This window comes from Strigops habroptila, chromosome 1 (genome assembly GCF_004027225.2).
Source record: "Strigops habroptila isolate Jane chromosome 1, bStrHab1.2.pri, whole genome shotgun sequence".
Classification (NCBI taxonomy): domain Eukaryota; kingdom Metazoa; phylum Chordata; class Aves; order Psittaciformes; family Psittacidae; genus Strigops; species Strigops habroptila.
In genome coordinates this window covers 29,996,509-30,140,687 of record NC_044277.2, presented here as the reverse complement: position 1 = coordinate 30,140,687, position 144,179 = coordinate 29,996,509, and the positions used below count along the sequence as shown (strand labels likewise).

General features: G+C 37.8%; 2 protein-coding genes across 4 annotated transcripts; one reads left to right on the top strand and one right to left on the bottom strand.

Moving 5' to 3' along the window:
• Positions 1 to 29,955: 29,955 nt before the first annotated feature.
• LOC115618685 (translation initiation factor IF-2-like) lies at positions 29,956 to 95,649 on the bottom strand. The gene is made up of 3 exons (XM_030510490.1): positions 95,413 to 95,649; positions 94,513 to 95,369; positions 29,956 to 30,922 (listed from the first exon to the last, which is right to left on the bottom strand). The coding sequence occupies exons 1-3, from the start codon at positions 95,647 to 95,649 to the stop codon at positions 30,871 to 30,873; spliced, it is 1,146 nt and encodes a 381-aa protein (XP_030366350.1). The 3' UTR covers positions 29,956 to 30,870.
• Positions 95,016 to 138,503, top strand: PKIA (cAMP-dependent protein kinase inhibitor alpha). 3 transcript variants are annotated; one of them, XM_030477562.1, is made up of 4 exons: positions 95,016 to 95,098; positions 127,635 to 127,757; positions 129,940 to 130,117; positions 136,082 to 138,503. In XM_030477562.1, exons 2-4 carry the CDS (start codon positions 127,737 to 127,739, stop codon positions 136,159 to 136,161), a joined length of 279 nt encoding a protein of 92 aa, XP_030333422.1. In that variant the 5' UTR covers positions 95,016 to 95,098; positions 127,635 to 127,736; the 3' UTR covers positions 136,162 to 138,503. The 3 variants fall into 3 exon arrangements, with proteins under 3 accessions (XP_030333422.1, XP_030333433.1, XP_030333428.1); XM_030477573.1 differs by lacking the exon at positions 127,635 to 127,757; XM_030477568.1 differs by lacking the exons at positions 95,016 to 95,098; positions 127,635 to 127,757 and adding an exon at positions 105,340 to 106,518.
• Positions 138,504 to 144,179: the final 5,676 nt, after the last annotated feature.

Below are 144,179 nucleotides of genomic sequence, written 5' to 3'. Positions count from 1 at the left end.
AAAATTTTTACACTTTGACACAGGAGAAAATTATGGAGCAATAGGTTATTTCAAATAGGTTAGTACAAAAGGAAGAGTGGTTTCTTCTTAATTAAAGGCAGATTAAAAAATTACATTAGGCATTATGAACAGGTTAGGATGTATCAATGTCATAATAAGGTGTTCTTTAAAACACCATTTAAAATACCTTGGGTTTTTCTTAATCAACTTTTTGAAAAAGCATCTAATAAACATATTGACTGCAGCAGGATTTTTCTGTACCTTGGAGTCCCCTAAAATGAGGCACATGACTTTTTATTTACTTTCAGCTCAAAGCTAAGTCAAAAAGTTCATTTTAGTGGAGAAAGCAAGTAGGTTGTGTTCTGATGTTTTCAAAATGAATCATCAAATCTTTGCCTGTTTGAAAGCATTAAAATAAAAATAAAACATCTTCTGTTTCTGGCACCAACTGTTCACCCATTTGAGCTCCTAAATACTTGTCCTTCTGAAATTCATTTGATTTAATATTCTGGCAATAATTCACTTAGCTCTAAATTTTACAAGTAACAGAGCAAACTCTCCATCAAATGCATCATCTTTTCTTACTGCCCCCAAACCAGTTGTAATCTGCTTGAAAGCTATTGGTATTCAGATTTATTTGATGAACAGGTCTTGTTCAGGAATTCAATTTGCTAACTTATAAGCTTACTCTTGATGGGGACTACGTAATCAAAGTTGCTCATTTTGCAGCCACTACAGCATGAGCTTTTTCACAGCTTGGCTAGAGTAGAAAGCTTTTTATAATAAGGATCTGGTAGACAGCAGTGTACCGGATATTAGACTTGTCCCAGAGGGTCCATTCTCCTATAGCTCTGCATGCATAATGGCGGAAGAAGGATATAGCCCCTTGATCTTTAGCACAGAAAAAATAAGAAATCAATTATGTCTGACTTTCTAGCAATGTTCTGCTATTAATTACAGTTAATGGTTACAAAAATCACATGTAGGCATCCTTATGAAGAAATAAAGAAGCAAAGGACAAAGGAAACAACACATGACTAAACAGGGCACCAGAATTAATATGTGTAAAGCTGCCAGAGCTGTCTTGCATACACAAAAAGCTCAGTTCAACCTCACCCAAAATCTGGGGAAAGCTTCTCCTGTTCTGAATTTTCTTTTCCTACTGAGGCTGAACACAACCAGTGAGGAATCTGAGAAGAGCCTTAGAAAGTAGATTTGATTACTCCACTTACCATTTGCGGTATATACTTTTTAAAGAACTAAATATCAGCTTAAACAAGTAAAAATTTACCACTATTTAATTTCTGGAAATACTGAGGTTTTTAATGCCACATTTTAGTCTAGGTTGGCAAGTAGTATATCTGTTTGTTCATTCTCTGATAAGTTGCTAAATAAGTGTTTAAAAAAGGAGGTCCTAAAATGTCTTTTGATTTTAGCACAAAGCATTTACCCATTTGAGCTTCCAAATAACTGTGGTCCTTCTGAAAAACATTTCTTTTAGTACTCATGGAAAAATGTGTATTCACATAATAGCATTCAAATTATTTATTCCAATTTTTTAGTGACTGTAATTGTTACTCTGTATTGGGATGGTTAGCAGTACCAGTGAGTAGGACTAAACTAATAATTTTCAGGTAACTATTTATTTGCTGAAATATATGAGGTTGGGCAGTCAAACACTATCTGTGAAGTAAAGTCAAATATGCTTAAAAAGGGGAGGAAATTGGAAACATCAACAATTTATTTTCCCATTTCCAAACATTTTGACTTTTTAGGACAGTTTCACAAGGGGACAGAGACATTATTTTCAACTGACGGTGGAGGCTGATTGTGAATGTTATTTTCATTTCTTTTGCTTTGGTTACAAATCTCATTAAACAAAATACTGCTTGTTAAGATGCTCTTTTTAACAGTCAAAAATCCTCAAAATATTTAGGATTGTTAGGAAATCAGAAAAAACAACCCACAGTAACTGTGATCAGTACTTCTTCCTTTTATTAATATCTTTGAGCGAACAGCAGCAGAACAGACACAGCAGAGTGCTCTTTGCTCACTTAATGCCATTTACTTTTATGATTGAGGTGCTCATGGATCATATGGTGATATTGATATAGGAACTGTTTCTTTTAATCCAAAAACTCTGTTAAAGTCCTGTTCCCAACAGCGACTCTGACTGAACTTGTGAAGGACATTTCTGGTGCAGGCAGTAAGAAGCGCCTAACGAGGTACAGCAGCTGTGCTAATCCCCTCCCTAAATTTCACTGATCTTAGAGCTGCTTTAATTATGGGGACTCAAAACCAAGAGAGACCTCCTGGGCCATTGAGAATAGTCTCCTGGCATCACAAGCAACCATTTTGTATAATATCCTTCGTAAACTGATTATATTCTTCTTACTTCATCTGTTTCATACACAATAGCAACGGATTACAAAGGGACTTAAAACAGAAGTGTCTGTTGAGCCAGGCTTCTATCATATATCTCTGAATAATGTGTTATGGCTTTTGGTAGTTTAAAGGATAGGATTTCCTTCTAGTGAAACATTAGCGATGCTGATTCTCCACAAACCAGCATATATCTAACCAGCATATATCAAATAAACAATATATTTTGAATAAAATAAAAAAAGTGTACTTCTCATAAAACCAAAAGAAAACAAAATCATCCCTATTTTCAGCTTCCCTTTCTTGGAATTTTGGACTATTGCCTCTTAATGACTGGAGGGTCTCTCAAACTGAGTGTTTGGCTTTTCTCTTCCATGACCAGTCAGTGTCTCTCACATCTTCTTCAGATGCTGCTTGTGAACCAGGAGAACATGACATTAAACAGTCTGCTGGGAAGTAACCTAGGCCATTCCTCATTTAAGCCCTCAGTTACCACATATAGTTCAGTCTAACAACTATAGTTGGACTGTAAAATCCACTGTTGCAACCATACTGTAGGCATGGCAGACACCGTCTTTTGGTTTGGAGACGTAGCCAGGGGACCCACAGCATTTGTGTCCATTTGTATGGACACATTCTCTTCACACCTGGAAAGCTACAAATCTACAAATTCAGCTGGGCATCCCTGTTTCTGCCTTGACAAAATATTCTCTAGGCACAAGCACAAAGCACAAGGATTAGATATTTACTAGAAGCAGAAATCCAGAGGCCTTTTTGCTGACACATTTTAGCACCATCCAGAATAACAGGCATTTACTTGCCCCACCTTTAGAATAAAATTAAATACTGCTAACAATATAATAAGCACACTTTCATTCCTGAATAAGATGTTTTATCATTTTTTTTAAATTACTCCTGATGCCCTGCTGAGATGTTTGATGTTTTTGAAAATAAAAAGGAACAAGAACCCCATTTGGGCCTCATCCCACAGCTTCTTAAGTGAGGACAGAACACTGACTTTGCGTTTAGACATTACTTTTGGACTCAGTGCATGAAGGCAGTTTTCCTCTTTAAAAGCACTGTTTCTGGAAAATCTTCAGGAAATCTATACCCTTTGAGAAACCACAAAAACAATGTCATAAGGGAATAAGGCTATCATGAGGTTGGGTATATACTTCAGGATAAAGCAAATTCTGAAATAAGAAAGAGACTTGGGGGCAACAAAGGGTGGGGAGTTATTGGGAATGAGAGAGGCTCTTGGTTATATTTACTCCTGGACACATATAACCTGTACTGATCCTGAACAATGTTTTTTTTATAACTAAGCTCTGGTTATACACAGAAAAATATGGTAAACTTCATTATTATTATTATTATTATTTTTAATTTGGGCATTCAGCCTGACAATCCCAAGAAACAGCTAAAATTCTCAATTCTCTGCATGTAAATTTCTACTCTCAGCTAAATACCTAGGGATGTTCAGGGAAGAATTAATTGGAAGAAACAAAAAAAAAAAAAAAAGAAAGAAAGAAAAAATAAAAGATTTTCAGTGCCCCAGTGAATAATTTATAGCTGTTTCCTTTTCAACAAAGGGAATGTTGAATGTTTTTGACAACAGCAGGTACATAATTGTTTTATGCTGGGGGCATTTATTGTAACTCATTCATTATATCACCTTGCTAGTTTTCATGGCATGCACTTATTTGTTCTCTTAGTGGGACAATTTGAATGACAACTAGGAGAAATAGTGGGGGACAGAGAGTGAGAAATGGCATGTTAAAAGACTTACACCAGTTTGACAGACAGCTTGAAATCACCGTCAATACCATCAACACCATCAGAACAGGAAGAGTGAAAGGCCTAGATCCAGTGACCACCTTTTTTGACAAATGTCTTTCTTTTTTTCTTCCCCCCCTGCAGAACTGTCTTTGTTCATTCATTTCAGCTGATTTGGGTCAGAAAAGAGACTATTATACAATAGAAAGTTTAAAACTGTGAAAGGGGAAAAAAGAGAACATAGAACCACATGTGAGAAAATCTTGCGGGAAAGTCAAATGAATGAGTTTCCTCCAAAGAAATAACTAATCCTAGAAGTTTGACCCAGACAGTGAGACCATATATCAGACAGAATTCTGAGGGTTTTGTGACCCTTGTCATTGGGAAAACATTTTAATTACATTGAGTCATTTCCCCTCTATTTTTTTCAAGTTGTAAAAACTCAGCGTTCTCTGCATTCCACCAGATCTTTCCATCAAAGTGTAATTATAAAGGATGGAGAAAGTGAAAGAATATACATTAAAACACAACAGCTTCTTCTAATGGTCAAGTTTTGCCAACAGATCTATTTTTGGAGGTATAAATCAGTGTTGTTTCTGTGACCTTAATGATGTTACTATGACTTACAGTATCTGATCCAGAAAGCTTACTAAAGTCTTTGCATTATTATTTACTATTACTATTAACATGTCACAGTAAATTGTACATCTAATTTTGTTCTCATTTGTATGGACATAGATACAGATACAAGTATAAAGATACTTACACATTACCAACCTTACTACAGTCAAATATTCTTCCTGTATTTTAAAATTTGACCATTGCAAAACAGTAGTATGAGTTCCTAATAAACAAATATTAACACAGGCAACTGTTTAGCATCGCAGGCACACTGGTCTACCTGTGCTTCGGTAATTTCTTGCTTCCACATCCTTCTCCAGTCCTTTTTGTAAAAAGGGACTTTCATGTCTTATACTGTTTAATGCATTAGTTCTGTAGGGTTTTTGAATCATTATATTTGACATCATATTTCCAGTTTAGTTAATAGTCAGAACTATTCTCTAATTTGAACATACATCAGGTGAGATTTCAATTATCTTCCATTTCCTTGAATCACAAGGTCTCTGTGCTTTGGCCTGTGAGGAGCTTGCAGGAGATTGCTGCTGCTTTCAATTCTATTCCAGAAGACAATTTTCCATATAATATTTTGTTTACTTTGAGCAACTTACATGGTGCCGTGGTTTAAGCCCAGCTGGTAACTCAGAACCATGCAGCTGCTCGCTCGCCCCGCCTCTTCCTCCCCCTGCTTCCGGAGGCATGGGGAGGAGAATTGAAAGAATGCAATTCCCACGGGTTGAGATAAGAACAGTCCAGTAACTAAGGTATAATACAAAACCACTACTGCTACCACCAATAATAATATTGATAACAGGAATAACAAGGGGAGAGAATACAATTGCTCGCCACCCGCCGACCGATACCCAGCCTGACCTGAGCAGCAATCTGGGCCTTCCGGGTAACTCCCCCCAGTTTCTATACTGGGCATGATGTGGTGTGGCATGGAATACCCCTTTGGCTAGTTTGGGTCAGGTGTCCTGTCTCTGCTTCCTCCTGGCTTCCGTGCTCCTCCTCACTGGCAGAGCATGAGACTGAAAAGTTGGAGTAAACATTACTTAGCAACAACTGAAAACACCGGTGTGTTATCAGCACTGTTCTCAGACTAAAGTTGAAAACACAGCACTGCACCAGCTACTAACAAGGAATAAAAATGACTGCTATAGCTGAACCCAGGACACGTGGGTATATAAAACAGAAAAATTGGTCATTAAGAAAGTTTTATTTAGCATGCAAAAGTAGAAAAGTGTATTACATGTGAATATACATAGTGTACAAACTCACTCCTTCTACAGCCATTTCCCCATTTGAAGGACAAAGGATGTCTCTGAAATACTTCAAAATCAGTGGAGATTTTTGATCCCATCAGGGCCTAAATGGGTAAAGAATTGATTCTTATGGCCACGTATGTGTGACTATATGCACTTACAGGCACTCTGCTCATTTTATCTCCAAAATATTTCTATGTGGCATCCTCCAAAATAAAAAAAGAAAAAGAAATTAGTACAGCTTTCCATGGCTTACCCATTTTAGTGAGCATGACTGCAGTACTAAAAGGTAAAAGGACCCTGGATGCATCCTATGCTATGAATCACAACCATCTGTGTTGTAGGAGAGTTTCATAAATTATTGTTCTTGTCCCCACATATTCTTTCTCCCTGTTCACTGCTGAGCTATTTCTGCTAATCCAAGATCCCCTTAAGTCAAAGTCGGACCAGTGACTTCACTGGGGTTTGTAAACTTGAGGCAAAATCACAGCAATTTTGTTGAGTTAAAGGGCCCAGTTTGCCTTTTTTGATTCACTCAAAGCTCTCACTGAATTAAAGGGTGTAGTTATGTGAGGAACAGCAGAAAAAAGTAATAATAGGTAAAAAAATAAAAGTGTTAAGCTTCTCAAAAAAGTGCTGAATTAATTAAAGAGGTAAGAAACTCACATTACTGCAGAAGAGCTAAAATCCAGGTACCAGGTATCTGTGGATGTCTGTATAGTAAAGGTTTGCACCCTCCCTGGAAGTGACTGAATCATCAAGACCACATGATTGAGAGCCTGGGGCATGCCAAGATGCTAGCAAGGGTCAAGCTCTTCCCCTCCTTGAAATTTGTAGACTGTGATGAAGTTGTCACTCTCCTTGTGTATGAATACCGTTAATGTGAATGGTAAACTTCATGTTGAGGAGCAAGATGGAACTGTGCTCGCCTGCTTTTTTATGTATGTATATATAGAAGACCAGAATCTTAACAGAAAATCCTCATTCCTTTAAAGTTAATTGGAGTCTTGCCACTGACTTCAGTGTGGACAGAATTTCATCAATGAGCTTTAATAGGACTGACTATCCAAATAAATAAAGCAAGGAAGATTTGGCTGTCAGGGACCTATGCAAGATATCACAGCAATAAAATCCAAATCAACTAACTCAGAACACTATTCTGAAACCACAAACTTCCTTCCCCAAACACCAAAAAACAGGGTGTTTGATAACAGAAGAGCAGTAAATAGAGGGGCAGCAAAAGAAATGGTGAGAAACCAAATATTTTTAGTTATTATCAGAGCCATAATATTAAAAATTTCAATATCTGTCAACTTTTAATCTCTCACACATATTACTTTGATTGCATTTAATTTTCTTGGAGTAGGGTTTCTGATTTTGGGATTCATTTTCTTTTAAAGAAAACAGCTGGAAAAGGAGAAAAAAGGTTTTGAAGTTCAACCCAGTTTTAAAATGGCTAGACCTCTGTTTAATATCAAAAGCAATTTTATCAAATCAGCTGAAGATGTTTATTGCTGACTGTTTCAGATGTTAATTCTTTTTGCTGAAACCAAGTTTTCTGCTTTTATTGTGATTTTGGTTTTTTTTTTTTTCTACTGTGTTGAATTGTAGGACAGCTGAGTAGTTGGTCAGAGTACCCGAAGAGAAAAAAAAAATCTCCTTGAATCTAGGACTTTTAGCTCACAGGGAAATATTTTGGATGATTATGAGTGAAGATAGAGCATAACAATGAGCATGTTTTTCCAAACTAAATTATAGAGTATGCTACCAACTTCCTGTAATAAATGCATTACATACGCATACACATGAACATGTACATACATGTGCATGTATGTATGTAGATTTTTAAAAATAGAACATATTTTTGGAGAAAGAAATCAAAGCATTTTTTTGTGTAAAGACTATATGATTTTCTTACCCTATACAGTTAGTATGCTGAAATTTAGTTAGATGCCTAGCATTCCTGCCTATGTACCTGATGCAGTACTTTTTGCATTCCCATTCAAACCATCTGTTTATTTTATTCTAATGTATCATGCCATAATTCCATGTAATTATGGGCACCCAGTCTTCCAAGACAAACAGCTGACACCTGGACACATGTAAGGAATAACTCATAAGTTAAGGTTAGCTGCCCAACACTCATTACATTGACATTTAAAGTATATTCTATGAAGTTTGAGTTAAACCAAAGATGTTATTCAGTGGGTCTTGGATTCAGAAATAAACATACAATAGGCTAGACAGAGATTGTCAGCCAGTCATTATAATACTGGCTGTTAAATACCACAATTAAGGAAGACTACATATCAATTATTATTTGTCTGGAACATGAACTTCCCTAAGCATAAAAGGAAGTGATGCAGCCTGTATTACTGTCTCCACGCTTCAGCTAATTAGTACTGTTTTTAATGGCTTCATCTGCCCGGGATCAATTGTCTAATGGGGAACAGTTCTCTGTCAGTTAATAAGGTGAGGAACTGTGTAATATAATTATGTCTGGCTCCAAAATAGTGCTTCAAACAACACTAAAACAATCATGTGATGGAATAAATAGACTGATGCAGGACTGCCAGATAATTCTGGAGCAACCAGACTGTTCCAGTAAGGGTATAAATGCCTGATGCAAGAATGTGTGGCACACAGTAAGGGAAGAGTAGGACATTATCTAGCAATGCTGGAAGTTTAATTAAGAGAAGGAGCCAGTGGCAATATGCATTTAAACTGGTGTTTAAAGAACATTCGCATAAGGAATGTGAAAGGGAAGGGCTCTGTTTCCAAAAATACTTGCTGCAGAAATAAACTCCTTTGTGGTTGTACTGCTTGGAAAAGTGTGCACTTTAAACTTTCCATTCAGAAAATGCCAGCCGGTACTGAAAAGGGTAGAAAACAGCTTGATGATCTATACTCCATTTGTCTCTAGGCTGCAAAATGTAGACTATATATACACATGCATATATCACACCTCTGATTCTGCAGAATAATTGGATGTTCTCCTTTTGGTCAGTTATAGTTTGGTAAATTATTGTTCATTGCAGTGGAGGCATCGGACATCTCAGCACAGATCTGCACAAGGGAAAGCAGGAAGTGCACGAACAGTTGTATGACTTCAGACTTGACTTCTTTCTGCTATAATTGATCACCATTACCCACAGGCTAACTGGCATTGTTCTTGGCATTTACAAAAAAGGATCATGCCAAACCCCTATAAAAACAAAAAGCAGACTTTGTGGTATAGGAAATAATGAAGCTTTATAATTAAGCAAGAATAGATGTCACTGGCTTGCCTGAGTTCAGGAGGGAGGGGAGAGTAGTTGGTGAAAGTATTACAGTAGTACCCGAAACATGCATTTTTTATTCCAGTCCTAATTACCTCATCTACCTTCTTCAGTGATGTCCAGTTTTTCCTTTGTTGTCCTTTGCAGCCCCGTTTCTACAAAAGATAGAGAGTATCCTCCTTGGGATAGAAAAGAACGCTGAAAAGTAATGAAGGGGACAAAGAGGGGTATATTTAATAGGACTTGCTTTAATGAAAGAGCTTCTCTCAAATTCCTGAGGTTTGCACATTTATATATACATTTAAATATACTAAAGGAAAATAGCTGCAAAGATTTACCCTTCCTTCCACAGCTGACTTAAGCTGTTTGAAAACAAATTGCATACCTCAATCACTTACACAGTTCTTATGCCCACCAGGGGAACAAGCTAGCACTTCAGGTCTTTGGGTCTCAACAAATCCAGACTTTTCTAAGTAAACTGTATTGCAATCCTGTTTGAACCTATTGCCTCTGGAAAGATCATCAGCCATAGCACTGGATGTCTAGACCTTGCTCCTCTTCTGAATAAGCTGAAAGGCCTGTATGTCCCACAGGACCATCCCACTAATTTCGCTGGTAGAAATCCTACTAGCATTTCAGGGCTTCTGAGATAAGAAGTCCTGCTTTTCACTGCACTGTGGAAACAAAGCGGAGCCTTGGAGGAGCTGGATGTTTGTACACACATGGAGGTGATGAAGACTAGTCCATCATCAAAACATGGAAACCATTTATGTTACAGCATTTTTTTTTTTCCAGGAGTTGTATGTGTATTGTATATTTATACTGGGAAAAGATAGGTCATGCCATTTTTTGAAACGCTTAACTATAGTACATTGACGGAAAATGTTGCTCTTTGAGATAGAGTATGTAAGGATACAGTTTAAGCTTTAACCTGTGATAGTCAGAACACATCAAACATAAAAGCATTGCCCAAAGACTGTAATAACTTGAAAGAGGACATGATAACCATTGCTGTGGAGTGGCCCTGTGAAGCCCATAGTTCCAGAAAGCAGATCCTTGTATTCCTTGAACAGAACAGAATGTAACCAAACAGAACAGGAGAGTCAAAAGATAAATGTGTGAGAGAAAAAAGAAGAAACTAATTCTTCCATCGAAGTTACATTACTCAAAAATGGATATAATTTTCAGCAGATGAACTACCTCTTCCTAGTTTTACTTTCTATTTCTGGTTCAACTCACTACCAATTAGCACTTGAGATTATTGCGGATAAGTGGAATTTGCAACCAATGAGAGATTTTAGCTATTGCACAAGGAAGGATTATCAGTGACCTGTCTACTTCTCTGTTGCTAGATGCCATGGCTTAGGAAACAGAAGGGTGTGGTTGGTACTGCCTTAGGATCCTCCTTCAACTCACTACTAAAGAAAATCTTTGTGGTTTTCCCTTAAAAAGTACATTACAGCAAATAGCTAGAGCATAACATAACATGGACAGCCCAGGACTGAGTCAAGGCAGAACTGCAGTCACTGAGACCTCTATGATGTTATAATAATGCACTAATTCTCAGAAAGACATTCTGCGATCCATTGCTTATTCATGAAAATACGCCTTATGTTCAACAGACAGTGACATAGATTTGTGAAAGTGATGCCCTTTTGAGGTGGAAAACAAAGAAGTAGTTTTTAATGGGAAACAGGATGGGGAGAAATGCAAAAGGATGGAAAGAGGTTTTAATTGTCTCCTTTCTCCAAATGTGTCTTTCCATCATCTCTGAATACATTTCCTTAAGTAACAGGAGCATCAGCAATTCATGTGATTTGAAACTGACAATTGGACAATTTATCATCAAAAGAATAGTGTGCTTTCTGGGGCAAATGACAGAAGTTTAGATATTTTGAGATTCCAGGTACTTTTAAAAATACATTACCAAATACATTCAAAGGGATTAGGAAACCAGCTCCTTTTTTTAGCAGGAATTATTTTTCATTGTGCAATGACTGTTGTTAACCTGATACCCTCTCTTTCATACCCTCTTCCAACATTTCAAAGAGTTGTTTAAAAAAATCCCAAACCCACCATTAAATTTAAGATTGACACACCATATGGTAATATCAATTAGCAATTACGTTTTCCTTACCAAGAGTTATGGATTTGGGTTAGGAGTTTGTACTTCAAATAGAACACGTAAAGATTTTTTATAAGCCCAAGAGATAGGTCTTTTCTCCAAAGTAACAAGTGATAGGACGAGGAAGCAGCCTCAAGCTGCACCAGGGGAAGTTTAGAGTCATAGAATCATCCAGGTTGGAAAAGACCTTTAAGATCATCAAGTCCAACCATTATCCCAGGACTGCCAAGACCACGATTAAACCAGTTTAGACTGGATATTAGGAAGAATTTCTTCACTGAAAAGGTAGTCAGGCATTGGAACAGGCTGCCCGGGGAACTGGTGGAATCACCGTCCCTGGAAATGTTCAAAAACCATGTAGATGAGGCCCTTGGTGACATGATTTAGTGGTGCTCTTGGCAGTCCTGGGGTAATGGTTGGAATTGATGATCTTAAAGATCTTTTCCAACCTTGTTGATTCTATGATTCTATGATTCGTCAATTGAATGTGTAGCAGAAGCACTTGTGCTTTTATTACAGAATAAAGAACGTGCTAAGTAAATGGATGCACTTACGTTGAAGATATCTGAAGCCTCAACATTTGTCCTTCAGAAACAGATTTTGTATTACTGGGTGGCTGAACAGAAATTTTGGGGTTTACTATCACAGGACTTCACAAATGCTCAGTGGAAAATGTTTCTGCTGGGTCAGCAAGTCACACAAGGTGTTAACATGGGAAAATGCATAAGATGTTCTTGTAGAGGACATGATGAAGAGTGGTATATATCCAACTTTGAGAAAGGTAAAGCAGCAGTCATTTTAGCTTAATCTTTCCAGCAGCACTATTGTCTGGGGTCTTTTTAAGTGAAAGAAAGAAGTGTTGCAATACACGCAGGCTTTTTGTCTAATAGTGAACACAGGAATAAGACCTTGCTTATGTTCATGACATGTTAATGCATAACTATAGCCAATATTTTGGAGGATAACCTGAAGGATTCCCTCATCTGATGTAAATTCACACTCCTGAGACCTAGAATGACTCCAGACTATAACCTAATGCTAATATAGAGTCTCACAGCATTTCTATTGGTCTCTTTATGAAAAAGCATTGCCTTCTGTGTAGTTGGGATCATGAGGAATTCAGCATGTGGCAAAGGTCCCAGCTTTGAGAGGAGAAACATGACACTCATCAGCAGTGAAGCAATGCCTGGAAGCAGGCTATATCTCTGGCAGCACAGCCGACAGTGACTTAAACTTACACATCAAGGATTTCTTCTTCAAAGTACATTATAGGTTATAACACATAGCATGAGCTCATGATGCTCACCTATCACAGGAAATGCCTTCACTGATTGCTGTCAGGGCGCTAAGAAATAAGGAAGTGAAAGGGCAACAGCTAAGTTTGGATATGGTGCTCACTTAGAAATGCAGGGTAGCAGATTTTGCTTCTGTCATTTGCTTTTACTATTCCTAGAGCTCTCCATAAGAGCTTGCAGAATCCAAAAGTGGAAAACATCAATATGGAGCAACTATTCTTAGAAGTGGAGAATTCTATTCAGGTGGTACTTCTGTTCATTGGAGGAGAAGGAGGAGAAGTAGGAGGGGAAGGATTTATTGAATTAAAGGTGAGAGATAACCTGTTAAACCTCTTGACACTAGACCAATGTACTTTATCCTTGTGTCTCTCCAACAAGGAAGAAACGTTCACATGAAAGTGTATTTTGCTTCCTTTGATATTTGGGGCTTTTTGCATCATTTCCCACTCTTTGCCCTCCACTTTTCAGGTGCTTTCCTGTAGTAGGTGCTAATGCCACCAAAGTATTCTTAATTCCCTTCAGAATTCACTCCAGAAAGGAAGACCCTTATGAAAAGAATTGATATTTTTAAAGTCATAGATTTAAGCAAAGGCCCCAAAGTTTTGTTTATTGATTCACTGCAATGGTAAAAAAAAAATTACTTCCGCTGACATAACCGTGCCACCTTCCTCTTTCAATAGCACAGTGAAAAGCTTTCTATCAAGGATGTTTCCTAAGTTAGAACAATTTTCTACAAATATTGCAGACTAGTTACTGAATGTGATTTTAAAATCATGACTAGGGGCAATCAACTTGGTTAATAATTATGGTTCAATTCATAAAGGTATTTAGAAGCTGAAGCACTAATCTCCTGCTGAAGTCAGTGGTGTATAAGTACCTACTTCCTAATCAGGCGATTAGAGGCATCTATCTTTCTCTATGTTTTTTTGATATATTACCTCAGAAGCTCAGGCTTCTGTTGAAGCATGTTTCTATGACAGACAGCATTTAAACATAATGAATGACATAACCAAAATAACTAATAGGATATTAAATATTAAGAAAACCTTTCTAAGAACTGGATATTGAATAACTGAAAACAGATTGCCTGGAGAAGTTGAAAAGACTCCACTACCAGAAAATTTAGGAACAGATAGGCATCTCTCAGGACTGGAATCATCACTGTTGCAGTCCTGAATTCAGAGGATGGACATAGCTCTCACTTTCATGCTTACCAACAAAATTCCCTACCATTCTATTCCATAACTACCGACTGGAAATTTTGTATTGCCAGCAGTTTGCAGGTATCTCATATGAAAACAGTATTACACAAGCCAAAGTATTAATCGTGTATTTTTTAATTTCTGCTGATAGCCTCAGCTTGTTACTATCTTGGTCAGTTAGAGAAAACAAGTTTCTCATGTACAAGCAAAAGTGATGAACTGTAGAGATGAGAAGGCTTCAAGATAATCTGGATAGTCCTCATTTCTTTACTAATATTAACCCTGTGGCTATATACTACTGATTAATTTGTTTGCCAAGATGCAAAATGGTAGTTGCCCACAGAATAAGTGAGAATGTTAATTATTGTCCTGGTAGGGGAAGGAAATAAGGATGTCTCTTAATTGCCACGGTATGATTTTAGGTTAGTAATACTTGAGCCCTGATTCTTTTACCGATGGTTGGCCGCTTCCCCTTTCTAGTCTTAAGTGCGTGAGTTGAAAGCCTGCTTCTCTCCCATCCCTCCCTCCTTTGTGTCTGAATGTGCATGGGAATAAAGTGGAGGTGGAGAAGGCTTTCAGATGTAGCAGTGTGTGCAGGAGGAATGGAACAGCCTATTGCTAGTGGGAGGTCAGCATGTCCTCCCCAGACCCTCTGCAAGGTGCCAAACACCTCTCAGGATGCTCACATGACCCTTCTTGCTGCTTTCTCCTCCTCAAATCACACTGATCTTTCCCTCTGGCTACTTACTCCACCATGGGTCTATTTGCAAATGGGATAAACTGAAAAGATTTTAATGATGCTAAAGAAAATCAATGATGAGGAACAAAAGAAGTTTAGGTCTGAGTTAGGACCTATTAATATAAAACCGTTAGATGAACAGCCAAACTCAGCAAGAACCAAGCTGTGAGGGATCTACACATAGGAACAGCTTCACAAATCTCTCCATGGGCCACTAGGAGCTTAACAACTGCATGCAATTATTTAGATGTATAGTTTATTCCTGCATAATTTATGCAGATCCATTTTCAGCTATTTTGCTCAAATACAAAATAATAGTTTCATGATTACAGCATCATCTGGGGATATCAAAGCACTCCACCATTATGATTCACATCCCCATTAACGATAATGCACAAGACAAATGTGGATCTTTATTAGGTTAATTCTATTTTGCCCATTTTGCAAATGAGTAAGTGGGAGCACGGAGAGGTTAAGTGATTTGCCCCAGGTCACAAAGCAAAGTCTGGAAGCAAAAACAATGTGTGACTATGGCCTAAAAGCCATATACATTACAATTACATAATGAGGTATTTAATAGCAAAGAAATTCTAAAAACTAGAGCTTCATACCACACCTAAGTATGGATTTAACAGGTAATCTTGCATTCCCCATAAATTTTAAACTTCTTGTAACCACTAAATAACTCTGAAGAATGAAAAAAAAAAAAAACCAAAGGAGAAAAAGCTTTCCTTTCTCTCTCTAAAAAGCAAGACAGGAAAAAGTGCTGCTAAAGTTGCAGCAAAGAGTAATAAACTGTCCTAAAGTGTCACTGATTGTTTTGCACTGCTCACCCTATCTCAAATGTCCTTGAGAAAGAGAATGACATGTAAAGCAAAGGTCTTTGGTCTACAGGAGGGTAAAACAAAAGGAAAGATTTATTCTTTAAATAACAAGGCTTTCCTGAGCTCTCTGTGTTTGACTTATTAATAAGGTGGCTGCAATTAACTCAGTCAGTTTTAACTTAAGGATCAGTAACATAAATAGTTAACTACTGCTTCTCCAATTAAGAGAGTTTCTAATAAAAGCCTGCATAACTAGAAATACTGTAAAAAGCTACTGTTTTTCTGGTGTAAAAGTATTTTCAACACAAGAGTTAAAACACTTTAAAAAAGCATCGTAAGCTAACAACAATGCACAAAAATGCAGATAGCTCATAGTTATGAAAAAACCATTGTTTTCCATATTTGTATTTGTTTTTCCTTCAAGGATTAAAAGTTAAGCCAAGTTTCTATCCTCAGTCATTAAATGAGCACAAAGTTCAAATGAGCCCACATGCTTCATACAACTGTAAAATAGTTGACTGTGGTCAGTTGTTTAGTTTGAGACTGAATTTGCGAAGTTTCAGTCACGAGAGACTTTAGGTTGCAGAAACTTCCACTGCTGAGTGAAAGTTAATATTTATGATGCATTAGAAGCAGAAAAACATAGGGAAACAGGCATTAACTCCTGCTATATTTAAACTATCCAGAGTTTTCCACTAGATCTGTGAGACACTGTCATTACTTGAATCAAATCTTTTGTCATGTAGAAGGGAAAAATTCCTGTGATAAGGAAAGTCCCTTCTTTTTCTCTCTCAGAATGCCATCCAGACCATGCTGTGAACTGACGCATCCTTTTGCTGATTACACAGGTGACAGAAAACTTAGCAGCACAACAGAAAAGTCAAATATATTCCTTGACATGGGAATGAGGGAGCCTGGTTCCCCTGTTTTTTAATGTTATCTACACTTCCACTATTGTAATGTACAAAGAATTAGATTCTCTAATTTCAGCATTTCCACATTATTTTTATATGTATTTTAGTGGCTATCTGTTCAACTGTGTAGAGAACTCCTGGCGCTGTGTGGTTGCAAAATTAACCCCGCTGACATGCCATCAATGCATTGCTGTGTTCACTAGTACCCAGGAGTTCGGTGCTGCAGACTGAGGTGGTAGAGAGCAGGATCCTTTGCAGTGGCATGTTTAAAAAGCTTTGGCTAAATGATTCTTGCAGAAGGCTCAGTCTTCTGTTTGAATAAATATATTCTTTTCCAGAGGGACTGGGTGTCAGCCAGATCTTATTCACACCATGATCAAAAGTTATTCCCTACTGACAAGCCAAGCATCAGCTGGCCAACTTTTTTTTTTTCTTTTATCCAAATATGAATTTTCAACAAAAAGACCCCTTGTCAACAGAGGAAGGGCTTTTTGTCATGAACTTCCAGAATAATAGTCTTATTCATCAGGAAGTACCAAACAGCCCAGCAATATACTCCTGTACAGCCATGTTGTTTTTCTTGTATCTCATTTTCATATTCCAGATGTGTTCACTTTCCTCTGATTCACAAAATAGGGAGATCTACCACAAGGCAATAGCTTTCTATATTCCCAGTTCCCTTTCTGCCTTAGCTAATCCACTCCTTTTAAAACTGCTCTCTTGCAATTGGTCCAATATTTGTTAGCTTTAGGTTTGCAGTGGAAATGCTAAAGGTCAATAATATTTTCTAGATACCTGGGAAATCCATTCATGCAATATATAAAAGACTGTGAACTTCCCCATCCTGATATATGTTTATGAATCTGCTGTAAAATTAGTGATGTCAGTAAGTTAGCTGGCACAAACTTAAGGCTAAAGTAAATAATCATCTCAATACCTTTAATATCAACAATAGCCCATTCACATCTGGGTTCTTTCACTAATAATTTCACTGGAAAAAAGTTAGTTGCTAAGTGTAGTGTCAACATCAGCTCTAGAAACACTTCTGCTTGAATTATCAAACTTCTGTTGTCTTTAAAGAGTGGTGATCAAAACTGAAATTTGAAGTGATTAAATTACATTAACATGATACATCCAATAAAATAATTTTATTTCAGGTTCAAAGATAATTTTTAAAAGTAGAAAGAAATTATTCATTACACATGGAAAGATAGAAGCTTAAAGACTAATGTGTATTCCTAGATTCTAGGAGATGTATTCTCACTTCTTGCTACACGATGAACTGCAAAAAGGAATCTATCTGATTTCCTCTGGTTGAATATTTTTCACAAGAAGTATATGTCATCTACAGGAATACCAAACAAAAGGGCCAAATATTTGCAAAAGCATTTAGCCAGAAGCAATAAGACGTATTTATTTCACTAATAAGTCTACTGCTATCTTACGCATTTCAGTGTGGAGCTGCAAGTGATAAAAACTATTGATTCCCCTACTCAAAGTCACAAATAAGTATAAACAATAACAAAAATGAAATTATGCATACTAGGCCCAACACAATCTGATCATATGCAGTTAATAATGTCATTCATTCCATGATATAGATAAAATAAAAGGCAGCTGATATACCTTGCTTGAATTAACATAATTGGGTTTTTTCAACTTCACAAATAACTGAAGTTACTGTTCAGCATGGAATAAAGTATAGTACTTTTGCTAATTTTTAACCAAAAACCATGGAAAATTATGTTCTTTTTAAAAACAGAATAAGAACTGTCATTTTTAAAAAAGCAGCAACATTAGCTTTTTCAAGATATTACTCACTCCAATTTGGATTTGCAGTTGTATATGACTCAAAACACTTCTAATCATAGCTCAGATTCAGATCCAATGAGAATATATATCTATAAATGACATGAAGAGTTGTTCAAAATCGCCTGTCCTATTGTAAATCAAATGTATTTCCATACATTTCTGTCAAGCTATATACTAATATAATGAACCCTAAAGATTTTACCATTTGAATGACAAAAAGCATGAATCAGATATCTCACAGAAACAGATTCTTGCAAAATTTGTTTTCCTCACTGAAAGCCATGCAAGAACTTATTACTATCAGAAGTGGAATGTGGAAATATCCAGATACTTTCTCTTGACTTCTTTTCCTTTGGAGACTGATTGGACTAGGAATTTGGACCAATTCTTACCTCTTTCCTCTTATTCAGTTCTTTTTTTCACTTTGACGTACATCAGAGTCTAAGATACAACCAGAATGATCAGCTATTCACTTTCATTAAGTCCTTTTAGATCAGATTTTATGGCAAACATAAAACAGTTACTGAAATTGAAGTGGATTTGGTCTACACTAACTGAGAATTTCATCTGAAATGTTCAGCAAAAACACTGTTTACAATTTTGTCCAGAATTTTTGCTTTATTGTCAGCTCTTCATTTGAAACACCTTTGCTAGAGGCTTTACTGAGAAATAGAAAAGCTGAATATAGATTAAATCAGGAAAATGAGTTATTAGTACAAATAAGGAAAGCCAAGTTTTTCAACAGCATAAACTGGTTAATAGGAGTTGTTAACAATTAATAGGCAGTTTGGTGTATCTTTGCAAGGTCTCTAAACCTGGAATTATATATGCATACAAAAAACCCCAAGATACAGAGTATGGCATTCTGGGTGAAAGAGTTGCATTTGTATTCTTTGTTATACATATGTTGGAAACATTATCATACTTTGGCATATTAGAACTCATTTACTTCTATTTTCAAATGAAGGCACACAGATATTCAGCTCAGGGAGGAAAAATAGTTATATAGGTATCACTGAATCTAAATTTGCTATAATAATGTCAACATACATTTCATAGAAGCAATTGCCGAATTAATCCTTAAAATGAACCTATGTTTATGTATCCCTCTTACACTGAAAAAAAAATTATTAAAACAGTATTCTACTTTGCATTACGGCGCTGTATATAATAACAATACAAGTAACATGCAAGTATCAAAGCACCTTTTGATAAGGTTTTCCTCGCCATGGTTATTTATGCTTGCAACAAGTTAGGAGACCACATTGTTATATGCTGGTGAAAGTATCCTATGGTCCCTGTTTAATTCCTAGAGAAACCTGTCAGAGGTAAAAGATGTGCTACAAAAGGGATAAAAAGTAAAGAACATGTCTATTATCAATTTAATGATAAGATAGACGTTCCCTTCAAAGTTTTTCCTGTTACGAAGCCTCACTAGTGAATAAAAGTATCTAATGTATTATTCAGATAAAGGCCTCTGAACCTTAGACAGAAGGAAATCCATACCGCCTTACACTGCTTTATTAAGTCTATATTAAGGGCTCCATTACTTTAAAGAAACTGTTTAAGTAACATTAAGGCTATGACCCAAACTGACAAAAGTAAGGAAATAGAAATAGCTGAATTTCCATCTTTAAAATATGCTGCTGGGGGGAAGAAAAAGGAACAATGGAGTATGAGACTTTGCTTCTCATCATGGGCTGAGAGAAATATTTGGGGGAAAAAAAAAGCACCAGCCTGAGTCTTCATTCAACTTCAACTGAATCCAAATAAAAACTGTTTAAAGTTTGGCTCTCTTCCCATTACCTCACACCATGGGTCACTTGCAGATCGAGGAGCAAGTTTTCAAGCTGCTATAGGAATGCCAGACAATTCCTTCCTCCACTGCAACAGCAACTGTTAAAGGACCCAATTACTGCTGCCAGGGCTATATGTAAAACATATACAGCTCAAGGGTTTTCATGTGTTCTCTCCCCATATGATGTACTACAAAATCTCCAGAGTAAAAGATGTCTCTCTACCTTCTTTTTTCTTTTATACAGTGAGAATGGAGGAAAGAGAATGTAAGAGGAGAATAAGATCACCACCAAGACCAGTAGGTTGCAAAGTGGTCATCACTTTGCACACAGGAAAGTACAGGAAAGAAAAACACCATTAGAAAACTATTTCTTACCTGTAGCTCTTAGCCCAGAGTTAAAATTAGTTTACCTTTATACCACGCAGCTATTCTATCAGATGAACTCTAACATAATTTTAACAAGTAACAAGTTAATAAACTAGAATCATCTGTTGCATAAATATTGTCCTTTAGATTGTTTGGTTGGGGTTTTTTTAGTGAAATTGTATTACTCAGTTGAATGGCCGACATCCTTCGATCTCACCCAAAAGCCTGAAACACAGTTACATGCTATATCTCTGCTGTTGAAAGCATTGATATAGCCCCAGTATCAGTATTTTAGCATGTATTTAAAGTCTTTACTAATAGAAGAAGTATATGAGTGCATGTTTGTGGCTAGGAAAGTCTTTGAATCTTGCAGCAGCTGAACACTAGTTTTAGTCAAACTTTGGCTTTATTCTTGCAGTCTTACTTCTGCACTGACATCACATGCTGCCTTCAGTTTGTTTACCTCTCATACTGAGACTCCCCATCAGGTGGATAAGAAAAGCAGAAAAGCAATATAGTATTACCACAGAAAGTAAGACAGTCTGCATTAGACAGGATTCTCCACAGGGTCATACACACAAAGTCACTGCCCTTTCTATAATCTGATTACTTGTGTTGCAATGTTTTGTGATAAAAGAGTCTTACAAGAGATTAACTTTTTCTCATTTCATGGCCTATCTAAAATATTCTGTACACTTAGCATACAAACATGACTTTTTTTTTAACAAATCTGGGAACCAATGCCATGAACGCTGAAAAAAAAAGCCCCTCTTGTTTAAATTCCTAGCTCTCCAAGTGGGTCTCAGCAAAGCTGGATCAAAAAATTGGTTTCATTAGGCACCAGTGTTTAACTCTGAGAGTTAACAGTTGGACCAAACTTCGAAATAAATATATTGATAACTTCTCCAGTTCCTCAGATCAAGTTTCAATGGCTTTCTGATATGTAAGTTTGGCCAAATCTAAATTTATAACACAGACAGGGGTAAATGGGTGAAAGTGAGCAAACTACAGTATTTATGTAAGATCAGATTCAATGATCTATGGCCTTTTTTGGCCTTACACACTGTGATAAAAGTATATGATATCCAAACTGAGAGAGCATTGATTTGTGTAATTTCCATGGAAAATGATCATGAGATTATTTTTGACAAGAGATCCATTTTGACAAGACATTAATTTAAAAGGATAAATGGATAACAGGATATATTTAAAAGGTTCAAAGTGAGCAAACAGACTCAAACAAAACAAAAATTAACCTCCCATGATGAGGCAAGCAGCTATCTTTCAGTTCTTGTCATTTCCATTCTGATGGAAATAACACACTACATTATCTTTCCAGACTGTGGTGCTTGTGTTATTCATACATTCATTACAACCCAAGCCTTGCACAGGAAAAGAAAATCCCAGAGACTTATTTGTACAGACCCTGTCTCCATAGTTCCATGACGATGGGTGGAAACAGTCTTTGTTACCTCATCCTTGGGCGACTATCCTTTCAGTCACACATCTTCAGGTCCCTTGGCAGTAATGTTTGTGGTTCCTGCATGCCTCACGACTTGCTAGGGTTGTGGATAGTAGTCCTGTCCCTTTCCTAGTTCAAAAATACTGTTTTCTGGCAAGTATCTGCATGCATTACTGCTGTATATGGTCTTTCCTTCCCTAGAGAACTTCTTAACCACTCGTTTCCTGAGGAAACACATTGGCCTTAGTCTTGCTTCCATTCCCAGTGGATCTTGTTTGGAGCCACATGGTCTCAGATAGATACATGTACTTTCTTGAAGCTGCCAATGACAGTAATGAGTGATAAGACAAATTCTTAAATTAAACTCTGTTACTCTCTCACAGGATGGACTTCTCTTCCCTCTTGCCACACAAAGCAAAAGGAAAAACAGGAGCTACCTATCTCCAAGAAAAGCAAATGACATGACAAAGACCCAGAGAGCTCTAAATAGCACTTTTCCCTGACAACAATCAGCTACCCCAAACAAAAAGAAAATCATTATTTCTGTAACAGGTCTGATATTTGCATTTTCTATCATTTTTCAAGAGAACAAAATATTAGATGGAGTTTGAGGCCTTTCACAAAGACTCTTGCGCCTGACAAGCTAGTGAATCATCTTCTGCATGATAGTACACCTCTTAACCACACAAGGTGCGTCATTCTCAAAATGCAATTGGAACACTCTCCAATATTTCACCAACCTACATCATTACCAACACAGTTTAACTTTTCAAGGTCAGTAGAAATCACCTAGTAGCTCTTTGATGCAATGTGTTGTTTACCCCGTCTCAGTATTTGTTTTTGTAAAATGGGAAAACTAGCTTTCTGCATATCTAAGTGTAATGTTTAGTTAATGGAAGATCAGTAAGTCAAATTGTTCTGCAAAAATGAAGAACAGCACTTCTAAGTAATCTTCTCCCCCTTCTGGGCCTGTACCTGATAATATAGTGATGGATCAATTCCTTCCCTTCTTCTTGAAGGAATCCTGCTCCTTTATCATATCAAATTGTTTTTTAGGGAAAATATTCTTGCTCTATCTGCATAGTGCATTTTATACTGCAAAAGGCAAAATTTAATCTTAAAACTGGGACTTCTGTGCAAAACATGGGCTGCTTGCTTGACCTGGCAAGAGAACATCTGGATCTCCATCCTGTTGATTGAGCAGGTATAAACTCTTTAGGCAAAGTGCTGTTAACCTGTGAAAAGATCAGGCCTATATTAACATTTAAGAATAAAGGTTGTCCTCTTGCAGGTTGTACAACAATATATACTCACACATATACGTACAAACACACTCTCATAGGTCTCTATATATGAATACACACACAAATAAATGGCTGACAGCTGGATACAAATGCAAAAATAAGTCTCAGGCTGGGACATTTTGAATTATCTCTAACACGTACAATGCAAACCAGCTATTTGAAATGTCACAAAGGGAATTTTCTCCCAGGATGCATTCTTATATGCTAAAATTCAACTAACACTGGACTTCTTTTTGGAAAAATAAATGTTAAAAAGACTGGGTTTCAAATGGAAGTGCTGACAGGCCTTTAACTATCGCAGCTTGAATAATATCACCACTGTATATTAACAACTGTAGTCATAAGATCTCAACATTTTTCCCCTTCCCATCTTTCCCTGGAGCTGCTCAAAAAGCTAAGCCCCTTTTCACATTCTTAATGACCAAAAGCTAAAAAAAAAGAAAAAAAAAAGAAAAAAGTAAAAAAAAAAAAAAGACTTAAAAGTTCGGCTGGATTTTCTTCTGGTTTCCTAATGAGCTTAACATCTCATAAGACGCCTTTGGTAAAGGAGAAAATCTTTTCAAAAAGACCCATTTTCCTGCTGACAGTACAATCTTCTGAAGTAACATCAGAAGACCATAAGGGTGACATCCAAGCCACCTGAGCTGGTGATACAAGCTCTGTAACCAATAGATTTCTATCCCCTCTTTACTCCACATTTTCTAGCAACATAGTTCTTTAGAATAGGGTCAAAAGAAAAATTTCTGTTTAGTTGTTTAAAGGAAACAAATAACTTTTTCATCAGATCTCTGTTAGAGCTTGACCAAAGTCAAAGTATACTGTCATTTAATTCGTCACAAAAGACCCAAAGTAGCTGCCTCTTAATAAAACAGAAGATCACAAAGTTATGTAGTTTCATATCACCTTGAATATGCATGAACAATGGTACATGACCTATTTCTTAGGGGGTTTTTTTTGGGTTTTGGGGGGTTTTTTTGGTTTCTTTTTTTTTTTGTTGTTGTTAGATAACAGAAACTAATCTCACAATAAACTTCAATCCTGCACTGTGGCAAAAAAAAGAAGCAGCAACCATTACATGTGCAACATCTGTGAAAAAGGAATACTGTCTTGAATGCAATGACTGTCTATTACAACTGTATATGGGATTTGAACATGTAAAAAAGTTACTTACATAGTTGCCATTGCTCAATATGAGTTGTCTGATGGCAAACGGTGGGGGCTACCTCAGTGTTTGGATTATTTATGTGTCAGAACAGCTACAAAACTGGGCTTTACTATGTGCTGTATCAAGTATATATAAAAATATATCTTTTGCTGCTTCTGTTACGATCTGGTGGCACTACAATACAGCAAGAGGTGACAGTCTCTAGTTACACAAAGAGGTTGTGTTGTTGGGTTGGAATCAAATTCCGCCATTTGTTTTTGTGGCAGAAATCCACAACAAATGTGTAGACTTCAAAGGGGTTAATGGGTTAATCATAGATTACACCTGAATGAACAAGGCAAGTAACTCAACAACGCTCAGTTTGAAAGTTGGTGAAAGAACACTTCTCATTTTCTAAACTTCTATAATGTTTGCTATGGTTGCTCTAATTCTGTAACTTCAGTAATTATGGAGCATCTATTGTGAAATAAACCATTATCAATAATTTCAGTGTACCTGAGAGCCTATTTAAGACTTTTTTTTTTTTTTTTTCCCCAGAAACAGCACACCAGACCAAACTGCGTGAAAACGTCAGGTTTCCTAACACCCTGAGTTCCCATGTGTACAAGTCCTCCTTCTTGGCATAAATCAACATAAGTGAAGTTGGGATGCATGGTCAGAACAGGGAAAGTTCAGCAGGATGAACTTCTGGAACAAGAACTTCTCAAAGACCTTGAACTTGATCTGGCAGTTGATTGTCTCCAGAGGTGGGAACTAATTCTGCCCCCAGGTCAGTTTAATCCACTTATGAGAAGAAACCTCCAATTATGATTAACTCTGCTAAATTATTTATATCTCTGTGATCTAATGAAGCTTTATTCACTAAGACCTTTGTCTCAGGCTCAGACAGGGAAAGGAATGGTGCAACTGATCCTGAAACACCAGTAATTGTAGACTTCTGGAGCAGAAGCACTAAACAGGCTGGTTCAAATTTATTCTTAAAAAAATTCTGTTGATTTCAGAGGAATTAACATAAGAAGGAATCTGGCCCATAAAACCTAATTCTGCCCTGTTTTACGCTAAGTATGGTCTCAGAGAGGCAACTGAGTCTGCTGGGGCAGCATTTCAGTTCCTGAGGTAGACTGCAGGAAGTCCTACAGTCCTGCAATTCTCACGTAACCTTTATTGTCTTATTTTTAAGTGGCTTCTGTAAACTGTAAAAATGAATTTGTAAAAAAAATAATCCCCAAACCCACAAGACTGGTGCTGTGGGATATCCAGTCTTAGAACCTGATCCAATAAAAAATATATATGTACATTCAACTTCCACACCATTAAAGCCAGACTTTTCTTTTAACAAAACCTGGCCCTCAGTTGCAGTCAATACTATACAGAGACATTTAGAGAGTAACAAAATCTCACAGGAAATTCTTTATATAAAGAGATTCAGAAATGAAAATACCATGCAGGTCACAGTCATTGGCACATAATGGTACAGTTAAGCTGTTCATTTCTAATTAGGCCTGCGATCAGAAAATAGCCAATTTTTCTTTCTGCTTCTTGGTGTGTTCAACAATTTTGTCAGCCAAAAACTGTTAGCTGCTGAATTTTTAATGATCCTTTATTGGATAATAAGGTTTTGTTTTCATTTCTCTCAAACTGCTGGAGCCTCCGTTAACAATTATATTGGGGAAAAGGTTTCCACAGTAGGTGGGCCCCACAGTCTGTCTAAACCATGGATTAGCACTATAGAAAAGAATAAAAAAGGAGAGGAAAAAAAAAACAAAGAACACTTAAGAAAGGCAGGTTTGATTTTGGGTGAGTACAGAATTAGGTTACTTCATTACATAAATTATGCAAAGGAAATTAATACATTCAGTACAGTGAAACCTATATGAATATGCTACTCTTGGAGTTGGCAAGATCCAGACACCTAGTTGAAGTGATCTTTAATTAATAGTCAAACAAAACTATGCTTGCTACTTCAGGAACAATATGATGTTTTGACAGCAGAGCTAGTCAAGTCCCCGGCAGGTGCATATCTGTGCATATCTCAGTCTTCACCAGCAAATGCTCTGACCACACAACCCAAGTCTTGGAAAGCAAATGCAGGGACTGTGAGAACGAAGACCTTAGGCCCACTGTAGGAGAGGATCAGGTTCGAGACCATCTTAAGAACCTGAACGTGCACAAATCCATGGGACCTGATGAAATCCATCCACGGGTCCTGAAGGAGCTGGCGAATGAAGTTGCTAAGCCACTGTCCATCATATTCAAAAAATCCTGGCAGTCAGGTGAAGTTCCCGATGACTGGAAGAAGGGTAATATAACCCCCATTTTCAAGAAGGGGAAGGTGGAAGACCCGGGGAACTACAGACCAGTCAGTCTCACCTCTGTGCCTGGCAAAATCTTGGAACAGTTTCTCCTGGAAAACATGCTAAGGCACATGAAAAACAACGAGGTGGTTGGTGACAGCCAACATGGCTTCACTAAGGGGAAATCCTGCCTGACCAATTTGGTGGCCTTCTATGATGGAGCCACGGAACTGATGGACAGCGGCAGAGCAGTTGATGTCATCTACCTGGACTTGTGCAAAGCATTCGACACTGTCCCACATGACATCCTTGTCTCTAAATTGGAGAGACATCAATTTGATAGATGGACCACTCGGTGGATAAAAAACTGGCTCGATGGCCGCACGCAAAGAGTTGTGGTAAATGGCTCGATGTCCAGTTGGAAACCTGTAACGAGTGGTGTCCCTCAGGGATCGGTGTTGGGACCGGTCCTGTTCAACATCTTTGTCGGCGACATGGACAGTGGGATTGAGTGCGCCCTCAGCAAGTTTGCCGACGACACCAAGCTGTGTGGTTCGGTTGATACGCTGGAGGGAAGGGATGCCATCCAGAGGGACCTTGACACGCTTGTGAGGTGGGCCGATGCCAACCTTATGAAGTTTAACCAAGCCAAGTGCAAGGTCCTACACCTGAGTCGGGGCAACCCCAGGCACTGCTACAGGCTGGGCAGAGAAGAGATTCAGAGCAGCCCTGCAGAAAAGGACTTGGGGGTGTTGGTTGACGAGAAGCTTAACATGAGCCGGCAGTGTGCGCTTGCAGCCCAGAAAGCCAACCGTATCCTGGGCTGCATCAAAAGAAGCGTGACCAGCAGGTCGAAGGAGGTGATCCTGCCCCTCTACTCTGCTCTTGTGAGACCCCACTTGGAGTACTGCGTACAGTTCTGGTGTCCTCAACATAAAAAGGACATGGAGCTGTTGGAGCGAGTCCAGAGGAGGGCCACGAGGATGATAAGAGGGCTGGAGCACCTCCCATATGAAGACAGGCTGAGAGAGTTGGGGCTGTTCAGCCTGGAGAAGAGAAGGCTGCGTGGTGACCTCATAGCAGCCTTCCGGTATCTGAAGGGGGTCTACAAGGATGCTGGGGAGGGACTCTTCCTTAGGGACTGTAGTGGTAGGACAAGGGGTAATGGGTTCAAACTTAAACAGAGGAAGTTTAGATTAGATATAAGGAAGAAGTTCTTTACAGTGAGGGTGGTGAAGCACTGGAATGGGTTGCCCAGGGAGGTTGTGGATGCTCCATCCCTGGCGGTGTTCAAGGCCAGGTTGGACAGAGCCTTGAGCCACATGGTTTAGGGCAAGGTGTCCCTGCCCATGGCAGGGGGGTTGGAACTAGATGATCTTAAGGTCCTTTCCAACCCTTACGATTCTATGATTCTATGATTCTATGATCTGGCTCAAAAGCTCCCTTTGTTCTACCATGATGTTTTAGTGACCTGTTCCAAGGATAAGGTCCTTCTGGTTTACAGCAGGATTTGTTCAAACTGAACTCAAAAATATGCTTCTCTTATCACCTCAGGAGTGTCTCCTCTTCAAACCAAACTCAGTTTTTCCCTCTTCCTTTTCATTTCTAAGGCAAAAGAGGGGTTTCTTAGTGGCTTAACAAGCTACATTTCTTTATGTTATTTGTTCCAGAAGACAGTTTGCGGTTTGTGGATAACCACTACTTTGTGCTTTGGTCTCACATATCACCCAACATCACTTTGGGATCTTTGAGATGGCACATCAAGAAAAAGTGTCTGTTTTGGACTTCTGCCTGAGTGCTGAAATTTTAATATAATTGGTACCTGAATGGTTCTCGGATTGGAGAGACAAAATCAGTGACTGCAGAAAGAAAGAGGGAAAAAAAAAAAAGATAATTTGAAGGAAGAAAGAAAGTTCAAATGCACTGAAAATAGGGACAGTGCAAGCCATGTGTTGTGGTTTAACCGCAACTGGCAACTAAGCCCCACACAGCTGCTCGCTCATTCCACCCATGTTGGGGTGGGAGAAAGAATCAGATGAGTAAAAGTGAGAAAACTTGTGGATCGACATAAAGACAGATTAACAGGTAAAGCTAAAGCTATTCGCACAAGCAAAGCAAAACAAGGAATTTGCTCACCACTTCTATCGGCAGGCAGGTGTTCAGCCATCTCCAGTAAAGCAGGGCTCCATCACATATAATAGTTACCTGGGAAGACAAACGCCATCACTTCAAACATCCCTTCCTTCCTCCTTCTTCCCCCAGCTTTACATGCTGAGCATGATGTCATATGGTCTGGAATATCCCTTGGTCAGTTGGGGTCAGCTGTCCCAGCTGTGTCCCCTCCCAACTCCTTGTGCAAACCCCACCCTGCTCTCTGGTGGGGTGGGGTGAGGAGCAGGAAAGGCCTTGGCTCTGTATAAGCCCTGCTCAGCAACAACTAAAACATTAGTGTGCTATCCACACTGTTTCCAACACAAATCCAAACTATTGACTAGCTACTGTGAAGAAAATTAACTCTATCCCAGCCAAAACCAGCACACTATAGGAAAAAAAAGAAAAAAAAAATAAAAGAGTATCTAAATTTTTAAAAAATGGGTTTACAGCAGAATTGTATTGCAAAGCCTCCAAATCTGCACAAGTAGGAATGTAGACATAATGTATTCAGGATTCATTACACCACCTATTTCCTGAAAAGACTCCTTGACACTTTGCATTAAAAACTCAATATAGCTCTTTCAACTTTATCAAACTTTAACAATTTCCTATATGGTTATGAAAATGAACGATAAGATGAAACAAAAAATCTAGCCACACCAGGCCAACTATTTTCCTGCATATGGTAAAGGAATGATTTTTTTCACCAATATAAAAAATCACCTGGCGACCTTTTCTTCCTTTCAAATATTCTGAAGCAGAGATGTAAAATTCAGCATCACAATTGACCTTTTTGACAAGGATATGATTTCTGTTGCAACACCTGGACAAACACTGCCAAGCCTCTGAAAAATATCTCTATTTACCTACACTCATTTCTCTTTTCATCAGCAAAAATTTCTACAGATTTCAACCCACAAAGCATCCTCAGACTTTCACACGTTCTAGAGATAAAGTGTGTATTCTGACACTCCCCAGAGTTGATATCCTATTTGTTATTGGACTGCATGTTGCAAAGATAAATTAATTTTTATTAATCTTTCAAATATTATCACAGTCACAACAATATGAAAAATGTGTATGAGGAAAAACTCTTCCGAGGGAATGAGGTTTGAATAAAGTATATGGAGTAAGGCACTGGGTCACAGTCTGAATAATTAGAAGGACACCTAGAAAGAAAAATAGTTATATATAAATATTTATTTAAATGATGGACATGCACAAGGAAAGAGGATGTAATTACAGACAACTTTAAATCTTCATTTTTTAATTTATAATTTTTTACAGTACTAAACATCTAAAATACAGCTTGATACTTTTAGTGCATTTATACAAGAAAAGTGAAAGTAATTGTGTATGCAGAATCAATACATGTATACAGGTACAAAAGGGCACACACAGACATACAAATTAAATGAACTAGAAATGATGATGCAATATAAGGATGTAGGACAAATTGTGTCTACCTCTATGAACTATGAAAGCCATTCCATTTGGTGTGTACTGACTAGGTCACATTCAGCTTAACTTCACAGTCTGCCCAAATGCATTTCCTTGGTTGGTAGAGCCCACCAAACAGACTCCAAAGTGACAGATGAAAAGAAGTCGTGCTGTCTTGACACAGTCAGTAAATCAGATTCACCCAAATAGCTGCAGAATAAGGTAACAGAAATGCTTGAAAGCTTTAAGCTACAAGATGTGATGATAAGCATTTGCTGTTTTCTGTGAAAGATGTGTTGCCAGTTTTGGTGCTTATATTTGAATCAACTCAATATTATAGTCAATAGAAAGTCTCCCTAAGGAATCAAAAAACAGAGGGTATGTCTGCTGAAGAGCTGTATTTAACCTTCCATGTAGTCAGGAAATTGAGATGACCCAGGATCTCCTTCCCGATGGACTGAGATTTTTTCACTTCTTGATTGTACTGGTCCAGATTCTTTCAAGTCTCAGATTTCTTCAGCTCATGCTTCACCTGCTTTACCAGGGTAAACTTTTCTATCTGTGCTTTGCGCTCACCATGCTACCTTAATAGGCTGCTAAGCCTGAAGCTCCAGATGCAATGAGCTCAGTGAAATCAATGGGAAATATCTGTGTGCATCAAAGGCCAGATTTTGATCCGTTGTGTTCGAGCAGAATGATCCTCATTAACCTAACAGATAAAGGCAGCAATGAGCAACACTTCTGTAATATCCATGAAATCACTATTTCCTGATACTAGTGAGAGCCCAGGGAGGAGGATTCTTGGTTGCGATAATTAATAATTTACAAAAAGCTTTAACTAAGCAAGACATTGCCCACCTGGAAATTGGAATGAAAGGATATTAATGAAGCTGCAATGCAGATGGTCATGTTGAAGCTGATGAAGAATTTATTAGGAAGACAGCCATCAGAGGCTGTGTAGTATATGAAGCATAAAACTGCTATAACTAATGACAGCAAGCAGTTTAGGCAAGTAATGGACAGCACAGCTACAAAAGAGAACACGGAGATATATTATTTAGTAATAAAGTTCTCATAAAAATGTGAAATATGAAGTAGAAAGATTAATATGATTGCATAAGCCATCTTAAATATCCATGCCGAACTTTTGCCTTTTGAAAGAAGTAGACTGAATTTATGCCCAAGCAGCAACATGTAAGTCACAGCACTTATTTACATAGTTTATGCAAACTACTACAGATCTATGGGCTTAATTTATTGAAATAATGTTTGAAAATGGTTTAATTTATTGCATTAGCAATAGAGCAGATGCTATATTTCTACCTGCCAAGTGATCCAAGAAGTGTAGGTCAGGTTATCAATCATCATATCTTACTCCAGAAGATCCAGGGACCTGCAGGTTAGTGGCTGCTCTGTTTTGCTAATTTCAGTCTTCCCTGAGACTGCGTAATAATCCTTTCTTTACATCTCCACTGTTGGAATTAATCATTGAACAAGACCTGGGTGAAAGGGTTGACCGCAGAAGACACCACAAATATAAATACTGCTTAAGACAATTTTTCTCTATCATTTTGCATGCAACTGAAGCTAGACTTTTTCATTATTATTATTAAATCACCTCTTCTATGGTTTTCTTTTAGTAGTAGAAAGCTGAAGAAGAATTTTAGATTATGAAGAGGAGATAAGTAGAGGGAAATTAGTGAGGATTCTGGGCTATTTTTAAAAGCTGTTCCAGCCTGCTTTTCTCTCACCCATCTGAATTCATAATACATTAGGAAATGTGTCTTTAATGCATACATTGATCAAGCTACCTAATTAGAGGAAGCCATTCTCTTTTCCAGTTATTTTTAAAATGTATGAATTCTTCTTCCAGACCAAAACTACTATACTTGAATGTGAATTTTCTGTCCAAAGTAAAAGCCTGCTCTAGTGCAGATATTGTGTAATATAAATAACATTGCAAATTACTACACTTCAGTCTACAATACAGGTTTGTACTTCTTCCCAGATTAAAAAGAAAAAATTACTCTAAAATATTGTTGATGGTATCAAAAAAGGGAATTTTCATGTATTTGCCCAAATTTATCCATAATACTTCAGCGGAATTATAGTAATGTGAGATTGGCATGAAGTAAAACACAAAAGGATTTTCTTGAGAATATTGAACTGATCGTTCATCTAGAAGAACAGCTATTTTCTCAGATGCTCTTTTACTTATTGAGGTTTTAATTATTTTTTGTGCCATAACATTTTTCTATAAAGCAGTACTTCTGGAAATGCCAACAGTACCAGGAAACACTGCTTGCATCTTCATTTTGCAGAGATGATTTTGGAAAGCAGCAGATGTTGAACTGACCTTTTTTTGGCTAAGACAGTAACTGGGAAAAAAATTGGGATGTGAAAGATGCTTTCTGTAGTATGAACCAATCTAGAGCTTTTGTTGCTTTGGGGCACTTGTTTACAAATCACTTAATAGGTGCTATGAGGAATATTCCATTTTCCTTTTAAACCATTTCTTTTCTTTACTTCTTTATCTCTCTCTTTCAGAGAAGAAAATCTTAGAAAAATTAACCTACAGGGTGGATAATTTTCTTTTTCTATAGTACATTGAATTATTCTGCTACCTGGGTGTAGTTTGTCATATTTAATAGAGGGGTTTTTTTAAATCATAAATTAATAAAATAGTTCATTTAACTGTTACAGGAATTTTGCACTTTCCCCTTGTGAGTGGTTCTGCTGGCTTTATAATACTGTTTTGGCCAGTTGAAATCTCATGAGTTATGAGTGTTATTTCCTTACAATTGCACATATTTTCCATATTTCACACAAACCAATTATTTATCACACACATATACATGTGTTTCAAATTATTTTTAAATTAGTTCCTTCCTATTTTATACAGTTTTTAAATTACTCTCAGTGTTTTGAATCTTAAAATAAATGATCTATTCAGCACTTATTAATGTTTTTCAAAATTTCATAGAATAGCTGCTGGTTTGTTTATGAAGAACACACTTTCTCACCTATGCATCATATCCTCTTGCACCAAGGGATATTTGGCAGTGGGTTCTCCCTTTCTCTCCTGTGAATGGTGTAGAGCCTGTCCAGTATGGTAGAAATTAGGAACGCCTGAGGTTTAAGACATTCCTGAAACCATTCTCATCGTCTATTTCTGTTGCGCCAGATGGGAAAGGCTGCATAGTTCCACATGTCAATCGTGTAAACAATGGGCATAAGAGAAAGGTAATGCATAAGTGCCCATATGACACCCTAAGGTGATGTTCAATACATAATATATTAAAAATATTTTAATATCATTTATATACAATGTTTTATATAATATATATTGCATATTTCGATTGTATATATTGTTTTATTATAAAAATACATGTATCTAGCTAGCTAGCATTTGCAGAGTTCTATGTATGTCCATAGCACCTTCTGCTGGTTTTTAACAAACTCCCTGTAATTGGTCACCAGTAAGGAGTTGTCCTCAGTATCTGAGAGGAAGCTGTACCAACGCTGTAAACAGAATGGTTATTACCTTTTTTGGTTTGTGATGTGACACTTCTGTAGATTCTACCTACAGATTCTACCTTCTAGTGTTGCATTGAACCTAACTGCTGTCACACTACACCACAAATTCATGCCTATTTTTCTCTATACTGTCATTTGTGATCCCTTTTGCAATGTTATTGCTCTCCAGGTTTCACTGTCTCTGCAAAAATTTGAGTTTTGAATTATATTTCCCCCAGACAGATAAACATTGGGGGTTTTTTTCCCACATTGAATTTCATTTACTTCTTCTCTGTCTATATTTTAATTCCTCTAGCTTCACTATCTTTTTTTTTTTTTCTTCAGTAGTGATTAGAACACTGCCAAATTCAGTACCATCAATGAATTGCATGGATAGGACTATTACCCAATGTCAAAATATGAAGGATGTTAAATGAAGTAGAAGCTAAAACCAGTTCCTGTTGTCCTTCACTACGCACCTCCCTTTTCAGTCTATGGCAGCTTATGTTTTTTTCTTGCTTTATGGTTCTGCAGTCACATTTCAGGCTATGGATTAATTTGGAGAAGAACATTTCATGAGACATTGTGTCAGAGGTTTAACTAGAATTCAGACTTCTACTGCTTTTCTTTCAGTCATTCATTCTACATGCAGTAAAAGTTATCATCGTCTATCAAGATATCTTCAAAATTTTCCTCTTGCTCCAGATCTTCAGGTTCCTGAGGATCAGGCTACACCTCTACTGTTTCCAATGAGGAAAGTACTGCTTCTGTAGCACACCAAATATAAACTATTCACGAAGTCAAAATATTTTTGAGTCACTTTTCCTTGTGACTGGAGGAAATTATTTTGTTCCTCTTCAGAAGCAGCTTTTCTAAGTGGCAGGCAATGAGATAGATAATGCAGAAAAGTTTGGTTTGGTTTGGTTTGGTTTGGTTTGGTTTGGTTTGGTTTGGTTTGGTTTGGTTTGGTTGTGTCTGCCTGCTTACATGATTTGAATGGAGTTGACTTGAGAAGTAAGAGAGGACCTGCTCTCTGAAACAACCTAACTGCAAGTGAGATTTTCTCTCATTATTTCTCCAATCGTGTTCTGTGATATGGAGAGAATCTTCAGAAAACAATTGCCAAAATCACTATTCTTTTTTCTTTTTGAATTTGTTTTGTTTTCTCTGTAGTTTTTTGGTGATCACCCAGATTTCCATGTCCCAACAAAAATAATTGCCTGTGGCAGAGTAAATGAATTTCCTAATCGCCCTCCTACCAGTTGGCCAGAACAATCTGTAAATGTTCCACTTTTCCAAGTATTTTTTATTCTGGTCTTTATCAATGTACACTTGAAAATGTCATTATCTGCTAGCTAAATAAGCTTTATTTTGCATGCCTCTTGCTTAACAAAGATATTTCAAAGTGTAACTGAATTTCAACAGCGTTTAACCTTACCGAAGTCATATTCTCCCTCTTTTTGTAAATTATACATTTTCTTTCCTGGATTTTTCTTTTTAAAAAATAAAAAAAATTTAAAAAAATTTAACCCTTTCCTTAACTACTTTGGCATACAAGAGCTAACATAGGTTAATTTTTATTAGCTCTATTTTCCTTCTAAAAACTTCATTTTTTCTGTGTACTCCTTCTAAATTTGGGTTCATTCTTCTTTTCCAATTTTGCATTCTGGAAAAAAAAATGTTTCATGCTACTGACAGTTCCTTTGAAAAATGACAAGTATGGCCATTTCTTCTTTCTTGCATTCTTCTTTCATAAATATAAATTATGTTGATCCTCAGCTAAAGTATAATTTAAATGAGCTGCTCTGAAAGATGGGAGGGCACCCTAATGGACATCAAATCCCAGCATATATCCTACAGGTTGTGATTAAACAATATTTTCCTTTTTCCTTCATTGGAGGAAAAGAGCCACAGGCCTGTTCATGTGCTCGTGTTTTAGTCACAGAAAACTCTTACTGAGATAGCAGAAATTAGGGGGAAGTAAATGTTGATTAAACATTTAAACACATGGACATAGATTTCTTAATTTCTTCCATTAAATGATTCCTGAACTGTGTTACCTTTTATGTCTTAAGAATCTGTTGGCCTAACAGTAGTTGGAATTGAGAAGACAATTATTCAAAATTCGTACTATTCTTACATACCTTTTTTTTTACTTTTATAAACATATAAAAAAGATTTAAGATTAATAGATTAATTCTTCTTTATTTAATTTATCTACTTTTATTAGCAAACTGATTGCTATCCTCTTGCCCTTCAAATATGTTTAAAATCAAATAATTTCTGTGAGCTATAGCCATCAAAGACTTTTTCTTTCTTTCTCCATAATTCTGAGAAACCTGTAACCAATATCTGTGCTTTTTCTAATTTTTCCCAAATCCATTAAATTTCACAACAATATGTTCCTCATTTTGCAATTGTAATTCACTAACTTCATACTTATGCTAGCTTCAAATTTCTGGTGTCCTTTTTTACTTTGAGTTACAAATTTAAATGTATATTATAATAGTTCCTTTACAAGAACCACCATTCTAGGCATCAATTAGTCCTATTTGTACTAATAAAGCACTATAGACAATACCTAATTATTTATACAAATACCTAAAGATAAATTCTATCACTTCTGTATTCCCAGCTTTTTTTTATTGTGCTCCCTTTATACCCCTGATGATGATATTTAAATACAATAATTTTCTTCTCACTCATAATTTTCTATTTTATAAAGTCTTAATCCTCTATTTTATTTTAAAATTAAATGCCAGGCCATACATGTAGTTGTAAGGTAGACCCACAATAAAGCAGTGGATGCATTATAGAAACTTAAGAACAGAGTGATTGCATGAACAAGATTCATCTCAGAATGGCTGAAGATAAGAAACAAGATAAAGGCAGTTTATACTGCTTGTTATGTCTGAAAGGGACCCAAGATGGAGAAGGTGAATCATATGCTAACAATAGGGAGCTTACCTAGTCTTGCCCTCAAGGTGGCAAACCACCTTATCACTAAAGAGAAAGAAACTATCTGAAAAAAAAAAGGGGGGTGGAGGTGTGGGGAGAGAGAGGTTGAAGGGAAAAATAGGAAGGATAAAATATGAGTAGAATAGTAAAGATATAATCTTGCTTTTGGTATCAGATATGGAGTCTATGTGAGTTTCTAAGATGCTGAATTCTCTTTAATTATCATTGAAAGATAGGCTAATATTGAACAAGTGGTGAAGGTTATCAGTGTTATACTGACAATGTTTGGAGCAAAGGATCTCAAAAAATTCCCAAGTTACCATGAAATTCTAAGAGCAATTTAGCTAAAATGTGGTCTAAAAGGAAGCAAATAAACAAACAAAACAAAGCAAAAAAACCCAAAAACCACAAACCAAACAAAAAAACCCCCACAAACCTCACCTCTCTGGAAATACTCAGCACATAATTACAGTCAGTAGCTTTCTGCCTAAACTGTGTGAGTGAGAGAGATGGCAAATGTTTAATATAAGTCCCTTAAATTTTTAAAAGTTACATTGTGAAAAGGCCAGAAGGGGTTTTTCTATTACTGCTGGTCCAAAAAAGCATCCCAAACCCAGGAAGTTCTGTATCAGCCTTAAGAAATTAAAACTCAAGGTAAACAGCACAAAATCCTTCTTTCAATAAAATATATAGACATTACTCACAGAATTGGTTCTGCTAAGATAATACTGAATACTTCACTTTTAGAAAACACAGGTAATCAATGTAAAGATACACAGAATTTTTGAAGATAAAATATATATAGTTGAAAAATCCAAGCATAGAAATAATTTAAATAACTAAAAAGCAGCCTATCATAAGACATGACATATTGAAAGGAAACTGACTGTCCATCAGAAGTGTATATAGATATAAAATATCTCAGGATGCATGACATATATGCATCATCATATATGACATATATATGACTGTGATGTGTCCATCATAGTATTCACATGATCTTAGCCAGGTTTACGAGGGATGTTAAGATGAGAAAGCATAATCAGTCATCTATTCTGATTTCCTGCATGATAAAGGACTAGCATTTTCAAAGTGCATACATAATTTAGAAACATATAGACTGTGGGGTTCTCGTTAGATGCCCGACTCCCACTGATTCCACATTCGATAAATGACATTGAGTATCTTAAATCTCTGAGGTCCAGATCCTCAAAGGCACTTTGGAAGCTAATTCTCCCTACAATCAAAGAAAATCAAACGCCTAAATGTCTTCGAGGACCTGGGCCTAACCCATTTTTGAAAAATTTGCCCTTTATGTCTCTCTTGATAAATATAGGTGCAGTTGGATGAGGGGCCATTTTCATTTTCCTTCATAAGGAGGTGATAATGCAGGCACTTGTCTTTAAGCATTCATCCAGGAAGTGGATGACTTGGAATCAGCCCTCTCCTCTGTCTGAAGATATTCTAATTACATCTTCTACCTCCCAAGAGGATGCCCTAAGCAGTACTCTATGCTAAGCTATATTCTCCATTCAGGACAGGGTGCATTATCCACTGTCTTTTGCACAGCTGCCCTAACATGAAAGAAACAGAGCTCAAGATTCACTGGGCCAGAAAGAGAAAACAAGCAGAAACGTGGCACACATTTGGAGAAGGAGACAATATGGATCCTGGTCCTTGCTTGAGTTCATTCCTCATCTATCCTACTGGTATACTATGGCAAACACAGCTGTGGATGTGAGAGCAGGAGTCCTACCTGCTCCCAGCTAGCAGGGTAATGCCTTAGCCATTGGGCTGCTCTATGAAGGAGAACTAACACCAACACTAAAACCATCACAGTGACAGGGACCCTCTCTGCTCCTTTTTTCACATGTGCAGATCCTGCTCTTTCTCTGAAAGAGAGAGCTTTAACACCTGTTTTCAGGAGAGGATAACAATCCATGCATTCCAAGTAGGAGATATGAACAAGGCTCCTAACTCCTGAGGGCAGGTAAAAATGTACTTTTTCTCACAAGATATTTTTCATTGTCTAATGTCAGCTGTTGCTAACTTCAGAGGTGGCTCCTTGCTAAATTAGTCAACTTTTTAATTCCCATTCCGAGGGAATGGAAATGTTTCCAACAGCCTACACAAGGTGCGCAAGTGCCAAATATAGAACCCTGGGCTCCATTCTACGATAGCATGTGTGGGCACAGCTGGCATTGCACTTGGCTTTTGAAATACCTAAATCCATTGTTGGATTCATTTGTAAGACACTATATAACATAGCTGCTCTTTTCAAAAGTGACCAGACTCAGAGAAAGAAATATGAGAATTAAGAATTCTCAGGATAATCCCAAAATGAAGTTAAGATAAACAGCTATCACTGCTGGGGTGCAGACAACAACTCTTCAAAGGTACAAGAGTATTAGTACTCTTTAAAAACCTTTCCTACAGCTGTCCCAAAATGTAAATACACCTTGTCTCATATGTAATGCATTCCCCTCTGTGATCAGGAGAAACAAGAGAAAAAGCAAACAAGCTACAGAATGTTCTGATTAATAAAAATCTAGACGGGAAGCTCCTGTATGGTTTTCCTTCTGCCAGAATAGCACTAACATACTCTGTTTAGAAAAATCAACAGCAGGCTTTAGGCAAGACATATAAGAGGGCCACAGTAGGCCTGACCCTACAGTTATCCTATGATTTATAGTCTTCTTACAGCAATGTACTGTATTTGACACTGGCTAAGGGGTTAATCAGTTCTGAGCATTGGCTTGGTAATAGGGTCCTGCCCTCAGGGTCTATTCAATCAATCAGAGTTGTCCAATGCTGTAATGCCTCAGTTCTGTGTGTAGGCAGATGAGTGTGTTGTCGTTCAGCATCCTGGATGTATATGGGCTTTGAGAAGCTTAGTGGAAATTCCACCTAGATCAGGGCTGTCAGGCTTGCTCCACGGAGAGCACTGAGGATAAGAACTGAGGTGACGATGTTGAAACAGGGGTCACCATCTTGTCTGAGGGCAGCCTGGAGCCTTGGACCTACTGAGAATAGGAAGCTATAGCCATTTTGAAGAAAGAAAATGCTTGGCCACAACCTCATCCTCTCTAGAAGGAATTATTCTTCAGACCTTGTTGGATAAGAAATTTCTCATTTTGAAGCATACAAAGGAAAATAACCATTAAGTTGAATACATTTCTCCTCAAAAATATTACCAAAAGATCCAGGAGGCATAAGCTCAGGAGGAAAGGGAATCCAGGATAATTCTGCAGAGTGTATGGTGGACTAGATAAAACATTCATATGCACAAAGGGAGATGAGGTCAGAAACTGGAAGAAACTAGCTTGGGCGTCTGGTGTTCTGCTGTACAATATGACACCTAGCTTGTAAAAAATAATTCTCAACTTATCAGTTCAGTGCAACATTTTAAGCAGTTTCTAAAACATCTAGGGCTGGAACACAACTAGATTGTGTTGCTAGATACATTACTCTTTTGTGTGGTGTTACTTCAGAAACTGGCATGCATCAACCTTTCAAGACCAGTGGTCTACATGGGCTTATGGATGCCTTTTACCCTGAATATAAGGGTAATTTCCAGCAACATCAGGTATTTGCAATGCTGGAGGTCCTTCCATCAGCCATGTCTTCCAGATGACTTCCCAGAATAGGTAGTACTCATGAGTACCCCCAAAACACACATATTCGTATAAAACTGGCTACACTTGCAATACAATGCATTCAGACAGTGTGTACGTTGTCCAAAACAGCCTGGCTACCGTAGAGAAGTAAGATGTTTCAGATGCAGAGGTGAAGGTCAGAGCTCCAACAAAGCATGGAAGGAGGGCTCTTTACTTAAACCTTTTGTTAATAATCGTTCACAAGAATATCTGAAGAAAAATAATAGGTCTCTAAAGACAGCATTCTTTCTTTATCCTAATTACATTTCTGTATGAGAGTACCCAGAAGTAGGTATCAAAGGAAAACTAAAGGAGCTTTCTGTAGTAATAGTACATATGTGTGAGGTCAAGAGTTTTTCAAAAGGCTTCTGAAATACTCTCTGAGCAGGGGAGGAGTGGAAATGTGATCCTTCTCTCTGGGTGGTAAATAGGAGGTGTAGGAAATTGTGTGTGTGCATCTGGGGGATGGGGGATAAACGTTTCTGTTTAGACCTCAGCAGAGCTTTCAGCAGCCGCTATTTCAAAACATAAATGGGACCACATTTGACACAACTGCATATGCTCTTTCTTTTCAATGACAAAAGATGACATCATTTACTTTGGCCAAAGTAGTGTTGATGATAGAAAAGCAAGCATCAATACAGCCAGTGTGGTTTTTACCATTGGCTTCAATAGAGCTAGGTAGAAAAACCACTCTTACTGAAATTGGTATTTAAAAGATTTACACATGTGAGAATCATGCACATTTCAGAGATGAATGAATAGAACTTTAAAAATATAGACCAACAGAAAACATGGTTACTTATTATCTAAAATATCTCTGTATATAAATGACTGGACAGGATGCATTTCTTATATCTCTTATATTTTTAACCTTTATTTACATGGTATAGCTTTTTCTTCTTTATTTTTTATTCTGCTCCAACAAGTTATTTGTACCAATAACATTGACACTTCTGGCAAGAGCTGTAGGTGTCCATGATGGAGAAGTTACTGTTTTCCCTGTGTTGCCTCACAACTTTGCCTCATCTCCAAATAAGAAAAATAACATGAAGAGGGTAAAAAAATTACCTGTGTTTTCCCACTAGTGGTCATTTCTAATGAAACATGTGTTGGTTGGCTTGTAGTTGTTTGGGTTTGGATTTGGGTTTATTTGTTTGTTTTGTTGGCACTGATGTGCCATGGAAATGATTGAAAGCATCTCCATGATGAAAATATCAGCCATTAATTACCTATGATGTGGCATTCAGCATAGCTAAGCAAAGTGCTAGTTTTCTTTAAGTACCTAACGATGAAACCAGTTACACAGCACAGTTCATTAGACAAAACAAGTCAAGACACAGGTTTTAGCTTTGCTGCAACAACATGTGCAAATGATCTACCTTGTCGTCTCTGAGTACCTGTTTATTCTCACCCTGGCACCTGCATACACTTCCTTAAATATTTTAAACTCTCAGGTCTGTAGACTGACCATTTCCAATCACTTCTATCAACATGTAGGATAAAGCATCTCCAGAGAATGTACGGCCATAGTTAGAACTATTATAAAAAAAAAATTGCTTCAAAATATAGGAATTATTTAACACATTAAATACAGAAAAAATATAGAAGATTTTCTTCTCTTTCTGCCAAAATGTTTCTATATTATCTGTGAATTTTTCAACAATTTTATTTTATTCAGATGCTGTTCATGCTATTCGCCATTGGAAGAAAGGTGAACTTCGTTAAATTTCCATAACCAGCACAGTATTAGTGGGTGCAACAGTCAGATAAGGAAGCAACTTTTTGCAACATTTCTATTGTTTTAATATGTTCAAGGCTGATAAAGTTTTAAATGAAATATGTGACCCTTGAAATTCTGAGGTCATTTCAATGGTTGCCTTTTAAGAAGAGAGGTAAGAGAATAATAGCAATATACCAACATAGTTCCTTCCAGTTCAAGCTCAAGATAATTCACTCACTGTTGAGAAATTGGAATAACAATGGTTATTATTATTAGCATTGAAATATTTCAGTCATTCTGTACAAAAAGAAATAACTGGGGAAAAAAATCTCTAAATGAAAAAAACACAGTTTCTGAACAATGCCATGCAGTTTTATTTAATGTTCAGAAAGAATTTGCAATATACATGACCAAACAGATATGTAATGAAGGTAGTGTTTTTAACAGGATGCAGCATCTCTTTGACATCTCTTTCTTTGACATCGGCTTTGTAATCAGCCACCAATGCTGCCATTTCAGCAGACAGTACAAAATTACCAGTCAAGAGAGAACAAAAGGAGGCAGTTGATCTTTTTATAATGCTTTTAAATAATGTTACAGCTCAAGAAAAAAAAAAAAAAGAATGTTCATGTGGTGTGTCGTGTAGTACAGCATAGTGCTCTGAAGCTTCATTAACAAATAAAATATTTTTAAGCTAACCGCTCTTGAAGGTAGTGTGACGCATAAACTGGCCATAGTCTGACTAAAATGAGAAGTCCTGGAGAAAAACAAAGCTTTCTTCTTTAGGTAGATCAGTTTACTTTTGTTTTGGTTTCCATACCTATCTTTTCGGTGTAAATAAATAATTGAAATCTAAAGCAGCAATATGTGGTTTTTTCTGTCACAAAACCTTTATGTGCAAAAAAAGGTCTCTAACAGCTTCTTCACCATACATCTGGGTATGAGAATATTGTGTATACGATGCTGGGGTTTAATAAAAAACATCTATCACCATAACAAACATTCTATAACAAAAACGATATCCAGACACTTAAAATTTTGTATCCAAAGGTATATTTTCCAAGATTTTGCTACTTCAGGTGGGAAGTGAATTGAATAGAAAATATAAACTACTCATGATTTTTGAAACTCAGGAGTTTCAAAGGCAAACAATAATGTTGATTACTTGATATTTTGTTGATTTAAATTACGATAATACAGAGTGAACTGAATTTCAGAAAGAACTGAGAGCTCTCTCTGCTGTACATAGTGTATTTTAATTGCATCACATTTAGATAACACATGCTATGATCCATGCAGAACCCATTTCAATGGTTAAGACACTGTAAATATGCTTCTGCATATAGCCTTATTAGTAACGGTCATCACTGATGTCCTAAGTCACTGCAGTAGTAGAAAAAGCTGCTAAGTGAAACAGGACAGACAACTCCATCAAGTGCACTCTGGCTCACAGTTGAAGTGAGAGGCAAAATCCAATAGGTCTTTGAGAACTTGACCTTGAAAACATTCTTAAATCAAAACCTAGAGATCATTTAGCCCTAAATGACACATATCAGCCAGACCTCTGAGAGTTTTACAAATACCAGTAAGACTTTGAACACCTTTTGTCCATGTTGCAGAACCTTGTGCTTCAAGAAAAGATGGAGAACATAAAACCCATGAACTATACTGAGCATCACAAAGTTGGGAAAAAATCCTTTCTGACCACTGTTGGTAGCCCTAAAATATACGTTACAAAAATGGCATGAAACCCTCTTTCCATTCCTCTTTAAATAACAACTAATTTAATACCCAAAGATTTCCAAAAGGAAGCTGATGGTAGAGCAGTGGTTTGGGAGCAGGCCAGACTGCTTACTGTTTTCAGGCTGGAGTCCAGATCCCTGAGCTGGGAGCATGCTGGGTCTCTCCTCTGGGGCTGAGGGCTGCGAATTGAACTCCTTGTCAATGAAGTGTATAGAACTATTCAGCTGACAGGATGCTGATACCTGATTTAATATCAGCTGAAAGCACCTTCAGGCTCTGCTGGTGATGTTGGCTAAATCTCTACTGATTAACTGTCAGCTTAGACACACAGTGCAAATACAGACACTTACATGAAGATACTTAAATTTAGGATTCTTAACTTTAAGTTTACTTCAATTTCTAGCTGGAAAGTTAGAAAGTAGGACTAAAAAAGTAGTGGCTTTTTTCCCCAAAAAGTACACTGTTGACACTAGATGTATTCCATAATGCAAACATAACTTGAAGTCACTGAGCTTGCAGTTTGGTCATTTAGACACTACAAATGAAATAAGACCAAGCAAACGTGTTGCAGAAGCAGCATCTATGGACAACTCCCAACAGCACAGCAGAGAAACTGCTATCTTTACTTACCAAAAGGTTATGCCACAATGCATATAAACTGTATTTCTTGTATCATTTGTCTCTCAGATAGATATGTATTAATGTCATATGTTTTCATAACACCCTATTGTTCTAATAATGCCTTTTCAATGCCTGGGAAATGGTGACTTCTGATACAGTCTGGTAAGGAGGATAACCAAAGCAATTGTATCATAGAATCATCAAATAGTTTGGGTTGGAAGGGACCTTAAAGATCATCTAGTTCCAAAACCCCTGCCATGAGCAGGGACACCTTCCACTAGACCAGGTTTCTCAAAGCCTCATCCAACGTGGCCTTGATCAGCCATAAACAGTAGGGCACAATTTTGCATCCTGATACAGACAACCATAGTATGTCTTCTCTGTGTCTAGCTTTTTTCCTTAAGAACACCCCAAATATTTTTCTTTTCTCTTAAAAACACAGTTCTCACAGGCTGGGAGCCACCAATAAAGCTGACGAACAAGCTATCCAACCAGGACACAGGCCCTCTGCCAAAAAAAGGGCAAAGCATATATATAAGTAAATGGTTTGCTGGACCTTTTTACTGCTTTAAGTTTTACTTACAAGCTTTGTTGGATTGATTCCTCACTAAACTTGCAATATCAAGCAGAAAAACAAAGCTACTCACAGCTACTCGAGAAGCTAAACAACTACAAGTGGAAAAGGCCAAAACTTAAGCATCAGCAGTTAGGAAGCTAACTGTTATTACCTTTAACACTGCTGGAAAAATTCATTTCAGACTGGTATCTGGATTCTTACTCAGACAAGAAAAATGATTACATTACATTTTCTTAATATCGTAGTCTTTGTGTAAATGAAATGCGATGTTAAAATGTCACCTATTTGGAAAAAAATGACTTAGTGTATGTTAGACAAGCATATTGACAGAATGATATTTCCTGCCTGAAATCAAAAAGGGATCATTGTTCCCATGAGAATTTATAATATAACTGGAAGAAAATAAATAGCCAATTGTAAGTTAGGGTTTGTGGGGGCAAACTTTTCAGTAAGGTTGTTATTATTTTATTATTTTTAGGTGAACTGTTTTCAATGACAAAATTTCATTTAAGGAGTTGATTGGCAAGAAAAGTGAGTCACTAGTTTGGGTATAAGGTTATTTCTAGCTTTTTCAGTGATTTTTTTTTTTTTTTTAACACTTTCCAGAATGTCGAACACAGTTGAATTTTTATTTGTTTAAGAACTGGAATAGCTTTAAGCAGGGTAAAAACTGGGGCTGCTTACCATGAAGTAATCATCATTTTCCTATAGGGATTGGGTGTTTTCCTCTGAAGTCCAGAGAATATTACCTACCTCTGCCTACTACCTAAGCTAGCTGTGTTTCACTTAAGAAGGTAATTAAATTTTGTACTAAATGTTCATATAAAATGTTATGTCTACAGAGCTCTAGAGCCCTCTAGTGCCTGTTATTCTGCTTCCTGTGTACCTCCTGAGGAATAATTCCATTGATTTTAATGGAGAGATCAATTCGGCCTGCCCATGCACCACTGTGTGCTGTTACTTTCATCTAAGTTGGTACCAAAACAAGAAAAGCCAATATGAAACTGATAGGGAGGTGCTAAAGCTGGAACTGCTGGAGCTTTGGGCTGCTGTAGTAGCCCACTTACTAGTTCTATAAACAGTGCTAGTCACCTGGATAGTAGTATACCGCCTTTTGGAGCTGTACTGTCTGGGGAAGAACCAAACAGCTTCCGTAAATTGTATATGGTATTGTATTATACTTTGGCAATATAAAATCACAAATTTTGTATGCTTATTTATAGTAGTCATCTTTACCAAGAAAATAAAGGGCTCCATTCACTGTTTATGTTAGGTTTAAAGGAATTCGTTTATAAGGAAATCTCAAAAAGTAAAATTGTAGTTCATATTTATGCACTACTAAAGCTGCCTTCTTGGTGTAAGTTTTTGGATTCAGACATTTATAACTCAAAGCAATTCCAGTAATTTCGACTGCATTTCACAGGTCAGATTCAAGTGAGCATTTTTTAGAGGAGTACGGAGACAAGATATCAGCCATTTCTGATTACAAGGTGAGGGGAATCATTTGCAGAGGAATCATCAGCTGTTGGATCCGCAGCCATGCCCAGCCATTTGGAAGGGGAGAGGAGGAAGACAGACTTTTATAGAAACACTCCAGATGCTTCATATGTAACATCCCTTCTCTCCCACATCATGACACTCAAAAAAAAAAAAGAAAGGGTTTCTTTGTTGTGTGACCACAACACATTTTGTAACAGGAGGAAGACACAAGGAAAGAGGATCACACATCAGATCTCATGATCAGATGTTGTTCACGTATTGCATATGACAAGGAAGGAACACTTGCACTTTCATAATGTGTGAATGTACATACAGAAGAGTGGAACAGTCATAGAATGTTTGAATAAAACGAGCTGAATTGTTTTCATGAGTTAAGAGCCAACCATCAGAAAGCACGGCATTCTGGGTACAGGACATCCATAATCTACCTGTTGCAAAAGCTGGAAGAAGATTAAAGAGGAGACAAAGCATGGTTTTATCATTAAGCCACTGAACGGTGTATTGGAGACTTGACTTCTAACCTTGAAATCCGCTGAAAAAACTGCTGTTCACATGTATTAGATTCACACTGCTTTGATTTTGATAATAAATTCCCTGAACACTCCCTCTACACTTCCCCCAGCGATAAAACTATGAACGCAGACAGCCTGTAGCCAGTTGCAGGCCATGCTGTTTGCTGTTCTGATACGTGCGTTCCTCCTGAGCCCAGAATCAGCAGTTTCCCCCCTCCTCTCTTGGCAACTTAGAGAAAGAAGCCATGTGCTCTCAGTGCAAAAGAGTCACTCAAAGACAGGGGAAAGAGAGAAGGAAAAGTGTCTGTAGTAGATAAGAACAGATTCTGGAGGGTGAAAGACTGAACTGCTACTTGATGCTACATAGTTATGGAAGAAATACTGGGTCACAATCAGAGTGCCTGGTGAAGGGCTCTGGGACTGACTGAGCTAGTCTGGTTTACAGGCTTATAATAAGAAACAGTAAAATAAAAGCAAGGAAGAATCTGGGCAAGGCAGAACACAGAATTAGACACTGGAACGAACTAAAAATGATTTAACAAGGAAACGGAAAAAATGGAAGTCAGGACACAAGATAGGTATGAGTAACCTGACAGTGGAGAATACAACCTGGGAAACTGCTATCTCTCCCTGTACCACAGAATCCCTACATGTAAAAGGTGCAAATAATGAGCAGGAAATTAGAGACCTGGAGCCATGCATAAAGCCAAATAATGAAAATTCTTTTCTGTCATTCTAAAAGCATCATTTTAGAGTGTTGTTCACCATGGTAATCATTCAACAAAAAGCTTTCGACATAATAATGCTTGGCGCTGCAATGCTTAAAAGTTACGCACTCAGTGTGTTCAAAAAAAAAGGAATTCACAAAGTTGAACCAGACATCCAACTTTGTCCTGCATTGTCTGGAGGAAAAATTAAGTCCCTAGACAGGAATTCAAAGCAGACAGTATGTGGAACATGAAGATGCATGATCCCACTCTATCGGACAGCTTCAGTGTGCCTAAAATGTCTTGCCCTGATTTAAACACCTGTTTCATGGTCACCGTTTAGAGTTCCAGGTTCTGAGCGCCTCAAATCACTTCCTGCATTTAGACACCGGTTAGCTCCCAGCATAGTTTAACTATTTGGCCTTGGATGAAAATGAGAAAAAAGAAACTGTGCAGAACTAGAACCCATATGACCCTTCCTGGCTAAATGCCCAAACAACTATTTACAGAACAAGGCTCCTACTATCTGGTCTGACCAGCTTTCCCATTCTGGCTGTAATATATCTCTGTGATAATAGGAAGAGAAGCTAAGTCATGGTCAGATCACTCCAGGGACTTCGGTACAAATGCCCTCCTAGAACACAAAAGCTGGATGTGAAAATTCTCTTACAGTGAAGAGCTAGATCAAAGAGGTCTTTTGGCAAACAGTTGAATTATTAGTCTATCATGCAAATACAACCAGAAGCATCAACTTCCCCTTGCTCCCATGCAGTCAGATATGATCTCAGTGATTCTAATTAGCTGTTTATCTCTAGAGTCTGACATACATTTCTGCCTAACAATGGGTATATCTATGGTATCTCATACACCTCGGAACATAAGATTTTCCTAAACTTAAACTCTCAATTGCAGTTAAAATGTTTCTTGGTCACATGTTTAAATTTACCCTATTGGTCTGACTGAACATCCAGAAAAAATATATCTGATCATGTCATTAAGTTCTTTATCCTACCAACACTATGGATAAAAAAAGTTGCATATTTTTAACTTTTGAGTACTGGTCTCTTCTACTGCAAAAGAGGAATAAAATGTGATGCTTCTTTGCAGCAGGCCAGAGAGCTAAAACCAGCAGTATTAATATCAATAATGTTAATATCAAAGGGATATTAGAATAATTTTATATAGTACCTGTGCAATGCGAATTAATAGAATGAAGTCAAGAAAAAGAAAAATTAAGAGAAAAAGCACCCTGAGCATTAGAACTATTAGACTGATGAATAATTTCCCATTATTCATGTAATAGTAATAGGTGTTCTGTTGCATTTTTGTAAAAAGCCCAGTCAAATGCAAATGTTCTTTTCCATGTATGCATCGACTTTCTGTTTCAGTATTTTAAGTAGTAACTCAACTTACCTATTTATAGTAACCTAAATCTGTAGGAAATCTTTTGACTTTAGAAGATGCAGTACCCTAGATTGCAAGGTGCTAAGACCCTCCTCCCTAGCTCTAAGTTTGTACACATAGATTGCAAAAATACATACGTTTTTCTGTTCTTTGCTGCATTTAGAATTACAGTTCAAAGGTGGTTCAGTTAATTGTATAATACTAATATTGATTTTCTGCCTCAGCGATAGCAAAAATGACAGGGAAATACTACAAATGAAGCTCAACTCAAGATCATCTCTCTATTGGAGACACTCCTTAACAAGCAGATGTTTCCCACAGTCTTCTGCAAATAAGAAAAAAGTTGCTAAGTAAATGAATGCAAATATAAAACAGAATCAGGAGCATTCAGGACCATACATAGAGATTTTGAGAAAGTTCAACTGGATCTAGACAACAACTGAAAATTGTGGAAGCCTCCACCAACTATTAGCTTCTCTCAGATTAACTTTTCCAATAAAAATATTGATCAACAACCATTCCTGTTGTGGCTAAATATTTATCAATATTTTGGGTTGTTGATTGCCAACCTCATGAAATTCAGATCTTGACTGAATAGTATATTTCCTGGGCATCCAGGGATTATTTGAGATAAAGCATTTTTCCATTAAAGGAATATATAAGTCTTTCGTAAAGCAAAGGAACTGTTGATTCTTCCCCATTGTTTCTTTATTTAAAACAAGTTTTATGTATAGAAAGCAATACAGAAGCCCCTGCTGGATTTGTCTCTTGCAAGAGTATACATTAGAAATCTTGCCTATGTACATCAAGTCCCAATAAATGGTGATACAGTACACTGTTATACACCGTCCATTTTGATATTTACCTATACCATTTTGATATTTACCTTTACCATTTGTATAGATTGGCAAAATCAACTCAAAGACTAATTTTGTTTAGGTCTGTAGGTTCTGGAGCTGACTTAAAAATTGTAAGACTTGGTTTGGAATGAAATGGTTTCAAATCTGAGTGCTCTCATTCATAGTGTAGTAAAATAATGACCCAAAACTGCCTGTAGTTAAGCTAGAAGATCTCTTAGAGTTTGCAGCCACCTACTTAAATTGGATATTTCAAATCTGAAACATTTTTAGTTAGAGCTAGAATTTGTAGGAAAGAACAGGTTAAATTCTTCTCCTGTACACACAGACACAATAAAAACAGTTACAATGAGATAAATCTGACCCAAAACATTAAAAATACCAAGCTTTTAAGCACAGTGGCTGTGCTATACACTTAACATTTTGTAATATGATTAGTGAAGATAGATACAAAAATAAACCCCATTTTTCCATCAGTTGCTGTGTCTGGGTTTTAAGCAGACTCTTGGAAGTCAGAATACTGGCGTAAGAGGTAGCTTCCCTGCATACTGTATACATTGGACATAATTTTGTTGTCACTTCATTCAAGTGAACAGGATTGCATGCAACAGTATTGCCTACATATATTTGACCAAAGAAGCTGGGTCTTAGGGGTAATCAACTTGCTGTGTAGGTCATTTGAAAGTCCCTTAACTTTTCTTATTTTGGCCTCTATCTTATATTGAAAAATAATGAGGGACTGGCTGGCACCATTTCAGAGTACATTGTGGTTTGTTTCCTCGTTATGGAAATTTGTGGTTAACTTTGCATTTTATTTTTTCTTTTCAACATTGTCTCATTGTTCTCTCCTCTTATGCTTAGAAGTATCTTGTTCAAAAAAGAAAAGATACTATTTCCCTGTAGAAATAAACCCAGGCCCACTCATGAAGAGAACTATTCATAATATAGGGTTAGAATTAATCTAAAAAATGCCCATCTGTGTTACAGAAGAGACCTCTGATTCATGAAACTGCACTGAATGCCAGTTAAGCCTTCTGAAAGAGCTAATGTTTTACTGCTACAAAGCTCAGACAAACATTTGCTCCCTCTAAGCATTAGTCCGGATATTTAGAGGGGTAGTCATACTACGGCAGCTAATTTAGGTACTTACACTATTCTGTTTATCAGTTTCCAAAGGTGGCTAATCTAGTAAATGGGAAGAAATAGAGCCCCATAAGGGCTAAAGTCAACTATAGGGCTGTGTATCTCTCTCTCCTCCCTGTTTGAAGAGTAGTTAACAGTACTGCTAGGGATGCTTGGAAACTAAAGAGAAGAATCACACTGTTTTATTACAATAATATTATTCATTCAAGCTTCTCTGCCTCTTGTCCAAATAAGTGTTTCTTTCATTCCTCTTTTGCCATCATATCAGAAGGAAACTCAGAAAGATTCATGGAGGGCAAGTGCTGTGTCATAAAGTGAAAGGAAACAGATGGTCACCCATGACCTGAACAGTAACACTGCAAATCAGCAGTCAGGGCTGAACATCTGCACTCTGGTTTCTATAAGCAATGGAAGAGACAGAGTTCTTTGCTCAGCTTTGTCTGACAGTTTTTCATAGGTTTTATTTTATATTTTATTTGTAGACTAACATATTTATTTATAGACTGAAAGTAAACTTCAGCTTCAATTTTAAAATTGTGCAACCCAGCAAAGATCTGAATGGGTTTTAGCCATACAGTAAAAGGCAGAATTTAGGTCCTGGAAAGAACGCTATGTGTGTGTGCATATTTCTGAGTCTGTGTATAAATACAAAATCCTCATCTAAACCATGAACTAACTGAAACAGTTAAGTGTTAAAAAACAGAAGCTCGCAATGCAAGCCTAAGAGGATCATAAAGACTGTGCCTTATACTTGGGCAGTGGTGTATCCCAGAGACACTCTCAGCGACACCATGCTTCCATGAGGATAGCAGGTCTATCAATCTCATCAGAATCTCCATTATACACCATTCCATTTTTAATTCAGAGCTTCTGTGAGTCCTCTGCTTTATATCTTTAGCAAGGAATATGCTCTTCCTCTAAGTGGTAAGTTCTGCTGATCAATATACAAATTAGCTTGCTTGACGCTAGCAATTTGTCTTAAACAGCAGAAATATCACATAACTGATTAATACTGCCCTCTTCAGAGAGCAAGCAGTTTGATTCTTTTGTTTAGTTTTTATTTAAAAAAAAAAAAAAGGAAGAAAAAAGGGAAAGAAAAAAAGACACTAAAAATGAAGATAAGAAAGTAATATGCAACAGAAGCTGCCAAAACATTAATCTGTAATTGTTTCTACTTCATTAGTCTCACTTTCAATGAATTGCTTTGTACTCAATATTGTAACTGTACTCAAACTGGTTATCAATTGTTCAATGCTAAAATAAAAGAACATATTGTGTGATTATCCATGGGGGTCTGCTCCAGTTCTGGTATCCATTGACCTGGATGAAAGAACAGAGCATACTTATCAAAAGTGCAGATAATCACATTTTCAGATAATAAGATAGGAAGGACAGCCAGGACTTTCTTTGGAGTACAGGGTAAGAAATAAAATTCGTCTTGAGAAACCCAAGGTACAGTCTCAAAAACACTGTGTCAATAACAATAGTATCAGAAAGAATCAACTTCACAAACTGTCCGTGATGCTAGAACAGCATCTAATCAGACGTTCTATGGAAAAACAAAGAAAGAAACAAACATAGGTTTTAGAGATACCATAAGAATACTAAAAGGCCTGACACTGAGATAACATATAAAATAGCTGCCTTGTACATCAGGTAGACTTCAAAAAAAATGTTATGTGTCCATACAGTATGTCATTCTGTATGCCGCATGTTTGCCTATGCTTCAAAAAAAAAGTACTGGTGGCTTTACAGTGGGTAACACATTCAGCATGTGTCAACAACGTCATCCTGCTACAAAAAAAAAATAAGCACCATACTGGGATGTATAAATAGAATTGCAACCTGCAGAAACTTAAAGAATCAATCCTTTAAGTTTTAATCCTTTAAGCTAAGACTAGTAAGTCTTAGCTGCTTTCCCTGCACTTCAGGGAAGGTGTGGACCAAGTGGAAACTGGAAGAGAAGAATCATCAGGTATCTAGAAATATAGTACCTAGGAGGAAAGATTGAATACATTTATTCATTTACACTGAAGGGAAGAAGATAAAAGTGAGAGTATGATGGCACAGTCCCCAAAAATATCAAAGATGAGAATAATCTGTTTTCTAAGCTTATGATGGATTGTGTTTAAAGGGCAGAAAAGAAGATTTGGTTAGATAATAAGAAAAAAAGCCTTTGTAATAGTAAAAGAAAGTGAAGCATTGCAAGAGATTGGCTGGGAAAGTTGTGGAACCTTCCTAATTGGAGGTCTTTCTTGTATAAACAAGGAATCATCAGGAAATGTGTAAGTAAAATTGATTATGCTTGAGCTACTGATGAGGCAATCTGGCAAAGTACCTTCTAGGACTACAGTTTTGTGAAGCAACTTTTCATCTTTCATTCCCACCGTTCTACTTAGGAATCATATTTTAATAGATGATTAAGACAGTATCTAAAAGTAAATTGTTCTAGATATATGTTTTCGTGCCACAAAAAAAAAAAAAAAAAGTCTTTCTTAATTATCCTTGTAGTTTTGTAGACCCAAACAGACAGTTCAGTTCCAGCTCAACAGTAACTGAACAGCTAAAAGAGACACACACAATGTCATGTATATCATAACGTCAAACAGCAGAGTGGTCATGTACATTTTCCATTTTCCTTGCCATGCAGTGGTATTCTCAAAAAACCATAAATGAACTACATGGGTAGTTCTCATTTTCAGCAAAAATTCAGATACTATGGTCAGTGAACACATACAGTGTTTTAAGTGCTGGTTGTCCAGTTATTTAAGTGAGGCCCAAGTCATTAAAATTAAGCTTTCTAAACTGTATTTCGGTCTGTCACATCTCCAGACAAACCGATTTCCCTAACCTTACCATTATGGTCTTACTATTATGGTCAAAGGAGAATGGCTCTTACTGAACAAAACCATTTTTTTTTAACACTGAAACAATGATTAAGAATGAAAACACTATAACTAGAAAGGTAGCATGGCAACAACAGATCATAGAGAATTAAACTGAAATGACAGCACTGGCTGCAGTGTGATTTCATCCTGATACGTTGTCAGAAAGCATGGAGGTTTGTCTGAAGTAGCTACTAATGCTGAACAGCACCTTTAGTAACCTCATTGGGAAATTTTGAAACTCTGCTCCAGGAAGTAACAAATCCCCAGTAACAGCGTTTCTGAAGAAATTGTTCAGGGAGATCTCAGGAGTCTGATGTAAACCACCAGTCTCCAGTCACTGGAACCTGTACTCATTGTCATGACAGATGCTACAAGTTCCTGAATCATAATCCTTCCACTTAGCTGTCTATATATTCTTGATATGAATGAAAATGTATTTTGGTTTGACCTAGATAACTCTGTATTATATCTGAACAATGCTACTACACTTGAATAAAGAGCAATGATTTTTAATGAAGTATATAAATGAACAGGGATGCCTAAAGTGCTCATATATTACTGTGACAGAAGCCAATATAATATGTTAGACAGACAAATGTATCAAATTTTACATCATCAGATTGACCATATTCACGAATTTTGGATTTGTCTTTTTTAATGCACAAATATCAAAAAGAGTGGAGCATATGAAGATTCACAAACGCAGTTTATCATACAAACAAATTGCAAACACACCACACTGAACAAGGTTAGCCTTGGAAGGAGGAAGAAATGTGTGACAGCAGGAAAGGATTCATCTGATCAAATGTAGACTCCTACAGTGCAAATCTGATCTAGCCAGCTGGATTACTCTTCTTGCTAGTGGAGAAAAACAAGTACACATAGGGTGTTATTCCTCACATTTTATTAATCACTCAGATTAATTATGTCCTGCAGTGCCTTTGTCTTCCTTTAGGCTGCAAATGGAGCCTATGAAAAGTAGTTCAAATGTAGACAGCCAGACTGCAGACCTCTAAAGTGATGTGAGATGATTTCCACTGTTAACAACCAACCAGAAGATATGCAGAAAAAGGGAACTCTAATTAAGAAAGAAGCCCATATATATTCCTGTAAAGTTTTCAGAGGAAACATTTGAGAAAAATATAAACCTGAAAATACCAAAATATTTTTCATGATCAGATATTTAAAAATGAACTTCATAAAAAATATTTTAATTTATTTTTCATCCCACTTTGATTTTAACCACTTATAAAGTTGACTTTCTTTCTCCAAGTGGCTCCAATGGAGATAAAAACCAAAGATTTGGTACTAATGAGAGACTGAAAATACAGCTATGGACTTCAGTCCATCTCAGTGTGCGTCTTTGTTGACTTCAGTAGAATTCCGCAAAATGAATTTGACCTTGGATGTTTTCAATCAGTGTGTTCCAAATGAGAAAAAATTGTTGTTAGTAAAGACCAAAGAGGGAAATAAATCAAAGACACAATGGGCAGCCAGTCGTCCAATTCTCTCTGATTCTCGGTGGGAATTGGGTGCTTAACAGCCCTTAGTATCCTTCAAAATCTCCTCTTGGGATTTGAAAATGAAAAGAGAAATAGGTGACCTTTTTTACCTTCCAAAAATTGTTCTATGAGAATTTGGGCCTTTCTGTTGTTTTCTGGGAGAAGTGAGAGAGAGAGGGAAAGACTGAATAATTTTTTATAAATAAAATTTTCCTATAGTGGGTGACTCTAGTAAGAAAGCTGGGGGGAAGGGATGTCATTTGTTTGTTTCAGTTTTCACAAAGCGTTTTGAGTCAGTTTGCTTTCCTTCATGTAAAGGCAAGGTAATAAAAACACCCATGTCTACATCAAAATAGTTCATGTACTGAAAGTACCATGTAAGGTTTCTGCAAGAATGACAGTCATAGCTCCTACAAAAAATACAAGAATGGGAAGCATATACTTTTGGAGGATTATATAGTTATTAACTCTAAAGAACTGATCAGTATAGAAAGCTGTCTCTCTGTCTTCTTATTGATACATCAGAATCTCCCTGACTCCTTTCACCAACCAAACTGAAATTAAACCAAGAAATGTATACCATTTTCCTTTGCACATGGTGTGGGAGGTAGAAGAGAAGAATTATTAATATATATGGACAAAAGTTTAAGATTAAAACATGAATCTCATTCCAGTTGTGATGATTAGTTGGGGTTGAAATTAATTCAAGCCTCTGGACCACTTTGCTTTAACCCAATCATCCATACAGCAAATTACCTGGAATGGTTAGATTGCAGAAATGCACCCATGGGCCCCTTACCCGTTAAGCAGGGGGTGCTAGAAACCCTGCCACTGCCTCAGTAGGAATGGAAAGGGCAGCTAACACTGTACAGGGTGTTTCTGTTCTGCAGCAAGTGCCAGGAAAGCTGCAGCATCTAATCCCTGCTAGGGAGTTCCCCTGTCCTTCCTCTTTTTTAAATGCATTTGATTGAAAGCTTTTTACTAATTCCTTGCACAAAAAGGAAGGTAAACACAGCTGTAGGATTTTAATGGCCTGAAGATAAGTGCACATATTTTTGTTGTTTTGGTATTGCAGGCTGTTGACTGAATTTCAAAGAAAGCAGTAACAACAGAACAGTGAGGAATTGTACTGACTCAGGAGAAGCATTAATATTCAGACCATTCTACTAAATATGTCTGGGAATATATTCAAGTATAATAAATTCACCACAAACTCTTGAACTGCTATACATTGCATGCTACTATACGAAGCTGGCGAAACCTAAGGTAACTGACCAAAAACATGAATGCATACTTTATAAATGATTCAGGCCTCAAGCTCCCCTTGACTAAGTGAGAATATGCAGCCAGGTAGAAAATGAATAGAGGGGCAATGGCCTTTGTTAAAACAATATAAATGAACACAATCATGACATGGCTATAGCACGTGACTGTACCCAAAGCATGCTGTACATATCTGATGTCATTACTTGTATTAAGTGCATTGTGTGGATGCTGACAAAGAAGAAAAGGAATTATTTAAGGTCTGTGAGTCTATTCTGTTTTAAAGATAATTTAGGTCTATGCAGTCAGATTACCGCTTGCAGCTAGCATTTGCATTTCTGGGTGATAGAAAACTAGACAACCTACAGACATTTGGAGATACTCAGGGAGTGTACCTTTCCCCACCTCCCCCACTTCAAAAAAAAAAAAAAAAGAAAAGAATCAGGCTACTGAAACCGACTGTGTAGAAGGCTGAAGTGGAACTGAGCTGTAATTGTCCATGTATAGGTGCATGCACTAGTGTACATGATTTGTCTCTCAGTACAAGAATTTTCTATGCATCTCTTCTCTTACAGATGGGAAATAAAGGATCTTTACTACAGCCACTATACACCTAGCATGATTCTGAATTATTACTAATTTATCCAGACTCTGCAAATCTGTATCCAAGAAATACCCACTTGATGAAATTTTCTTCAGATAAATGTGCAAAAATCCTTTTCACATTAGGTTCTCCTTTTCCTACTGGAATTCCACTTCAGAAGAGCTACTTGACTCCCAGAGATAATGGATCCTTAAACATGCAGGAAAACACTTCTATTTTGCTGGGAAGTATCCAGGTCTATTAAAGAGGTCCTCTAACTGGAGCAAAATCAGGGGACAGCCTAATAGAGGTTGCATTTACCACTTTGATCTGATTACGTTGTTAAACCTCCAGTTCAATTTCCTAATTAGAATGAGAAAAAAAATATTTTACTAAAAGAATAAACAGTAGATAATATATTGCATGATAACGAATAATTATAAACTAGGTGACACTTTCTGGATTTCACAGCTCCCCACTGAATTATAAAGTAGAAAATTTTTACACTTTCTAATTTCACAGAGAGTGGAGAGTGCTTTCTCTGGCTACCACAACTCTAAGGGATCAATATATCCTGAAAAAATTGAAATTACAATGGTTCCTCACTCAGAGACTACCCACAATTTCACTGACAATATTGCTCACCCATACGCAGCCATTTCCATATCTTGGTCTGTTAAAATAATCTACATACCAAGCAGATCATGGACCAAAGCAATGAATAACTGAGTAAACCTCCATTCAGTTGCAGCCCATCTATATTATTCATTGTCTTTTATATGCAAAGTATATGTTTAATCTGCACATAGAATTACTGCCAGTTTGTAAATAAATGAGGTAACCATTCATACAAATGACTGATCAGACATCTTTATGCATATGGAATCATAGAATTATTTAGCTTGGAAAAGGCCTTTAAGATCAAGTCCAACCGTTAACCGAGAACTGCCAAATCCACTACTAAACCATGTTCCTAAGCGCCACATCTACACGGCTTTTAAATAACCCCAGGGATGGGGACTCAACCACTTCCTTGGGCAGCCTGTTCCATGTGCGATGACCCTTTCAGTGAAGAAATTTTTCCTAATATCTAATCTAAACCTCCCAATCTAAAGCCTTGTCTTCTCCAGACTAAACCACCCCAGTTTCCTCAGCTGCTCCTTGTAAGACTTTGTTCTCTAGAGCCTTCACCAGCTTCGTTGTTCTTCTTTGGCACCTCAATGTCTTCTTTGTAGTGAGGGGCCCAGAAGTGAACATGGTATTCGAGGCGTAGCCTCACCAGGGGCCGAGTACAAGGGGACAGTCACTTTCCTCTTCTTGCTGGCCACATTACTTCTGATACAAGCCAGGATGATATTGGCCTTCTTGGCCAGCTGAGCACACTGCTGGATCAAATTCAGCCAGCTTTTGACCAACATCTCCAGGTCCTTTTCCACAGGCAGTTGAATATAATGCTTAAATTCAGTGCCTGCATCTCTGTTCACTTGAATCAGATGCTTCTGTTTCTGTGTTTAAGCATTTCGCACGTACAATTGCACAAATAAAAAGGTATGAAAAAAACAATTTAAAATGTGATAAGAGATAAAGAAAAACTGCTTTAAAAATAAAAACAGTATTTCAGGACTGCATCATTCTACTGTATTTAATTACAACGAACACTGGAAGCAGTATCTGATTAGCTGAGTACTTGGGGCCTCAAATTTCTCATGATGTTTTCAGCAAAAAGGTTCATGAATGTGTGTCATTGCCTGCACAGGCTGTATACAGGGCTTCAATATTCTCAAATAATTTGGAATACAAAAATAAATCCTTATACAGAGAAACTGAGAGTCTTCATTAAAACCTTAACTGCAGTCTTATGGGTACTTCAGCACAGCGTAGAGTCAGTACCTAGGAAAAACTAGATGAATCAGCCTCTGATTCTCAGATTACTTTTGCAGCCCTGGCTCAGTTCTCTAGCTGCATTTATAAGGAATCCTCTCTTTGTCTGGCACACTCTCTTTCATCCCAACCCTGAATGCAATTGCTTTGAAACATGAAATCCATGATAATTACATGAAATTAATCAGGTACATTGGTTTTCCAGTGGTGTCATGGTGAGATGACTGCTGGAATTCCCAAATTCCATAGACATGAATAATCTGACAGCCTGTATTCCCAGTGTTATGCTTGATATTGATTTCACCATTAGATTCATACAAGTAACTATAATATAAATAGGAAAGCCTCACCGAAAACACATCGGGCCCTTGAAGAAAATTTGGATTTTGACCCAGATTTTTGTCTGGTCCCAATCTATATTGGGCTGAGTCAAATGTCCTGACATTTGGGCAAATTCCCAGCTGGCATTTACAGTGACAGTTCTGGCTCAACCCTTATCCATTTCCTAGCTTTGGAGTTATAATACAGGTGTTCAGGGTTCAGTTTTCAATAATATTGTCTATTTCAGGCCCAGCCAAACAGAACTAAATTTAGTCAGAACTATGCAGAAAAGACTTTTTCTTCCAAGTACATTTTATCCTAAAGAAACATTTGACATAATATCTTACCAAATTGGATATTATTTAATTCAAATTCCTTATAGTACACTCTCAAGACATAGCTAGCAATATTATCTCTCCTAATGAAATGGCTTCCTGAGAGTTTGATATACAAAGGATTAGAAACACCAACTGCATTGATAGCAGTGCATGAATGACAAGTAATGGCAGTTAAAGAGCGTCTCATAATAATCATGATAACTTCCTTTGAAAAGCACTCCTATAACTTAAATTGATTCATAGTAATTAGTTAAAAGAGATGTAAGTTCTTAGGAACAATGTGAATGTGTCATTATTCTGAGTTTTAAAGGACCTACAGTTTGCTCTGATGAGATTTTATGAATCTATGAAAGAGTTTATAAGCAGAATTTTTATTACAGTTTATATATTTGCAAAGATTAAGGTGTACAGTAACTGCTTTATTTACCAAGTCGTCTACTAGAGGGGCAAACATAATAATAGCAATTAAAATGGAAAACAGCAGGAACACTGAGCACAGCAGTCTGGTTACAATGGAATTCCTGCTGGTAGGACAACAGGAACACATCAAACAAGAAGCAATACTGAAGAGAAAAGAAGTCAGCAAAAATAATGAGCTTTTAAATTATAAACAGAAATGGACAACCTTCTCTTTAAACAATGTAAAAAAGGTGAATATAAAATTCAGTTACATGAAATAGGCAGAAAGCAACTATGAATAGAAACACCTTAGACAAGTTATTATAGAATGAAGGCTGTTTGCTGCATGGTTGTCAGTGAAAATGTATTGCTCTTATATTCCTTTCAAAATTAAAATGCTGCATCTGGGGACAGCTGTTGACTGATAAGGAAGGACTGCCTTGATTTCTGTGACATTATTTCTCTACAACAGCATGTAGCAACTAATTTAGTTAAAGGGAAGACATGCAAATAAAACTGAAATAGAATGGATTTAAAGATGCTTTTTTCCAAAACTTAGGGTTTATTATTATTATTTTTGTTGTTGTTATTATTATTATTATTTAGTCTTTATTTCCCTTCAGTTTATGGTGCTGAAATACGCTTCTTTCAAATGATTCCCTCCTGTACGAACATTTTAGATTCTGTATCCTATTTTTAAAAGGTTTTATATTAGTTGAGTGAATATCAGCCAATGCAAGATTTGTCTGGAAATGGACCAATAGCCCCACCTTTGCTGTCACTCGTGCACAATGCCTGGGGATTTAATGGGATAGAATACCTGCTGCATACGAAAATACTCATTTTACAACAAAATGAGATCGGGCGCTTTTCTTTCTTTGTCGCCAACTGGAATCAGAAAGAAAACCATAAACAAAAGAATTCCCTATATGCTATATTGAATGTCGGTCCTCATACATCTATATTTGGGGGTATTTTTCCTGGAAAAAAAATTTGCTTTTGTGTTTATCTCACCGAAACTCAGTATCCCTTGCTTAGGAATAATCTCATTAAATATTGCCTAACATTCTGTGGGACTAAGGATTCATTCCCATCATTCCCAGTGGAAATCTTAATTATAGGTTGCCATGAAAAGCTGAATTATTAAGGCATTCATCACTTTGCAGTTCTACAACTTTCCAATTCTAGTTATAGCATAAATGGTAGTTCTTCCAGATGCAGCAGATGCCTGAAAAAATATCCACAGACCAACAATTTAATATTCAACAGAGGAGACAGTACACTTTTCTCCCACTCAGGAATGGAGCTCAAAAACATAGCTACTGTGATCCCTAGATGTTCTGATTCTGATGAAGTTTCATTGCTATGACAGTGCCCTACTCAAACACCAGTGCCTAGACGCATACAACACAGCATTAATAATTTACTCTTATATTTATAAAGCTTGTCCCCTTTCAAGAACCAAGATGGACTAAGCTAACTACCCAAGATGCTCAATCTATTTTAAATGAGGTCACAATAACTTTTGATAACATGACAAAGGCGGCCCTTACAAAGCTTTCAAATGGCAAAGAAACTTAAAAAGCATTAAGATTGTAAAGGGAAGCACTCACAAGAAATGTACCGCATAACCTTAACTCTGCCCTTTCTGTATGTGAGAGGTGTATCTCAGTACATAACTACCTGCTGTTCTTATTAAAACAAAAGCTTCTTGCTTTCTTGCTCAGTGGCCAGGATGTATTGTGCTCAGGGAACACAAGCTGTTCTGATACTCCATTTGACCCAAATAGTTTATTGCCTGCACACTCTGAAAGCCCTTCTCCAGCCACTTCAGCACAATTCAATGTTCTTGGCCTTGTTCATTGTCTAGCAGGTACTGGGACAGTCTGATCATGAGCCAACTGAAGTCAGTGAGAATCTTCCTCCAAATTTCAGCGCACTTGAACTTGACCTGAAGGAGGTGGAGTTCCTATAGAGGATCAGAATGTGCTTGTTTAAGCAGGGCTGGTAGCATGACACATAACAGTGGGGCACAGCTGAGGATGGAGCCATTCCTTAGCCAAATTTATTGCACTCGTAGTATAGTTTTCCAGCAGAAAAATGTTCTGATCTGAGCAAAACACAGTTTCGTGATAACTCCAAATCTATACGCAGTCATGAGTAGCATGTAAAGAAAAGGATTTTTCTTAATACCTTGCATTTTTATGTATCTACCTTTATGCACACACATGGAGTGAAAGCAGAGAATCTGGTTCAGAAAAAAAAACCCAACCCAAACGTCTCTGCGTCCATTATGATGCAGAGAAACAAAACATTATTTTCGTGAAACTACTGAAAACAAATCCCTGATGCAGTCTCAATCCAAATCTCAGCTTCCCCATCTACCAAAAAACAACAGATTGCTTCCCTCTTTTGAAAATTGAGGTCTTTTCAACAAAAGTCCTTCCTCCTTGCCCCTTCTACTAACTCTTTCTGTCCTTGGGGATAGGAGCATACCAGCTTTTCCTGTAACAGTTTCCAGAGTAAAACCATTTCTCTGGCACCGACCAAGAAAAATCTTTTAAGTGACTCATCAAAAAGCAAAAAAAAAAAAAGGAGTCAATGAAACTCTGTAAGATCTATTTAGTCTGTTTAAGATAATTCAGAGCTGCCCATCAAAAGGGATAATCCTCAGTTCCTGTGCACAAGCTATTTGTATTTCTTTCTTTCTGCTGCACTGGAATTAGTATATATACATGGTGCAAGATCATTGGAATATTAATCCAGGTGAAAACAATTAAAAAAACCCCAACCCTTTGTTTTCTTTTCAGTGCAAGGCCCGGTCTGACATAACATTACTCATTTGGTTTTTGTTGGGTCTTTTTAATACTAAAATCCTAATCATACAAAAGAATCTTTATTAAAGGATAGTTCCTCAGTGAGGAGTGGCTGGCCTGACCTTCTTCTCAAGATTTTTCATCCCAGGAAAACTTCCATCAATATAGCCAGGAATTTAGATGAGCCAGTAATTAAAAAATCTTGAAAAATTGTGTCAGCATTTATCTGGGCAAACAGTGAAATTCAGAGAGAAGCAAAACAAGACAAATCTTATTAAAATCCATATTAACCGTGGTACCATGAAAAACATTTCCAAATAAGTAATTTAGATGTTATTTAATAATTTGAGATAAATGTCCCAAAGAATTAAGTTTTGCAACATAGAGCAAAAAATTTAAGATAATATATTAGTCACATAAAATTGGTGAAGATTTTGGCTTTGACTGTAGCAAAACAAGGCTTTGACCTGTGTTTCTCCAGGGCAGACTCAAAGTCAAGTTTTTGCCAAGTCAATGAAACAGTAGGCAGCTAATAGAGCCTGTTAGGTGCTTATTAAATATCCTGCACACCCGTTGTTTCAGGAATCCTACAAGTAACAACAGATCAAAATATAGGTCCATGAACTAGTGCAAATATTAGCTGTCTCTAATGAATATATTCACTGCGCCATCTTCAAATGGTGTCCTTGAAGAAAGCTGCAAAACCAGATGGGTTTGCGGTCACTTTCCTAGCCTGGCATTACACCTTTTTTTTCAAAGCTAACGTTTTGCAGCTTCTTATAAACAAAAAAGAAGTGTCTAACTCGGAAAATTTTTCTTTTCTCTGTAGAGCAAGCAGCAGGCAGGATTGCCTTCCAGCGTACATCTGTGCCTCTCCTGAGAACGCAGGGAAGGACACGGGACTACAGGAACAGGAGTAATTTCTTAACCGACTCTGCCACCATGAGGTCAGAATACCCAAATGCACTAAAACCACTCAAGTACCTCGTCTTTGGCAGCAAATATTTTTAAAATTAAGTGCTTTCGTAAGCACATTATCTTACAAGTGTTTGCTTTAGAAATTTAGAAATTTCGAAATGTAAGACTACATAATGCCAACAGAAGAGAAACATTATTTTTATTCCAAATTCATTACAAATCGTTTGACAAAGAATAAATTAGAATTTATTCTAATAAGTGAGGGATACGGATGATATGAATTAAGGATGACTGCATTACGGTGAATTTCTTTCCAGTTCTTGCAAATTAAACCTATGTAGCTTCAGCATCTATTACATGTATCAGTGCCCAGAAACTACATCTTACTATATTAGGATCCCAAAGGACTCAAACAGAAGCTCACAGATAACATTTAATACGTAGTGATAACATTAAGATGAACACAAAGCACAGCAGCAGCCATAGCTTCTTGGATGAGGGAACAGGAGTGAAGATGGAATTCTCAACTTTCATATCATAACCAAGCAGTTAATTCATTCTCTCGCAAATAGGAAGAGGAGTCCCCAGCCCTCAGGACATTCACCCACATCCACTCTTCAAGAAGACTGTGCAGGGAGGAATGAAAGGGGAATGGCAGACAAGATAGAGCGGAAAAAGAACCTGTTTTCATATTGTGTCTGGGGCCTGAGAGCAGAAAGCAGAACTCAGGCCTTCCCCTCTCAGCCGGCTGCTCTCATCACTGTGTTACGGAGCCATACTGTTCAATAGAAGAGTGGTTCTTTCACCCCTAGGTAATAGGATTCCCTGATGTGCAGGGTAATCTCTTGGGAAACATAGATTTGAGCCCCTTCGATTAAAAAAAGACACAAAACTTGACAGTAAGGCCTGCCCCCCTGGGATGAAGGTGAAGATGGGAAGTAGGAAGATAAGGAAGGTAGTATGCAGACTCAGGGGCTGGCAGTGTGGCTTGCAGGGTTATCTCCTCCCTGCAGCATTGGGTGCACTAACCTGCCACATCCTTAGAGCTGATCCAGACACTGTTAGCCCCATCTCCTAAGCCTCCAGAGTATGTGCAAGGAGTGAGGCAGGAAGAGATACAGCAAGATTTACCCTACTCCTACTTCAAATCCCATACCCATTCTTAAAATCATAGGCAGTAATAAGACAATGTAAGTAATACATTTCATAAAGATCACAAGAAAGGACATTCAATTCAAAAGAAAGAGAAGGTTGCTCACTATCATTGTCTATGTGCAAGTACTTTAGGGACAGTCACTTCTTAAAGACTCAAAAAAACCCCAATATAGCTAGGAATAATAGGTTCGTATATACCAAACTACATTAAAACCTACTTATAAGAGATTTATTTGATGTTGTAGGTCTTGCACTTCTAATGAAAATTATAAAGGTATAAAAAAAAAATTTGAATGCCATTTCCCTGAGCTGACATAAAGAAGTTGAGAGGTTCAGCTGTTATTCCCTCCTGAATAAGAAAGCTGGAGGAGACTGTAAGCCAAATGTCTGAATCCTAGTCTAACTGATACCTGCAGGGAGACACTCATGTGCACTGCTTCACTGCAAACCCACTACTGACCGGGTTAGCTGACCCCTTGCTCAGGGGCACCAGTTGTTATAAATCCTACCATAGATGTCTGATGCTTCCTAGGCATTGTACAAGTAACTTGGTATCTAGGGTGGAATGGTAAAAAGTCTGAGTGATAGTTCTCAATAGAAACCTTCTTTTTTGCCTGTTGACATTTTCCAAGCTGCCACAAGACTGGCAAATGAGAAAGCTACAAAACTAAATAATTAGCCTCAAACTTTCTAAATTTTCACATTCCTTAGTCATGAAGTAAAAAAGAACGAAGCTTTAATTATAACAGGGCTGTAATGTATCCATTACATAACCTTAGGAAGTTAAAGTACACATTAATTTGAGGGGTTGTTCTAGAAAACACAAAGGGTTTTTTTATAGGGAAGGGTAGCATTTTAAATTGTGTTCAAAAAAGATGCTAATTTAATAATTATTGTGAGGGGTTTTAATGCAATGTTTTTACTAACATACAGGACATTCACCCACATGTATGTACACACTAGGCCTCTGTCTGGAAATTCTGATTTAAAGACTAGAGCCACCAGCTTCAAATTTCTTAACTTCTATTAACTCCCATGAGTTCCTGCCTCCCCATCCTCTGCTGCCTCATGGTTTTGCAGCTCATCTCAGGATTTTCCTTTGCCAGACTTTTACATGGAAAAGTACAGCTTTTTACATGGAATCTCGAAAGATCAAGCTGTGGTGGTTTAATCCCAGCCAGCAACTAAGCATAATCCAGCTGCTCACTCACTTCCCCCACAGTGGGATAGGGGAAAGAGTCAGAAGGGTAAAAGTGAGAAAACTCGTGGGTTGAGATAAAGACAGTTTAACAGGTAAAGCAATGCGCATGCAAGCAAAATAAAACAAGGAATTCACTCACTACTTCCCACCTCCAGGAAAGCAGGGCTCCATCACATATAACCGTTACTTGAGAAGACAAACACCATCACTCTCAACATCCCCCTTCTTTTTTCTTCCTCCAGCTTTATACACTCAGCACGACATCATATGGTCTGGAATATCCCTTGGTCAGTTGGGGTCAGCTGTCCCGGCTGTGTCCCCTCCCAACTTCTTGTGCACCCCCAGCCTGCTCGCTGGTGGAGTGGTGTGAGGAGCAGAAAAGGCCTTGGCTCTGTATAAGCCCTGCTCAGCAGCAATGAAAACATCCCTGTGTTATCAACACCGTTTTCAACATAAACCCAAAACATAGCCCCATACTAGCTACTATGAAGAAAAACTCTATCCCAGGCAAAACCAGCACACAAGCCCACGTGCTGAGCGGGCAGAACAAGCCAGGAGAGTTGCAGGGGATCGTGAACCATCCTGGCAGCAACCATACAGTAGCTGTGGTGCAGGAGTGTGCCCTCCTGCACTGCATGCCATGATTTGGGAAGGACTGAGAGTTTTGTACACTACTACTGGAGAATGGACAAGAAAGTGGCCACAATTTTTTCTTTTCTAACAAAAAGATCCTTGAGCAAAGATCTAAAAGAGTCAAAAATAGGCTTTTTCTTTTTTTTCAAAAATGGCCTGAAAGATCTAGTTTTACCCATTTAACTTTTAATTCTGAATCCCATGGTTTAACAGGGATAGCAAACACAGTACAGCACTATGAAAAGCAATAGCTGGGTGTCCTAATAGAAGGGAAGTAAAGGTAAATCATATCCTCAGAACTACAGAAAAAATCAAACATTTTTTAGAGGAAATAGTTGTAAGGAATTCATGTGAACCTATCCACTCCTGTGGAATTCTATCAGAGCTTTTGTTACATAATTTTTTTTCCCCCAGTTTATTTGAATATTCCTTCAGTTATTCAGACTGTCTCAGAAAAGAATCATTATTTGAGATTACTGCCTCATTTTAATATATCACATTATCTGCATTACTGAATAATGCACAGGACTTTGTGTAGCCATGGTTTATTTTCCAGTAAGATATTTTTCATAGTATATTGATCTTGACAGCTTTCCTGAAGAGAAAAAAAAAAAAAAAAAAAAAAAAAAACCCGAAAAAGTTTGTCAGAATTCAGGAAAGACAGATCAGTAAAATCTATTATATATGTTACAGCTATGGTCTTCATTTTTCAGTAACGGGTACTTCTCATGCAGCAGACAGAAATGGATACAGCAGACTGATGCTAGCATTGTGATGTGTATAGAGGTACTTTCCTGCTCTGGTATGTTTGAAGCTTATTAACGTTTTATAGTCTTTCTTTCCAAGGACATATCACAAAATAGGCTGTAATTAATTCAGCATGAACATTCAGAAATTAAGCTATCCAAAGCCAGGAAATGCAAGTAAAAAAAAAAAAAAAAAGAAAAAGGCTAAAAAGCTTTTTTGTTTTCATTTTGATGCCAGTAAAAAGATATATTAGGCCCCTGATTGTACAGTTTATTTTTGCACTTAGTTTCATGGAATGTAATTGAAATTCTCATGAGAGAAAGGCAAATTGATTTGGCACAGTGTGTTTCTGAACAGACTATTGTGAGAAAATGATACAGACATTAAATGCATCTCCAACTTCTTTATAAAGATATCATTTTCCACATATATCAAATTTCACGCATACTGTTTGTCTCTAGACAATTTAGTGAAAGCCAGTTAGATTTAGTACACTTTATTTTGACTTTCTGTTCCTTTTTAAGATTTGACTCAATAGAAGAGAGGCTCCTTGGGAACCATTACTTCTACGACTAGATCATCCTAACTTTTACAGCCCGTGTGGTCAAGTCTACACAGCCTACACCTTACCATTACAGCATCATATTTTATATAATAATACATGGACAAATGCAAAAACACTCAAAAAAATTAAGCAATAATTAGCATTATTAGATACTGCTGTTGAACTGCTTCAGCAAGAGCATGTAAATGAGTCCACCTCAGCCAAGGCTCCTTCAATCATTCCAAGATTCTGAAGACTTTCAAAAACTTTTGTTTTTTTCTTTCAACTCAAAATGTGCTTTTTCTGTCTCATTCCCACACATGGAATTTCTGTTCCAAAACTATGCTCACCATCATCCAGAATGGATAGCGTTTAGCCTTGACTTCACACTAAGTCATAAGTCAGACATTTTATGCCAGGCAAGTGGTAGAAACGAGAATAAGCCAATTTTCAGATTATTTTTTTTTTTTTTGCTTCCAGAGAGAATACAAAGGTTTATGGTCCAAATCAATATACATCCATTAATATTAATTATTCATGTTATTAATATTAACATTGCTCATTATGAAGGGCTGTTTGAGTAATTTTTAGATGTCTCTAACAATTATCAATCTCACCTTTTGTCCTTCATGCCTATTTATAACTAGACCCTTAGCACCCAAGTAGACTTATCTAAGAGGCAAGAAAGTATTATCTTCAAAAGTTAAAATTAGCTGTAGATCAATTTTCCTGAACGCAATGGTAGAAGGTGATCCTAATTTGATTTTCCACTTTGCATTTTCTAGCTCCTGTCTAATTTTACATGAATCTGCAGGGTATTTCAGGGACTGAAAATCCAAGTATTGCCTTTGATTAACTAACTAGGAAGGTACTGGAGCTAACTTACCATGCATCAGCTACTTGATATTTCCTGTCTGTATATAGTCTCTTTCCTTTATCAGTTTTATTTACTTGGAAGCAGTCTCCGAATCAGTTAAAAAAGCTACCTCAGATTGACTGTGGATAGACAGTATGCAGACAAACCCCTGCGCAAGACCTGGCAACTCAGACATGTGTCCAAGATATTACAGGCGAACAGGGTCACCCTTCACCTCCCCATGGGAAGTGCCCTTCTATGATCTCACACGAAATAACTTCAGGCAGCTTAGGCTTCTAGAAAGTGCTAAGTGCTCCAGGCTGAGAAGATGTGACTGAAGGTCTGGTGGAGAAAAATAATGGTTCCAAAAGGAGAAAGAAAAAGGAATTATAATACAAAACCATTCGCGCCCTAAAACTATTTGTGCCCAAGAAAAATTAGACAGCGATAGCAATTTCGGTAACTGAACAGTATTTGCCTGCTTGGCTTACGGAGATATAAGGGGAAACTGCAGTTACTGGAAAATGTTATTTGCAGCTGTAGCTTGACATTTGAATAGGCAGAAAAGAAAAATGTATATCTCATGCTCTATATGTCTGGTAAAAATATTGCTCAGAGGTTCTCATTAGAGAAAATTCTTGAACGATGTGGTTAAAGCAGATCACACGTTGCCTATACTTTCCTAATATTACCTCAGATAAATAATTTCTTTAAATAATAAAACATACAGTCCTCATCCTAAACAAGTCCTGACAATAAAAAACTTGTGACTTTACCTCCCATCCTCACTCCCACACACATATAGACAAAACACCTCATTCCAAATGACAAGAAGAAAGGCAATTAAAAGTGAAGTTGCCCATCAACATACACTATACCTCGTCTCATGAGGACACACTGTATCATTACCACAACTGCTGTACTCCCCAGACTGCTCAGCACCAGTGTAAATCTCAGCCTCTCAATGTGCCCTGCCTGAATTTTCTGTTTTCTTAGCTATTAACTTAGCTATTAGCTTAATGGTGGATCACAGCAGCTCCAAAATGAGGGGATGAAGAAGCCATAGAGGGATACATTTAATAAGTTTCTCAGTGGCTTTTTTTTGCTTGCTTTTCAGAGTTTCAAATCTGCCTGGATGAAGTACTCTGGTTCTGAGAACAGTGCTGAAGTGCAGTTACAGGTGGAAGATTATTTTCCTTCAACAGCGTAAAGCCTTTGCTATTGTAGAAGGAAATCTGATTGAAAAGAGAAAAAGATTTTAATGTTGCCCCCCCTGCTCTGAATTCCCAGTGGTAAAAAACAGTATGTAGGACAATTTAAAGTCACACATTTATATTTTAAAAAAACCTGTTTCATATTCGTGTTCATGTCTTAATCAATCTTAGAGGATTTTTTACAGTTCTTAATCATTTCATTCATCAATGAAATTTTAAACTCCTCAATAAACTATATGAAAGGAAAAAAAATAGCACAGAAAAACATAACAAACCCTGCCAGAGCGAGAAACAGCAGCTTTTGCAGAGAACCAACCCATTCAGAAATGCATGCCCGTTCAGCTCTCTTCAGATAAGCTTAGCTGTCAGTCCCTAACTAATGCTATAATTTAAGTCCTTCTATCTTTGCTACTAACAAAAATTTGTTCACAGCCGATGAGTAGAGGCATACCGCAAGTGGTATTACTCGCATGTTGCCACTTGAGGGCAGTCATTACGTGTCCTCTAATAAAATGCTAATATTCAGTAGCAGTATCTCATGTTTGCAGCTAGGTTGTTCTGAGCCAAACTGTGCCACTGATATACAGAAACAGAAAACGAATACAGACTATCTCTTCTGAACAGCCAATCTTATCTGAAATTAATCTCGGTCCACTTTTAGGAGAGAAAGCTAATAAGCTATGACAAAATTAGCAATCAAGGAATAAGTGTTCAAATAAGAAGTCGAATAGAACAGCTTAAAGAATACTGAGAAAAATTAAATGTTTTCAGTCAGCAAGGCCTGGAGGATTTGCCCTGAAGTATGTAAGGCACTTACTGAAGCAACCTCAGCATTGTTAGTAGTTGTAGTTAAACCAAATCAATAGAAGCTGGGTGATGTTCCTAAAAAACAAGAGAAAAGTGAAAAACAAGTGGGAGATCTTGAAAGCTGGGCAGAATTAGGAAAAGCCAAAACATTATGGATTACCCAACTCACTGCAGAACTGCCAAATACTGAAATAATAAAGAAGTGTTTAAGCTCTTGAAAGGTACAAAGGAAATGAGCAAATGCCAACCTGGGCTGCCAAGATGAAAACCTTGTCATATCGTCTTAATGGTCATCTCATGCAAAATGAAGAATAAGTAAGTGGATATTATGGATTTTGCCACATCTTGACAACAGCTCAGATAGCTTTAGTGGAAGAAAATTAGGGAACTGTGGTTTAGCTGAAGCCATAGTCTAGACAAAACATGCTTCAAAATGTGTATGTAAAGAATAGTTACCAAAGAACTGATAATTTGAACAGTAGGACAGAGGGAGCCCTTATTAAATCTGCAGAGGATATGAGGCTTAAGGTGAGGTGGAAGGTTTGCATATCGCAGCCAGAAGTTCATTCAAAACATATTATAGATCTTTTCCTCCTTAATAAGCTTTGTATTTCTATTTCCCATTGATTCTGCCACTCCATTCAACACTCCCACACTGCTCTCATTCAGAAGTCCCCTCCAGCCACACTGCCTCATGGAGTTAATCCAGCCACATGATCTTCCTGGTTTACTCCGGAAGGCCCAAACTCTACACTTCCAACTTCTTTTTCAAAATCCAGTTCTGCTTTACTGTTAAATTCATTCACTCACAGAAACAAGCAAACAAACAATCAAAAAACCTTCCTTTTCCCCTAACCACTCCTGCTGTGTTACAATGTCCAGAAATATGCTTGCATATATTTAGTGAGTTGAACAAAAGTCATTTGCTATGAATCCATGTTACTTATTTTAAACTGTGTATAATTTTACATTGAGATTCTTATTTTAATTAAGGGTGGGGTTTTTTTTCCCGTTTTCTAATTATTTTAAATTTTCAGTAAAAAGATACATTAATTTGCAAGATAGCCAAAGTCATTTTTTAAACAAACTCGAGTTTTGCAGCAATTAAAGGACTGCTGTCCTTGTTTATACTTCTTCACACTATGAGCGGGAAATGCTTGTATGTACGCTGTGATAAATGTAAGCTGTGCATATAAAATGAGGACAGTCCTTGGATTTCAGCAGTCATTTTCTGTATATAGAAGCTACTGTAATGGCCCTATTGACCTTAGGCAAAAAGGCAGCAATAGGAGCGAAGGCATGATAGAGATGCCTTCCTTTCAGTGACGGAACTTTGATCCTGTACTGTAGCTTCAAAAGCGTGAATTCAGTTCCACTAATGGAAATAACCTTGGAAAGATTATTATTTTGAATGAAGAACAGTAATAAATTTTACTAAAGTACAAATATTGTGTTGAAAAGAGAAGAAAAAGTATTTTCTTCATTCAGAGATACCAGATTCTACAATAAGAAGCACCAGCGGATAGAGAAGATGTTCAGGATTTTTACTTTTATAGTTCCTTAAATGACCTTCACACAATCTATTCAAGAGATCTCTTTTCTCTTGTTAGGGCAAAGGAAAGCTTATGACAATGTGAGCATCATTAAGTCTCTGGAAGGCTGGGCAGCTCTAGATTGAAGGCAGCATCACATCTATTGACTACTGTTCAAAAAGATTCAGGGATCTGAGGTGCTGGTCAGGTTGATAAGGTTTCATATTGTATTTAGAGCTGCCACTTAATATGAAGTAGGGATATTAATAAAATCTGTACTGTATTTGCAATGGTAGACTATCAAGGTTGCCCAGAACATTGGGAGGGACGGACGGAGGAGAGGAATTGTTTGCTTTTCATGTTGTTATCCTCCATCAAAATGAACTGCAAAGTAATTTCATGTTATCTAGCCACAAGACTGAGGGCTACACAGTTTTAACAGGATAGCAGAGAGGCCAGTCAACCCAGCACAAACTGAACATTATTGCCTCACCCAGGAAAGACTTTAGCACTGTGATTTTAAAGAATTCTGAGCTGACCCAGTTGCACTCATTCATTGGTAACAGAAGAGCTCAGTGGCTCAAAGTGGTTTTAAACACAGTTTGCAATCTTGCTTGAGATGAAAGACAGTGACTGCTAAACTTAGGAACAGGCCTTCTGAAAGCCCTGAAAAGAGGTGAGAAAGCTTTCTGAATAGCGATAGTCAGCCTGGCCATAGTGTAGTCTGTATTGTTTAGATACTCTGGAGTTCTATCCAGTGCAGGTAACCACTGTTGCAAGAAAAAGTTTTAAAGGTGTTTATATAGTACTGAGAATAATATAGTTTATACTGCATCATAAATAAGCACTTGCTAAAAGATAATTATTCTTAAAGACTAAATTACAAAACCACATTGCCCCAAAATACATTTCCCCTTCCTAACTTACGAATCCAATTCTCCAGTACATCTATTAGTGAAATCTTTCCTGGGCAGACCTGTGATTCTTTGTAACATTCAGAAACATGTTTCAGGATTGGTTTAATCTTCTGATTAAACCAATTTGCAAACTAAATTTAATTCCATTTAGTTTGCAAAATATTAAATTATATGCCTCCCAAAGCATTATATCTCATTAGTGTTAAACTTGGGAAAAAATCCCAAAAGAATAGTTGGAACAGGTGTTCAAAATTTTTTGGGCCAATAATGTTTCCACAGTATTGATAAAGGGCTGTTTTGTCACCTTTATAATTTTCATCATGATTAAATTTGCAGTTACTTTTGACAAAAATTATGATGCTTTTTGACATTTTAAAGGAATATCATCAAATACTTAATCACAAGTTCTTACTATATTTTGGGTTATTGGCAGCATGTATGTTCTTGTGTATATATTCAGGAGAAACAGAGCTACCTGTATGTCGTGTGATAGAAATGTATCACTGTTTTCAGTAAAATGAATATATTAGCATTAATAATTTGAAAGCATTCTTCCCTCTCCAGGATATTTCAAGAAATATTATATGACTGGTTTGAATCATTAGCTAATGTGAGGCTATACTATCTTAGGATGGGATTCAATAATTCTGAAGTGGAGGCACACATGATCTAATACCAAGCAAACATGGGCAAATTACACATTGCTCAAAGAAATATGTAGTTTACACTATCTAAGACCACATGCTTCTTACAGAAAGTCAATCAAAACACAGTTTTCAGAAAGAAAAAAAATATTTGCATTACTAGTAAGTCTAATAATTCAATAATAAGAACATACAAAATAATGAACAAAAGAAGAAATAAATTATTGCATTCATTATGATGAAGTGGGAGGAAAATTATAGGTCATTATATACTGCAAGAAACATCAATTCTTAGGTTTAAAATGTGCTTTAGTGAAGAACTAGTGGGTTTTAGATAAAAGCAGAACTCAATGAAAGAATGCAAAAACCCATTAGCCTCAAATTTATAAATCATTCTCTTTTACATTTGAATACACCAACACTCTCTCATCCCTTTACTGTGGACTAAGAGAGGTGGCAAGGAAGGTGGTCAGATGTAAGCACTGTGCTGTGGCAAGTGTTATTAGCAGTGGTAGAAAACAGAGTTTTGGAAGAGTGGATTGGAAGCAGCTGGATTTTCCATACCTGAAAATTAAACTCCTGTCAAATCTACCAGTATCTTGGGCTTTAAACACCTATTTTTATCTTTAGCTTAACATAAAACATTGAACAAAATATGTATAAGGAAAAAAAAACATTTTTTCACCACTTTGAAATAAAATTGTTTAAAATTGGAGACAAAATTTTACAATCATACAAGCCTCTGAGGCTGCTGCCCCACATCAGTTGCTGGTACAAACCACCACACTCTCTCTCACACATAGGTACACACATACTCAGATGCACAGAGCTGGCCAGGACTCTCCCTGCTCTTGTAGCTGACCCTCTGCACTCTCCTATCTAGAGACACACAGGCAATCTCCCACTCATCCCCTAGCTCCTAGACCACTTCACCTACTCACCAGCCTATCCAGTTTGATTTTCACCAGCAACCACATATTCACATACCCCAACTCGCTCCAGTCACGGCTTCATGGACACATGGGACCTCCAACCTGTGGCCCGACTCCAGTGGCTGCACTCACACACACAGGAATTTAGTAAGAAGACAGAACAGACTGAACTGATAAAGCACAGGGTATGGCTGGACAAGTGCACCAATTAGGCAAATATTTTCATTTTACCACCCTTTTTTATTCCCTTAACCCTCTATTTCCCACACTTACTTCTCTCCAAGTCACCTAAATCCCTCTCTTTTTCACCTTTGGTTCCTCTCTGAAATGCCATAAAGACTCCTGTGTGATTCCAAGATGCTCTGCCTCTGCACTCCATCATGTGTCCCTCCTTGGTCTGAAAGATGATTTGGAGAGCTGCTCCCCAGGACTCATGGTGATGAGTTTCATGCCTGGGTACTGGGGTTTAGGGTCTCCTGGGGCAGTCCTGGGAGGGGCTCAGAGAAGGTGTTTGCTCCTCCAGAGTGCTTAATCCACGGTCCTGCCTCCCATTGTGCCTCTAGGCTTGTGAAGACGGGTCTTTGATGGGCTGATGGCGCCTGCGATGGGCGTGGGAGTAGGCCAGCAGGGTATTACTTGGCTCCCCCAAACATAGTCTCTCTGTGCTCCTGTGCAGGTGTGCAGATGAGCATCTATCACGTAACCTGATATAAACCAGCATAATGGCACATCAAGCCTCTTGGACCCTGCAGCTGGTGCGTCACAGCCAGTTTTGAATACAGGTATATTTAACAATGATTGGCTGATAAGAGGGATATGAAGCAAAAATAAATGGATAGTTTATTAAATGGATTGCACTCACTACTGAAGCATTACTATCTGCTTAGAAACCGTTCATTTCTGTAGATGCTACAACATCATTATTTTTTCTCATGCTTTTACTTAATTTGTGTTGCTCAGCAGTCACAAGCAGCTTCAGCAGCTGAGAGCTCTGCTCCACTTACCGTCCACATTGTAAATGATGAGCTTCACTTAACATATGCTTCAGCAAAGAATTACAACAACTTTTTAATTGGTGTATGGCACAGGTACGTAATTATGGTTCCTCCCAGCTTTCCTTACATGTGATCTAAATTCACATAAGGCCTGTAAATTCAGATAACGCTTTTAAACTAAAAGAGTTTCAGACTAGATATAAGGAAGAAATTCAGATTAGGTATAAGGAAGAAATCTGTTACAATGAGGGTGGTAAAACACTGAAACAGGTTGGCCAGAGAGGTGGTGGATGCCCTACCCCTGGAAATATTCAAGGCCAGGCTGGATGGTGCTTTGAGCAATGTGGTCTAGTGTAAGGTGTCCCTGCCCATGGCAGGGGGATTGGAACTAGATGATCTTTAAAGGTCCCTTCCAACACAAACAATTCTATGATTCTATAGTTCTATGAAATAATGCTACCAAATAACAAATGCTTCTGACCGTACTGTGTTAGCTGAACTAAAGTGTCATGTGCCACAGCATGGCCTGCAAAGTGCCATAACTATCCACCCTTTATTTGAAGGACTTGTCCTTATTTCAAGAAATCACCTCTATATCCTTTGTTGGTGATATGAGGAAAGGGAAGACTGAAAAAAATTACAATTATGTAGGGTAGCATTACACACTAAAATAAGTTAGAGGAAAAACAGCTGAAGAAAACAGTTCCTTAACAAAAATCAACCACAAAGCACTAAAAAATGTCCTACTTTCATGTTGTCTGAAATCTGTATCTAAATAAAATAAAAATTATTGATGTAGCTCCCTGGTTTGAGACTCTGCATGCTAGAACTTGATTTTGCCCTGAGGTTCTGGGGTTTTTTTATGTTTGTAACCAAAGTAAGGAAACTAGCAGATAAAAAGAAAAATCTGAAAAGGTTAATTAATCACTGCGTAAACAGCTAATACAAGCGATCATACATTTTACTACAAATGTTTAGTGAGTATCACAGGGTAAACCTTTGAAGAAGCTGCAGTTTAAATCAGACTTCAGAATCCTTTTGTACAAGACAGTCTCCACTGTCTTGTACAAAACTACTGAAGAATCAAAGGACTTCAAAACCAGGCACTGGAACCAGATAAGAGATGGTGTCCCTTTGGGCTTACAACTAAGACTAGGTGTGTTTTACAAGAGATTTTTAGAAGATAGTTTGAGGCAGAAGACTACTTCCCTCCTACTCTTCACAGCGGCAACTGTTTAAGAACTGGTTAGTGAAGCAAAGAACTAGGGATGAATGACGTTGTGCATCTTTAGTGAGGCAGAGGTCCTTCTGACAGGCTGCATCTAGGCTATCTTAGCCAGCGACTCCATCATTACCCAGACAAATACGGTGCTCGATATCAAGTGCTATCTGCCTGCTATTGAATATTTCCTGTGCATACATCTCTAAGGGAGAAGGAACCTTCAATTTCTTTAGAATTTTTTTACAGAAATTATTAAAGCCATCATTAAAAAAGATTCTTTTAAAAATACATTTCCAGAGTACAGAGCTGCCTACAAAGCTGTAGGTGGGATAACTGAATAGATTCAGCTAGCTAGTGAGTAAAGATTCCAGATTTTGTATTTATCATAGCACAAATGTTATCTAGTATAGACTACACTGTCTGGGGACTATCTCTCTAATATCAATCAATTACAGAGATTGGCATGGCAATAATAATCAAGGTAAAGACAGGTATTATTTTTATTTGCTTCAGCTACACCATCCCATGGATCATGAATACGATGCTGATAAACTGTTATGAAGTCATACCCTAAAGAGAAGATATACTTTCAGGAGAATACGCTTTGCTCTTTCAGTAATGACAAATATTTTGTAATATGTATGGTTATCCTTTTTACTACGCTTTACACAGCAGTTGGGGGTTGTTTGGAGTAGGACAGCATGCAGGCAATGCAAATCCTCCAAATCTAATATAGCTTCAAAGAACAAAGCTCTTGGTTTGATGTTTTTGTTGGTTATTGCTAACAAATGTGAAAACACAGAAGCTCACAAGATGGCTGCTGCAAAAGCAACTAAGTATACCATATCATTTGGAGTCATTCACATGAATGAGTTGATTGTAATAATAAAGTAGCATGGTTTTCTAGGAGCATCCATGTCTACAATTTGTAAATTTGTATGAGAGAACTTTGTTTATTGCTAGTTTTCTTTTAACTAAGAAACTACCAAAAAAAAAAAAAAAAAGGTCTCTTTTGTGGCTTTTGGTACTTCAAACAATAAATATATCCAAATAATTTCTGATAGTCCTACCTTATTAATATTAAAAAAAAAAAAAAAAAACGAAACCAACCACCAAATCCACTATTCGATGGATTACTTTCTAAAAGACCAATGAAACTGTAACTGAGATTTTGAAAAAATAAAAAGTGCATTGCATTCAACTGGTCTGCACTTTAGCAGAGAATTATCATCTCCAGCTGATAGTGTTAACATCAACTCTGTGAGATATTACTCTGGAAAATTAACGGAGAATAAAAACAAGTATTCACTTTCAGCTGATAGTCTATTTCCTACAGAGCAAAATACATTATGTCATAAAACAATCCTGCCAATGATGTAATCATACATTTCATCTTCCTCTCTCATCTTCCAAAATTTCAGGATAATGGGAGCTATGTCATTTTGTTAGTTTTAGATAATTAGAAATATTGTACATGCCCTTTTATGTCTACGGCTGAAAGCAGCTTAAAATATTTTGTTACTTTCCAATATTGCACTTTTACCATGAGAAGAAACTGCAATTTTTAGTCTCTCTAGAGGTGAAGAGGATGAATTTGAAGAAACTCTCCATGACTGAGAATATTCCTATTTCTTTAATGGCATAATGCACTAATTGATGGTTAGGTACCAAAGGAAAAGTGATGACAAATTATTATAGAGCCTGATGAAAAACTTACTGTGGATTGTTTCACAAGGAATATTTTAATTGAGATTCAGGAGAGTATGAAAATTAGGAAATTAATAGTTTTTCTATCTCTGAATCAGATTTTCTCAAGTTCTTAAAAAGTTTAAAATTATTATTCCTACCTCAAATGTAGTGCTCAAAATAATGATTTTCCTATTAAATAGTCTTGCAGAAATTGCTGAAACTTGCTAAATATTAATTCTGTAAAGGTTGAATGTCAAACTAATTTCAACTACATATCTAAGTTATTAAATATTTTGGGGTTTTAAAATTTTGAAATAAATTAAAACTGGAAGCTGCTTTAAATAGCAATTCGAGACATGTTGACTTGTTTATATAGAAGCAAGAAAATATAGATACAAGAGAAAAAGTCTGAACAGTCTGGAGGAAATGGCATTTTTTCCATAATGACCTTTTAATCTATTTTCTAATCTATTGAAAAAAAAATCTATTAATAGATTAAAATTTAATTTTTATCTATTATTCAGGGGGTTTTGTATCATTTTGCTATATTCGCCATCTCCCTGGAAGTCTCCCTGAGATCTCTGCAAGACCCCAGTAGCTCTCACAGAAATTCCTAACCATCAAATACTGATTTTCAGTGTCCTGTGAATTAAGAATCAGTCAATGACACTTTGTTACTGCTATATTGTAACTTAGCAAACTTAACTATAGATCAGAAATCTGATTTTACACTTTTTTTCTTCTTTAATGACAATGTTCACCAGGTCACTTGATTATAGGTAAAAGGAATGAGGATTTTACCACAAAAGGACAAGTTCATTGCTCCTTTCAGCCAATACAAAACAACCAATTCGAGTCCAGTTTTTCCCAAGGTGACATCAGTATCACCTCCTGACTTTGCCTCAGTTTCTGGCATATGCATAGGCCTTTAACAGCTGCTTTAGTACCACTGTCAATTTAATGTCACGACAGAAATACTATGAATACACTTTTCAATCTTCAAGAAAGTTACAGGAATATAATCTCATATACTTTCCTATAATGGTGTAGAGATCTCCACCTTGGACTTCTCAACAAAGTTGCTGATAATATAAAGAGCTTAAAATGTCAATATGGGCCAAGACCATGCTGAGCGCTTTTGGGCTGATACCTCAATAGACAGCTCTTTTGTGTTTCTGACATTGCATAGGGAGTGTACTAAATCTTTCAATTTTTCACTTTTTTCTTTGACTACCAAAGAGGGCAGACTATCACATTTATCCACTAGTTTCTGCACTACGAACAAGGAAACTTTCCTGAGAGCACGAACTGGGGAATGGGTGGATTCCATCAGCTACTGTAGAAACAGCATTTTCACAGCAAGTCAGCTACACTGCTCTTGCTAAGTCCTTTTGCAAAAATTATCATCAAACAGTAATTAAGGATTTGAGAGTCCACAGACAGACAGAAAGGCATTTCAGGATATGCCCAACCTGTCAGAGAGAAATCTTGCGAATGAAGAACTGCTAAGGCTTTTGCTTTGTTAGAAAGTTCATTTTAATACAGTAGTAAAATATGTAGTGTTTTACATCTATATTGTGCAAGAAAATATTACATTCTAGAAAAACAGTGAATTTTCTAAAGTGGCAGCTAGCCTGTTTCTATGCTGTCTTTATTTAGCCTTCTAAAATGTGTTCTGTTAATGAGATCAAAGAGAGGTTGCTATATTTTAATTCTAAAAGTTGGGTTTCCCTGCTTTTCCCCACCACAAAACTTCTCCATCATCATTTTTCCTTATATTTAGAATATAATATTTATCCATATATTTCATTTAAATGCTCTAATACTAGACGTAACTCTACCACTATAACAGGCATAACTTAACCACAGTAAACTAAAAATGTATCTGTGTTGAGGTTTTTTGCTTCTACTGTACACATTATATCTATCTCTATTAATTAAAAATATTTTTTTTTAAGCTAGTTTTCTAGTTGCCTTTTGCTGCACTGGTGCCATTCCTCCCAAGGTCTCTTCTGAGCTAGAATATTCTCTTTTGTTTATGGTATATACATTCTGCTGACTCTTGCAGATGGTACAATCCTTTGTAGTTATGCTACCGTTTTACAGACATCAACATTGGCTGATCTTATGCTGACTGGTGTGAACTTGGCAACACGACTTTCATAAATGCCAAATTTGAGCTTTGGTTCCCCTTTTTGTTTCAGATTCTCTTTTCTGGTTTGGGATTGGTTGGTTGGTTTTAATTTTCTTCTTGTATTCTCTCATACTCATGCTATCCAAGAACTTAACTTTCTTCAGCAAGTTTTGATGTGGGTTGGCAAATTTCCTTTGCTTGGCAAATTTTAATTACTTCAACAAAAATTAGTTCTTTGTGTTTGAGGTCTAGGACAAGTCGCAACCTGATCTTCCATAAAACCCCCAGAATTCCTGCATCATTAGGTCAGCTGTATCCTCTTTTTCTATCTTGCTTTTATACAGACTTTAAAAAGGTTCATTTTTATGTATATTATGTATACAGTTCTAGTTTTTAAATTCACTGAGTGGGGCGGGCAGAACAAAGGTAAAAAAAAAAACCCAAACAAACCAAACAACCAAACCAAGTGCACATTAACTGTTCCGTTTTTCCATGTTCATCTATGGCATTCCTAGAGGAGTCAACAACTCAAAGTATGGCAGCTTTGAAGTAGAAACATGTCACAAATATCACTCTATACCTCCTAACTTTTCTTTGCTGCTGCCTGCTCATTGTGCTGTTTCATACAGTAAGTTGGTGTGATGGAAGCACCCTCTCTGAGTGAGTGAACAAACAGCTCCGTGGTTCCAGACAGACTGAAACCAGCGCTGCTGTACAATCCACAAGAACTGTGCTGGACCGCACCTTCTCAGGAACCAAGGAGCCTAAGCCATGTCTTAGCAGGAGCTAACAATACCAGCTCGAGCTGGGACTAGACAGAACTAAAACTGCTACAGCTGCACACCTGCACATACCCCAAAAGGAGCAAGTTACCTACAAGTCAATCACATTACACTATTAAAGTCTATAACCTCTCCAAGCCCACTGAGCTCTCCTGTACAGCAGCAGGTTGCACAATGCCAATCTCCTCCTTGAGCAGGGCCACCTCTCAGGGTTACTCCTCGAGGCTGGGAGACCCCTTACCTGGCATCTGATACTTATGATTAGGCCTGAAAGTATACTATATGCTAGTGACATTTGTATATAACCATCTACAGCTTAACTATGGGAAGTCTTTGACTGCTGTCTAAATCATTGTCTAATCACTGCCTAAATTATTATCTAAATCATCTTTTAAATCATTGTCAAATCATTGTCAAATCATTGTTAAATCACTGCTTGATTAACATTAAATTATTGCTTAATCACAATTTGATTGCCATTTGATTTCCACTCAATCATTGATTACCATGTGATCATCATTTGATCATTAATTACACCTTTTTAGGCAACTGCATAATGATAACTTCTCTTCATAATTCACCTGTGACAGATATTTTTTGGAACAGAGTGATAATTCCACTTTTCTGACTTTACTAGATGTCCCAGGTGAAAAAAAAGCAAACCAAACCAAAAAACACAAAACCAAACAAAAAACCCCAACACTTTAGCTATAATATTATTTTGGTAATTTATCATTATTTTGCTCCTTTTCCTGAGTCTTATGCACAAAGATCAGCAATATAGATTCTGATGCGTATAAAACCATCATAATAATAAAGCACTGGATCTACAGAGTTCAAGACAGACAAGGCATTCACTGTAAAAATATTCATGAAAAGTGTTCAGACAATGCATATATTGTAAATCAAACAAGGGAGGAAAGAAATAGAGCTGCCCAGTCCATTCTAAGAGAAAAAACATGCTATTGTTTTCCCATGGCATTGTTACAGACAAAGAATGCTGAATAAGTGATGAACTCCGCTTTGTGTCATTAAGTGCACCAGCTGTATTTCTGAATTCTAACAGTCAACTGAATGATTTTCAGTAACCTTTGTAATTAAACTTTTGCCTTAATTCTTCCATGATGTTCTTTCACATAATGGAAATTTGAATAGCCACACAGACAGCTACCTATTCTAGCACAAGTGAGAGGGTTTTAATGTCATGCTGCTTCAAATCAGCATCGAGACATCAGGTTTCACTGAAATTATGCTTATGGAATATGACATATCATAAATTAATGCAAATTAGCCTAAAAAACATCAGTGCTCTGAGTCTCTTTATTACATATTACTAGCATTACCAAAATACTCTAGGACTTTCCTATAAAATCAGGAGGAACAGGCCTTCCCAAATGACTATTTGTCTGAGCGGTAAATAAACAGAGAAATGGAAGAAGAGAAACCAAGCTACACAGGAGAAATAAAATTGCAAGGGCATGTTCCCTACATAAATAGGCTTTACAAATTATTCACATATACGTGCACATAAATATTGCATAATATTAATTCTAACAATCATCAAGACTATTTTTTCACTTGTTCAGTTTTATTTTCCTCAGTTGAAGGCATTTTCTGACAAAGGAAAGAAAAAAAGGAAAGAAAGAACACCATAAAGCTCCCTGGTAACTTGCAGGGAGAAACATCTTTTCTTCAAGGGGAAGAATGGCTACATTTAATTAGCTGAAGACATGCTGTTTCCAAGGTCTGTTTTTCATATGCAGGATTATGATAGAGATCCTTCCACTGTAACCCTGTTATATAAATGTTTCCTTCCCTGAGGCTGTGTTCAATTTAGAACTGGAATAATGAAGAGTCAATAGGGGCTTGATAGGGACAGGCACACACAGATAAATTTTTGCCCTGTCAGTATTTTATTTTTGGTGAAGCTTTGAGAAAACTTCAGGAAAAGCTTTAAATTCACACCCAGCCATCATATCTACCTTGAATGGCAAGCTGAGGCAGACTTTTTCAGCAGATTCCAAACCTTTAGTGGCTGAACCCCTACCAAAAACTCAGAAGCAACATGAATGCCAGTTACTTTTTATAAAAATAAAGATTGATTCAGGTTTGTTTCTGCTTCCTGGGACAACTTAAAAAACTATGGCAAAGCTGAAGTGATGTATTTGTTGAAAAAAAAACAAATCTTTGAATTATGGAAGACACTTCATTAGCAAAAACAACCATATGGAGGGATAACGTGAGGACCTCCCTTCTGATTTGCTGTGCCATGAAATAACGATCATATTGTTTTATCAGAAGTTCATTACTTAGAATAAAATCAATTATCTAGTTCTTAAGATTTACTAACTAAAATTAAAAATTTTCATACATAATTGGATGACATAAGCTAAGTAAAATAAAATAACTTGCTGCATATTCAGGTTTGGTTGCATTTTTCTTAAAATAAAATTGATATAAACCTATTCTGCAACTTAACCATATACTACAAGAGGGGATCCTGCTCAAGGCAAAAGTCTCACCAATAGAGATACCTGATGTGCAAGGTGTCCCTGCCCATGGCACGGGGGTTGGAACTAGATGATCTTAAGGTCCTTTCCAACCCTTACTATTCTATGATTCTATGATTCTATGATTCTATGTGTGTTGAGAAAAGTGATTATAAAAGCCACAAAATTTAGGCTTTTATTAGAAGATAATACAGTTCATAATCCTTCTTTTTGTGAAATTTGAGATGAGATTGGTTTACTACATTATAAATTTCCTCTTTAAAAAACACCTCCCAAAGCTATGACCTCTCTCTCAGAATGCCATTTGAATAGCTTTTTATGTCATAAGGAAGAATAATTTGACAATCATTTGATAACTGCTTTCCATCTGGAAATGAAGACCAGATCCACAATATTGTCTTTGATTGCTGCAAAAACAGCAGCTGTTGAAAAATTTAGATTTAAACAGTAATGCAAATAGAATTTAGAGTGAAGAAAAAAAAAAGTGATCTTCAGATAATCATTAGAGTGGAGAAAAACCACCACACACTTAACAGAAAATAGTGGTTAAGGCACTCAGAATTCTCAGTTCAATTTCCAGGTTTGTCACAGACTTATCTGACCTTGCTCAAATTTCAGTGTGCTGCAGTTCTTCATTTGTAAAGCAGAAAGGAAAAAAAAAATCCTTTTTCCTTTCTTTTATCCCTCTGTGCATTAATGATTCAGACTATAAGATATCTGATATACATATACACCTATATATACACCCTATGTACACTTTGTATAGTTGCATGAGTTGAGTGCCATATTATGCTTTTTAGTGATGCCAGTGCTGACAGCACCAGTTAGCTGTTTTCCAGACTGTAAGACAAAATTACTTTAGGGCTTAAGTAAGCAGACACAAACTCTAGACTAAGTAGGGCTTATGCAAAAGCCAAGGATGTCTGTGCTCAGCCAGGGTTTTTCTTGAGTATTCCCAGGTCCTAATTTTAGGTATACAAGGAATTCTAAGCACAATGAAGGAAGATAAGTGGTCTCTGGAGACCCACTCCAACTCAGACTTGAGGAAAATTCGGATACTGAGCGTAATGCAGAACCTAGCTGACATGAATCTCAGCTATATTATGTGTATGTACAATACCTAAGACATTGTGGGGTCCAGACTTCTTCTGAGAACTCCTCACGCCGCAAGAAATTAATCATTCTCACTACCAAAGATTATCAATGTACTTTTACTTTCTGGTGCATATTTTACCTCACATCACGGATATGGGGGGGGTTTTACTGCACACCAGGGAATGAAATTTATAGTTTTGATTCTATAGATTCAATATACGCATTGTCCACTTGGAGTTTTAGATGATATGTCAAAGTCTGCCCAACAGAGTTCTTTATCAATGAAGATTGCATCAATAATGGCAAATCTCTTGGTCTATCAATTTTGTCTCTTTCAAGATTAAAAGTACAGCTAACCACCTTGTTTAATGAAGATTGTTGTAAAATTAACAAAATTGTTGTTGCAAAATTAACAAATTAACAAAAGGACATTACCTGTGAAAAACATTCACAGGTAACCACCATTAAACACTTAAGCTGTAGAAATGTTGCTAGTTATCCACTTAATTAATCTATCTTTTATTGCCTTGAGATAGCTAGCATACACTGTCCAAGGGCTGTTTTCAGATGGAGCATGCTCTGCTGCTCCACTGCCATGTAATTTGATGCTGCCTCTGGGAGGTATCACCCATGTGGATATTCAAGACCCATTTTATAGAATTTTATCTGTCTGACTGTTCATATGTCTACAATTGCAATGAACTTCCACATGTTCCGAAATGTCAATGTTCCACCTGTTGTAAAATTTTATTCCCCTGTTTATCACAATAATATTTGAGCTCATTCAAACTGCAACTAAATCTCTTACAAGTTCTTCCCAGGTAATCCTTTCTTTTTTCTGACTGGACAAAAAGTGTTTGCAGAAGGATTTTGTGAAAGTTGTACCTTCCATTCAACTCTTGCTGAAATTCATGCTATTTTTCCAGTCTCTTTTTAATTCTCATACTACAAAACAATATCCCATTAACTTATTGTTGAGAAAGTCATCTCCAAAAAATTATTGTTTTTTCTGTTTCATGACTGATACATTTTGCTCTAGGAACATAAACAGACTCAAAGAAATCCACACTCACAACGTAAGATTGACTTGAAAGTTGTTTTCTTATGGAGTCATTGAGCTTGTGAGTGGGCAAGCACAAGGAGGAGTTACGGAATTTTCCAATACGCACTCAGAAGTGAAACAGCAAAATTAAACCAAAAATTACAAGTCAATTACTTTTCATAAAACTATGTTCAGAAGGAAAATATTCACTAGCATTGATACAGAGTCACTAAAGTCCTTGGTTTGAGATTCTTTTTAAGCAGAAAGCCCGAACACCCCAACTGCATTAATCAAAACCACTGACCAGCTTTGGGCACAGCACTTGTCAGTAACAAATTTGCTTCTTTTATTCTATTGGGTAAAAAAAATAAAATAATCATGAAATACACACAGCTATACAACAATTAAAAGATTTCTCAGGAAACAGGCAGATGCGTTAACTGATGCAAAAATATTCCTAAGGATGACTATATCAACCAATGTTGTCCTGACTGTACTGAAGTCAGGAATTACACTTGTACAGGAAAAGACAGGAGCAGGAACATTAATGAAAGTTTCAGTAGATGGTACCCAAAGAAACAACTGAGAACTGCAAATGCCTTGAAAACCAGAACTGCATATGTTTAACTGCCACCTACTCATCAACTTTTAAAAAACTACAAGCAACCCACAAGCTTCTGTTATTTAGAAAACTAAGATTAGCCACCATCCAAAACTGAATTTATTTTTTTTAATTCTGAATTGAAGAATTTTGCCCAACAATACTTCACAGAATGGTATACAGAAAGAGAAACAGGAAGCAAAGCTAATATACAGAATCAAAACAATTATTGATAAGAATCAAAAATGAATGTTTTGTCTAAATTGCTTTAGACAAAGTTTTAGAGGTGTTGTTATGGTAGTAAGAAATCTGCCTAAAACCTGAGTCACTGGTTTTGCTAGGTTTGGGATTAGGAAGAGATGCATTTTTCTCTGGTCAGACAGACAGGGTTATCATGTTTCTTGGCTGGTATAACCTAAAGTATACAGGATCACAGTGGCACATTTTTGCTGTGAAATTCTCTGCTTCTGCAAAGGCACCAGGTTTTGGCAGCTCTCACGGTCTTTGCTTCTCTCTTTCCTGCAACTTTTGGTAGCAATTTTTTAAATTTATTTTTTAAATTAAAGATCTTATCTGTGTTGCAGGATGCTATCTGCTGCATTGCAAAATAAAGACCGGAGAGGAGAATCTTCTGGACAAATCTCTTTGTAAAAGCTTGGACATAAGAATAAGCACCTGGACTCATTGACTCCAGTCTTACATGGGTTACCTCACTAAAACAAACGGGTGTAATGGAAGAAATCCATAAGAAAATCAGGATTGAAACTTCGCAAAATTTTAAATCTGTATCAATGACAATCAAAGAAACACAGACTGTACATTAAATGCTAAATATGACTGCAGGCTGAAATCATGGGAGTATTTAGTAAGGCAGAATGACATTCAAGTAAAAATGAAATGTGGACACTGAATACAAATATATACTAAGAATATCCTACCCATTATAGGAGTTACTGACCACTTTGGACTGGACTTTTTTATTCTTGATTATAACTATACCAATTTTAACCATTTGATCTGTAAATTTCAGAACTGTATGAGCTTCAAAATGTACTCTAATGTCATAAAAGAATTATTTTTTCCAAAAATTGTCAGGGTAACTCCAGAATAAAAATAAAGCTAATGAGCTCTCTTTAGCCCACATGCCTTAGATGAGGAACTGAACTAACTGTTCAGGTTCAAACACATCCAAATCCTTAGAAGTCTGAAAACTACATATGCTCAGAGAGATTTGGGAAGTTTTAGCAACAACCACTTCTGAGAGCCCACTCTCACAAAGCATGCTCCAGAGCAGACCCAGTAGAACTTTTTATTAACTATTTAACCTGGTACTTGGAAGTTTTGGCCCTGGAAGTTTCCACCTCTTTTTTTCTCCGACAGCCAACTCTATCTATCTGTCACCAGACTGCATGGAAGAGGAAGATGCAAAGTTCAAATATAAAGGAGACATGAGCAAGGAAAGGATTCTGCTAAGAGTACTCTGGCTCAAGCTTTTCAGAAAGAAATATATGGTGACACACCAAAATGACACTTGGCAGTTGTGAAGAGTGAAGAGGAAGTGAGATTGAACTACAGAGCCTCTAGTTACTTGTTCGACCATATATTAGGAAGCAGAAAATCCTACGATCTGGAAAGGAGCTATGTTGAATACTAGGCAGAAAGAATGAAGAATGACTAACATCTCTGGGGTCTGTGGGGACTGGTACAAGAAACCTGAAGATGGGAATTAGGTTGAAGATCCAAGAGGATGAAAAGGTGGAGTTAGGAGAAGGCATGAACAAAATATGTCAGGATTTTCATATTTTTGCTTTTCCACTGTTGACAAACACTTGTGGAATCAAGAGACGAAGTACAACATCTCACTTTAATATCACAGAATCGTAGAGTGGTTTGGTTCGAATGGGCCCTGCTGTGGGCAGGGGCAACTTTTACTAGATCACTATTTATTCATGCAGAGAAGTAACCATACTGAAGACCTTTGTAGGTATCAGAATTGTCACATGACAATTTTGGTTATTTTTTTCTTTAAAAAGAACATATTCCACATGCTACATCTAAAAATGTGAAAAACTTAAGGCTGACAAGTCAAGCACTCAGAAAATATTACGGCTAATGCCAGAATTGAGAATCCTAGTACAGTCTTTCTCCCCTTATGGCATATGCATTATAACAGCATTACAATATTATTATAAGCTACTTTTCCCACTTGGAAGGATGCTTTATATTCCAATGCTAGTAATGTATTTTTAAGCACAGAAAATGCCACTATGAGACTATTATTCCTACAAAGTTTAGAAAATGTATAAGTAAGTAATGAAGCTGACAGTATAAAATTAGAAAACCCAAGCAGGTTGCTATTAAAGTGTTAAGAAAAACAGACTCCTTTGTACTAACACAATGCTGGAAGCCCCAGGAGGGGAAAAAAGGGAACACATCTGTTCCTGTTGATGTCAGGAGGCTAAGGGCCAGACTCTACCCCTGCACACTTAGGGTAGAAATGGGTCTTGGACATAAAAGTCAAAACATTGCAGTAGAGCTACAAGTATCGTAAATTACTATCAATACACTTTGTAAGTGCCTAACAATGTTGTACAAACTGAAACAGTGACAGTCCCTACCTTGAAAACTTGAGTATCCTAGTCTAAGAAAATATGCAACCAGCATTGAGAGGAGGATACTGACAAACTCTGGCAGAGGCTGTCTGCATTGAGTTTAGTTATTCTAAACTGTTTATAACCAAATCATATTACTTAAAAATTCCTGTTGTTGAAGATTAGAAAGTAATGTACTGAATGCACTATTGTTTGCTTTGTAATTCATATTACTATGATAGTTATCAAGTGATCAATAGGAATTTACTTGAATAATGCTCATGAAAAGACTTATATACCTTCTACATAAGCATATGCTCACATATGCATGCATGAGCAACAGTGTAATGAAATATTTCCTAATAGGAGAGCTTCAGAAACCTCTGGTAAGCTATCAAATACTGCTATACAATCCGTGGCATGGATTTTTGATGCATTAAATGCCTAGGTAAAATTGAAACGAAAAGTAGGCCCATGGGTGTTTACTTTGTCTCTGAACATAAACCAAGAACTCAGAAAATATACACACGTTCCCTAAGTTAAAGAGACACCAAAGTCAAACCCAGAGGCAATAGATGAAGTGATCCACTTTACTGCTAGAATTCACAACTCATGTATATGCACACACTTGTCCTGTTTACACACTTGCTACAGATTACTCTGTGGATGGACTTGATTCTTGCCATTTGTTCTTATTTTTCAGATTAGCATATGGCTTGCCACATATTTACTATTTGGCCACTTGATTGAAGTGTTTGCAAGTCACTGGTTAATCACAAAGGAGAAATAGCTTTCTATAAAGCTATTTGATAACTGTAATACACTTTCTACTGAGAAGTGTCACAGCAGCAAACTCAGATAGGTAAGCAGAAATATAGCCAGGTCAACAAAATTCCATATCTATACTATCCTCATTTGCTATGTGATAAAAATACATTTTCTTTTCTCAAAAGTTACAATATTGCTAGCTCAGAGTCATACTATGACCATATAACGGTTCTGAATTTTCCATCTTTTCTGATTTCCAGCTGATGCGTCTCTAGCGTATAGTTAATATTTTTGGCTGTTCTCCATTAAAATTTCATCCCAGTTCTGTGATTTGACTCCTAATCCACTTAGTATGTTATTCCAAACATCCTGTATATTGATAGCGTTTCTTGTCCAGACTACTATTACACTACTGAAAATACTAAATAAAATCAAATCCAAGATTACTCCTTTAGAACTGCTACCCCTAACTTTTCTCCAGAATGACATCTTGCCTTAACAGGACAACTTGTTCCATCTTTCATATTCCTAGTCTCTTACATGTACACTATAGCTACTTTACACCTATCCCTATATTCTGCAGTTTATCAAATGGGTTCCAAAAACATCCCTGAACTTCACTGTTGCACGTTATTACCAATTAGCTCATGTAACTGAATTTCCTAGGTCTCTTCTCATTTTTTAAATACTGGTACTGCCTGACAATCTCCAGGAACAGGGTACCACCTCTGGCTTACAAAATCTTCTTGAGACTTTATACCGTATTTTTTTCCATTATCTTTAGATGGAAATTTACTCCTCTGACTTGGAAACATTCTTTTGATTTTGATTTCACTGTGAAAAGAGTAACATCCATTTGTATACATTCATTCATTCCCTTTTATTATTTCTCCTTCACTCCATCCTTTACTCCAACCAGCAATTATCAGGAAAGCAAAGTACTCCATTTGAGGAAGAGAGACTAGGTTTTTCACCCCATGCTCACTTGGGGTGAAAAAAACGAAAAAAGAGCTCAACTTCTTTATTTCAGGATTTCTTTACATTTTTACAAGTGATGCACATTTTACTGTTTATTATTTATTTTCACAATCTAATTTAATCTCACCTCACTCTTGCTATTTCTAATCTATAAGCCACAACTTTCTCTTCATTTGTTAGTTGACGGCCTACTTCTAGTATCTTGTTAGAACCCACGCACTTTGCAGTTAAGTCTGGAGTTCTTCCTTATACATTGTTCTTCTCATATAGTTATACATTAACACCTTGCACTAACCTTAAACATTTTTCTTCTTATACATCGTTCTTCTTTATTTCTTTAATAAAGAAATTTCCAAGCTTTCCTCATCTTCAGCTGTTGCACTGATTTCACTAACTAGTTCCTTCTGTTTTCCCTACAGCTTACCCTTTTAAAGTTGAAATGCTTAGATTTCAACCGATTTGTGTTTATAGTTGCATTTATTTTAAACTGATTGAATCCATAATTACTAAATTGAATATTATATTCTCTAAGTAGAACTGGCTCTCTGAATTCTGCTAAATGATGCACATCTATATGTTTTTCTAATAAAATCAAATCTGGAATGTACTGCTACCAAAGAAATATTAATACTTCTAATAATAATAGTAGTAACAATAATAAAGATAATAATAATAATGATAGTAATTATTCTTACTTTTGCACAGACCAAGGATTTTCTAGTATACTAATAATTTAGTGGATTGTGTTAAAGCGGCTGAACCATGTAGCCCAATAGAAGAGAAGCTGCCATGACTCCATTTTCCCAGGTCTAATCAGTCGCAAGTCTGAGCACCTATTCCTAATAGGCACACACACACTATGCATGTGTACACAAATATAGATATAATTATGCACATTGCCAACCACACAGATCAACATAGACACAAACACTCAAGCAAACACAGATGGCATGAACAGTCTAATCCTGTCATCCTCTCTGGCATGGGTCCCTATGACCTGAGGTGTGACTCCTGCTGCTGGGACTTACACCCCATACACACACACATAGAGAACAAGGAATCCCCTCACCCAGTAGAATAGTTAGAAATAGAGTCTAGTGGGAAGACAGGAGATACTGTGCTGATCAGGCACAGGGCATAGCCAGACAGCATACTGATCAGCAGCCCATTTACACAGGACAAGCCCTACTTACCTCCTCATCCCACTATTTTCCCACACTTGCTCACTCCCACATCACCTTGATCCCTTCCTTTCCCTGCCTTTGGCTCTTGCCCTAAACATCCCATAATAACCCTTGTACAATCCCCAAATGCTCTTCCTATTATGCATCCCATAATATGTCCTCTACCCCTAGGCAGTAGCCCCTCAATCTGTGAGATGACATACACAGCTTTTTGTTTGGCTGCTGGGTGTGTTGTTCCTTTCCCCCCGGCAAGCCTCATGGGGCTGAGGCTGCCTGGGACAGCCCTGGCAGGGGCTGGACAGGGTCTCCTCTTCTCTGACCTGGTTATTGGGGCTCCCCTGTATGCCCACATGCCCTTGAGTTTCTCTGTGTATGTGGAGATGAGCCTTTAATCACCTAACCTAACACACTGTAAACAGAGCTTAAATATCACTGTTGAAATGCTTCCAGTGCTGCGTGTTCAGGCCTGCAATGCCAATCAGTTGAGAGGTTCAAGGCAGGGAGTAAACAGGAGCAGCTGTAGGACTGCACACGTAACAGGGACAAATAAGAGACACTGGCACAGTTAAAAGCCCCACCATAACCACAAAATCATTAAGGTTGGAAGAGACCTATGGAGATCATCTACTCTAACTCCCCTGCCATGGCAGGGCCACCTAGAGCAGGTTACATAGGAACACATCCAGGAGAGTTTTGAATGTCTCCAGAAAGGGAGACTGCACAACCTTCCTGGGCAGTAACCACTATAAAAAATAAACACAATGAATTTCCAAAAGGGAACTCAGGCTGCAAGTTTTTGTATTTCATCTAAGAGACAAAGATCCTTACCTTTATGAGATTCCTCTCCCCACTTCTGCTTTCCCTCATCACTACAGACAACCATCCCATCTATGCCCAGGCTGCTCTGGCAGCTCTTCTGTTTCAGACCTCGGCAGCATGGAAAACATTAACATTTGCAATTCAGATCTACTCCAAAATCTTAGCGAAGCACCACTTCGCTACCCGGCCGACAGATCAGACACAATGCCTTGGAAACACCTGTGTTTTGTGGTTTCCTGGGAGCTCTTCCCGTGGGACTTTTCTTGACCAGACACAGCCCTGCCTTGATGTGAAATATGAAGAGCTTTCAGACTACGATGATTTGGCAATACACGTTATCTACCTGAACCGGACTACCTGGTGTTATTGATGTAGCAGCATAGCCGTGCTTGCCCTGCATACGGCACGGGTACATGGGACTGTAAACTGTGACAGGAATCCAGCCTTCTTCGTGCGCCTGTCAGCTACCCAGTACGTGCACAGCACTCTGTAAGTAACAAAAATAGGCTTGCTGCCTACTGGTGGATCTTAAAAATACCAGGACGCCCTCGGTAAGGAAGAAGTGTGTCCCGGTGACCTTGAACGCTGTGCCTTTCCCCGCTCTCCCCTCCCAGGCACAAAGCAAGAGCCAGTGGCAAAGAAACTCCCCTGCACCCCAGGAACAGCTGCAGTTTTAGGGGCACAGGCTGCGCAGCGCTTACGCGCCCTGAGGCCGGGAGAGGAGAGAGTTAGGCTCCACGCACTAGCACGAGGGATTACAGCGGATTTTCCTTCAAAGCATACAAACACACAAACGCGGAGCCCTCTCGGAGGAAGGCTCTCTTCTGGCTCCAGCCCTGCAGCGCTGCGGGAGGCAGCCTGCCCCGGTCCCCGCCGCTTACCGCGGTACGGCCGGGCTGGGCACGCCGGCGCAGCCTCGGTGACGGACGCGGGGGTGGCGGTTCGAGCGGGCCCACCGAGGGGAGTCCCGAGGGGAAAACGCTGGCCCGGGGCGGAGCGGCCCATCCTGCCGCCGTGCCAGGGGAGGGACCCCCGACCCGCAGCCGCGCCGCCGGGGGACCGTGCCACCCCTCGCAGATCTTCGGGGAGCGGGGTGCGTGTAGAACCGCGGGAATGCCGGCCCCTCTAGTGAAGGTGGAGCGCCAGGGTCCGGCGGGGCTCGAGAGGCCGGGCGGAGGGGCCGTCTCCCCCTCCGCGGCGAGAGCGGAGTGCGGCGGCCCGGGGAGGGGGCGGGGAGGATGACTTCATGCCGCCGGAGCGCCGTGAATTTAGGAGCAGCAGCTGCCGCCGGCGGGATGTGGGGGTGAGGTGACAGTGTGAGCTGCTGCCGGCTAAGGGAGGGGTAGTGCCGGTCGCCCCGCTCCGCCGAGCCCGGGGGCTCTGGGCCGCCACTGGCAGCGCTGCGGGACGGACGGAGGAGGGGAGAGACAGAGAGGGAGGAAGATGCGCTGAGACGGTCCCTGAAAGGTGAGCGGGAGCTGCCAGGGCTGAGCGCGGGGGCGGGCGGTGAGCGCTGCGGTGCTGCTCGGCTGGGGAGCCGTGGTGCTGCCGCTGCGAGCGTCCCGCCTCGGTTCACCGCCCGCCTGCTGCCAGCGCGGCGAAGGCCCCGCCGGGCCGGGCTGGCGGCTCGGGAAATCGCGGCCGTACTGCGTGCGCGCAGGCAGGGTCTGGAGCTGTGCTGAGGCACGTCGCTTCCTCCTCCTTTCTCCTTTTGTGGCTCCCTCCAGAAGCAGCAAGGCTGCCCTCTCAGAAGCGCCACAGTGTTGCGTTTTATCTTTTACTGCCAGGATGCGCGGTGGCCCCGTGCCAGCGCTCTGCTCGGCAGCCCGGGCGGCTTTCCTTGCCCTTGTCAGGAGGGATTCACTGGCGCAGAGGGGGCATTTTGTCTGTGGTGTGGCATCGGACGGGCGCAGAAGCGGGAAGGACTCTGGAGCGCTGCGACAGGTGCAGGGCCGTGCTCCCGCTCTTCTCCCGCTCTTTCCAGTCCGATGTGCGCTCCTCAGGTGGCGGGAAGACATCTTAGGGCAGAAGGGTTTCAGGGGAGCACAAGCAAAGAAGGTTGTCGCCTGATTTACATTCCTGGATTTGGAAATCGCTTTGCTAACGGGAGTGATGAAGTTGCAGAACCAGTTCTTACACCAAAATGGATTACATTGGCTTTTTTCGGGGACTTCTTTCTCTGTTTTTTTCCTTTTTCCATTTTTATCATCTAGCACAAGGTTTGGGACAAACAAAATAGCAGCAAAATTCAAATGCCTTTGTTTGCTAAGTGAAAGAATTACTGAGTTGCTCTTACATCTCTTACCTGTAGAAGTGGAAAAACAAGAGTACAAACAGCATTTTAGCTTGGCTATTGACCTTGCACATAATTTGTGGTACGTACACAGGTATCGACATTAGATGAATCTTGAATTAGTGTAGAAGGGAAAAAAAATCTGCCTGGCCTATGTGTCTGTTATGTTGGTGATTTCTGGGTTTGTTTTTCCTTTGTTCTGCTCTAAAAAAGGTTGGCCTAAAGCAGGCACGTCAATACAGGAGGCTGGGGTTCGCATGCAGAGGCAGATCATTACAATGAGTACTGTCTGCATGTAGTAGTGGTTAATGGTTCTATGTGGTTTGGTTTGGAAGCAAAAACAATGATTGTGCCTCTGGGAAGAAAAGGATAGGATGTTAACCTGTTCTTAATGAAAAAAGGAAGCAGGATATTGGAAGCTGAAGGTTATCTTATTCAATATCTATTTACTTGTATATTCATATTAAAAGATCCTGTTATCCTGTGTGTTTACAGAGCAGTTCATACAGTTGTGGGATCCCCTTTTCTGGTTGAAGTCTCCAGTCATGGAGCTAGAGTGATAGAGGCAATACTTTGGGAGGTAACAGGCGGTTGCTTGATCTGTTGTCATTTCTGGGGCATGTTTAAATACATGTATTTGTCTCAGTACTGTTGCTGGGTACAGAGAAGGCGAATGATGGCAATGGAGACAGGAAATGTGTATAAAAGACAATAGAGGCTTCACAAGGCTGAAACAAAGCATGACTGGTGAATTGTGGTGTCAGAAATCAGTTCAACAGACAAATCTTTGCTCTGAAGAATACTCATAAACTATGACCCCAAGTAAACTTTTCCCTTTTAAGCACTCTGTAGCATATCCAATGTATGCATTTCAAGCTAGGAAAAAAAAAAAACCAAAAAAACCACCCAGACTAAAACCTCATTCCGTCAAACCTGTATCTTTCATTTACCAGACATTTACTTTGTTCTTGTAAAACGCTTGGGAGTCTGAGTTGTGGTATCTCTACTGCTTCTTCCTTTCTAGAAAAGAGCATGGCTCACTCAGCTGTTGGAAAATTGCAGTCATTTGCCCATTTCTCCTCTAATTGCCTTTGGCTGGAAGAAAAAAAAACAAAAACCAAACCAAAACCAAACATGTAGCTGAGTTCAGATACTTCTTTGGTTAGTCCACCCATTCTATAGGAAGTCCATTTCCTCACTGAAGAGAGCATCAAGTAATGGTCTCCCATTCTGTTGTTGCAAATGCAGCGTAGTAACGTAGTATGAGAACTTGCCAATGCTGACACAAGTTAGCACAGTAAATTTGGCTGTTTGTGCTTGTTGCAAACCTAAAAAAAAGTTTTAAGGACAGTTAGTTAATATGTTTTAAAACAGTGTGGCATCAGGGATGAAGAAGTAGCTGACCAAGAGCCTTACGTTACCACAGATGTAAACGTATATCTGATTGGTTTGACACTGAAAACTTGAATTGCTTTTAGTTTTATCTTCTGTGTACTCCGAAATCAAGTGGTGTGGTCTTGTAAAATGAGAGTACATGTGCCCATAGAAAAAATGTATATCTAATTATCAGTGTGAATTTAGTTCGGTGGTGTAATTGGTGTAAATCCAATTCCTGTAGACTTCTCTTCCAGAACTCCTATTCCTCTTTCTGTTACTGTAACTTCAATACCTCTGCCAAGAAAAGAGAAGCATCTTTATTGTGGTTGATCTGGGGCAACAGCCCCGCTGACTGGAAGAACAGACTAGTTGGCCAGCTGGTGATGCCAGACAGGCTGGGTAGCAGCTGAGATTTAGCTGCTTTTCCCTCAGAGGGTCTGCTATTTTGGAACTCTTTATCTGGGCTCTTTAAATTTGTAAGAGCTTAATTATCTTTGATATTTCTAGGCCACAGTCAGCCTTTGAACCAGCAGGTTAATTTGACCAAATTTTGAGTGGGTGCCAAATGGGTATGATTGCAATAAGGCTTGTTTCCTTAGAGCAACCTGGAAACCCCAGTAATCTTGAATGCATTTGAAGTTGCAGAGGTTTTATTTCACTTGTGGCCCTTTCCAAGGGCTGAAGTGAAATGGTTCGGTTAACATATTTTCTACATGAGAATGTTTAGAGTTGGTGCTTCTGTGTGCTTTTTGAACTAACTGAAATAACCACATTGCAGAGCAACCATGTAGTTTTTCAGTTATGTTGTTACTAGGCTTTGAGTTGGATTATTTTCCCTAAACTAAGAATTCCTTAAAGGAAGGCTTGAGCAGGGTGTGAGTGGACAGATAATATAAAGTGAATTTAAAACTATGTACTTTAGCATTTGCAAACAATCAAAAGTATTTTAACAGCAGTGATGCCAGTTTTTCTTCTGAAGAACAAATATATTGACACTTTCCAAATGCATGCCCTTTATGTGCAGTAGATAATATTTCTAGGTGAGGAAAAATTTCCATATGAGAAATAAATGTTAGGCATACTTTTTCTCCTACTATGCAAATGGCTTTCATGTTGGACTCTAATTACTGTCAATAAAAGATCTTTATGTGAGTGGCCAGTCAATTGCAAAGGTAACAATTGCTAAGGAGAACTGATAGTTTTATCCATTTATAATAGATCAGTGGTGGGAACAAGACAGACATTGAGTATATTTTCATCTTGAATTTGACCCAATCAAGTAAGTCAGCACTCCACAACCCAGGTAATGAGCACCTGAGTTTAATATCTGAAATATGGAGATAGAAGTGCAGAATTCATGTATGCTTATTGCAAAGGCAAGCTGATTCAAGCCTTCCTCTTGAAGAGGACTGCATGTGACAGCAATACAAGCATGAATCAATTTATATGTATTAGTTTCATGATGCATTGAGAGACTGGTTTCAAGAAAGTCTTCATATTGTATACTCTCACAAAATGAGTCTATTAAAACAAGATTATAAAAGAAAGGATCTGATTGTACAAGAACTATATGCTTCCAGTGTATATCTCTGGATGTATGTCTTTAAATATAAACATATCAGAGGAGGAAGTAACATAAAATGGACTCTCATAGGAGAGTTGGTGCAAATGTCCCAGCCAAAACCAGATCATATAAACTCATTTTTCTTCCTTTAATTCTTACTGTAGAATGAATAAACTATAATAGTGTTATTTGTCCTCCCTAACTTACTGAAGATAAGATGTGTTTCTGAGCTGATTGCATTTCTGTGGTGGTAAGATGACTCCAGGGTATTTCTGCCCTTCTTCCCTGGGTGAACCAAGTATAAAACATCAACTCAGCAGAAGAGCTGCAGTGGAAGAATTTCTGTGTTGGCCAGCATGTATTTCTCTCCAGGTTTTTTCTAACCTTTATTAAAATGAATTTTAAAATTGGATACATTGCTGTTCTTTGGCTTTGCAGGGCTCATGGGCAATTTAACCTACCCTATGTTCAGAAGTACTTTAAAATAACTGGCTGGTCTTTGCACAGTTGTTCATCCCTTTCTGCACTAACGTCCCAGTGATTCATCAGATGTGACAAGCAAATAGGTCTAACTCCAACATACAATATTAGTTTATCTTACTTTGGCTGCTTTTTTTGTCACATTTTTGTTCTAGCAACTATTCCTAAAGACCCAAAGGTATATCAAAGTTATCTTGGTAGCTGTTAGCTAGCCGGTAAAATGTGCTGCAGCTTTAATGAGATCATATACATCTTAATATATCTATATAATTATATATATTATATAATATATATATATTTGCTAACTATTCACTCATTTGCCTTCTACCACCTACAGAATTTCCACTTACACATATGGTGAGCACATAACTGTGGTGAAACGATCTCACCACCTGTTGTTTTAAAATAGAACAGATGCTTATTAATGGTCCTTCCATGATACTGTTTATAGTACGTGTTAAACCTCACTTAAAATACTGTGGATCATATTGGTAAAGGATATTATTACTTTGGCAGTAGCAGCCTTAAAGTGGTTCCTGTTCAGCATCTCTACTCATTGATTTTTCATAGATAGAAGTAAACTTCACAGGAGAGTCAAAGCTATGATGATTAATGAGAAAGCTGTTAGTGAATCCCGCACAAGGTGTTCTGTGAGAATGACCGCTGCTATTTGTATAGCTGATCAACCTGAAGAACTCTGGAAAGTATGAGTGCACAGATTCTCCACACACAGAAGGCTTGAACTCAGTTAATGTGAACTCCTTCAGGCCAGGGCTCAAAACCAGCGTTTTCACACTTCAAACCAAGGGAAAGGAAATAATAGCCTTCATCAAAAGTGTCTCCAAATTTTTTTTTTTTTTTATTTTTTTTTTCATTGGAAAGTCAGTTCTAAACTGACTAAACCAAATTTAGATAGCCAAATGTTCCATCAGTTCCTGGTTTTCTTCATACAATCTAATGAGTGACTTGGATTCTCAACTTTGCTTTTAAAGAATTTCTAGAGTTCTGTCTAACAATTCTGGTCTGGAACGTTCCCAAGTTGCCTTTGATAGATTCACTTATTTATTTTGTCTAACCTGGTTAAAGTAGGAATTAAGAATGTGTTTCTACTTTGAAATCATCCATCCACAAATGTATGAAGAAAAATTCTTGATGTTAAGTGGCAGTTTTGTCTCATTTTCACTTCAGTGAGATGTAAATTTAAAAGGGCAGTCAGGATAAACACTCTGCTACTTCCAAACTTCCCAAGATGCTTCCTTGAGGCATGGAAATTTCTTGATATCTGCATTTTCTTAGTAAGTTCTGAGAAAACGCTATTATACACTGCAAAAAGAAAAAAAAGCAAAAACAAAACAAAAAACCCATCTTTCATTTTTTTGTTATATAAAGTTTACCAAAAGCTCTTAGGAACTATAGGGTGGGTGTCTCTTTTGTGACTTCCCCCCCCCCCCTTTTTTTTTTTAATGAAATACATATGGAGACTCTATTTTGTTCCCTGTGGTGCATGACAGATGGCATTGGTTGGGTTTAGTACAGCTAGTAAATTAAAAAATAGTTGTTCACACAGAACGGTGACTGTCAAATACCCATTTAAACTGTATAGAATGGACAAAACCCTCTTCTTATGCAGAAAAGCTGTGTGGCATATTGTAGACATAGCCTGTAAGAATATAAATCAGTTATTAAAATCAGACCACTGGCAAAATTCCAGGAAAGGATGCTTAGAGAAGTAATGTATAAATTAAATGGAGTAAACATCTTTTGATGCAGTCTCCTAGTGTTTGGTGCTCAGCATTGATTTGGAGTTTTGTGAGCATAAAGTAATGTTTGCACTATTACATTTAATCACAGGGGGCATTGTGTTCTCACTAAATTTGTTTGGTTGATCTGATTTGTAGTCCCAGCCTCCACAATATCCTTTGGCACTTGTATGATTCAGTACATGTGGAGTGTAAGGAAGTAAGTCTTTTTGTTTTGCCTTAAAATTTGTTGCCTAATGATTTAATTGGGGGCTCTTTTTATTGTCATGATGTTAGAAATGTTAAACAATCGTTTCCTTTTCAGTTTCTCCTAAGTCATGTTTTCATGTATCTATTACATTCTCTTTTTTCCTCAAGAATGGGGTTTTCTTGGTGTATTTAACTCTTTCTGCATGTATGGACTCTGTTCCATACTCAATTCATTCACTGTCGCTTTTTTATATACTTCCTGCAAATGTATTTCTGATGCACAATGGTCAGAATTTAGGAACTCTGTTTACTAGCATGATAATTCCTATTTGTTCCATTCCTTTCTCAGTTTTGTTTTTTTTTTATTTTGCTATGCTTTTTTTTTTTTCCCCAGTTACTAATTAATCCATGTTAAGTTCATTTGCATTGTAGGATCAGTACAATAATACATTTGTATGACTGGAAAGAACTGGTGCTGTTAACATAATAGTTGATAGCTGGATATAAAAAAAGGTCTTTTAAATGTAAGAAAGAACAAACAGTAGCATGTAGCCTTATAGAGCAAGAGAGATTCAGTCATAAATCTATCCTTTGTGTTACTCTTGTTTTAAAATAGTGGTATGATGGCAGCTTTACTGATTTGGGCTAATGTTTGTGAGCTCTAACATGGCAAGCAAAAAATAAGAGAACAGGATTTGTTAATGCATATAAGAATTGGAGCATGTGGAGAAAAATGTAGACTCTGAAAGGCAGGCATAACATGAAACACTTTCTTTAAAAACAACAAACAAACAACTAAAAATAGACTGCTGCATTTTAAGTAACTGTTATTTGTAAAGTCTCATGGAGTCAAAGCGTGATAAGAGATGTGAATGAAGTATGCATGAATATAGAAGCTGTATGACTCGAAAGAGGCACAGCTTATCAAAATTGATTATAGCATGTCTTAAAAGCCTAAGGAAACCACAGCTTTTTGACAGTAAAGTAAGCCCATTTTATCATATGTTTGTGTATATAAAGGCTACTGATGTTTACATTCAGGTCTTAGACAAACATAAAAACCTTTTGGAAGCAGAATATTTATCTTGAATAGGGAGTCGTCTAAGTTATCCTGAATAGTGAGAGGCCTTGTTGAACACATTTTTTTTTTTTTTTGGGGGGGGGGGGGGGGGGGAGGGAGGGGTTATGTTGTGGTTTTTTGCCTGCAGAGGGGTCAGATGTTGATCTGTTGAGTGGCAGCTATAATATAAGGTAGTAAGGAATTGTATAATGCCAGTGTCATTCGCTCTGAGTGACAATGTGCAAAAATAATGCCACCACCACTATCTGTCCTTTTAGAGTGTAATTTTGTATCTATACCCATTGTGGTACTCCTAGGGCCTGACTAGGGTAATGGCAATATTCTCTTGAATTTTCAAAAGTAAACCCACTGATAAATGGTGAAAAACAGGTGCAAAGTCTTCACCCATCCCTGACACGTGCATAAAGCATCTCCAGAACTAATAAAGTTGGAATGGGTATTTATAGAAGTTGAACATGATAGCCATGCACCCAGCAGAACACAGATACTGTATAAGAAACTTAAGCATGTAACATCACTTCCTCACTGATACTTTAGTATTCATTATAAGTTCATGTAACAATAGGCTTTTAATATATAAAAAAATAATAATGGGGACTGATTTCATTATCATGTGAGGAAGGAACTGCATGAAGATATTTTGCATGGTATGATGCATTAGCTAATTGTCACTCTAGAAGAGCATACTTCTCAATTGTATCCTTTGCATATTTATGCAATTGCTGTACAGGCCAAAGAGCAAGATACATTTCTGTTATCCTCTTAGGTACTGGGGAAATGTATTATTTATGAAGCACCTTTCATCATGGAAGACCTCAAAACACTTTACAGCACTCCCATTTTCAATGACAACATTTGCAAGGGATGAAAGCTGTTATTTAAACCTTATTTTCCCACAGTGGTATGGCTGCTAAGACTGCAGATCAAGGCATTATTTATGCTAATCTCCAGAAAAACGTACTGATTTCTGGTGACTGCTGCAGCAAGCTGAACCATGCCATTTCCTTCCAAGTGGAAAATTCTTTCCTATCACTTTTGTGCCTCACAGAAGCAATTTTTGAAGGTCGTTCATCCGTTACAGACTGCAGCTCTTCTTCTTAAGCAGTGTTTCCAAGGTACAACACACTATGCAAATGTATTTTCTGTATGCTTACTAGATCCTTCAAGTCCACTCTTTGATAGCATTTTTGTTCTTCTGTCCTCCTCTAGCCTTCTTGGACTGGCTAAGCCAGCACAGGTACTTTTGCAAGTTCTACAAATACATTTTCTTTAGCTGAATTTTGTCAGTAAGTAAAATTTGAGTTTATAGTTTAGTCTCTCTTGGGAGTACAGTATTTTATAAATATGTGTTCTTAACTACTCTCTTGTTCATTTCTTTGGAGACTAACAGATTGCATACCTTAAACAAATGCTTATCATTTCCTCAGCAAACTCCAGGGCAGAATTCTAGAAAGAAGAAAATTTTAGCACTGTTCTGGGGTCAGCATCCAAATGACTGCCTATCTTCCTGTAGTGGTATGTTGCATTAATTTCATACTGCAGTGGGAGGAAAAAGCACCAAAAACATGCTAAGTTTTCCCTGCTTTCCAGGATGTGTGATCTGAGCCAATAACTGAACATTGTGTTTCTTGAGCCTTAGGCAGCACCTGCGCACCTTGTTTTGATGTCTAGGTATGCTTTTGGCAAGTAAGTTCTTCGATCCAGCTCTTCGTGAGAGGAGCAGTTGCCTGTGTCTTTGTGCTTTGTAGTGATCCGTGACATTCTCCTCTCAGGGCTGCTTTTCAGTGTCTTCTTTCATAATTCTATTCCTGTCTGAATTTTGGTGACAAGTATGGGGTTTTTTGAGGGGTTTTTGTTTATATGGAACAGGTATCAGTAGGATCAGAGCTACACTCTTTGCTTTAAGTTGAACACTGTCCGTGAATACTGCTAAGCATTAGAACAGTTTCATATATGACTGTTAAAACTGTTGCCAAGGATTTTGGTACATTTTTGACTTGTGTCAGCTTGTCCTGAGCAAGTCCAAAACTTCGTCTGGGAATAGGTATGGCTTAGGTGCCACTTCCCAGTAGGTAATGTGAATGTTGTTTAAAAAGTAAATTCTCCTATTAGAAGCCTTCTAATTTACCTGACTTTCGCTTGATGTGGTTGCTGTTGAGGCAGGCCAGATTTTCAGCTAATTTGTCTGGCTTTTTTTGTGTTTAAACTGATGAAAACGGTGGAAGCTTTCCTGTGAGATCTCTTTCAACTGCTATTGCTTCTGTGACACTCTTCTTGAACACTTACTTATCGTATCTGCAGTTTGTTCTGTTGAAAAAATTTCAACTTCCCACCCCCTTTCTGAAGTATTCCTGTTCTGCTTAGAGAGCAGTAATTCCAGTGAAGTGTTCTGATTTATCTCTATTCTCTGAGCACATTTGAAGGCCTTGTCAAGGAAGGCAAATATACAGAAATAATTGGGAGTATCATGGCTATCATAGTAACAATTGTAGAGGCTTTCAGCAGTGTTTATTTTGTGTTAAGATGTGATGTGAAAATCCAGGAGAAGTCATAGTTTAGCATCTTAATTTTGTGATTCTCCCTGTGTAGTGTTTATTTATCAAAGTAATTAACATTCTCATTAACAGTGGCCAAAATACTAGGCTTTTGTTTTCACCAAGGGTTGTATCTGTAAGGACATAGATATGGTTAGGTTGGAAAGGATAACATAAATAGGAGTTAACTGTCACAAGAAGAATGGGAGGTGGATCTAGTGAAGGTCTTTCTAGATAAATCTCTGTGGAACTAATGAGTGTGAGACCAATATGAGGGAAGAAGTAGTTCTTTTTATAAATATTAGTAATAGCAAAATTTGAGTGACAATAAGGAAAGGTAGGTATGATCTCTACTCTGAACTTTTCCTCTCCTTTTTCTTTTCTGCATGTGTATGTATTTGTGTGGTAGTCGGGTGCTTCTATCTTACAGTTTGGGCATAAAGTTTGTAAGAACTTCTTTGTTCTTACAAACTAAGGAACAAAAGATTCTGTCTTGGTTTTTTTGTTTTCTTTTGCTTTTCTTTTAGGTTCCTACTTTCCTCTCCAACTAGCCAGCTCATTTAAAGCTAAAATCTTACACTTGGCATGGAGGCTGTTTATATTCAACTCAGCTGATGTATCACTAAATAAAAAGGTATTCAGGGAAGCATGAAAAGATTCAGTAGGATGAAATAGCAAAGCATAAGGGTTTATGTCATGCAGGAGCAGCCTTTGAAAGCTAAAAGGAACCTAAAGAAAGAGGCATTAATTGTGGGAAGTTAACATGTAAAATGGGAATCAGAAGAGAAGATTCTTCAAATCCTTTCAGCTACTGAAAGCATTGATTCAGAGGTCTTCAGTTTACAAGTGATCAAGTATAAAGAGAGATAGAAAGGAAGCTGGTTAAGCATAAAGAAAAAATTTTGAAGTGGCTGTTATGTACCTCCCCATAATCAGCTGTTTGAAAAGGGTCTCTTATCTCCTACCCTTGAGTGTGGTTTTAAATCTATTTGACCAGAATTGTTGATTATTTAAGGTATCCTGGATGACACCTGAGGGTGAGACATAGCTGAAGTGAGTATCCATGCACTTCTATAGATAAGATTGCATGCAAGGCCATGCTGAATGCTGGCTTGCCTGTTGACTGAAAGGGCTAACTATTCACAAGTTTAATTCAAGTCATCTTCCTTCAAGTGCTTCTCTGCTTTGGTTAGGTTTTGAACAATACATAGGTCACTTTCTCTGTGTCTCTCCATCCTTATTTACTGATTGCTTGGAGAGCTTCATGCAGATCTTGATGAAAACACATTCTGGCTTTTGTACTCAATTGCTTGGTTTCACCTGGGAAATCTGCACACAATTGTATCTGACGATAACCAGTTCTCCTGGAGAATCCTTTGTCATCCTCTGAAAATCCTTTCCTCTTTGAACACAAGAAGAATAAACAAAGACTGGAATAAGCTCTCAAATGCCAAGCTGAGTGCCTCACCATCTGCACTTGGAACATCCACAGCACACCTACTTGGACTGTGCACAAGTACACGTCCTTTCTATGGAAACTGGAATGGTGATGCAGAGAATGAGAATGCCTAGCTCTCATTCTGACACTTAATCCTGACAAATCTGCAAAGTAAGTACTTGTGAAACATGCAGCTTTAACATAACGAGGATCTCTTTTTTCCTTTTTTTTCCTTTTTTTTTTTTTTTTTTTTTTTTGTTACCCACTGATAGGCATGTTTTGCTGTTTGGTTTTTGGGTTTGTTTTGGTGTGGTTTTTTTTTTTTTTTTGTTTGTTTCTTCTCATCTAAAAATGACAGATGCTACTCCTTTACCTGCACTGAGCAATACTCCAGCCCTTTTATTTGCTTGAGCAGCTCCAGCAAGGTGTCTCAGTATAGCTTAGCTCTAGCCTTCTGATGAAAATACCTGTTTTGGCAATTAATTTCTATTTCCACAGCTGCATGGAAGAGAATGTACTTGGTGCATTCTTATCAGTCTTAAGCAGAGGAAAAAGTATGTACTTACACATGAGGCTTGTCTCAACAACCAGACATTCTGCTAGTTGCTTTGAGGGAGCTAAAATTGCTTTACTTCACATAACCCATTTCAGAAAGAAAGTAGCTTTCCAATTTGTCATTTGTCGTCTTCACTATTTGAAATGTCTTTCTGACAAGATACTTCATCTAATAACTGAAATAATTTTGACTCCTTCCTCAAGCTTCTTAGGAGAAGACATAGGCAGGAAAGAATTTTTACCTCCAAGGAAGACTTTTCTATGAGCCTTTGAAGTCCATTTATTTTTGTGAAACTTCTACGGCACCCTTCTCATCTAATGACATCTGTGACCAATTTCCTAGCCTGTTTCTGTTACTATGCTTATATAAGCTACCAAAAAGAGTGGAATTTGTTTATCCCACATTGTGGAGTACAGCTTGCTCAAAAAAACCTCAACAGTGCCACCTAAATTTAAATTAAACTGTTTACTATTCCTTTTGCTATGCTCCTGTACTGTTAACTTAAGTATTTTGGAAAAGCAAGGAAATTACAGGAGTTAAAAGAAAGCTAATATATATTTTATAAAAAAGGATAAATATAATGGCTTAGTTATTGATCTCATATGAATCCTAGGCGAAACAATAGAAATTTGATACACCTTTCACTTGTAGCTTTGAAGGGCAGCATTATAATTAATGCAACTCACAGATGGTTAATGAAAAACAGATCCCATCAAAGAGACCCTGACATGCTGGCTTTAAATATTTTAAAGATTGCAAGTTTGGCTAAAGGACATAGACTTAATAGTGTATTTTACTCACTGAAAACTGAAGTTAAGGCTATTTCATGTCCGGCAACCCAAACACTTCTTGTATGTTACCTGCCATGTTTGGTAGGTAGTTCCAGATGCCAGGCAACACAGTGGTAGATAATTACAGCAGAACATGTGATGTGTTAGGTTCATACCTATGTATTACCCACTGGACCTTTTTCATACTTGTCATATAGGTGTAATGAATGTCTTTCCAACAAGTGTTAGATCAGTACTGGCCCAGACTGTAAGTAGATGCTTCTGGGTTCACTGTGAAAAGATTTCTGGAAGATGGAGTAGTTAGAAGAGTTTTACCTGCTCAGAAAAAACTGACGAGTATTAATCTGATGAAGAATATCTGGTTTTCCCTTTCTTGCTCAGTCTCTGCAATGGTCTGCAGTATTTGTGTCGTGTTCCCTTATCTTTCTCTCTCCTCCCTGACCACCCCCTACACCAAGAAAGAAAAGCAAGGGAGAAGTTTTTCCTTCAGTACAAAGTAGAAAGAGAATTCAGAAGTACTCCTAAGAGCGGTGAATATCTGGAGAGCCACGTGATTTCGTACAGCTTTTTTTTCTTTTTTTTTTTTTTTTTAAACAGTGGGAATTTTTTTCTATTGATAATTTACTTTGATACACAAACATGCAATCTTTCTCTTAAAATGAAACTGTGAAACCAAAGAAATGCAAATTAAGTTTACTTGTTCAAGAGTGTTGATAATCAGAATGCTGTTTAAATATAGCGAATTTGTCAACAGTACCCTAAAATACCTCTTCATAAGGCTAAGCATGTTAGTTGGATGAATTCAAAGTCAGCACACATTATTAAGAGTCCTCCCAGGCCGTCTTAAAGATGTGTGTGACTAGTGCTTTTTTGGCTGTTTATATGTAGTCCATCTGTCTTCATGTTCATTGCAAATTTATGTATTAAATCCACCAAAATGATCACTTTCTTGCTGGAAAACTATGAAACTGTTGAAACACTGAAACTCAGTGACTCATCACTTTGCTTCACTTAAATGTTTTACACCTCATTAATTCCTTGTGATAACATTGTGTCTTGGTTCTACTTTGTTCGTACTGGACAATATGAACTTTGTTTTATTATATATCTTTTTGCATTTTGAACTTTGGTCCATACTGTTCCCCATTACAGCTCCTTCTTCCATCTATGACAGGGTAGGATTCTTCCAGACATCAGCATGTTGCCTAAAAATCAAGAGGAAAGCTTAATGTCACATTATCTTCCCTGCTTCTTTTGTAGTAGATGTAATGAAGACTTGACTGCTGTGAAAACAGAAGACTGCCAGCTGTGCCGTATGCGTGTTCTCTAGTAGCATGAAGAGAAAACTCCTGTATAAGTTGCAGACAGAGATGCTGACTGGTCTTTCAAATTAATTATTGAAAATGGCATGAGAAACACAAGATGAAAACATGCAAAAAAAAAAAAAGTCACCAATTATATTAAGATCTTTTGAGGATTCTCTGGGAAGCAGCTTTTTAAAATATAAAACAACAACAAAAAAAGCCACCTAATTTATAAAATTCCTTGGTTTTTAGTGCTGTGGCCAGAACTCCATGTGAGAGTTGCCTTTGTAGAATCCTTTGTCTTCAGCCTCTAGGAGTTTCAGCTCACCCTGTTCTTGTACCCCTTCCCTTTCTTCTTGTTTTCTCTGAAAAGCCAAGTATGAAGGTCAACTTTGTGCTTGAGACCATATGTCTAAGTGATTGCTTCATACTATATGCATCTATTGCTTTTTTTCTTAGCTTCCTTTACAAATGCATAGTTCGAGAACAAATTCACTCAAAGGCTTTAAAAGATCGTAACTGCAATATAATAATGAGGAAACCTCATTGCAAGCATATATTATAATGTCATTTTTTCAAGATCCTGCTAACAAATGGAATTTTGTACTACTCTTATTTTACTGCTTCAAAAATTAATTTTAATAGATGATCTTATTTTAATGCCTGCTTGCCTTGTGTATTCCTAAGGCTTTCTCTTCTGTGCCAGCTTATAATGGAGATCATCATTCTGCCTCCTGTAGCATGCTACCCAGCTTGTAGGTAAGATGTACATGTAAGATTTTATTAGATAGAATATGTGTATGTGTTAGTAGCAAAATACATAGCAGTGTTTCTCTTTCAGTGATCATCAAGCTCAAGGCCAATCAATGTGTGTTCTTGCAAATTTAGGAGTTAAATATGCAAATCTTCCTCTTCTCTTGAGAAATTAAATATTTTTGACTGTATGGTTAGAATCTGATGAGAATTGAACTAGTGAAAATTCTCCAGTAAAGTTAATTAAAGCTGGTATCCTGAGGACTCTTTGCATTAATTTTGTATCAGATTATACTTCTTTCTGCAGCCTTAATTAATCAAATCTTAATGGTTACTCAATCTGTAGCACTGGTTGGGGCTTAAAAATTATTGAGGGATATGTTCCTAATTGAATATTGGTATCTGGGGGAGGGGAGAAGTAGGTACTGGTCCCCTTTCCCAAAGGGGAAGTAGATTCTGAAGTCTGTGCAGGGAGAAAAGAAAGAGGTAAAGGGCAGCTTGTCCTTCAGGACAAGAAATGACAGCAGAAGGCAGACAGCAAAGTAATTAACAGGTCTTTCTCCAGAAGAGAAGGTGGCCTTTACTGTGCCTAATTACACAGACTGTAATTTAAACCACGCTGTCTTGATCTCACAGTTGGATCTTTCAGCACCTGACTCATGCAGGCAGTCTGCCTATGTTTTAGGCTTGTGAGCAGATATCTATGTAGTCTACCTGAGACCACCAGCTGAGAGGACAGATTGCTTTGTGGGGAGTTAGAATTCTCATACTTTGAGGATTTGTGTTGTAGATTAATCCTCTGTAGATTAATGGCTTTGGCCTCTAAAGTTAGCATTTTGAATTGTACCAGGATACAAAAGAATATCAACTTTAGTCTAAACCTGGGCTGTTATCCTTCAGCAAGTAGAGCGCTAAAATCTGATTTTATAAACTCTATCCAGATGTATGATTAAAAGGAAAATATGTAGTTACTTATATATCTGGGACAAGCAGGTCTAGAGTAGGCCAAACTAATGTCAGGGGATCATCCCATCAAGACTCATTTGTCTGTGTAAGTTGAGGGCTGAATTTCACCAATGAAATAATCGTGGTTTCAGCTTTTTAAACTTGATAATTGTGATTTAAACAATGTTTCTGTTAACCAGTGAGCTTTATTTCTACAGTGCTTCTAATGAGAGTGGGTTCTTCAGCCAAGAAAATCTCTGGGAACTACATGTACCTTTTAGGAGACTGAATTCAAGACTATGATCTTTTCTATTTTACTAAAAACTATAAGCATCTAGAACTGCTGGCCAGACTCTTTCTACGTGCATGCCATCTGTCTCTCACCTAACACTGTTCATGATCTGGTAACTAGGAGTCTCTGATCCTAAACTCTCTTAAGAATGAGGCAGCAGTGTGCCATTGCAGCCATTTGGACTGCTAGGTACAAAAAGGGTGTTAACATACTAACTCAAGTCCAGTGAAGGCTATCAAAGCCATTATGAGGCAGGAGCACATGATGTACAAGCAGGAACTGAGGGAACTGGGTTTGTTCAGTATGGAGAAGACACTACAAGATTTAACTGTACTACTCAACAAAGGGTTTTGGAGGTCAAGTAGACTTTTCTTGGACATGTACAACAAAAGGGTAGGTGGCAACGGTCACAAACTGCAATGACAGAAATTCCAGTTATATGGAAGGAAATCTTTCGCTGTAACATGGTTTAGCATTGGTACAGGTTGTTCAAAGCACCTGGAGAACCTCTGTCCTTGGAGATACACAAAATTCCCTGAGCATTCAGACTGAGGTTTGAAGTTAGCCTAGCTTTGAACAATTGGTGGTTGGACTTGATGGCCTAGATGTAAACCCTGGGAAGTAAATTAATTTAGTAACTGTATATCATTCACACTGTACTGGTGTAGGAAAAGAAACAACAGAAATCAAGCAGAGAGTATAGAAGTTCATTACTTTTTGTGGGGTTTTGTGTTCATTTTGGTTTATTTTACTGTGAATGTTGCCAACACTGTTCTAGGGGATGCTGTAGCTCCCTCTCCTGAAGCGTGTTTGCTTCCAACATGGCATGTTTTTGTCTCTGTGTTTTAAGGAAAAATATATTCTGCCTTATAATTGTATATTGAGAGTAACTTACTTAATGAAGTGTGTGAGCTGACTGAAAGCCACTTATTCTTCTAGAGGTACCTCATCAGCCTTTTGGTTTGAGGAATGAAACTTCTCCTTATCTAGTATCAGGCATGGTTTTGTCTCTGGAGCTCCTCTGCCCTATTATTGTTGGTTTTAGAATGCCCAAGGGTAAGAATGCATAAGAAGAATGCAGAAGAAAGAACCTAATATGAAGCTGAACAGAGCAAAAGTGATCTGGAATAGCTGATTGTTACTGTTGTAACATCTGAAAGACAAAACACTTTGCAGCTTCATAAAAACTTTATGTGGTAACATTAGAGCTCGGGAGTTTTGATTACATGCTTAATCATCAGAGCAAACCAATTTGCCTTTGTTGGCAATGTAATCACCATCTGTGTTTAATCAAATTAGTGGTGGTGGTTGTGTTTAGCTTATCTGGGAGGATTTTTTTGTGTGGTGGTCTTTTTGTTGGTGGTTTGGTTTTGGTTTTTTTCATTTTTCATTTTTTTTTTTTTCTTTTTTCTTTTTTTCCTTCAAGCTTCATTTAACTGGAAAGTTGACTGAAAATGTTTCAAATAAGCTTCATTGGGTAAGAAGCATTTGTTTAGTGGTGTGTGTGAATGGGAGAGGTGTGGTAGTGTTTCTCCTGGGAGTGAGAATTTTGTTTATTTGTCTATTTTAAAAAATCCATTTCTTTCTGTTTATATTCCTAAGTTGACTATGGTGTCTGCCTTTTTCTGTGCTGCTGTTTTTGACATGAGGATAGCACAACTCTTTGTTTTAATCCTGCCTTCAAATAATATCTTCTTTTGATTGCCAGACTCTTGGAATCTGTGCACCTTAACACGTCCTCTGCAGTCCAATTGTATGTGTGTTAGGAAAACAAAATTGTTGGGGTTTTTTTTGTTTGCTTGGTTTTGTGTGTGTGCGGTTTTGGTTTTGGTGGGGTTTTTTGGGGGTTTTCTTGGGGTTTTTTTTGGTTTTTTGTTTGGGTTGGTTTGTTTGTTTGTTTTGGGGGGGGAAATGTGATTAAGTTTGTGTTTACTTTGTTGAACCCATTAGCATTGGTAGTCCCTTAAATGGTGTATGAAGATATGCCAAAGAGGAGTATGGTTTACTTAAAATGGCTTTAACGGACCTAAGAATCACCACATTATGTTATGTGATGTATGTTTAAGGCAAACAGTGAAATTCGTTTTGACTTTACAGATAAGTTTGCGTCAGTTGGCAGACAAGTCAAATGGCTAAAAGATTTGTAGTGATTCCTCTAAAAAATCTTGGCACATGTAGATCACTGCTGTCTGGATACAAATGTGTTATTCCAGTAATGACATCATGCGTAGTAGTTTCATGAAAAGGAGGGGACACATGTCAGTGCATGGACTCAGCAGTGCTTCACACAGAAGCACAGCACTCAGAGTGTGTGAATCTTCATCCAAAGGTCAGCTCTGGGCAAATAGTTTTCTATTTCAATTAGCTTTCCAGATTCTTGACTTTTTCTTTATTTTTCCTTTTTTGTTTTGCAGTTTAAACTTTTTAAAAGTTTATATTTAATAACTAATAATAGAATGTCCTGAGTTTGGCTGGAATAGAGGTAACTTTCTTCCACAACAGAATGAAATATTTAAAATTTTCATTTGTTTTAGTATTTGGTATTAATATTGGAATAATCCCTGTAGGGGGGTGAGCGAGGAGAGTGGCGAAATATGAAAGGGGAAAATATTGCTTGATTCTGAAAGTCATATTTAAAGATATTCCTGGCAAAGGGTTAACAAGCAAACTGCTTAGAGGGAGGTGGAGCATTTTGGAAAGATTTAAAACAGAAAGACACTGAGGCTGAGCCAGGGTATAGTTAAGATCTCTGTCATCTGAATGTTATTTCACTCAGACTGTGCTGAAAAGCTTTTCTGTAATGAAGATAGATCTTGTCTTTTAGTTCAGCTCTGATTTCCTTGGAGTCTATAATGAAAACAAATATGGAATGTTAATCTGTTATGCAAGTATGAGTACTATTTGTTTGAAAATACTGGTGCTGTTGGACCATGAGAAGGCTGTAGGTGTAAGGTATGCAGTAGCAATGTAATATTTCATTCAAGGGAAGGGTCAAAAAGATCATTTTCAGTAGCTGAGATGGCAAATTTCAAAGATATTATGCTAAAAGTTAAAATTTACTTACCTAAAGGTTGCCTATGATGTACATGTTTAATCCAGTGATAATAGTCATGTTAGAAAATGTGGGCATTAATTGATAATTATTAGAAAGAAAAAAGTCTTTGTCTCCTCCTTCTTCCCTCTTTTTTTTTTTTTTTTCCCTTTACGTTTTTTACAGTATGGGTGAATTTCTGACTCTGCTGAAATAAAAGTGTGTTTTTATCAGCTTCTGGTCTTGAAGTTTGCACTATATCTTCAAATTTCATGAGTGGTGTCCTACATTTCAACATCACATTGAGTCAGAAGGGAGAAGAGGCTTGGGTTTGCAAGTTTCTTTCACTACTCATCCCAAGATACTTTTTAAAAGGTTGGTTCTTACTAATTTCTGAAGCATGAAGCCCTTTGTAGTATCTCATGTCAGTCACCTGGAAGTGAAACTATGAGTCTTTACATACTATGTTCATTCACCTAAACTTGGCATGTTACTTGCATATGGGCAAGTGTCTTCTTTTTACCAATTGTTCTTGTGGATTCTTGGAGCAAACCCACAAGCAAACATGTCACCTCTTGCAGTGTGCTTGCATCCTTGGCACTTCTTGCTCTTCCAAGAGACATTAATTCCACTGAATACTGTGGTGTAATCTTGAAAAAAAACTTGTAATTTTGTTTCTATAGTGAACACTTTCTTGGAAGTAGCCTACAGGCTTGAAAAGCTGGTGTATACTCCTCCTCTACCTACCTTGGTACAGAAACTTAAAAATGTCAAAGCTAATCTCATGTTTAAGTTATTTAAAATAACAGAGAAAAGATTCCTTGCCCTCTCATCTAAAACAAGAACTTCAGTCTTGGGGGGAAAAACATATTGCTTCTGGTGTCTATAGAATTCATGGCTACAGTGATCATGATCTTGGAGAGTGCTGAGATTTTCTTGGTCTGTGATGGTAAACTGGTGAGTAGAGAATAGTGTCTTATTATCTCTCACTCGTGGTATTAATGTGCTTGCCACAGAGCCTTTGGCTGGAAAGAGACTGCTTCATATCAGCTGTGAGGTATCGGGGACGTGTGATGGATGAGATCATTATGTGCCTGTGATTTCTCAGTATTTAGTGAAAGAACGTAACAGAAGGGCCGTCTCAGCAAGCAGTGAAGTTCAAGGAAGACACTGGGAAGCACAGTACATGCTTCTTGTGGTCATTTATATCTAATTAGTATCTTGTGGTAAATATGAATTTTATTGGTTATTATACTGAGTGTTAGTGTCCAGATGTTGGAAGTGAGGTGGCTGCAGGGTGGCCTCTATGAGGAGAAGCCAGGGCTGCCCCATGCTAGGCACAGCCAGTTCCAGTTCGCTCCACAGTCCCACTGCAGGGCACAGCTGAGCCCCTTGGCCAGGATGGTGATACGTCGGGGAAAACATCTTTAAGGGGGAGAAGAAGGAGGGGGGTGAGAAAACAGCCGCACAAGTAGAGGAGGAGGAAACAAAAAGAGTGGGAAACAGCAGAGGGAACACGAAGGTTGAAGAAGGAGGAAGAGGAGGTGGTGCTCCAGGCACTGGAGAAGAGATTGCCTTACAGCCTGTGGAGGAGACTACAGTGGAGCAGGTATTTGCCTGCCAGTATGTGCCACGCTGGAGCTGCCTGATAGTTCCTGAAAGAACTGCAGCCTAGGGAGCCCATGCTGGAGCCTGTGGGAAAAGCCCATGGAAAAGACCAATGCTGGAGCAAGGGAGAAGTATGAGGAAGGTGTAGCAGAGAGGAACTGTTATGGACTGACCTGATTGCACCCTCCCATCCCTTCGGCTGCTGTGTGGTGTGGAGGAGGTAGAGCAGTTGGGAACTGAAGGAGTGAAGCTGAGCCTGGAAAAAAAAGGGGGGTGGGGGTGGGAATGTAAAACAATTCTTTGTTTCTCACTATCCAAACCTAATTTAATTGGCAGTAGATGAATTTTCCCCAAGTCAAGTCTATTTTGCCAGTGCTAGTACTTGGTAACAGATCTCCCTGTCTCCATATCAACACACTTTCACCTTATTTTCTCCCCCTCCCTTGTTGAGGGGGAAGGAGAGCACAGCTGGGTGGGCATCTGGCAGCCAGATTTTTATGCACTTTCTTATCATGATCTGCCTGTATATCTGTCTCTTCTTTTCATTGGTTCTTTATTACTTAATTCTTTTCCTTAATCTCTAAAGTTTAGTTTTTACTTGAACAAGTCACTTCTGTAGTGACCAAGATGCATGTGTGGGGTTTTTTTGTTTGGTTTTTTTTTTGTTTGGTTTTTTTTGTTTTTTGTTTTTTTTATTTATTGCTTTAGATTTAGAGTAACACCTTTCATATAGATACCTTCTTCCTCTTTGAGGTTATTATACCTGCAGTGTGCCTCTTATGGAAGAAAATGGTATCCAGAAACTCGCATTTGTGGGTGATTTGTATTCTTGAAAGGTTTTTACCTCTGCCAGGATTTTAGAATTGGAAGTCTCAGGAAATATTCTGCCCACAGATGCATTCTTACTGTATACAGACAGCTGGTACTTCCTTTCATTATTCACAATACACCAGCAGGTGGGGGGGGGGGAAGGGATTCTGTGCTTTGTATGGCCTCTGAAGGGTCAGGAAAGCTATCCAAGTCAAGTATGGAAGTACTCATGTAGTCTTGACAACATTAATTCAGGAAATTTGTGCAGTAGTAAGGGTTTCTGTACATTGTTCTGTTTCTGCTTATACCTGTGCGTTTATGCTCATATCTAGAAAACAGAATCATAGAATAGTTAGGGTTGGAAACGACCTTAAGATCATCTAGTTCCAACCCCCCTGCCATGGGCAGGGACATGTCGCACTAAACCATGTCACCCAAGACTCTGTCCAACATGGCCTTGAACAGTCCCAGGGGTGGAGCATTCACAACTTCCTTGGGCAACCCATTCTAGTGCTTCACCACCCTCACTGTAAAGAACTTCCTTATATCTAACCTAAACTTCCCCTGTTTAAATTTGAACCCATTACCCCTTGTCCTACCACTACAGTCCCTAATGAAGAGTCCCTCCCCAGCACCCATGTAGGCCCCCTTCAGATACTGGAAGGCTGCTATGAGGTCTCCACACAGCCTTCTCTTCTCCAGGCTGAACAGCCCCAACTTTCTCCACTCGTCTTCCTAAGGGAGGTGCTCCAGCCCCCTTATCATCCTCAAAAAACATGGCTTGCACTTTAATGTATTTTGTTGGGTTTTTGCATGTGGGAAGAACTGTATGCTAAGATTCTTCTTAGGCTCTTCTAATGTTTCTTAGTACTCAGTAACTGCTGTGAAAGGAAGAGTTGTGAGCTAGAATTAAGAGCTTGAGCTGCAGAAAATGTACATTAGTTTGGTTGGATAACTTTTCGTGGCATGAGTACAAAATGTCTACTGTATGCTTTTTTAATAGGCAATCTCTGAAAGTGATGGAGCAACTTGTATGGTTGGCTGAAATCATTGCACTCTGTGAGAGTCAAGGAAATTCTGCTTTGTTTATAGGCTATCATGACCCCCTTTTTGTAAGTTGCCTACCCTGTCATCTTCCTCGTTTTGGTCCTTCTTTTAGGTGAAGAACTGGGACATTAGAGGGATAAGGATTAAGTATTTGAGCTTCAGTTTGGCTTGAAATCAGGGATGAAAGTAATATTTGACCCTCAGGTTCAAAGCTGTAACTAGCTCTGATTAAGTAGTTGTGGTTTGCAGAGCTTGTATCTTCCTCGTTTGTTGGGTATCATATTTGTCAGGGTACCTGGGTTTCCATCTAGAAATGCATTTAAATCTGTGTGTCAGGGATAGATTGTGTAAAGCAGCACAACTGCTAATTAAATATTAGTATGTGCAAACCATTTTGTAATTTCTGTCAGGTACCAGGACATGGAAACTTGTCAGCATTAGGGACAGCTCTCTGAAGTGCTGCAGGTTTTTCAGTCCAAAGTGTTCAAAATGATCCTAGGTCCCAAAGGATTATTAGGAACAAGGGTTGTTGGTTTTGCTTTATTCCTCTTTGCTTAATTAGATTCTTTTTTTAAACGTGGACATGTGAAAGAGGTCAGTAAGGGTCCCATCTTCAATCTTAACATGGCAAATGCGAGGATTTCTTCTTGTCTTTTCATGTTAGAAAATGACCTGTCCTTCAAGGCTTATAAGGTGTAAAATGCAACCTGAGCATACTAAAGGATTTTTCCCATTATAAAAGATTTCCTTATTAATGCTTTTCTCTCCTCCAGCTGATCATGCAACGCTTTCAAGTTTCAGGCTGTTTACATCCCATGAAAAGCAGCACCATTTGGAAGGATCTCCTTTAGGTCTTGACCTCTTTGCTTTCAAAACAGTATTGATACTGATTTCAGTCTGAGCTGTACTTTTTATGTGGTTTTAAAGAACAGAGACTTGAAATGCCTCATTCTGGGAGAGTCACAGTCACTAAACCATGCTGAATCATATTCTTGGGTAGCTTGGCTACTATGCATGCGTGTGACTACACATATGGATATGGAAAATTACCTGTTTATACTGCCTCATGCATTTGTTTCTGAGAAGCCCATTCCTGTGCCTACCACAATCTATTCTGTTTAAGAAAAAGTCATCTTTAAGACATAGAATCTTGCAAATATTATGAAAATGCTGCTCTCTTCCCCTTCTTCCTTTAAAAGACTGCAGGTGGACTTGCCTCTGCAAGGGCCTCAATTTAAACCTTGTTCCTATTTTCTCTGGGTCTGGGAAACATCCTTCCTCTCTCTACCTCAATTCTGGACTGATACACAGCTCTCCATAGACACAACTGCTGCTGAGCATGCTAAAGAAAAGACTAGGAGGTAAAATATTTCCTTTTGTTAAAATGTCTTTTGTACTATTAGAGCTCCCTCCTTTCATCCCTTAGCGTGGTTCAGAGTAAGGCATTTGGCCCTCCAGAGCTGACTGATGCTTTAATAAGAGCCCTATGTTTATATTGCTCCACATATTGTTACAGAAATTAATTAACTTAAGATTCCTGAAGAAGCCAGTAGTAAGGAAACAAAGCACATTGGTCCACCCTTACACTAGAAGACTGCGAAAAGAAAAATGCTGTTTGAGGCTGGAAAGATTGAAGTTACACAAGACAATTTCTCAAGGGCTGCTTGAAGGAACCTCGAAAAGCAAATGCAACCCTGGCTCACGGTATTGAAATAAGCTTATTTTATAATGAATTGCAACATGGAATATTTACATTTATGTTCCTTATGTTGAGCTGGTTAAATTTATAATAGACCTCATATAAAGAGGGTTTATTTTTTCCTGACTGGTGGCATATTCTACATTTAAAAGGTAACTTTTTTCCCCTTGAGTGAAATAAAGAACAATAAGATTTTAATTTTTTTTCTCTTATAAATATGTAGCTCTCATACACCTGCAGAACTTCTGGCAAACCTTCAGCGATATTTGAGATATTTACTTCACTGCGCTAATGCAGGAGTTATGTTCTGGATTTTGCAAGCAGTGACATTGTTTTTTGTCATCTTAGGTAGCTACCAAACTTCCCAGGTGACCACTGTCTGATATTGTGGTACTAATATCAGCAGTCCATTATAAAGAAACAGTAAAGAATTCCTGCTGGGAACAAGTCTAAAAAAAGCCCGTTTGAGACAATTATTTCAGGAAGCCCTAAGTAGGCTATGCTGTTGCATAGCAACAGAGCCAGGCAGTCCTTAGACTCTAAAGTAGTCAGTGTACACATGGGAACAGAATGCAAAAATGATAGAAACCTTGAAAAATGTAAGGCTGAGACTAACAAAATGAAATCATATGCAATATGAAATGTGACTTTATTGTGTGAGGTGTAATAAATTGAACTGCTTTTAAGTTACAAAATCTGAAATTCTGTCAGCCAAATTGTGGTGCCTTTTTTTTTTTTTTTTTGGTTGTGGTTTTTTTTTTGGTTTTTTTTTTTTTTAGCTTCTAGATAGTAATTAAAAGAAAGGCAGAATGTGCGGTGGCTGGAAAAACTAATTCAAATGTAAAGGAGATGTTAAATGACTGCCTGGGGGGGATGTGTGGAATTATTGACGAGCCAAGAAGTTGACCAAATACACCTTGAATTAAATACTTACTAATACATTGTGGCACAAAGAGGCTCACATATTTACATTATTAAAAAGCTGCTTGTCTCATGTTCATGGGACTCCAGTCTGGCCCAGTGGTATTCATCTTTGCAGGTACTGAAAAGTATGGTGTCATTGGGTGCATTCTTGGCAAACTCCAAGCTTGCATGTGAAATGTGAAATTTTAACAGAAGCATATTATATGATAGCAGCTCTGTTTTTGCAAGAGGTAATTGATTATTTTATTAAAAGCAAATATAGGAACCAATATTTAATATTTGGTAACATACAGTTGTGGGTGATCTTGTTATCAAAAAAGGCAAATCCCTTCCTTCCAGTACTGCTTTTGCCACTGCCCAAGAAAAAACAGTAATAATCTCAAGCTCTTCTGTTCTGGATGCTGCGACACATACTTTCATGATGAGTCATGACTGCATGATTTTTAAAAGGTAGTCACATGCAGACAGTTAGAGCTACTCCACCAGTAACTGCTGAAAAGCTATGTAATACAACAAATGTTGCATCTGTGTAGTAGCATACGGTGTCTTAAAGATTTGAGGAAAGTGTCTTGGAGAGGGACGTTGGTTTTTTAAATACTAAGAGTTTAAGGATAGCTAAACTGTGGAGCATTTAGGTATCTTGAATACTTGATGGCTAGAATACACATTGTACTGAAACACTGAAGAATCCTAGCAGGTAGGTCTGGAAGAAACCTTCTGAAAATGCTGCTGCATCTTCCTGTCCACACAGGATAATGTATAGCCTCAGTTCTTAAATGCTGCAATGATACTGTTATCTAGACATTTTCTTTTTGCTGTTCTAACTTCATGCTTTCTGTTTGAAATGCTTTTGTTATCTACAAACTGCTATTGTAGATGCTATAAACGTATCAAATTGTCACAATGCTGAACATCGCAAAATGCAAACTTTAGTTGGGAATGGGAGCAGTATAGTAGGAAGGATAACTCTATTAAGCCAAGTGTCTTGCAGTGAGAGAAGAAGAAAGGTCTTTAAGACAACCTTACGCATTGCAATTTTGGAGGAAAATGGGTATTGTAATGATACGAGTATTGCCTGGAAACAAAGTATGCACCATAATTCTGTTAGATCTTGGTTCAGCAGTAACCAGTGGAAATACTGTGTTTCAGTGATGGAAAATTAGAATACTTAACATTAAATCCTCCAGGAGGATATCTGCTTTCTTAGTAAATAGGCTTCACAATGTTAAAAACAGCTCTTTTAGTGACTAGTAAATACAAAGATGCTATATCAAGAATTACTATATAATATTGATAAGCACCTGACCAGGTTGATCTTTCCATTGTAAGATGTCTGAGGCTTTCCCACCTTTCCCATAAATGTCTTTTCAGTGAGCCAAACCTCTCGCTCAAGTCGGTGGCCCTGTGTGAAGGCCCTGGGTCAAGTTAGCCTGCTGGGTACCACTTGGTAAGAGCAGCTGGAGGGGTCCACCACAGTAGAAACTATCTTCCATTAGAAGTGCAGGCTTAACCGGCTTCTCTAACTGAACTCTGAGTTCTCTAAGGCAATTGCTGCTTCCTCTCCATCTCCATCTGCTTTTTTTCTTCCAGGTCTTGTGCTCAAGATAGAGTACCCTTTTGAATGATGTTTCCCCACCTGAAATCTGATTCTTCACACCCATATTGTGGTTTTGGAATTCCGTCATATTCCCGCAACCCAGCACATACATGGATAAATCTTGGCAATGCTAGCTAATACCTTCTTGCTAACCATTACCTTTACTGACATTTTAAAATGATGAAGAAAAAGGCTTACAGTAATTCTTACCCTAGCATAACAAAGCTATGTATTTTATCAGATTTGGCATATATTAATATGGAAGAGATGGTCTAAATTTCTTGGCTTGTAACTAGCTAAAGATCATGAATCTTGATCTTAGTTTCATGGTTCGCTGTCAGGAATTGCAGCAACTAAAATTAATTACTTAGGGATGTTTAGCCTTTCAAATCTATAGTTCATCTAAGTATTTCAGCCCTTATAAATGCATGGGGGTTGCCTTGCACCATGGAACTACTTAAAAAACACTACTGTTCCCATTTAACTGGAAAGTACACAGCAGTGTACTGCATACTATCTGTGGGCCATTTCTTGTTTCACTTTTTTATGAGAATGAAGTGTGGGGGGGAGGTTGGTTGGTGGTTTGTGGGTTTTTTTGTTTGTTTTGGTGGTGTTTTTTTTTTTCTTTGACCTCAAAAGCATTAGTACTAGTAAAGCAATACCTAGCAAGATGTGTATCTGCAGGGGGGAGAAAAGACATTGAGGGGAGTCGATCTTGGGTGGATAAGTATTTTATATATGCTAAATTTAAAAATGTAATGGACCAGAATCCTTTTAGGTCATCCAGAGTAGGAATTAATGTCACCTAACTTAATGCATGTATAATAAAGATCTCTGCTCACCCTCTAGACTTTTTTTTTTTTCCTATTCAGTAGGAAGAGATAAGCACATTGAAGGTGCTAGTTGCATTCATTCTAAAACTAATGCTCAATATGGATCAGATGAATCGCCTCATAGAGGTACCTACCTATGTATATGTACACAGGCATTTAAAATTAGTCCAGTGAATCTCATTCTTGCCCCCTTTCACAGCATTAATCTTCTCCCAAAAATTGGAGATCTGCTTGATAGAAAACCCTTTATCTGAGTGGTTTCCACATTATTGCCTTTGTACCACTGATTGTTTAGATGGCTCATACTAGTCTGCAAGTAATTCACAGCACTGTTTTACTATCAGACCTTCAGTTAAAAATTGGCTCAATGTGTAAGGTTTTTTTTCAGTTAAAAGTTGTCTGTAAGGATTACTGTTGCTCCCAACAGTTTGGCCCAAAACACTTGTAGGCTACGTACGAATGTTCAATGTTTTGTTCTTTTTTTTCCACATAAAGCCCTATACATGCTGTTGTATGTAGCAGTGAATAGACGAGACGTTGTTACAAAAATAGTCTCTACAAGTGCTCCTAACAAGGTCTATAAAGAATAGATATGAGAGACTCAGCTATGTTTCCTAATGAGCACTGCGTTGATCAATACCTTTAAAGCACTGGCTGTGCAGGCTGGCACTTGTTGATGGAAGTGCCTGAGAGAATGAACTTGCTTATAGCTTGAATCCTGAATTAAGGGCAAGGTTGGAAAGATATGAAGATGCTTCATAAGCAAAGCCCATGCAGCTTCCCCTTTTCTAAACCTCCTGATGCTAAGCAGACATCTACTTTACGATTCTGCAGAAAGTCTTTTCTCTTTGCGCAAAGCATTCCCAAGCTCTCCGTCTGTTGTGAATCCTCAATATACTGGGCTTTGCCAGTAATCCAGCAGTTGAGGAAGAATTCCTCTTTCCTGTCAAGAGGTGTATTTTGTGTCTTGATACTCTTCTGTGGGATTGCCTCCCATGCCACCTCTGTTTGAAAAGGAGTGCTGCTGGATTGCCATCTAGAGGTCCCAGTGGACAGACTTTCCCCAAAGGCTGAAACCATCCCTTTTGAACAAAACATGGTATTTGTTCAGTATTGTGTAAACCCTGCTCTTTGGTTTAGAGCATCATACCATTCTAAACAAATAAACTGCAGTGCTGCATACCTGGCTTCATCTTCCCAGAAACCTCTGACATCAACCTCCTCACAACTTAAGAGGGATGTGGGAATGCTCAGCAGGCCTGCTAGTTGTGCGTCGCATGAGGAGCTTGACAGCTTCCATCTTGCCTGAAGGCCTTATCTATCGTTATGGTTATGAGGTGCTATAGCAATGGATTTAGTTGTTCATAGAGAGAATCAGAGCATCCTGAGAAGTGATGCTTTAACTTCCTTCTTCCATTCAGAAGCCAAGAGGTCTGTTCACCAACCACAGCTAAAAAAGTCACACAGCAATAGATGCCTCTTCGAAAGCACGTTTTGTTTGCCACTGTCTTTAGGTTGAGCAGTGACTAATGATGGTAGATGATAGCTCACTCTCTTCCATTGCCTAACATAGAGTGCCCATGTGGATACTTAAATGTTGTGATTTGTTTCCTCCCTAAGGTATTAATTTCAAAATATCAAAACATTTATTATTTATAATTACTGCCAATAACCTCACTAGTGGTCTGTGGGAATGACTACTTTTGTGCTGTATCTTTCAAAGAACCAAAGTCTCTGTAGGTTGCTTCATTGATCAGGTGTTTTGTTTATGTTTTGGTTTTTTACTGGTGTTATTTCACTGCCCAGTTTTATGCCATAGTGGAAGATAAAACTGAATTTGAGAACTGAAATTAAGTGGTAGATGAGAAACCAAATCCTCATGGTCATGGGCATAATGAAATTTGCCTGAGCAAGGACATAGTAACAATTTAACGACTTGCCTTTTAGTTCTGTAGATCTCTTTACATAAAATATAATTTAGATAATGCAGAAGGAAAACCTGTCTTGGTGAATGATCTCTTCGTACAGGTTATCCTGTACAAAGGATATCCAACTTCACAGTGCTTTTTTAATGCAATTTAAAACAGCTTCTTAATTTTTTTTTCTAGTTAAAAATCTCAGGTGCTTTTTTTTTTTTTTTTTTTTTGTTCTGTTTTGGTTTTTTAACCAGTTGAATTGCCCACTAATTTCCATTAAGATCTTATTAGCACTAGGAGTACTGCATGTACTAGGGTCACAGAAAAAAAATGTTACCTGTCAAAAAGGTAAGTAAGTGACCTGTTCTACATCACTATTTCATAGAATTGGTCACTTCAGAAACATCAGACAGACAAAACTACATAAGGGATTTTCAAAGCGCAGATTAAAATACTGTCCAGCTCACTAGTGGGCATGGACATTTACTTTTCCTTTAATTGGTTTCGAAGAGTTAATGCTATTTTCTTGCTTATCTGTGTCTGCAAAAGCAATACTGTTGTATAGCACAACAGATACCATTTCTCATGGAAAAGTACACCTTTGTTAAATTGTTCCTATGTTTCTGCTTTCAACATAGCAGACCATGCACGCGTAAGGTGGGAATCCAGGAACAGGTTGCTGTGGAATCGAGCTATAACCTCACTGGAAAGAGCCCTGTCTCTAAGCTAAGGCTACACTTGGAACCCAAATTTATTTTAAAAGCATAATTACACACCTTCTCCAAAACAGACATGCTATTAAATGACAAGTTCTCTTTTTTTTTCCTTCCCTTATGAAAGCTGAATATAGGTAATTATATTTAAATAATGTGCTGATCGTGATACAACATTTAGCAGCCAAAGCCTAGGAGAGTTTTATTTGAAAAAAATCCCATATTCAATGCCACCATTAAGTATATATGGAGAAGAGGGGGAGTAGATGTTGAGGGGTAGTATCTCTTAGTCTTACACTGCAGGTTACCAAGAAAATGGCAGCTCTCCTGTGCTAGCCAGCAACATATGCCAAATCCCGGAGACAAGTTATGTCTCAAGGGCCCATTCTTATTCTGTCTTCCTTTTAAAAGAATAATAAATACCGATTAATGAAGGTACTTTAAAGGCGTTTGGGTTTCTTTTAAGTAGCTCGTCTCTTAAACAGGCTAAATTCAACAGCAGTTTACGGTACTCTTAGCCCATAAACTGTATAGGCACTTACTTTTAATTCATGCTGGTATGCCAACATAACTTCAGTACTCTCATTTCCAAACTCTCGAGAACAATGACACTGTAACACCTGGCTTCACTGAATGATTATGGAACACAGTCAAATTGGGTTTTCATTTGTGAAGTCATCACCAACTTTTTAGGGTTTTTTTAAGAGTTCTTTCAATAAAACCAAAGTACGTAGAAGGAGGAAAACAGCTGTAGAAATTGGACAGTTACCTTCAGAAACTTGGGGGATAAGATTTGTTACATATAGCATGGAAATGGGAAATTTAACACAGAAATTAGATTGTGGAGATCAAGAAGCATTCTGTGAACTTTGAGAAAGCACAAATACTGATTCTTTCTGTACATACTAAATTATATGGTTCTTGTCATCCCTCTTCTGCATTCTCTGGATATTAATTCTACTCCTTATAATGCTTACCTATAAAATCTATTCATTTGCATAGGATATAGAAGTAGGCCTTTTGCAGATGTAGCAGTATGCTATCCAGAATATTCATTAATAATTCAGAGATGTCTTGTTACACTGGCTAAAATCTAAGATAGCAACTATGCCTACCTACCTTACTCATCCTTCATAATTCTTTAAATGCTTTCACATAATTTTCAGCACAACTTTCTTTGGGAGAAAGGAGTTGGGAGAGGAAAGAGGTGGAAGTCTGATACCCCTACATTTCTAGAAGTTTTATGAAACTAAGAAGCTGAGGAAAGGAAAGATGCCATATGAAAATACCCAGGGCTGTATTGCAAACTCATTACCAGGCAAAGTTGACTCTATGTGGGGGAGGAAGACAAAGCACAGCTGGGAGAGACGTAAGATGGGATAGTATCTGATCAGTTACCAAGGAATCCAATCCTGCAACAGCAGGTTTCATTGGTCTTTATGCTCACAGAACTGCTTTCTTTAGTCTGCTGCTTCAGTTGGCACAAGCAGTGAGGTCTGCAGCTTTCTTGTTTCAGTTTGATACCATATAGCAGAGTACTGGTTTTGCAATTTAAAAAATAACTAAATAAAATAAATTGATTTAGTAAAACTAGAGGGACTGTGACCCCAATTCTTAACACAGGAATATCTGTTAATGGAATTAGTTAAGAAATTCAAATTATGTTTCACAGGATTATTTAGGGAATTCCATTCCTTCTACAGAGACTGAAGGGGGGAAAAAAAAAAAAAGAGTTTTTTGAGTGAATGGTAATTCTTTAATGACTGGTTCAGTGAATAAGTACCGACTGCTGGGCACTGAGCCATTCTTTGGAAGGGGAGCTCTTGGGTGATGTCAGTGGAGTTCCATATTTATGCAGTTATGTCTCAAGATAATGCCAATACAAAATAGAATGGTGTTTGATATTTAGGAGAAGATGCAGACAGGAAAACTTGGAAGTGTTAATAAATGTATGTTTGGTAACATTCTTTTTTGATCAGATTGTTGTTAGTAATGCCATATTTAGCCTATAGAAAATGAAGATTTAAAATAAAGTTCTCCACAAGCACATTTTCCTATGGCTTTACAGCTTGTTTCATAGCTAAAATTAAATAAGCTTGAGATTTCCCTGGTGTTTCTCCATGTGTTATGGAAGGTTTCAAAAACGATGTAATCTTACAGAGGGTATTCTGTGGAGTGCAGCCTGTATAGTCCAGGGAGTTGCTCACAGAGTACAACATTGCTTGCTTTGCCAGCCTCACAGCCTTATAGCTTGTCCTACCTCAGCCATAGTCTTCTCTGCTAATTCTGTTCCCGATGCACTAATGTGCAGCCTCCAAAGTAGGAAAAGAATATTCTTCTCTGGCATTTTTTTCTATGCTGTGATGGAACTAATGTCTTTACAGGTGTGATAGCTATGATGACTTTGGGCTGGTGCTGCACTAATGACAAAATCCAAGCCTATACATTGATTTATTTTTTTTTTTCAGGTTTTGCACTTCCTTTTCTACAGGCCAGTTGCGATAACAGGCATAAACAAATATAACTTATGGAAGTTTCACTAAGAATCTTTTATTTTCTGGTGTTGCTGGATGTTATTCTTCAGTGAACAGGTCAGATAAGTCTGAAAAACTTGTATTGTTTTCTTACCTTATCATGATTGTCCTTGCTCTTTCCCTTCACCTTTGCAAGCTATATGCTTCATTACTACATGGTTGGCATTGTGATGTCTGCACCTTGGGCAAAGAACAAATGGTAGGCTTCTCATTTCTCATTTGCTTCAATATTCTTGCAGAGTTTCAAGAAGAGGGCACTTCATGGGAAGAAATGTACATGCTGTCATGCTCATGAAAGCATTTGTTAATTGAGATGCACTATGCTATTTTATGTGTGTCAGGCAGGCTTTCAGTCAATGCTGATCTCTTTCCATGCCCTAGGTGTTTGTTGTTAGGTTTTGTGGGTTGTTTTTTGGAGTTTGTGTGAGGGGGGTTTTTTGATTGGTTTGTTTTTCACATTATTAAAACAATTTCCTGGTTCATAGTGGTTGTTCATAGGAGTAAAATTATCCTGTCAGCTATTCAGTATTTGGCATGGGACACTAAAGCTTGATAGGAATGAACTTTGTCTGTCAGTCTTGCAATGATACTTGGTATAGTTATATTTAGACTAAATAAAATATCGTGTAGAACCCTTTTCTTGGCTTCTCAGATACATCATTATGTGCATCCTCATACAGCCAATTGAAGCTGGGGAGGGGAGGACTAGAATGAAGATGAAGAATGGACAGGATTTGTGAAGTTATTTGAGAGGTACAGGTGGGGAAGAGTTGGCTGTTGTCTTTTTATGCATCTGTTTTTGAAAAGTGTTTATAAAGAAATTAGGTTTTGGGGTTTTTTTTTCTTAGAGAAAGCTGTGTCTTTTGCTGCTGTTAGTGTTTGTGATGACTTCAGGAGCTTATTCAGTGCCCAGCAACAGCAGTAGGAACTGATTAAAAATATTTGTACACTCTATGCAAATGTGAAATTTCAGTAATAACAGCTAAAGCCTCTCACTGTATGCAACTGTGTAATGCTCTCCTTACGGCCATGTCCTCTCTCTGCAGTATGCAAAACCACACAATTACTGCTTAGAAATGAAGGAAGCATGCAACTGTGGGGGTGCTGGTTTTGTTTTGTGGTTCCCTAGTGGTTCTTTTCTTTGGAGTACTGCTCTAGGAAAAGGTTTCCCTGATGCCTCTACTACATCCAAACACAAAACATGAAGGAAGCTACATTTGAAGCAGGGTAGTATAGTTTTTGCAGGAAACCTTAGATGAGTACAAATGCAACCAGAGTAAAAGCAGTGTGAACACCAAGAGAAAGTGGCTCCCCACCCCTTGGTCTCTGGTTACAATTCTATAAATTAAGAAAAAGAAGTCTGAACAGGTTATATCTATAGCAGATACACCAGCAGGAATGCAAATAGTTCTTTTGCTGAGGATGAAATGGGAATTTTCTTGTATCTTTGGCAAATCTTACATTAATGCACATCATCATGTTATTCCATTAAAAACATGAGAAATATTTATTTTATAGTGAAAATAAGTTCTGAGTTTATATGTAGCTTACAGAGTACTGCTTTGTAACCTCTGCATTACAGTTTAGCTATTCTGCTTGCTTTGTTAGCATGTCTCCATTCATTTCAATGATGTTACGGGAATGCATTCATTCGCTTTGGTGCAACTACCACACCACAATAATGTAGTTAAGTCTGAAAAGGTCTATATACAATGCCAAAACTAATCATACTAACAGAAAGGAAAATACACAAAACATAGCTGTGCCTGTGTATGAGCACAGTGTTCTGTGTGCAGAAACATTATCAATTTGTACTTTCTTACTCCTTACGCTCTGCTTTTTGTGCAGAAAAGAACTTTGTTCCACCCCCTACCTACCTCCTACTTCTCAGCTAATATTAAAAGTAGAGACAGCTCTATAAAGAAATTATGTTGCTGAGGTCATTGCTTTTATAAAGTACTCACTAGCACATTATGAAGTATGAAAAATAAAGTTGTTTAAAATACTGATGAATACAGGTTGCATAAAAATCCACACACCTTTTTTTGCTTTCTACTGTTTCTTCTCTAATTTCTCCAAATTTTGAGGCTGAGGCATCTTCTTTTGCTGCTTACTGTTTAGCCAATCTACTCCATAATTAGAACCCTTTAGTTTTCTATTCCTATTCCATAATGTCATCTGTTTTTCTGGTGGTGGAAGTTCTGTCTTTTTTTTTTTTTTTTTTTCCCCTTTGATCCAGGTACTGCTATGTGGATATTTGTTAGCAATGACTGATGTGGAATCTACATATGCAGACTTTATTGCTTCAGGAAGAACAGGTAGAAGAAATGCATTACATGACATACTTGTGTCCTCTCCGGGTGGGAACTCTAGTGAACTAGCCTTAAAGTTATCAGAGCTTGATATAAACAAAACAGGTGAGTACATCCTAGTCTTTTATTATATTTATTTAAAAGTAAAATTACAGGCGTAGTACACAAAATGTGGTTTATGTGCACGCGTTATTCCGTAATGTCTCAGCAACAAAAATAATTTTTTCTGATCAGCAGGGTTGCCTGCAATAAGAAGCTCAGATTTCATAAATGAGAAGGGAGGCTATTTGCAAGTACAACATATGACTGAAAAAAAAGTCATTCTGCAGTGAGTGCCTAGTAGCAGGGTCCATATGAGGATAAATTTTATGGAAAGTTGAGTATAAGGAAGAAAATAAGGAGGTTTTTATTAAGACTCAACTCTTCATAATATCCTTCAATGGAAGCTGTCTGGTTTGAATCCTTTAGGAGAAGCCATGTATCTGCTTGAAAGGTTATTGTGTAAACTGATTTTGTTTTCAGCTGCCAGAGGACAGAGCAATAGCACTGCATCGTTGCTTGTTTTACTTGGATATTTGTTCCTGGGTAAATTGGCTCTTTCCCCTTTCTGCTGATCCTTTGTCCTTCTTTTGAGGTGATTAGTACTAATGCAACCCTAAACCTTATTTCACCTCTGATATTACCAAAATTTTTAGCTGGTTGTGCACCCTCAGCTGACAGGAAGGAGGAACAGTGTATGCTGAAGGTCCTTAAAGGAAAATAATATAAAAATAGTAATATGGCTGTGTAATTATTTTAATGTTATGGGGGTGGGGGTTAATGAATGCATCTTACCTATATTTGAAAGCTCTTTTCAGATCTTAGGAAAGAGGTCTTACACTTACTTTAATAATAGCAGAAGAAAAACTGATGTGGCTGTGGTGGGTTGACCCTGGCTGGATGCCTTGTGCCCAGTAAAGCCACTCTATCAGTCCCCTCAGCTGGACAGGCGAGAGAAAATATAACTAAAATCTCATGGGTTGAGATAAGGACAAGAAGAGATCACTCGCCAAAAACCACCACAGGCAAAACATTCAACTTGGGGAAAACGATTTAATTTACTGCCAAATCAAATCAGAATAGGGTCATAAGAAATAAAACTAAATCTTAAAACACTTTCCCCTCACCCCTCCCTTCTTCCTGGGCTCAGCTTCGCTCCCAATTTTCTCTACCTCTTTCCCCCCAGTGGTGCAGGGTGATGGGGAATAGGGACTGTGGTCGGTTCAGCATACTTTGTCTCTGTTGCTCCTTCTTCCTCAAGAGGAAGGCTCCTCACACTTTTCCCCTGCTCCAGCATAGAGTCCTCCCACAGGAGACAGTCCTTCACGAACTTCTCCAAAATGAATCCTTCCCACAGGCTGCAGTTCTTCATGAACTGCTCCAGGGTGGGTCCCCCGTGTGGTCGCAGCTCCTGCCAGCAAACTTGCTCCATGGGCTGCAGGGGCACAGCTGCCTCACCACGGATTGCACCACGGGCTGCAGGGGAATCTCTGCTCTGCTGCCGGGAGCACCTCCTGCCCTCCTCCGTCACTGACCGTAGTGTCTGCAGAGCTGTTTCTCTCATGTGTTCTCACTCGTCTCTCCAGCTGCAACTGCTCTTGCACAGTAACTTTTCCCCCCCTTCTTAAATTAGTTATCCCACCATCACTGATGGGCTCAGCCTTGGCCAGTGGCAGTTCCATCTTGGAGTTGCTGGCATTGGTCCTGTGTGATGCAGGGGGAGCCTCTGGCAGCTTCTCACAGAAGCCACCCCTGCAGCCCCACTGCAACCAAAACCTTGCCATGCAAACCAATATAATGGCAAAGAACAAACTGTTGATAAGCAGCTGACAGGTTTGTGCACATATTCTTAGAGACAACAGCAGAAGTTCTGAGGGGCATTCTCATTGCTGGACAATCAGATGGGTGGCTATAGTGCTGTTTGGAGGGTTTGGTTTTTTTTTGACTTTAAGATTAATGTACATATTAAGTTATTCCTTCTGCAGTTACCAGTTTGGGGCCTATAACTTCTAGATGCATGCAATTCTAGCTGGGACAGGCCTTTAATTATTTTTTTTTTTTCCCTATTTAAAAAGAAAAGCTTTATTAGTATGTGTGTAGGTGTGTCTATTTATTTTAATGTGGGGATAAGTGTAAAATGTTGGAAAAATAGAAAGTAGGTGGCATTTGAAATGCATAATGCCAGCCTTCCTTCTTGCTTCAATTTTCTTCAGTCTCAGATGTACATTTATCAAAATTGTCTTTGATCTTGTCCATTTAAAAGACAGAAACAATCCCTATTTTTATGTTAAGCTGTTGGAGTGATTGTAAGCCAGAACCGTGTACTTTTGTGAGATATAAAAAGAATGTGACTTTGTGCCTGTAATATGTTGGTATGCATTTTGTGCATGCCGTTAGCTCTGTAGTGATGAGAATGGTTTAAATAACTGTTAGCCTCATTTTTAATACATAAGTCAGGAGCTTATTTAGGTTTTCTTGGAGACCTCTTTTGCAGCTTGGGTAATTATTGCAGAAAAGTGTACAGAGTCACTCATAAAATTACCTTAGGTAGTAGATGCACAAAAATGCCTGCATGCTTCTTCAGGAGGTTATGCAGTTTGAATTGGATACAATGAAAATATAGTTAAATTTTGTATTATTAGTACATCTAGGTGCTGGATAAAAGCCTCTGAACCACAAATATTGGAAAACATGTTGTATTATCATTTGTAGTAGTGCATTATCCCATCATGTTTCTCCAAACCAAAGAAAGGCTAAAAAATATTTTGCATCCCAGATTCCAGTTCAGAATATACAAGTGCTTGCGGGATGTATATATGCATCACACCTGACAGGATTAAGAGGAAAACATGTCTGGGGCTTGTGTCTTACTTCTTTCAAGGTGTATGTCAAACAGTTTATGCTAAGTGCTACCTAATGATACAAATATAGACATCAAGTTTCGATTCTTTTGTCTCTTATTCTTATTACAGCTCTCTCTATACCTTCTCTTGTAAAAGTGCGAGTACATTTGCTTTCAACTGCATGGAGTAATGGCAGAGTAGGATAATGCAGATTAAAAAAAAAAGGTTATTATGAAACGTATGTAAATTAACTACCCAAGCATATTTTGTACATTCACTTTGAAAAGCCTGCAGATACATATCCTGTAAAGAATAGGAGCAGCTTTGAACAGCACTAGGCAGTGAGGCCTTGTTTAAAGACCACATATTTTCTGTCATGCACTATTTGATACCTGAAGTGAGTACTGGTTAATCCCCTCATTGATAAACTGATGACAACCAAGAGTTTACTACATAATTATGTGTAATACCTGTAATTATTGTATTATACTCTCCCTTCAAAACAACTGTTCCAGTGTTCTTTGTCCATAATAAGCAAAAAACCTGCTAATATGTATAGAATGGACATATTTACTAAACTTCAAAGCACAGGTGCCAGGTAGTCTGTGGCAAGGCATTTTCTCTAAATTCAGTAAAAGCAACACTGTGTACATCTGGTAAGTAGAAAACTGCAACAGAAATCATAAGGCAGAAGGCAAAAGAAAGATCTTAGTAGGGAAATCAGCAGGTAGCTCTCCTGCTCAAAGCTCTTTCAAGGTAAACAATGCAATTCCAAGAAACTTCACATTCAGATTATTGTGAAGTAATGAAAGTAGTAAGGGGAAGGTACAACGAAGAAAGAGGACCAGTCTCCTCTGTTTTAGACAGTCTCTAAAACAAATTGCTGGTTTTCTGGCTGTCTGCAGATATGCCACAGAACACAAGATTCAGTGCAGAAGCGGAAACTTCCTTGTAAAAGTTGTAATGGTCAAATCACCTGCAAAATTCTGAAGATAGTGGAAGTGTTGAAGTCATACAGAACTGGAATGAAGGACTGATCATAGAAATTTATGATTAAAAGTAATTTTAGTTTGTGGTAGAAATGTTTTAAGTGTAAGCATTGGGAACACTGATAGACACTGAAGAGCCAGCAATGTTACACGCAGAAGAATGAGTTAAAAGCTGCACATTAGCAGAACTAGTAACTGTTATTAGCTTACCAACTCACACAACTGTGTTACAGCTTACAGTGTATTATTTGGTTTAGGGTTCTATAATACTACCTGTTGGTTTCAAAATGCTGCGTAAGAATTGCAGCTCTTAACTCTTAAGAGCTTATAGCCATCATGCTTTGAAGGAAGAATAGTTCAAGAGTCTGCTTAGGCAACTTAGGGATTCTTGTAACTTGGAAGCGAAATTATTTCTGCAAATGTATTTTAAGGCCTTTGATAGGAGAGCTCTGCCAGCAGAAAGGCAAAGTCTGTAGTACCAAGACAGTGTATTATAGATTAAATGGATTTAGACTAGTGAGTTTTTTCAGTGAGTTGAGAAAATCTTTTAAGAAGTAGTATATTAGAACCTTAGTGCTCCTTCTCTGAATCGTTGTGCATTATGTTTAACATTTAGGTAGTGAGATGCTTTGTGTCCAAGATGATTTTTCTTTTAAACACAAATAGCTTGCAGGAAAGCCTGACTCACCCAGAGAGTATGAGGGATATTAAAGACTTCCTAGGAGTGAGAATAAATGGAGTACAGAGCAGGTAAAAAAGGAAAAAAAAAAAAAAAAAAAAAAAATCGGGTTCCACCCATCTGGACGTTTGCAGTATCAGAAAAAATGTAGGAGGCTTTGTAGAAAGTGCTTGGACAACCTGGGCAAAAGGGATTTCCATCCAATAGGAAATAATTGTATATAGATCCATTCCTGATGGAATCCCTTGTCAGAGGTAAAACTGAGAAATAGTTTGCTGAGAAAGTGCCTTGCAAAGCAGATTTTTATTTATTACTCAATCTGTAATGAGCAGAACAAACATCACTGTTTAACAGGTTAATCAACTTACCATACAACTTTTTATCAGGTTGAATTTGATAATTGCCAATGCTTTTTGAGGCATTTTGCCAACTCAATGCTCAGTGCATGCAGAAAACACAGCTGTAACATCTGAGCTCTTTGCAATGTTCTTTGAAATGCAAAGAACTTCCCCCCCCCCATTAGCAATGTGCCATTTCTTCTATATAGAAAAGAGAAGGTCTTTGTGGTGCAGAGGTACAATGTGATCTAAAATAGGGAAACAATAAACATTTGTATTGAGAAGTCTGATTATATTCTAAAGATCTATAGATTAAACTTCAGAGGCACTACTACCTCTGGTTAAATCCCTTTATAACTTAGTCTATGGAATCTTATTCTGTTAACTACTATATCAAGCCAGTTCAAGACATTACTCTGAATCCTTGCAAGATACAAGAGACAACTTAAAACTTGACATTTTTCCTTACCTAACTTTATTCCTTATTGTGTACCTATAGCTAATAGCTCCAGTGTCTAGGGACTTCTGTCTCACTTGCACTTAGCTTCCACCTGCCTGAACCTGCTAGGTCTTTAACCATTAAGTGAAATACAGTGCTTTGCATATAGGTACTAATAGACCATTTTCAGTGCACTACTTAGCCTTCTTTAGACAGGCTTTATGAGTTGTCTGCTCATGTGCCACTGTAGGATGTTTTCTATTCCTCAGATGGTTCTGTGGTTTGCAGAGAGACAGCTGGACTGAGTGCCATGGGGCATGGTACTGAAAATGGATGCACAGAACAAACACAGCTCTAACAAACTACTGCTTTTGCTAAAGCTGTGTCTCTATAGTAAACTCTGTTCAGACTTAGTGTAATGAAACTTTTTTCTCTTGTATTGTCATAATATCATTATGAATAAATTGTCAAAAATACCCTACTATTTTTGTTAAATGCTTTTAGCTACTTTAGGTCTGTACTTGATAGTGGTGATTGCAGCTAGGAATTTGTTTTTGAAGGTCTCTCTTGAGATGCAAAGTATGGCTATTTTAGTAGTAAAAGGTTTCATAATTAATGCAATATTTCAGTTTCAGTTTTTCTTTACTTTGCTTTTGAGACTGGTGGCTGAACAGTCGGGGTTCTGGGAGGACTACCTCTTTGGTTTAGGGTGGATCATTCGTCCTTTTCTTGTCTGTTACAGAAGGAGAAGGAGATGCACAACGAAATCCAAGTGAGCAAACTGGGGAGGCCCAAGGGGAGGCAGCAAAGCAAGAAAGCTGACATCCGACTTTGACTGACTGAAGCAGCTGCTGGATGTTTTCAGACTACAAGAGCATGCTGGAACAAATTTGTTTCCATGAGCAAGCTGGTGGAAAAGAAAGTGCATGTGTCTTCACTGCTGGAACCCGCTCAACACAATGCTAAAAATGGGGGTGCAAGCTGTGGCAGAAGACAGAATTTTCTCTACCTCTGTCATTAGCAATGGTTGAACATGTGTTGATTTTTTTGGGATAGTGTCATAAGATGGATCCCTTCATAATGACTACTTGATGGGAACACTTTTAGAGAGTAGAACAGGTAAATCTTGTAGCAAATGGCCTTTGAAACATCAGAGGATCTAATTGTGCATCTTAAGCAAAGGCTTGTGTGATCCTCAGAGTTTAAAATTCTTTGGCCAAAGTGTTCACCCATTAAAAGAACTGTAAAGAAAGCACTGTTTTTAGAACTTTGCGTCTGTTTTACAGCTCTGTTATTTACAATGGTTTTTGTATTGTATGACTTAGATGCTCCACACTGCCCCTTCTCAACTGCTTATGAAGGATATTTCTGTTACTGTGAATTTTTCTACCACGCGTTTTGAAAGGGCTGGGTTTTTGCATAATGTGGTGATGTGCACATGATAGATTTAAAACGTCAACTGCTAAATTGATTATGCCTAAACCGAAATGACTCAGCATCCCTCTAATCTGTTACTAGATGAGCCTTCAAAATGATTTGTTAATGTGAATACTTCAGCGTGTTTTGTGTCCTTGGTACAGTTTTGCCACTTGCCTGTAGCTAGTTGCATATCAGAGACTCAAATTTGAATATTTTATGTTTTCTTCCCCATTTTTCTAATTTTATTCCCAATTTCTTAATCTTTCTCCGAGGTATTTTTTAAAATGTTAGTCCAAGTATTTTATTGTTAAGATAGTTTTAAGAATACATTTATAACCTTATATAGGTTAAAATTCAAACAAATTCCGTGGTGCTAGAGATTTTCCTGGTTCACATGTTAAGGATGGGCCTTGTTTACACGCAGGAAAATAACTGGCATAGGTTATTGCCAATTACGTATTCTGGAATAAGTTTTAGATTGCAGGATAGTCCAGCTAGTGGATCGTGGGCTGGATCCACCTAGGGAGAGTATTTTTTCTATTCCTTGTCTTTGCCTCAGTTTATCAGGCTGTTGAGTTTGCAGAGCCAGCAGCCTGTTACTGAGGCACCAGGTTACAGCCAAGCACTAGAAGCTGCCTCAGCAGCCTTTTGGCTAGGAGGAAAAGGAAGTGAGAGACTTGGCATCTAGCACTCTAAAGACTGGATTTTTCCCATTTCATTTATTCCAAAATGACAGTCCTGGACCTTGTTTGAAATACCAGGATAGCTTGTCCATCCAGGAGATTACCTAAAACATCTACAAATTAATAACCTATTTTGTAGTAGCTATGCTGATTGCTGTCCTCCCCCCATCCTGCCCCAATAGACAAGACCATATATGAGGCAAAATGGGCAGCCGCACCTCTGTGTGACTAAAGTGAGTAAAGAGAGTGACTGACTAGTAAACCATGGCAATCACATAAGCACCAATCACAAAGTCAGAAGATTAGTTTTCTTTTATTAACAGGAGGTGATGTCACTTTCTTTATATATAGTATATATATAATATATATTTTTGTGTTGTTGTTGGTTTCGAATGTTATGCACTTTTTAATGTTTGTAAACTTTTACTAATGAATAGTGTAATTGCTTCCTGAATATATTAATCATCAGTTAAAACATCTTTGTGGCCACAGCTGTTTGTTTCTACCATATGTATCATAGTACTTGTCACCTGAAATTCTTTCGTGAGATGTGTGGAGAAAAAACAAACACTTCTGATCAGTATTATGAGCTCATTTATTAGTGTTAATAAAAAACAAGCCAGCAGTATGCTTGTGGCTCATTAGTGTAATATTAACTCTCACCTTTTATTGTTTGGAAGCTGAATGCCTCGCTGTCTTACTAGCTGTCAAATGCCCTATCTTCTTGGTAACAGAAGTAGTCCATTTGCTTTGAAAATACTGTTAGCCTTAAACTAATTATTTATTTGTTTCACTTGATGTTCCTTTCAAATTTAACACAGTATTATTAATCTTTTTCTTTTTTAATTATTTTTCCCTCCCCTTGCTCTTGCATTAAGTCTTCAAGCTGAACTAGTTGCCCCTTTGTCATGGACTAGTTACTGTCAATCTAGCACAAACACCAGAAGGAAATAAGATTCTAGGGCTTTTTACAGTGTTACTTTATTGATGATCCATCAAACATCATCAATAAAATGTTGTGGGAAAAGGCAATAATGGAATAAATAATTACAGTACATTAAATTGTTGGTTTTCCTTATTTTCCTTCAGTACTTTTTATTTCAGTACAACTTTTTCCTTCTTAATTCTTCTGTGTTGTGAAATAAAATTCATTTCAGCCTTTCCTCTCTATTTTGTACTGGTTTCTTCCATTTCTCCTCTTGTTTTCTTTTGTTTTTAAAACAATTATGGAGACCTTTGGTGGTGTCTAAAAACACATTTCTCAATGATGGAAAATAGCGCTGTTAATTTTAGTGGAGTAAAAGGCTGTTTATGTTCCTCATCCCCCAAGGGATAAGCAAGCACTCATACACTTTTGGACTCTCCTTGCTCTCTTTATTTGGGGTATTTCTATAAGCAGGCCACACTTCATGTAAACATGGGGTTAGTCTGTTCCAAATGACAGCACTGCACCTTAAGCACTCTTACCCAAGCAATTACAAAAAAGCTAGTTCAAGTACAGTCACTCCTTTACTTCTGAGTAAGTGCATCATATAATAGGGACACTGATGGCAGAATCAGACTTTGAATGGGTTGTTTTTCCCTTTGCTAGTTATCTTTTTCAGTAAGCCTGCCACTCTGGTTCCTGTTCCAAAATCTTTACATTTTATTGTTTTCATGATAGGTAAAATATTTAAATATTTGTTTAATCCAGGATTATTTTAGAAAGAGCTCTCCAAAAGCTATAAAAACTCAACAGTTAGATCTGGGCTATCCGTTTAATAGTCCTTAAAGGTCTCACTCTGGTGGGGTTTGTGTTGCTGTTTTGTTTGCTTTGCTGTCTCTTTAGTATGTTTTCAGTGCTTCCTTCACCCTGCCAAGCCTGCCACTTCAGAAAAATAGTCTCTGGACTTACGTGTTTGTTCCAGTAATAAAATGTATGACTGTGTTGACAAGCACTGCACTTGCAGGGTTTAGATTATCCATCCACTTGAAACACAAAGAGTATAGAATTGGATAGAGATACTGGCTTTTTTTTTTTTTCCTGCTTATTGGTGTTGTCCATGTGCTTCAAAAAGCTTCTATTAAATGACAGCAGCAAGTACACACATACCATTATTTCATCAACTATCATTTTAAGTCGGAAGTTCACCATGACCTTCCATACAACAATTATTTAATAAATACAAATAAAAGTCAGTATACTTGCTACTCACCCGTGTTGTTTCTCTTGCCACGTTTTTTCCACAATTTAATGTAGGAAAAAATGTATCCTGCTATGAGTGGCAGGTCCTGAGCAGTTAGATTTCATGCAAATGGATAATTAAATGATCTCATGCCCAGAAGGAGGGGAGCAACTACCAAAGTGGTTAAGCTGGAACTTCTGTGGTATGAATTCCTTCCTCAGCTGAGCAGTGAAGAATTCCAGGTGTGCCTAATATTTATAGTTTATGTTTCAGAAACATCAATGAATTTTGTACAAAGGAAAGCCTGAGAGCTGCTGTTGAGACTGAGCACAATAATTACCTCAGTAGTATTTCTATGTTAGAACACTGTATTTTTGCCCTGATTTGTTTTCTTGTGTTTCTCTGCCTCTCTTCCTGGTTGGCTGGGGTTTTTTTATTTTTTGTGTCTTGTGCTTCCCTTGTAAAATAATACCTAGAAACATACAGATATGGAGTGCTGTATTGGATTTTCCATGCATTTAGCTGATTGAAGTCTTTGGAGTGGAAGCGTTGTTTCTTTTCATCTTTTTATTCAGTACACAAAGGAGGATCTGCTTCAAAGTTTTCAGCATTAGAGAAGCAATAAAGCCAGGAAGAAAGTGTGGATTGAAGAAGATAGGCCAGCAATATAAGGAGAGTATCTTTTCTTAATAGTAAGGCATGTGGAGCCCAATGCAGAAAATAGCTTCCTCCATCATGTGATGGATAGATTTGTTGATCTTAGCTAAAAAGAAGATTTTTTTTTTACCTTGGGTGGTATTTTGACTTCAGAACCAACTTCAGGTTTTCAACAGAGCTCTAAAACAGAAGCACGCATAAATCTATGCCCCTTATCCTTGAGACGAATGAGAATCACCAGGTTCTAATGAAAAAGAATGAGATTTCTTAGATAATTTATAACACAGGATACTCTTTGAAAAGCAGAAACTTTTAATGGGGAAATTATAGACATCGAGGTAGTAGCAAGAAAATTCTCACTGTTTTGTACAGGCTCAGGCAGAATTCTGTTCATTCCTGCAAGAGAATAAGGACAGAGATGGTCAATATGAATGTCTGTTACATTTCCACTATTATTTTATTTATGTAGCATATTGCCAATATACGTCTGAGAGAAAATAATGATCAAACAATGGTCTGTACAAATAGGATAACAGGGTACTGAATCAGTTCCTGTTGTTTTGTGTGACTAATTAATAGTTAAAATATGAATAAATCATAAAAGCAGAGAGCAAAGATAAACACAAATACAGTGCACTCATGACCATTCATTTTTGGTGGAGTTTTCACTGTTTTCTACTAGTTCAGACCACTCACTTTCCTATAACATGATTTCTTTTGTTCATGTTCTTTTCAGTTCAGTGATTTAGCTAGCTATTGATGTAAGAACATGTTCTGTGAAAGTTTAAAAACTCATGTACAGTAATGATAACTATTGGATGCTTTAATCTTTCTCTTTGTCAATGGAACAGGACATATATAAGTCATTCGGGTCAGGAACTATTCGGAAACATCCTTGACTGCTGTCACTGCGGGGAAAGAATCCAGTAACTACTCGTGGAAGAAGCTGTGCTAGGGTTTCGGTGGAATGATGTTATAGCTACGGATGAATATAAAAGACCAAGACTATGACTAAATCTGGGGAGGGAGAGGTTGGGGTCAGGGGCATTAAGCTTCTGGTTTTACACAAGTAGCTTGAAAACCATATCCTTGGTGAAATGTGACTACTAAATTAGATTTGCCAAACTTAGAAAGCTCTTAACGTTTTAAGAAGTTTGGCCATAACCCATACAATACACCATTCTACTTGGAAATCCCTTTCAGGCTGATTTCTCCTCAACAAGGATGACATGCTCTTTATCAAAACACACGCTGATGCAAGATGCAATAGGAAGCAGAAATAGTCAATTGGACTGTACAGCGACAAAAAAAATGTCACTCCTCCACCATGACTTCCCTCACATAGAGCATCTTCAGGTAGTGCTTGTGACTGTGGCAACACACTGAATTTTAACTTGGTTGGAACAGGATTTTCAGCAGACCCTGTGGAATACATCTGAACCATACATTACATCACCAGGCAGGCCTGATCGTATTTTATCAACCAATTATTTCTTTCTATCTGATGTTCAAATTAAATCAGATTTCACTCTAATGTATGCTTCTGAATATCCATATGGTAATAAATATGGCACTACTTTAGGCTGCAGTGTAATAGGATGTCTTGGAGTCATTTGGACGTGGAGGACATTTATAATGCCTTATGGATCTGTACGTATTTTATGCCTGTATTTACACTGAAAATACACTAGATATTTGCTGATTAAATATCAAAAGCTAAATGGGAATATGCACCATAAAAATACTGTATGATATTTAGCTTTTTGTAGTATACACTCATCTCTTTTTACTAATCCTGGAAGTTATACATAAGTGCAAATAGGACGCAACTCGCGTTTCAGTAAAAGATCTTCGTTTCCACAGCCTATCTTTGATCCTGCAATGCAGTCAAAATGTAGACTGTGTAACATCTGATTATAGTCATCATTTCCCTAGCAACAGACTGATACCCTCAATACATTATACAGTATACTTCAGAGAACAGGGCATGCTGTAAGGGAAGAAGATGGATGACTTAACAGGTCTTTTTCATCTACAGTTCTCCTCATCTGGGGAAAGAATTAAGAACTCTCTCTGGACACAAACACAACATCCTTACTTGTTTGGAAGTGCAAATAGCAACGCTATCTAATAATAACGATCCTGTAGAAACTATGACTGTGGCGTTGTTCTGCAGCCCTCCTCTCCGAAAAGTAAAATGGAAGCACCCCGGGAAGTAACCGATAAACAGCACACGGACACCTCCTGGTGGCACTGGGTAGTATTTTGAATAGAAGGATTAGAAATTAAACCGACCCATAGAAGCAAAGGTCCAAACAGCCACGGTGGTGATTAAAGTGTTGAGAAAATTCTTTGGAAATCATGAAAGCAAAGTGTTGTAAATGCATCTTTTACATGATTGAGTTACAGCCTTGGCTTTTGACATTAATCTCGTAAAATACCTATTACTTTTCAGAGGTTCCCCAGGATTTGCATTCATACCCCACCCATACAGATAAGATCTCCATAACTGCTGGAAATCAAGCTGGGGTTTTAAAGTAGGCCTTGCAACTGATTCCAGCAGATGAACTGAAATCAGATGTGAGTTATTCTCTTGTCTCTATACAATCTCTGATTGCTAAGAGGACAGCCCACAGAATCCCAGCCTGCACTCACCAGTCTGACAGTACAGTCAAAATAATGTACATTCCTGGTGACCTGTACTGTCAGGAAATTCAGAACCTGTGTCTATCAGATAGGCTTTAAGTTAAAATAAATCATCATAGCAAACCCAAATAATACTCTGCTCATACTTGTGCAAAGTTTGTGCTTACTGGAATTCCTGGGGGTGGTGGGGAGGAACACCACACGGAAATGTCATCAAGGCAAATTCAGAAGAACAGGAAGGGATATTCCAAAGCATTCCAGAGTGCTTATAATAGATCTCTCTTTCCTGGACCTAATCCCATGATCAGGGCCAAGCAATGAGATGTTAAAGACATTAATAATGAAGGGATTTGGTGGCTATTATCGTAAGTAGCCCAAGATGTTTCAAAGAGAAAAGGAACACAAGAGAGCACTTTTTAGTGCAGAAAACAAGAGATCATATGGAAAGGTGGATGAGAAGCAACTTCATTTTAGTAATTATTTAAACAAGCCTGTCTGTCATTTCTTCATAGAGAGGCTTAGTGTTGGAGGATATGAAAGGGCACAATGAACTCCTAAACTGTATCATTAATCCCAGGCATGACGCCAGGAAAGGCTGGTAAAACACTGATGTGTTACTATGCAGAAGTCTCAGAAAGTTTCTTTTCTGAAGATTAACAATACTATGCAGCAATTAAAGTCCTGCCACCTCTTCTACCTAACCTGCCAAATTGCGTCCTGTTGCTGACAGGCAGTCTGACATCTAGGCTTTCATTTTTTCTTTCTTCAAAAAAAACACACCTTTTCAACATGTTTTTATGAAAAATCAGAACAAGCCTGAGATAGGATGTCACTCTCAAATGCCTAAAACAACAGACACTTCAAAAATCTCATAGAGAACCTCTTCAACATTGTTGCATGTTTATGTACATACAGCTAAGAAGGTGGAAGCTTTCTACTGTCTCTAGCCCAAAATAGCTGTCTAGGGGAATCACAATCCATGATACTCTGTTACTGTTTCTCTCTTTGTTTCAGTGTTAATTTCACCACATTTCAAGAAGGTTTGGCAGGTGCTAGAGGCTCTGGAAAAGTCCACTATCTAAAATACTTGCCTTTCTAAAGGCAATACTTGCTAAAAGATTGTCCATTCACTTCAACCACATAAAGTTTCCTTATGATAATACATAATCAGTATTGCCACAACTCTGGTGAGTAAACCTAATTTCTACCTTCTTTCCTGATGTCTGAAAAGAGACCTAGTGCTGCAGCGGGTTCCATTTTATATCAACAT

Coding starts and splice junctions, on each gene's coding strand:
- PKIA (XM_030477562.1), top strand. CDS start 127,737: ATGTTATTCTTCAGTGAACAG. Junction 127,758..129,939: donor TGTTATTCTTCAGTGAACAG/GTCAGATAAGTC, acceptor CCTTTGATCCAG/GTACTGCTATGTGGATATTT. Junction 130,118..136,081: donor GCTTGATATAAACAAAACAG/GTGAGTACATCC, acceptor TGTCTGTTACAG/AAGGAGAAGGAGATGCACAA.
- LOC115618685 (XM_030510490.1), bottom strand. CDS start 95,649: ATGTCTTCCCGCCACCTGAGGAGCGCACATCGGACTGGAAAGAGCGGG. Junction 95,370..95,412: donor GGCCACCGCGCATCCTGGCA/GTAAAAGATAAA, acceptor CTGAGAGGGCAG/CCTTGCTGCTTCTGGAGGGA. Junction 30,923..94,512: donor CCCAGCCCGGCCGTACCGCG/GTAAGCGGCGGG, acceptor TTTATCTGTTAG/GTTAATGAGGATCATTCTGC.